The sequence below is a fragment of the Electrona antarctica genome (assembly GCF_951216825.1).
Source record: "Electrona antarctica genome assembly, chromosome: 3".
Classification (NCBI taxonomy): domain Eukaryota; kingdom Metazoa; phylum Chordata; class Actinopteri; order Myctophiformes; family Myctophidae; genus Electrona; species Electrona antarctica.
In genome coordinates, this window is record NC_136808.1 from 51,516,524 (window position 1) to 51,660,702 (window position 144,179).

The window sequence follows — 144,179 nt, forward strand, 5'->3', positions numbered from 1 at the left end:
TAAACTGAGAGAGAGAGAGAGAGAGAGAGAGAGAAAAAGAGAGAGAGAGAGAGAGACCTTCTACTGGACCTTCTACTGGAGGAGGTGTTGCCATATTTGTAAAAAAAACACATTTCTGCCTCTTCTTTCTCTGTCCACCCCCAAGTGCTTTGAATACCTAGCTCTAAACATCAACATACTGTAGGTAATGCTGCAAACTATGAACAACTACTACTGATTGGGTTGTACCGCCAGCCCTCGGCGAAATCTCATGCCATTAAAAATATATTCAATCTAATATCCTCCCATGGAATAACCGGTATTTTCCTCATGGGTGACGTCAACTTGGACTGGTTCACAGGAGCCTCCAACACCCTGAAAAACCTCTGTAATAACCTAAACCTCTCTCAGCTAATCACAGCTCCAACACGACCCAACAGCAATAAATCTCTGTAATAACCTAAACCTCTCTCAGCTAATCACAGCTCCAACACGACCCAACAGCAATAATCCAGCAAGTGCTTCCCTACTGGACATCATTCTTACAAGCAAATCACACAATTATAAATGCAGTGGTGTCCTTCCACTAGCGACCACTGTCCCATAGCCTGTATTAGAGACATAAAAATATGAGCATCGGGTCACAGTAAAAAGACATTTCAATAATTGTATTAATTAAGCTTTTATACATGAATTGGTTCTTATAGCGATATATTCAACACTCTCTCTATTACAGACCCTCATTTTGCATTAAATTACTTTATTTAGATTTTTAACTCAGTTGCTGATATACATGCTCCCTTTAAAAAGATTAGAGTGAAAAATAGGAGGAACCCCTGGTTTTCCCCTTATATCTCAATAAAATTGAGAGCCAGGGACATTGCTTGGAAAAAAGCACGCTCCTCTGGCTTAAAATCTGACTGGGAACATTTTCATCTTATCCGAAATAACTGCCTTGCCATGATTCGGAAGGCCAAATCATCTTCATCAACATTTCCACCTTGTCGAAGTGTAGCCGAAACCCCGGCAAATTCTGGAGTACCATTAAAACACTATCCCAAAGTCAACCCTCATCGCTACCCAAACAGATCATCACAGACTCCAACACAGTTTCAAACAAAAATGATCTATGCAATGTTTTTAATAAGCACTTCAGCGCCGCAGGCCATCTCTTCGGGAATTCGGACACACCACCTATAGTAACCCAGTCCGTGACAGTTCTAACTCCCAAAAATTCACCTTCAGGCGTAGAGGTATGAAGCTCTACTTGCCATTGACCCTAAAAAGTCTACGGGAGCTGATGGGCTAGAACCACAGCTTCTATTATTAGATGCTCCTACCGTCTCTGACATTATAACACATATCTTTAATCAAACCTTATTAACTGACAGCATTCCCACTCTATGGAAAACTGCATACGTTTCTCTGTAGGTGGTCCTACAAGTGACCTCAATAACTACCGACCAATTTCTAAACTCCCCTGCCTTGCTAAGATTTTAGAGCACCTGATCAATACCCAACTCAGATCCTTTTTATCCCAAAATAACATCTTGAACTGCCACCAATCAGGACACAGCACTGCGTCAGCTGCCACTAAGGTGGTAAATGACTTTGTGCATGCCCTGGACAAAAAACAGGACTGTGTTGCATTATTTATTGACCTTTCTAAGGCATTTGATAGTGTAGACCATGATCTACTTTTAAAAAGGTTGAAGGCTATTAGCTTTGATCAGAAGTCTTGCAACTGGATTAAAAGCTATCTTTCTGAAAGATCTCAAGTGGTTATAACTGACGGCTACACATCTGAGTTTTTAAATATCAGCAAGGGGGTCCCTCAAGGATCGATCCTAGCCCCGATTCTATTCACACTTTTTATAAATGATTTTAGCAGTGGAGTTATACAAATAGTGCAGTACATCTTTACGCGGATGACACCTCAGTTGATCTAGCTTTTCAAGCTTTTCAAAACCTACAAACAGATTTTCACAAAATTCAACAGGCCCTCACTAATCTCAAACAGCTTTTAAACCCTGAAAAAACAAAATTCATGGTCTTCTCTAGAAAACCAAATGCCACTCAAACAATCTTTAACATAACAACTAGAGAAGGGACTCCTATTGAAAGAGTTTCAAACTATAAATATTTGGACGACAAACTATCATTTAAAACCCACATTTCACAACTCAGCACTAAACTGAAACCAAAACTAGCATTCCTCTATCGAAAAACAAAGCTTGCTTTAATTCAAACAATAGGAAGCAGCTGATTCAAAGCACAATTTAATCAGTTATCGACTATGGTGATATTATCTATATGCATGCAGCTCTGTCACTAATACCACTCGACACAATCTACCACTCAGCCCTCCGGTTTATAACTTATGTTAGAACTAAGTCCCCATTGTGAATTCCGAATTTGGTAAAACAGCCTTTCATTACTATGCACCTCACATGTGGAACAACTGTCTACAATCAATCTTAAAACTGAACAACTTGATTTCACTTGAACGTTTTAAAAGACTTGTTAAGGATCCATTTGAGATCTAGCTGTACTTGTTCACTCTGAATTGTTTCTTATCCTGTAATGTATTTGTGTTTATATTGTATGTTATGTGTTACTGTAATCAGGGCGTTATTGGAAAAGAGAGCTTGCTCTCAACTGACTTCCCTGAATAAATAAAGGTTAAAGAAAAAGAAAGAAAGAGAGAGACCCACCAGCTAGCCTCCCACACATAGGTTAGGTTTTGATGTTCTCACTTAAGGTCTGTCTATAATTTGCTTACACTTGTTTCATGGCTGTGAACTGGTTTTGTTTGTCCTTTGGTCATTATACAGTAGTTGTTGTTTTCTTGAAAAAGAAAAAGACAAATGTCAATTACAGTCTGTAAGTACAGTCTCATCTAAGCCTAGTATAACGTTTATCATATAGGCAACTTATTTTTCTTTCAATGTTCTCATGTAGGCTAAAGGACATCAAAGGGACTTTGAAAGGGTAATAAATTATTTGGACACCGCAAGCTTCATGTGCTTCATGTGCCATGTCTTGTATGGAGAGTATAGGTTGCTGCCTTCAGGAAGGAGATATGGTGTTCCAGCATACAATAAGGTCAGACTGAAGAGGTCTTTTGTCCATCAATCAATGTTTTTGTCCTGTGTTATGTCAAATGTGTTGCATACAACGCCGCTGGGTCGCAAAACGAATTTCAGTGCCAACTGACAATAAAGTACTATATCATATCATATCATTGTGGATTAATGACAACCGGGAACTGGAAAGGTTCTGGTAGAGGAAAGCGTCATCAACCCAAACCCATAACCCTATAACCCATAACCCTAGGGTTATAACCCTATAACCCATAACCTATAACCCATAACCCTATCATAGGTGGCTGAAATGAGAGGCAGAGCCAATTGTCATTTAAAGGAACACTTCACCCACAATTTTCAATGTCACTGTTTCCAATGTCCTCACTAATGCTCATTATAAGATGGTACCATTTCTCATAAATTACTGGTTACAGTTACACGCACCTGAGATAGACTGGTGCTCTTTGGAGCTTCAATCTTGTCAACTATCCTCTCTACCTGCTCTGGTCTAGTGTACTCCTCTCTTCCTCTATCTCCTTCCCGATACTCATTTAACCCCATAGTACTGTCAACTCTAAAAATGTGGATCCAATTTCGACATCACTTAAAATGTCTTTCACCTTCTGTATATGCTCCCATCAAAATGAATCATCTATTCACGCCTATTCTACTATAGACTCAGCATTCAATAGATGGAACGATGTGGGAATTAGGTGCTTTAAGGACTTGTATAAAGCAAATCATCTCTTACTGATACCGATACACAAGGGTTAAAAAACAAATGGGAAAGAGAAATGAGTACTGTATTGACAGATGAAAAACCAGCTCAGTGGCCTTGTGGTTAGAGTGTCCGCCCTGAGACTGGGAGGACGGGGTTCGATCCACGGCCGGGTCATACCAAAGACTGTAAAAATGGGACCCAGTGCCTCACTGCTTGACACTCAGCATCAAGGGTTGGATTGGGGGTAAGTCCCTGCGACATACTAGCGTCATGTCCAGGGGGTGTACTCAAGCTGCCTCACGCTACAGAAACAGGAGATAGGCTCCTGCCCTATGGGCCTAATGGCTCGGCAAGGCTACTTATTGACAGATGAGTGGTGGGCAGATGCACCATACAGAGGCAACTCAACCACCTCATGTACACGCCTCAGCCTAATTCAACTGAAAGTAGAGCTCATTTTAGTAAAGCCAGGGTGGCTGAAATGTATCCTGAGGCAGAATCGAAGTGCAATCGCTGTGCCCAGACACAAGCACATCTCACACATATGTATTGGTCTTGTCCCCATCTACAGCGATTCTGGTCACTTGTGTTTGTCACACTGTCAGATGTGCTAGAAATTGCACTACAACCCTGTCCATTGACAGCTATATTCGGCACACCGTCAAACCCCTTACAGTACACGAATCAGAAGTTAGAGATTATTGCTTTTGCAACACTGTTAGCTAGAAGAAGAATATTACTATATTTGGAAGTCGCCAAATCCACCCTCTCACTCAATCTGGCTCAACGATGTGATGTACTTCTTAAGCTTAGAAAAAATAAAATTCTCTCTCAGAGGAACCTTCGAAGGCTTCACTAAGGCTTTATAGAATACTTCAATATTCGTACCTCCCTGGATTAGACTGCTTGGTGTGACCCAAATATAGCGGACTGTGGATTTCAGAATGAACAGACAGTGCCTCTCTCACAAGTGTACAATACTTTTATTTTTATTTTTTTGTCCTGTTTGTCCTTGTTTTGTTGGGGGGGGGGGGGGGGGGGGGTGTACGTTGTTTGTGTTTCTGTGATGCTTTGTGATGTTTTTTAAAAAAGGAAAACAAAATGGGTGACTGTGTGCAAAGATTTTCTTGTCAGATGGGCTGCTTAACTGTCCCCAATAAAAAAACTATAAAAAAATAAAAAAAGATGGCACCATTCCAACTTGCTCTGTGACTCAGAGATTGGCTGTGGACCACTTAGAAACCTGCGAAACGACAACATAAAGTAGTTAGTAGCCTTCCTGTAGCCCATAGCAGGTCAGAAGCCTGTCTCCTGTTACTGTAGTGTAAACAGTGTAGAGTGAGGCGGATTGATCCCCCGGCCCTGATGTACTGTACAAGTATTCCCCCTGGATATGATGCTAGTAATGCACAGGGAGGGACTTGACCCCAATCCAATTCTTGATGCTGAGTGCACGCATTGGGTAGCCTTTTTATAGTCTCTGGTGTGACTTGGCATGGGGATTGAACCCTGACCTCCCAATCTCAGGCTGGACACTACTCTGAGCTGGTCTCCCAGTGACATAATCGTTGCTCATTTCAAACAATGCAAGAAGAATGGCAATAGGCCTATCTCACAGAATTTCCCCGCCCCCTTTCGGGACTAGTGGTGATAGCGTGACGTCACTCCATCCATAGACACTACATGTTAACAGACGTTATTTAAGAAGTCTACAACTTTTGTTTTCTCAAGGTAAGGTTTGTTCTATTTGTTCGAGCTGATTTACCATCTTGTTTGCTTCATAATAATATTGGTCTGTCACATTTTTACATTAGGAAATGTACTTAGATTCTCCAGAGAAATAAACGTGTAAATGCTAATGTTAAATGACACCACTATCTACCGGAAGGGGGCGTGGAAAGGGGGCTGTGAGATAGGCCTATTTCAAACAATGCAAGAAGAATGGCAATTCTATTTTAGCATTCCAGGAAGAGAGAGGCTGTAGTTTCCAATAGCTTGGAATCCCTATACTGATGATGTCATTGGTAGTCAGTTTTATGAACTGTCCACAGCCCACCTCTGAGATGCAGAGTAGATGGAAATGGGCCATGCATGGATATATAGGAGCATATATATTGAAATTCACTTGGGTGAAGTGCTCCTTTAATATTTTTCAGCCGCTCCTTTTCAGCCTGCCAAACTTCAATGGGTTGTTAAAGTGGCAGGGCCGGATCTACCATATGGGCACTTTGGGCACTTATTGCTTATTATTGGGTAATAAAAGACGTACGTCCACCATCCAGCATTGCTTTCTGTTCATTCTGCATGCATCTTAGCGTGTCAGGTGGCTCGACAAAAAACACTGAAAGTGTATTTCAGTGTAAAAACACTGAAATACACTGGCGAATTCTCTCACCCATTTGCTTACAATGTGGGTCAAATAAAAATAACGTGTAAGTTACTGCCTGGCTGTCACTCTGGGGCAGGGTAGGCGACTGGGAATAGGCCAATATAATGGCATAAAACAAAGATTTACATGCATGTGAAGGGGGGCCCTTTGAGCTTCAGTGCCCAGGGGCCCTCAGAGGTGTTAATCCGGCCCTGTAAAGTGATGTTGCATAAGAAATCTGTTGACTATTGTTTTAATGTTAACTATTAGGCTACTGCAGAAAGAAGGCTCTGGGCTACTGCACAACAAGATACAAATATGCAGGTGATTCATAATAGTGGAGTATTTAGAAACATATGTTTATACGTTTTCAGTTTGTATGTGGAAAGGACTTGGCCACTAAAACCTTTCTAGAGCCAGGTTACAATAAAGTGTATTAATACCCAGTCAACAGGGCACTGCATCCATGGATCAGTGCTGTGCCCTGTTGGCCAGGTGTAGCTAATCAGTGCTGATTACACCTCAATAAATGGCTGCGCCCAGGGCACCCCTCTGTGGATTCGTCAATTTACTCTAGATAGCCTACCTCCAAAGACCATACATTATATATAAAGTTATCTGTTGGCTTCTTGTATAATGTTTCGGTGATATTCTGGACCCATAAAGTGTAGCCTAGAGCGTCGAGGTTTAGCCTATAATAGTACATAACATTCTGTGTTGTCCACCCCTGTCTCTTCAAGCCGAGCACACCTCCCTTTCCCCATGCCACTTTCCACCGCGAATTTCGGAATAAACACCCAGTGTGCTGTCTGTCTGTCTGAGGAGGGAGAGGATTACACGCCTAACAAGTGTGTTAGTCTAAAGAGCCACGCCAGGTAGGAAGAAGCTCTGATTTGTCTCTCCTTTTTTTATTTGAGTTTAGTCCATTTTATGTGGGGTAGATTTTAGATAATAACTCAAGGAATTGTGTGCTCTTGTTTTTTTTTCTCCAAAATGGTCATTCAAGCGCAGGCTATAGATCATAAGTGAGCAACGTTCTGACGGGTGATTCATAACATGTTTTATTTCCACGCGATGGTTCATTTTGAGACGAATGTTGTCCTAAACGCAAGCAAATAGCCTATAATATGTATTCAATTCGTAGCAAAACCTTAGACTCTATGACTTTTTAAAATGTGATTCTCTCCGACTATAGCCTAGAAATAACAACCCGACGTGTTGCTTTGTTTATAGCAGAAGTTTTGCTTAATATTTGGTAGTAATTGACTTGTGCCACATAATAGACTTGTGCTACACACATTAGCATATTTAAAAAAAAACGATTTAAATCCGTTAAGTGTAGTAAGGTAGGATAAGTTATAGGATATAGTATACACGTGCCGAGAGCAGAGTCACTACGAAAGGCGCTGTCCATGGTTCTGAAAGCGCGGTGAAGGTAGTGCCTGTTGTCGCCCTGTCAATACAGACTGTGTTTCAACCCAATCGACTATTAGCCTCTACATCTTGTACAATACTGCCCTACAAAGCCAAAGTGCAGTAACTATAGGCTACGGGGGGAAATTTGCCGATAATGGGTTTAAAAGTGTTTCAACTGGTCAGCCAAATTAGTTATCGGCAAATAACATTAACATTACACTAATTGTAAATTTGTTCTTGAGGTAATTGTTTATCGCCCAAAAACAAAGGCTATGACCTTTGGTACACAAATTAGTTATGTCCAAAAACGTAGTGACTGTACTTTGTATAGGGCAGAATATCTGTTTTCATCCATAAGGTCCTGCATGCTATACAGAAACACCCTGTTCAATTAAATGTGTTTAATTCATAATTTAATTATTCACAACCACTATTTTAAATGGTAAATTGGTTGTTGAGTTAGACAAAATGTGTATAGATAACTTTGAGAATATAGCAAGGAGCTGATCCTGTGGCATCTGGCTTTTTGAGTGGTGTAAACCACTCCTACGACTGGCTTTGTTAGTCTGTCTGTCTGTGCTCAAAAAATGAGCATGGTTGTTACGGTCACCCAATTCACCCGGGTGTGATTTCATTACGTCAGACATTACATCAGACCACAGCTGATCAGTCTATATAAGACCTTACACCACTCAGTTCACACAGGTGTGATTTTTGTTTTATAATGCAGCTTTGGGTCATCATGGGTGGGATGGCCACCCATGATGACTAACATTAACCCATTTAGCCCTGACGTCGAAATTTAAAAAAAATGCCTTTTTAAAATTTATTTCTTTTCTGAAAAACCTCATGTTTCTATATCAGTGGTTCTCAATATGTCATGTCAAGGACCCCAAAAATTATATGTAATATGCCTCCGCCCCCCCATCTGAAAATATGTTGTTCCAGGGGACCCCCCACCAGAAGCAAAGATTTGAGTTAAAAATGTTCGCTCTTAAAGAATATATATTCAAAGATTTGCACCACATTTTCCCGATTTTTCAAAAATAGCAGACCTACAAGCTCGTAGCGCGCTTGTAGATCTGCTATTTTTCAATAGCTAAAGCACAACATAATGCTTAGTTAAAACACCAAAAGGGGTTCCCGCCCAAAATGGGTTAAACATATTTTTTTAATTATCTTTCCAGTGGTCTAATCAGGTGTCAACTTACAACCACACCATCTTTCCTGTCCTGTCAGTCATCTTTACCAAGATGAGATGATTATCTTCTCAAAGGGAGAGCTTTGACAGGCAGTGATAACTGTGTGGGTTTGTTCCCCATATACTCTCTTTATCTGGAAAGATCCAATCTACAGTGAGAGGGGCTTACTTGACTCAGATTTCCAACCCCCGGACACATTGCCCATCCCTGTGAGTCATCAACTGCATCGCCTCTTATCGGTTCTCCTGGTTGGCAGCTCCTGTTCTCCTGGTTGGCAGCTCCTGTTCTCCTGGTTGGCAGCTCCTGTTCTCCTGAGCTAGAATGAATGACATCCAGGAGGCCACCTCCCCGGCGTCCGGCCTCGCCGGTCCCGCTACCTGTGTCTCCAAAGTGGAACTGCGTGTCTCTTGCAAAGCCCTTCTGGACCGAGAAACACTGAATAAGTCGGACCCATGTGTCATCATCATGGTCCAGACCCAAGGACAGTGGACAGAGGTAAGCCTCCTCTTCATTTAGGTCATTCAGTCCACTGCTGGACCTTTAGGTCATTCAGTCACACTGCTGGACCTTTTGGGCAATGCCTCAATATTTGTGTAAGCCACATTAATGCAGTGTGACAAAGCAGTCGATCAATATTAGAGTAAACTGACTTCACACTATTGAGTGAGTGAGTGAGTGAGTGAGTGAGTGAGTGAGTGAGTGAGTATATTAATGAGTGAGTGAGTGTTATTGAGTGATGAAAGTGATGAATGTATCATTTAACAAAGTCAGTCCATTGTTCAAAATTGTAAGCACTGTGTAGGCTTTATCTTATGTCTTACTATGACCAGCACGTTCGACTTTGGATTCACCAGTCTCTTCAATTGATCAATATTATTAGGGCATCAGTGTAGTAGTAGAAATTGTGATTCAATCATAAAAACAATGAATCTAATAAGTGCCTTTATATCCCAAGTGGTTTTGAACACGTGTTACATATTGATTAAACCATTCGGACACACATTCAAACACCGATGACGGAGTTAACCGTGCAAGGCATCAACCTCCTCTTCGGGAGCAGTTGGTGTCTTGCTCAAGGATAGCCTGGCTAATAAGCCAGACTCAAATCACACTGTCGTGTGGTATTTGAGTCTGGAGATGCTGTGTATGGATCTTGTTTCCCGGGGGGCGGGTTCAAACATTTTCTCTTTGACGCAATTGGTCAGAGCTACTGTCAGTCAAAGGTCTCGAGCATTGAACGTCACTGTACCAAAGCCCGCCCATATTGCATACCGTGTCTCGATTGGCCACACCAGTTCTCTGGTGTAGGAAATGGGCGTACAATTGAGCCTCTCCAGACCGTAATCCGCCGGCAGGCAATTTTGTTTTTTGCCAACGGCTGATTCGGTCTGGCTTATTAGCCAGGCTAGCTCAAGGACACTTCGACTGCATGGGTTGACTGGGTTCCTAGCCGGCCGCTCTACTCCTGAAATACAGTACAGTAGTACAGTGGTACAGTACAGTACTACGCTGAATTGTCACACAACCAGACATAAAAAGCACAGTGGGAGGGACACGCCTATCTCCATTTTCTGACGTCAAGGCTGAATCACTTCGGAGCTGAAAAATGACAAACGTTTTATATGGAAAGGCGCTTGTTTATAGTAGTGTGTTCACTGGCAGCAATGTTGGCAATGTAGTTATTATGCATGATGATAAATCCAGTTTTTGCTATGCAGTGTTTCTTATTTGAGAGGACTAGATTGCTTTCTCATACACAGTAAAGTCCTCAGTGCTAACCCATTTTGGGCGGGAACCCCTTTTGGTGTTAGCATTATGTTATGCTTTAGCTATTGAAAAATAGCAGATCTACAAGCTCATAGCGCGCCATCGAGTGGCGCGCTACGAGCTTGTAGGTCTGCTATTTTTTAAAAATCGAAGAACGACATAGAAACATAGCTTTTTCAGAAAACTGTCAGGATGTAGAAGACATTTTTAGAATCTGATCTCAGGTCAAAATGGGTTAATGTAACTCTGAGAGTGTACAAATGGAAACCAACTGGGTTCCATTTGTACACTCTCAGAGTTACAGACCCATAAGGGTCCATTTGGTTCCATTTGTACACTCTCAGAGTGAAATGAATGCTCAGGATTCTACAGTGTATCAGTCCGAGGCTGATCTGTGGCAGCGGTATGCAGTATAGGTCGCTTCTATCATTTTTAATTAAGTCAGGTAGGCCAGGGAAAATGAAAAGCACATCTAGCAGTGAGTATGTCAACACATTGGTATGAGAATATTACATTTTATGGAATTCCTGCAGCAAACAATCAAATCAAGCATATTCTCTTGCCCAGGCGGTGGCGTAACCGTCTGGGCACCCGACTGGTAATCCAGTCGCAGTGTGCCGCGGGTTCGACTCCCGAGCCCGACACGGCCTTTACTGCATGTTTTCCCCCATCTCTCTCCCGTTTCCTGTCAGCCTACTGTCTGTCCCTTCAAAAAACCAATAAAAGGCATAAGCCGCAAAAAAATATCTTAAAAAAAAAGCATATTCTCTTGTCCAAAAACCTTTCAAGAAATTGACAACCTGTGTTCCAATGGATCCTATGTAGTTTTGCTAATACTTTTCATTGGTTAAATATTTATAAAACCCTTAGACTGACTTAACCACTTCAACCTGCATTCAAATATGTGTTGCCAGTGTGCAACTGTGTGTGTTTTATGGTTCACCAGTAAAACAAACACACGCACGCGCGCACGCACGCACGCACGCACGCATCGCACAAAGCAGACATACAGTACATTATAATAGACATCAGCTCTTCATAGCAGATAGTATGGCTATACTTAACCACCTTGCAGTGTAGCTCATCCTTTGCTATTGGGGTCTTATGTACAGTATGTGTGTGGGTGGGGGTTGGATGCTACACTACTATGGAAGCACAGTAAAGACCAACATTGCTGAACCCAATAACCTTACAGTAACTCCACATCCAAAGGAAAAATCTAAAAATAACACCACTCCGTGAGGTACGTATAGGCTACTATCTTCAACTGTTTGTTATGTTTGAATATTTGTTAATGGAAATGAAAGAATAATTACTGGTCTTGTTTAGTGTATTTAGTCAAAGATGGAGAGATGGATGGATGGATGGATGGATGGATGGATGGATGGATGGATGGATGGATTGACCAAGGATTGATAGATCCTTTGATTCCTGTGGGGAAATTCAGGTGTCGTAACACCAACAGCAGTAAGCATGAAACACGATATACTGTAGGTACCTCTAAAAGTATAGAGATAAGATTATATATATATATACAGTAGATCCGCCTCACAGCAATGATATGCAGTGAATATAATAGGCAAATACACAGGCACTTCACCCATTCTGGGCGGGAACCCCTTTTGGTGTTAGCATCATGTTATGCTTTAGCTATTGAAAAATAGCAGATCTACAAGCTCATAGCGCGGCACCGAGTGGCGCGCTACAAGCTTGTAGGTCTGCTATTTTTGAAAAATCGATGAACGACTGACATAGAAACATAGCTTTTTCAGAAAACTGTCAGGATTTAGATGACATTTTTAGAATCTGATCTCAGGTCAAAATGGGTTGTGCAGAAAGTGCAGAAACCGTTACCATTGAGCTAATAGAGCCTGCCTGCTTGCTCAGAGGACAGATCCTGGGCCCTATTTTGCTGGTCTTAATTACTGCCAAATCTTATGTCTTAACCCGGGGGCGTGGTCAGCGCTAGTTGGCTATTTTGAGGACTGTAAAATACGCATTGCGCCGATGCGGTACACGGTCCTGAATTAGTCATGGTTGTGGTTTGGGCGTTGCAGTAATAAAACTGATTACACTATCAGCTGCCATTCCCTTTAACCCATTTTGGACTGAGGTCGATAAAAAAAGAATTCTGAAAAGCCCATGTTTCTGTGTCAGTGGTGCTCCACCTTTTTCATGTCAAGGACCCCCAGAATTATCTCTATTGGGCCACGGACCCCCATCTCAAAATATGTAGTTCCAGGGACCCCCCAGAAGCCAATATTTTAGTTAAAAACGTTCGCTCTGAAATATATATTCATTCAATGATTTGCACCACATTTTAACAATTTTTCAAAAATAGCAGACTTACAAGCTCGTAGCTATGAGCTTGTAGATCTGCTATTTTTCAATAGCTAAAGTGTAACATAATGTTTAAAACACCAAATGGGGTTCCCGCCCAGAATGTGTTAAGATAACGTGCGCTGTGCGCAACAGGCAGCCAGTGTATTGTTGTTATTATCCAATACCTTTCATGTGAGGAAACATGAACATGAGAGTATGCAGTGCACAGAGAAAGAGGACAATGATGTATTTGTATTTATGCTGGGGGAGGTTAAAATGTAAAAAAAAAAAAAAAAGAGTATCAGAGTGAGTAGGGCTCCTCTGGCTGCCTAGTATATGCATGCATTCACTCTGCTTTTCGCCCTATAGTGTTTGATAGAGGGATAATAAAATCACAATTTATACACCAGACATTACCAATTATATAGAACTTTGAATTATAACAATTAGAATTGGCAGAGTGGGGCACGATGGCACAGTTGGTAGTGCTGTCGCCTCACAGCTAGAAGGTCCTGGGTTCAATTCCCGCTCGGGGCGCTGTGGGTGCTGGCGGCGTGTTTCCTCCTCCGTGTCATCAGTGCCCATACCCGAGGTGGGGTTGGCGAAAGGGCCTTTCTGTGTGGAGTTTGCATGTTCTCCCTGTGTCCCCTAGGGGTAGATACCCTCACAAAAAACATGCAGTATTCCTGGTCTCTAAACGGCCTCCCCCTGGCCAGCCGGGGCGCCTGATGGAGGGGAAAGGAACTGGTTGGAATAACATGTCCCTCCACACGCTGCGTCCAACCAGGGAAACTCCCCCCTGTCAGGTGTAAAGGAGCAACTTGGGCATGAAGGAAGCATGAGTTTAAGTCCGTTGCTCTCCCCAAGTCCCCCTATATGGGGACTAGGTTGGCGGAGGGTGTGTAGAGCCCAGGATCACATTAGATAATTGACACAGGGGTGAAGAATGGGTTACAAAATCGTGGGATGAAAATTATATAAAAAAAAAAAAGAATTGGCAGAGTAGGGCTTAATTAAACTGCCGGTGTCCTACAACCACTTTTGCACTTCCAGAGACTTAGGGCAGTATTATGCGTGTCTTAAGTACCAGGTCTTATTACTTAACTTAAGACCTGGAGGCGTGATCAATGCCATTTGGCTATTCTGAGTGGCCAAACAGCATTGACCACGCCTCCAGGTCTTAAGTTAAGTAATAAGACCTGGTACTTAAGACACGCATAATACTGCCCTTAGAGCCCTATTAAGCAAGACGAAAAACCCATGCGGTAATACAGATTTCGCCCTCGCTCTGCGCCTTTTCGTATTATGGAAGCCGTGGTGAGCGCTCACTCATATGGAATACCACGTTCCTGCATAATTTAGCATTGGGGGAGTGTCCATATGTTAATTATTTTCGCTTTGCGCTAATTTGCTATTAAGCCCCTTGACCTAAAAACACTCAGCGCATACCGATTCCGCCTGGGTCTGACCACGTCTTAAAAGCAAAAAGCACTGTTTCATTTTACACTTGAGCGGCTCTGGAGTGCTGCTGGAGTGTTGCCATGTCTGTTTATTATAAGCGGCTTCTTTTTCTGCAAAGATGCTTGTAAATATTGGTAGTTGTGGTTGCTTTTCTTGTTTCTAAAGTGCTTATTTGGGCTTTTCTCCTAATGTTGTTTAAACCAGTGATCCTCACACAGCGACATTCCCATGTCAAGGACCCCCAGATTAATGCATTTGCCCAACTAAGCCAGTGACCCCCATGACAGATTTGTGTTTTTAAATGTTTCAATAACATTTTTCAAAAATATTCCACAATTGTCACTTTTTTCAAAGATTACTTTTGAAAATAGCAGATCTACCAGCTCACAATGCATCACATTCATTCATTAAAACAATGAACTCTGACTGCAGGGGGATATATATTTATAATGATCATTCTAACAATGTGCAAGAAAATATGTAAAAAGAAGGAAGAACTTTATATTTGTGGACAATCAAAATATGCTGGAAATTTTAATGTGGTGTCATTAAAGGGAATCTTGATATGGCAGACTCACTATCTAGAAAATAAAAACATGGCACTTCATTTAAAATAGGTTGTAGACCCCTGTTATATGCGATTCTTTTGGGAGTATGTTTATAGACCTATTTACTTGTTTCTATGACACATGGCAACAGCGAGTTTTCTGGCTTTCTCGTTGAGATTATAAAGGGTCATATATCGCTCATTTCTCAACCTTTTTTAGAAATTAAAACATCTCCATACTCATTGGGAGGTTTGCTTTCATACGCTGTATCACACCCGACTCAATTCTTCTTCAATAATATGCTACGAGCGAAGACCATAACATTGGGGCCGCAGCAATACGCATGGCGCATGTATGGCATTTCAACTCATTCCTTCGTCGTGACTCGAATGAAATAAAATAAAATAAACGTTATTTTACTGGTGTTTTTCAATAGAAACAAATAAAGAGCGTGTGTGCAACAGTCAGTGCATATACGTGCATGCACTATAGGCTATATTTCCTCCTTGTCGGGATGGTGAGCTGAGCTCTTCACAGCCCGTTTGTCTTTCATATTATTCTTATAATATTTGATATTATAAACACTCATGGTTCTCTCATTTCTCAACCGTTTTTTAAAATGTAAAAATCCCCATATTCCTTAGGAATCTTGCTTTCATTCGCTGTATGGTACATGGTTCTATTTTTATCGAATTAAACAATATCAAACGAACTTGTATGTTCGGGGGTTAGACGATTCTGGGAACATTACGCATGGATTGCCAATTTGCCAGCCAATGCTGCGTATCTACTCGCAGTTCCATTCCGATCTGAAAGGTATAGGTAGGTGCCATTTCAAAGTCTTAGTTATTCATTTATGAATCAAATGAACTAGAATAAAGATTTTTACAGCTGTTTTTCATGCTTAGAACAGAAACAAATTAAGTGACGATGTGCGTATATCTCCCTCCCTTAGCATATGGCTGCGCCGCTGTAATGACTTTCCAATGAAAACTGCAAGTTACTTAACAAAATAGAGACATAGGCCTACAAGCTATGCACATCATGGCTGTGACAGCTTGTGGATCTGTTCTTTGGAGGCATAAAGGTGACAGCATGCAGTGCAATATGAATAATTAACCCAAATGTGACAAAGTCATGTCATGTCTATGGTGCCAGTCTGCAGAAATGTAATACCACTTGCCGAAAAGGGCGCATCATCAGCTGGTGTCGTAAAGAGAATAGTACGGACATGTTCATTGGGTAAGCCTCAAAACTCCCTTAAACACTCCCATGACTAATTCAAGGCCGTTTTGCTCACACCACGGGGTGTCGAAAGCGCTTCTTACCTGGCCCATAATTGTAATATGACATTGCACCCGCCCCCACGTCTTAAAAACTGTAAAATTATATGTAATTAGATTCCACTTGCTTAATAGGGCCCTTAGTCTCTTCCAGTCTTAGTGCTACACATGCTGAGCTGAGTCTCGGTAAGTCAAGTCCAGATACCACATTGTGTCACTGCCACTTAAATGTGTGTATTTCCTGTCCTGGTATTGAAAGTATATGAAACAAGGGAATACGTATATTGGTTAAAACATGGTTGAATATTTAACCTCGAAATGTAGTGTATGGAAAAGACATTATGTTTTGTGTAGTTAAACCATGGTCATTAATTTTCTGTTGACAAGGTGTGATCATAGGGGGCGCTGTGGGGAAGTATTTGCGTTCAAAGTGGCTTGGAAAATATGCACATAAGATCATGGCGTATGGATTATGGATGGAAATAACCACCCCAATTGTTTGAGTTATATTGTATTAACATACTCTACCGTACAGGACAACATGACTTTTATTCATAAAAGGGTTACACAGTATCGCTTTAACTTGAGTCTTAACTTGTTTAGTCTTAAGCTAGCATGCACGCACGCACGCACACTTCACCAACAAACAAAAACATTGTCTGGGACACATAGCTCTAAAAACAAGTGGCCCTGATAATGTCAGTCAATCATCTATTGCTTGTTATGCAGTGCCATTTATTGTGAAGTGTGTGTGTGTGTGTGTGTGTGTGTGTGTGTGTGTGTGTGTGTGTGTGTGTGTGTGTGTGTGTGTGTGTGTGTGTGTGTGTGTGTGTGTGTGTGTGTGTGTGTGTGTGTGTGTGTGTGTGTGTGTGTGTGTGCGTGTGTGTGTTTTTCTGGGGGGGCACTGCTGTCAAATCGATCAGAACTGGGAGGCAAAATTGCTTTGCAAGTTGTTTACTGCTGCCAGCTATAAGCCCACACATAACTGTATAGTGTGTGTCTGCCCTGCTCTTTTCATAAACTCTGAAGGCCTCAACAATTATTTTTATAGCATTGTATGTTTGGAGTTTTGGACTTAAAGTACTGGTTGAAGTATACTGCAATTTCTACACAGTAAAACTAATGATCTCCAACCTCACATCGGATCGTATTGTGATGGCAGTATGTGTGCATTTTATGTACAGTATCATCATCATCATCACCTTTATTTATACTCGGAAATACAGTTGAGGACAAGCCCTCATTTTCAACGTAGCCGAGGTTACAATACACAAAATACAGTAAAAACAATACATCAAACAACATTATAAATCAGGATAAATTACAAAGGAACTTTATACAGAACAACCATCAGAAAAATATATCAATTGAAGCAGGAGCAATCACGGTGAGAAACATTCTGGAGCATTCCTTTGAACTGACCGAAGGATGGCAGGGAGCTCAGTTTGAACTGACCGAAGGATGGCAGGGAGCTCAGTTTGAACTGACTGAAGGATGGCAGGGAGCTTAGTTTGAACTGACCGAAGGATGGCAGGGAGCTCAGTTTGAACTGACTGAAGGATGGCAGGGAGCTCAGTTTGAACTGACTGAAGGATGGCAGGGAGCTCAGTTTGAGCTGACTGAAGGATGGCAGGGAGCTCAGTTTGAGCTGACTGAAGGATGGCAGGGAGCTCAGTTTGAGCTGACTGAAGGATGGCAGGGAGCTCAGTTTGAACTGACCGAAGGATGGCAGGGAGCTCAGTTTGAACTGACCGAAGGATGGCAGGGAGCTCAGTTTGAACTGAGCGAAGGATGGCACGGAGCTCAGTTTGAACTGACCGAAGGATGGCAGGGACCTCAGTTTGAACTGACTGAAGGATGGCAGGGAGCTCAGTTTGAACTGACTGAAGGATGGCAGGGAGCTCAGTTTTAAAGAGTTCATTCCACGAAGTTGGCCCATTGACAGAAAAAGCTGTCTTGCCCAACTCTGTCTGGGTCTGAGGAACCTTGAGCCTTAAGAAATCACTAGAGCGGGTCTGATAGGTGCTATTGTTCAGTTCCATCATGAAACAAATCAGTTCAAGTCAGGGAGCATCCCAGCAATGGCTTTATATAAAAATAGGTGCCAATGCTTATCTCGCCTCTCAGTCAGGGAGGATAAACCTGAGTTCTCATAAAATGCACAGTGGTGGGTACCATACCTATCACCAGTAGTCCACCGCAAGGCAGAGTGGTAGACAGTGTCTAGCCTCTTATATATTGTATTTATTTTTTAATATAATGTCTTTTACATTTTTGACAGAAACAGGTGATTTGTAACCCACAGCACAGGTGATTTGTAACCTGCAGCATGGGTGATTTGTAACCCGCAACATGGGTGATTTGTAACCTGCAGCATGGGTGATTTGTAACTCACAGCACAGGTCGGACTAACGGGAGGTCTGACTTAAGAGCAGCTAGTCCCCAGACACATCCTTACCAGATGCCCGAACCACCTTAGCTGGCTCCTTTCCAAGCGAAGAAGCAGTTGTACTCTCACTCGCGTGACTGAACTTCTCAAGGGAGATGCCAGCCACCTTTCTGAGAAAACTGTCTGCTTGTTTGTCATCATTGCAATTTATTTGATATGGGTTGACAACACAGCAACACTTGGATGCAGCTACACGTCAATATTCAGTGCAGCAAACTTTCCTCCTTCTCTTGCAGCCTTGCCTGCTCCTCATTGTCTAGCTTGCCATCATCTTTTTTTTCACTTGCAGAGGACAACAATGACTTTTGCTCACTCACAAAATATGCAAAGTAACGTTTTTGATCTGGTACTTCAATGACAGGGAGGATCCAAAACATACTTTCTTGATCAACAATATCATAATTTGTATCATTAAGTGCTTTAATGCATGATTGACACGAGCATGCTTTTAACAATTATTTTTTCATAGTAGATGAATGTGTTGTTTATTTATTTATGTATCATTATTATTTGACTAGTCTACAGAATTATAGCAACCATAATGGTAAAATAAGATAATAGATTACAAAATGATGGTAAAATATTATAAAGCAGTCAAAACACCCTTTTTATAATATGGAACAAAGACAAGCGTTCACATTCTGACAAGCATTCATGGGACACTGGCACTTAAATGTGTGAAGAAATGTTTTTCCTGTCCTGGTATGAGCACTGAAAGAAAATGAAACATAACATACTGAGAGATAACAAGGGAATATGTTAAGATGTAGTGTACAGATTTATTGTTTTTATTTGTGTAGTTGAATGTGGTCATTCATTTTCTGTTGACAAGGTTTGGCCATAGGGGGAGCTGTGGGGAAAAAGCATGTTGGCAATAGTTCCAAGGAAGCTCTGAGAAGCGCCATGACACTTTCATGGACACTTTCATGGGAGCCAAACTACCCGGAAGTTTGGCAGAATGCACTGGAGTCAATGAGAGCTCAGTGACCAGCTCATGAACAAACATTATTTATGAATGACTGAGACCTTTTGTAAAGTAATCACTTCTGGTAAATAACAGAAGACATGTAACACATTATTGTCTGTTGTGTTGCTTTTCGATGTGTACACTGTGTAATGTTTATAGAGGTATCTATTCTAAAGAGCACAAAGTACCTTTCTGAACGTACCAAGTATCACGAGACTTCCCACCATTTCCTGTCTGACAGCCAAATATCGCGATGCTTCGGAGCCAGAAACGATACCTATTGCTGTTTAGATCCTCAGATAAAACTATACTGTGCACATCGAAAAGTAAGTGATTAGAAAACAACCTGTGATATGTCTTATTTTATATTCCTATACCGATTATATGACACAGGTCTCAATTGTTCATAAATAATGTTTGTTATGAGCTGGTCCAGCCGGCTCCATTCACTGCCATGTATTCATTGCACTTCCGGTGTGAGTTTGGCTCCCATGAAAGTGTCCATGAAAGTGTCATGGCGCAGCCCAGACACGTGACCACTTCACTTCCTTCTCAGAGCTTCCTTGAATAGGTCCAGGAAGTGAGGTACCAGGAACAGCTATAAAAGTACAGGAAGTGAGGCAGCCAGGGGTTCCATTCTAGGTATCAAAAAGAGTGTTTGGTGGTGATTTGTCAAAGAAAGGTAGCATGTTGTCCAGGTGCTGGACAACATGGCAGTACAGGAGAAAGAAATAGAGTCCACAACACTGGTAAGGAAAAACTCCTGAAGAAGGCTCCATATATTGTCCCTATATGGAGCCTTCAATTAGGGACAAACCAATCGAAACGGCTCTTCTACATAGAACTCTGTCTTACTCTATGGCTCTGGTCCATACCCACATTTGGGGTTTTTGACATGAGCACTAGATATATCCCTGTTGTCGCTGCCTATCAAGATTTCACAGATAATGCATGCTGTTTTCATGATTTGAGGCATTTTGTTCAACACAGAGCACACTGTTTCGCTTAATGACTATAGAGCGTCGCAGTCCCGCCTCCTACCCTGGACCAGGAAATGAAACCCAATGCATTTTCCTAATAGACATTTCTTAAAGTTTTTATTTAAAGACGGTTACGCCGCGGACAAAGCCAACTCGAGTCGTGACAACTCATGACAACACAAACAATATTTTGGACCAAACAAATAATTACAAAGAAGAAAAACAAAAAAAAAGTGTTGTAACCTGCCGTTTTTTTTTCTTTGTAATTATTTGTTTGGTCCAAAATATTGTTTGTGTTGTCATGAGTTGTCACGACTCGAGTTGGCTTTGTCCGCGGCGTAACCGTCTTTAAATAAATACTTTAAGAAATGTCTATGAGGAAAATGCATTGGGTTTCATTTCCTGGTCCAGGGTAGGAGGCGGGACTGCGACGCTCTATAGAGATGCTGTGTACCGATATGGAGTAGGCTACTGTTAAAAAAAAAGGTTTTGCAAAAATTGGCCTCCTGGTGGCGCTATAACAGGCCCATGTGAAAAAATTGGGGCAGAGGGGTGTGTGTGTGTGTGTGTGTGTGTGTGTGTGTGTGTGTGTGTGTGTGTGTGTGTGTGTCAGTCAAATATGCGGAAATATTGTCTGCAAATCTTGTATATCTGAGCATGGCTGAGTCAGGACTTTCAACTGAAGAAGTATTGTTTCTTTGTTTGGCAGACAAAGTTAGGAACACGTTGGCCAAGTTTTCAATAACAATGAACTCAAAGAAAACTCAACTCAAAAAAAGTTTGGAAACTGACAGATCTAGGTTGCCCAGGAATGAGTGCATTTCTTTTTTTTTTTTAAGATATTTTTTTGCGGCTTATGCCTTTTATTGTTTTTTGAAGGGACAGACAGTAGGCTGACAGGAAACGGGAGAGAGATGGGGGAAGACATGCAGTAAAGGCCGTGTCGGGCTCGGGAGTCGAACCCGCGGCACACTGCGACTGGATTACCAGTCGGGTGCCCAGACGGTTACGCCACCGCCTGGGCATGAGTGCATTTCTGACTGCTACTACAGAGCCCTTCAAAACAAAGCTAGAAAGGTGCTCTCAGTACTGTATATTTGTTGAGTTTCTTTGTATATACCTTATATATACAAGTAAGACGCGCGAACGCGGGAAGCGAACGCAGCTCGTAAATTGCAAAAACAACAATTAGAATAAATTACGTAATTTTTTAAGGGTTTTTTTAAGTTACGTTTTTTTTTAAGTTAAGTTTTTTTTAAGTTTTTCCTTTTATAGTTTTTCCTTTTTAAGTTTTTTTTTTAAGTTAAGTTTTTTTTAAGTTAAGTTTTGTGTGCGTGCGTGCGTGCGTGCGTGCGCATGTGTGTGTGTGTTTTTGTGTGTGATACAGCTGCGCCCTCTGGTGGTGGGCGGGTGGTGTTACAGCGTGACACACAGACACACAGACACACAGACAGGATCTGCTGGGTCTCATAGTAAATGCTCACTGCGTTCGCAAACACTTACAAGCCTCAAAATGTCCACCACAATTGCCAAATGCTTTGTGCAGTTGGTGTCGGTGAGGGACTACATTTGCTCCATGCAGCCTACTTGAATCTGGGCAAGTTGCATATAGCTACTTAAAACCTCTTAAACCCCAGGGGGGTAAAGGGGGTAAATCTGCAACATCGGAGTTGGAACCGGAGACCAATTGGGTCTCCATTGACCCACTGAGCGCTGTTCAGAGGTGGACCGCCGGCGGGGGCAATGGGGCTCAAGAGGTTTTAAAACGTATCCACCGACGATGCAATTGCCATGGCTCTTTACGCCAACCTTTCGGTCAGACGGCCTACAGTAGGGTGACCAGATCCAAACTGTTCATTTGAGGGACAGAAGTAGGCTATCACTTGTGTGGGACAGGGGGGGGCAGGGGGACAGGGTTACCAATTTATTACTTAATGCCTTGATGTCATATTCCACCACATTTTGTTATTAAACCCCGTCTCACATTTTGTTTTAAAATGCAAATTTTGGTCATGGGTGGTATGGCCGACTTGGTATTGTTTGTAGCCTAGGCCAGGGGATATTTCTCATGTTATTTTCACAGGCTAAAAAACACATCTTGCAGGAAGAGAGACAACAGAAAAACAACTTTTATGGGACTAGGGCATTTCAACACTGATGTCTGCCAGTCACATTGTGGGACAGGGTCTTAATTTGTGGGACGTCTGAAAAGTCTTGGAAATGAGGGACTGTCCCACGCAAAGTAAGGCAGTAAGGCAATAAGAAACCCCCTCCTCTCTTAGGCTTCACTCACACTGTCACAAAATAATGTTGTATAGCTGATGCATGAGACTTGTTGACTGTTGCAAGCTCGCAATTCATTTCCAATGGGATTCACGTGGTTTGAAGAGACAAACGTGTTGTATGAGGGTGAGGGGGGCAGTCGAAACACATACAACATACATACATCAGCTTGTAGGCAAAAATGTTGTATCAAACCATGTGACTTCCATTGGAAATGCATTGGGCGGCCATGACACTTACAACTTGCTTACATCTTGCATGCAACATTGTTGTATAGGTGTGAGTGAGGCCTATACAACAATGTTGTATGCTTGTTGTGAAGGTGTGAGTGAAGCCTTAGTGATCAAGCTCTGTTCTGACGTCACGTCACAAACAACCCCTTCTCGTCGGAGATCTCCATATATGGGTGACTGGGTGTGTGCATACAAACAAACCCACAGACGCCTTGAATTAATATAGAAGATGTCTATTGTCTATGTATACGGCTATGCCTATTGTCTATGTATACGGCTATGCTTATTGTCTATGTATACGGCTATGCCTATTGTCTTGTGAAAACATTATGTAAGCTAGGAGTTGTTCACCATCTGAAACAGTCGCAACTCCCACATGACGGGGAACTGGCAGGCATGAACGTAACAGATGACAACGGCAAGATCTAGGCAATAGAGCAGACGAGAGAGAAAAGGAAAATGTGTGTGCGTGAGCATTTGTGTGCATGTGCTTCCTGTAAAGCATTTTGACAGCAAGGTCCTTAGTGTGTAGTAGGGGCAGCCATTTTGTAATGCCACAGATAGAAACCCTGTTCATTATTCCCATAGAGATCTCTGAAAATATTTATATACATTTTATATAAATATTTCTGTATTTTATCCATTTATATTTTAAGCCTGGAAACAAGCCATCCAGATGTGGCAATGAGATTATTGCTCAGACCAAACACACTTTGAACTGCGCTAGCGGGCAAACCGTGCAACATATTCGAATTCCGTCTGAACCACGACAAAGTCGATGGCCTCGTGTGCTGACGTTTAAATCGTGTTTCCATGTAACAGTATGCCAGAGCAATGTGGCTCCAAAGTAACGTGTCGTTTTCAGTTTTTACCCGCGTCTCCCCATTGACTTTGAATGGGGCATTTTTCGCCTTGTTTATTGCGAATTACGTACACGGTAACGCGAAACGGAAAGAAAAGCACACCATTCCCGGCCGAGCCGCACGTTTTGATGTGTATATATAGCGGGGCTTTGGTAAACCGTGCGGACACATCCATCCAAAAAGCACTGATGCAACCCTTAGCTCACCGACTTCGCCTCGAGATCCTGTCCATGAAAATCACAAGCAGGATAGGTGACAATGCGCAGCCCTGGCGGAGGCCAACCCCCACCGGAAACTAATCCGACTTACTCCCGAGCACACGGACACAGCTCTCGCTTTGGATGTACAGAGATTGGACAAGGTCCCCCTCACCCCATACTCCCGCAGCACCTCCCACAGGACCTCCCGGGGGGAACCCGGTCATATGCCTTCACCAAATACACAAAAAGTAAGTTTTCACAAACTGATTTAAGGGGATTCATGTTTTTTTTTCTTCTGGGACCCATTTGAATGCAACACCTGGGGGTTGAGTCAGACTCCATCATCTTTGTTTTTTCTAGAAAGAAGGAACATAAGAAGGGGGGGGGGTAGTGGTCTCACATGTTCCCTTTTTTCTTTTTAGTGATCTTGTTAGAGGTGTTGTACTTCTGTTTTGTGGTGGTTCACACGGCTGCCAGTTCCCACCTGATGTTGTGTGGCAGTTCTGATTGGTCCAGAGCGTACTGAATGACTGCTAGCTTACATAAGGTCTTAAGACTAGGACTGAAGTCTAAGATGTACGTGCGGAATCCTCTGTCTTGTCCCAGGAAGAAGACTCGATCTCCCACAATGCAACAGTGTGTAGTATGCATGGAACGCAGGCCTTTCCTCTTGTGCTTAACATTCTTCCAGGAGAAGGTCTCTGGACTGAACTTCCACACATCATTGATCATCATACCGTTCCGGTTACCAAATATGTACAGCTGTCCACTGTAGGCAAAGACTGAATGACCCGTGTACGTTCTCGTAGGAAGCTGTGCAGGTGTGTTCATCCAGAGTTCTGTCTCTGTGTCAAACACTCTGATGGTGTTGTGGTTCCACCCCCACCCGCAGCCCCCAAATACAAACATCTTTGTCCCGATGATGGTAGCAGAGTGACCATATGAAGCAGGTGGTTGAGTTCCTCTGGTGTTAATTAAAGTCCAGACCATTGTGCTGGTGTCCAACTTGTACATGTCATTATTGTATCCAGTCCGCTTGGTGTGTCCTCCATGGATAAACATGAACACATGGATAAACATGACCTTCTCCAACACACAGGCTGAGTGGTAGCTCCTCTCCCCTGGAACAGTCCCAGAAACCCTGGGTTGGAACCATCTGTGGGCGTTGACATCAAATGCATAAAGTACATTGCAGTACTCTCTGCAGTATCCTCCCCAGATGTAAACTGTATCTTCCACCAACACAGCTGTGTGGCCGTTGCGCCTGGATGGAACCTCAAGGTCACCGTCTCCTTTTCCAGGTTCCACTGGAGGTAACTTCTTCCAGCATAAAGACAGTGTGTTGAAGACATGGACATCCATCTGTTCCATGTTGTTGAAGGTCCCTCCATAATAGTAGCCTCCAAAGGAATACAGTTTGTTCCTCACTGCTACAGCAGCATGATCGGCTCGCTTTGGTCCTCCTGCTTTGGAAACGGCCCAACTCCACATCACTGTTCTGTTTGTTCTCTGTGGACCAAGTCTCTCTGTCCTTCCTGTCTGTCTCTGTCTCTCTCTCTGTCTGCCTATACCGTCTCTCTGTTCTTCCTGTTTGCCTCTATCTCTCTACCGTCTCTCTGTCTGTCTACCGTCTCTCTGTCTTTCCGTCCGAGCGTCTGCCTCTGTCTCTCTCTCTCGATGTCTACAGTCGTTCTCACCACAGCGTGAGGTCTTATAGGCTGGTGTGACGTCTCGTGTGACACAACGCGTCGCCCAGGCAACACGCCTAACGAGATCTATTCGTACAGGTTTTCTCAACTGGACATTTGGGGATAGATCGGCTTAAGCCAAATCCCAAAACCCCTTTAACACAATCAGCGCCGGGATTTCTTTCAAAATAGAAGCTCTGTAAGCCCCTCCTTCAGTTCCGGACAAAAACCGGGAGAAATATGTTTTGCTTGCTTACCTCGCTAACATTACGATAAAGTCGCTGAATCATCCCTTGCGTTCATATTTTCAACGAGAGGCATGTTGAAGTCAGAAATGAAGAGCTTAGTATATCCATCTAATCAAAACCACGGAGAGCTCCTTAGATTAGGAGATACGAGGCATTCTTTCTGATCCGTAAACACCTGGTGAATCAACTCAATTTTTGAGTGGTGTAAACCACTCCTACAACTGGCTTTGTTAGTCTGTCTGTCTGTCTGTCTGTGCACCAAAAAATGAGCATGGTGCATTGTGATTGGCCGGAATGAGACATTGCGTCACTGACATTACGTCAAACCACAGCTGATCAGTCTATATAAGACCTTACACCACTCAGTTCACACGGGTGTGATTTTTTTTACTTAAAGAGTATTTATTATATATATATAGCCTAATATAATTAAATATTAAAATCTTTTCTAAATCTCGGTATGGTGGATCTGACATTATGAATTCACACAAACAATGCGTAGGGCTGTCACGATTAAAACATGTATACGTAGATGATTAATTGTCATTCAAATAATTGCGATTAACTGTTTAAATGACATTGAACATTGGTATATTTGAATATTAAAATAAACATTACATTTTGCAAAAAAAGAAGAAATCACACCTGTGTGAACTGAGCGGTGCAACAGTACTGTACTATACTGTACTTCTCGTACTGTACTGTACAAACCTTCCCTGGTGTGTGTGTGTGTGTGTGTGTGTGTGTGTGTGTGTGTGTGTGTGTGTGTGTGTGTGTGTGTGTGTGTGTGTGTGTGTGTGTGTGTGTGTGTGTGTGTGTGTGTGTGTGTGTGTGTGTGTGCGCGCCATCCTGTGCCTTCGGTAAAATAAAATGATAAATACATACAGATGGCAGTTATTAAAGTTGACCAAAGTTTGGCGAAAGCCCATTGGCTGCTCCCAAACAGCTCTGGAGTGTAGGCTAATAACGTTAGTGTTACCAATTTCTTAACGGCTAACGGTTATCGGTTGGAGGCTAAAAATATGTTTGAGTTCCTGGGCCTGCTGTCAGTGTGCACAAGAAATCTGACACTCATCATTGGTATAGTCATTTGCAAGAAATCTAATCTCCCTGCCTTCGGCCTCGCAGAGATAAACATGTTTACTTTTTTACAAAGTCATTCTCCATTTTAATAGACAATCGAACAATGCTAGATTAGTTTTAGAAACAGATTCTGCTCTTGGCTCTTGAACAAGAATTGATTTTGGTCAAAGACCACATTTCTTTCCTTTTTAAATCAGTATTTACTCATTCAGGTACCTACCTTCAATGTAATACGTAATCATCTCTAAATAATTAGAAGACTCAGTGGTGATGTGTTCAAGAAAACTGTTCAACCTCTACATGTACAGTTGGAGGCCATCGATATTGTCCTTTTCTTTTTGCTGAGGTTTGCGTGATCTGCGCAAAAGGACAGTTAACCCATTTTGGGCGGGAACCCCTTTTGGTGTTTTAAGCATTATGTTATAATTTAGCTATTGGAAAATAGCAGATCTACAAGCTCATAGCGCGCCACCGAGTGGCGCGCGACGAGCTTGTAGGTCTGCTATTTTTGAAAAATCGTGAAAAATAAATAAATAATAATAATAATTTGGGGACCCCCCAAACTAATTTGGCGACCCCCCAAGGGGTCGCGACCAACGGGTTGAGAACCCCTGCTCTACTGTACATGTTCATGAAGCTGTGTGGGAGATACCTCATAGGTCCAGAGAGAGCTAAGATTTTGGAAAACCCCTTTTGGTCTTCTCCTGTGATTCTCTAGGCAGAGGTTTGATATTTACACCGTATAACAATGCTATAAAAGCAGGATTGCTGCAGGTGGAGGCAGCTCAGTATTACCTGAGGCTAGGAGAGACAGCAGGGAGAGCTGCAAGCCAGGACCTCATCGAAGGTTAAATAGCCTGTCTCTCAAGATCCGTTGTGTTTTCTTAAAGTTTAGCCAGCAGGTGTATTTAGTTTCCTATTTTTGGAATGTTATTTTGCCCAGTATTTATTACTTTTTGTATTGTCACTGCACTTTGGAGGTAAATAAAATGCCTGAAATATACTTGTGGATCTGTCTACTCCCTGGAACCTCCGGCCAACGGCCGGCATTATCACACACAGGCATGCATAACCATGTCTTATTTGTCTCAGAGCATACATACACAATCTACTTTCTTATTATATTCCATAAAATACAGTTCAGTGTTTAATTATTCACTGTGTTCTCTCTTGTTTCAATTCAGCTGGACAGGACGGAGGTGATAAAGAGCAACCTGCACCCAGTCTTCGCCAAGGTCTTCATGTTGGACTATTACTTTGAAGAGGTTCAAAAGCTGCGGTTTGAGGTCTATGACATCCACGGCGCACACAGCATTGGGACTCGAGAGGATGACTTCCTGGGCGGTGTGGAGTGTACTCTTGGTCAAGTAGGTGTACAGTTGGAGGCCATCGATATTGTCCTTTTCTTTTTGCTGAGGTTTGCGTGATCTGCGCAAAAGGACAGTTAACCCATTTTGGGCGGGAACCCCTTTTGGTGTTTTAAACATTATGTTATAATTTAGCTATTGAAAAATAGCAGATCTACAAGCTCGTAGCGCGCCACCGAGTGGCGCGCTACGAGCTTGTAGGTCTGCTATTTTTGAAAAATCGTGAAAATATTTATTTCAGAAAACTGGAGGATTTAGAAGGATTTTTTAAAATTTTGAGGTCAGGCCTAAATGGGTCAAATGATAAGGGACAATATCGGTGGCACCCAACTGTAGTTTTGACCTCATTGGTGATTTTAACCCATTTAGCCCATTTAGGCCTGACGTAAAAAAAAAGTCTTCTAAATCATGACAGCTTTCTGAAAAACCTATGTTTCTATATCAGTCGTTCTCAACCATTTTCATGTCAAGGACCCCCAAAAATATATGAAATTGGCCGCCGACCCTCATCTGAAAATATGTTGTTCCAGGGACCCCCCCCCCCCCGGATTTGAGTTGAGAGATGAGATGAGATGTACTTTATTGTCCCACGAGGGGAAATTTGCCTTGGGCAAAAGTGCAGTAGTACATAACGCTTTTTAAAACAGACAGACAATACACAATAGACAATACACAATAGCAGCAATGTACAAGTACAGTATCACAGAGTATCACAAGAGATCAGTGCAAAAATGCAATCAGAGAAGGTATATAAATATAAAGTACTAGAGTATTCACAGTTTATAGTATCACAGGTATAAGTGCATTCAATAACTGATGAAGGTCGATAAGTCCCTTCCCCACTAAGAACTATGAACTATGTGGCGGTTGTTTAGTAGGACAAGTGGGAAGAAGATAAAGTTTGAAGCGGTTGCTCTTGCAACGACACGCTCTGTAGCGTCTACCAGAGGGTAACAGCTCATACTCTGAAGATAATACATGTGAAGGATCAGACAACACTCTATTTGACAGACTGAGCACCGTTTTCTCAAAGATTGTCTGAAGAGATGGAGAATCTTTCCTACCAATTACCTTCATGGCTGTTTTTTCCATTTTGGCTATTCTAGATTTGAGCTGAGAAGGTTGACATGACTCCCTTGCTCACACCAAAGAGCCTGAGCCTGCGGAGAAAGTGCAAGCGTTGTGCCAATTTGGCACACAGATAGTCCACATGGACGTTCCATTTGAGCTGGTTGCCCAGTTAAAAACGTTCGCTCTGAAATATATATTCAAAGATTTGTGCCGCATTTTCACGATTTTTCAAAAATAGCAGAACTACTAGCTCGTAGCGTGGCACTCGGTGGCGCGCTATGAGCTTGTAGATCTGCTATTTTTCAATAGCTAAAGTATAACATAATGCTTAGTTAAAACACCAAAAGGGGTTCCCGTCCAGAATGGATTAAACAGCTGGTGAATGGAAATGCTGCTCACGCACGGCTGCAACTTGACGCGTCGGCAAAAAAAACGGAAATGCTTTGCCAACGCTGCAAGTTTCAGCCATTTCCATCCACCAGTTGTTTGAAAACCCAGAAGAGACGCCTGCTCTAGGCGGCATCGTGAAGAGACGCCTGCTCTAGACGGCATCGTGAAGAGACGCCTGCTCTAGGCGGCATCGTGAAGAGACGCCTGGTCTAGGCGGCATCGTGAAGAGACGCCTGCTCTAGGCGGCATCGTGAAGAGACGCCTGCTCTAGGCGGCATCGTGAAGAGACGCCTGCTCTAAGCGGCATCGTGAAGAGACGCCTGGTCTAGGCGGCAGCCTGCTCTAGGCGGCATCGTGAAGAGACGCCTGGTCTAGGCGGCATCGTGAAGAGACGCCTGGTCTAGGCGGCAGCCTGCTCTAGGCGGCATCGTGAAGAGACGCCTGGTCTAGGCGGCATCGTGAAGAGACGCCTGGTCTAGGCGGCAGCCTGCTCTAGGCGGCATCGTGAAGAGACGCCTGCTCTAGGCGGCATCGTGAAGAGACGCCTGCTCTAGGCGGCATCGTGAAGAGACGCCTGCTCTAGGCGGCATTGTGAAGAGACGCCTGCTCTAGGCGGCATCGTGAAGAGACGCCTGCTCTAGGCGGCATCGTGAAGAGACGCCTGCTCTAGACGGCATCGTGAAGAGACGCCTGCTCTAAGCGGCATCGTGAAGAGACGCCTGCTCTAGGCGGCATCGTGAAGAGACGCCTGGTCTAGACGGCATCGTGAAGAGACGTCTGCTCTAGGCGGCATCGTGAAGAGACGCCTGGTCTAGGCGGCATCGTGAAGAGACGCCTGCTCTAGGCGGCATCGTGAAGAGACACCTGCTCTAGGCGGCATCGTGAAGAGACGCCTGCTCTAGGCGGCATCGTGCCGCCACTTGTCGCGTACACTGCGAGTGCTTCACTTCCTTAAGCCAGTGTTGCCATGTCTGCTTATTATAAGCAACCTTTGGCTTGTTTTTCTGTAAAGTCGCTTGAAAATAATGGTAGTTGCTGGTTGTGGGTTTTTTGGGCTTGTTTCCTAATGTTATTTAAACCAGTGGTTCCCACATTTCTTCACGTCAAGGAACCACAGATTAATATGTAATTGTCCACGGATATCCATCTGAAAATATTTTGTGCCACGGACCCCGTAAAAAAAAATATATATTCAAAATATTTCAATTATTCTCAATATTTTTGAAAATAACAGATGTACAACCTTAAAACGTGTTGCTGTGAGCTTGTATATCTGCTATTTTCATTTGTGCTTGTTTTCATAGACCTGGCCACTTGTTTCTCTTGCAAAAGCTGGCAATACTGGTCACAGCAGCAACAGGAAGAGGAAGTTATGCACACCCAAAACGCAAAGGCTTATGGGACACTGTAAACAGGTCCATATATAGGTCAGGATTTAGAAGCCTTTTTTAGAATCGGCCTCAGGTCTAAATGGGTTAATATCTGTTAGTTTTGTTACTTTGTACTAGTTGTCTCAAGTATTGATCAAATAGAAACAAACCGACTCAGTTTATTCAAACAGCAGTTTGATCACTGCTGATCACTAATCACTAAATCACTAAAATCACTAATGAAACACTAAACACTAATGAAACACTAAACACTAATGAAACACTAATGAAATGAAACACTAATGAAATGAAACACTAATGAAACACTAATGAAACACTAATGAAACACTAAACACTAATGAAACACTAATGAAACACTAATGAAACACTAATGAAACACTTAACACTAATGAAACACTAAACACTAATGAAACACTAATGAAACACTAATGAAACACTTAACACTAATGAAACACTAAACACTAATGAAACACTAATGAAACACTAATGAAACACTAAACACTAATGAAACACTAAACACTAATGAAACACTAATGAAATCACTAAATCACTAAAAATCACAAAAAAATCACACAAAAAAAATCACTAAATCACAAAAAATCACTAAAAATCACTAAAAATCACTAAATCACTAATCACTAATCACTAAATCACTAATCACTAAATACACATAATATGAAACCCCACTTAGGCAACCACGTAAAAAAGAGAGGACAGAAAATGCTACATATAGAACAGTAGAGGAGCGCTAATCACAGATTAACTAAATCACTAAAATCGCTAAAATCACAAAAAATCATTAAATCACTAAAATCGCTAAAATCACAAAAAAATCACTAAATCACTAAAAATCACAAAAAAATCACTAAATCACTAAAATCACTAATCACTAAATCACTAAAATCACAAAATCACAAAATCACTAAAATCACTAAAATCACTAATCACTAAATCACTAATCACTAAATACACATAATATGAAACCCCACTTAGGCAACCACGTAAAAAAGAGAGGACAGAAAATGGTACATATAGAACAGTAGAGGAGCGCTAATCACAGATTAACTAAATCACAAATTACAAATCACTAAATCACTAAAAATCGCTAAAAATCACAAAAAAATCACACACACAAAAAAAATCACTAAATCAATAAAAAATCACTAAATCACTAAAATCACTAAAATCACTAAAAATCACTAAAGCACTAAATCACTAATCACAAAAAAATCACTAAATCACTAAAATCACTGATCACTATTCACTAAATACACATAATATGAAACCCCACTTAGGCAACCATGTAAAAAAGAGGACAGAAAATGGTACATATAGAACAGTAGAGGAGCGCTAATCACAGATTAACTAAATCACTAAAATCACTAATAACTAAATCACTAAAATCACTAATGAAATGAAACACTAATGAAACACTAAACACTAATGAAACACTAATGAAACACTAAACACTAATGAAACACTAAACACTAATGAAACACTAATGAAACACTAATAACACTAATGAAACACTAAACACTAATGAAACACTAAACACTAATGAAACACTAATGAAACACTAATGAAACACTAAGGCCTAGTTCACACCTACACAACAAATGTTCGGTCCGTGTGTGATGCCTGATTGCTTTTTGATTGCTGCTCCAATTCATTTTCAATGGGAGTCACATGGTTTGACCAAACATTTTTGTTTGATGAGGGGGGAGCATTCAGCAATCAGCGATCAAACACAAATGTTTGATCAAACCATATGACTCCCATTGGAAAAGCATTGTGGTGGCCCAAAAAAACAAAAAAACGACCAAACATTGCTTGATTGGTGTTTGGTACGTGTGAATGAGGCCTAATGAAACACTAAACACTAATGAAACACTAATGAAACACTTATGAAACACTAAAGAATAGGCAGCACAATTCAAATTAACCCATTTTGACCTGAAAAATGGCTTCTAAATCCTAATAGTTTTCTGAAATACCTGTTTCTATGTCAGTGGTGCTCAACCTTTTTCATGTCAAGGACCTGCGGACCCCCATTTGGCTGCGGACCCCCATATGAAAATGTGTTGTTCCAGGGACCCCCCAGAAGCAAAGATTTTAGTTAAAAACACGCTGATTCAAAGATTTGCGCCACATTTTCACGATTTTTCAAAAATAGCACACCTACAAGCTCATAGCGTGGCACCGAGTGCCACACTATGAGCTTGTAAGTCTGCTATTTTTCAATAGCTAAAGTGTAACATAATGCTTAAAACACCAACAGGGGTTCCCGCCCAAAATGGGTTAAGGCATGCGGTCATACACAGACATGTTTCAGAGTACTGACTCACATCCATCTGTACTGGTCAAGGGCTCAAGCAGGACAATCATGTGTTTATTCTGTTCGTTGCAGATTGTGGCCCAGAAGAAGATGGTCAAGCCTTTGCTGTTAAAGTATGGGAAATACGCAGGGAAATCCACCATCACGGTATGTCCCATATACATATATATATATATATACCATATACATCATGGTAGTGACCTTACTGCTCTGTGGAAGCAGAAGCAGAAGGCTGAGTCAAGTGCAGTTAATGTCATTGTTTCATCCGAGTAAATTAGCATAGGTTGCTGTCAGAATGCATGACTCTACGCAAACTGGCCATGTGGCATTCTAGGAGTGAACGTAAGTTGTGGGTGCAGTCATTGTAACTCAAATTTCCATGGCATAGGTTTCAAATTGGTCGCATCTGTGGTGCCATCTGTGGTCAGAAGTGAAAGCTGTTTTGGCGGTGTGTTCTTTTTGATTAATTTGATGTTCTTGTTCATGATGTTTTTCTTTGTAAAATAGGCCCCTCCCTCTCACAACATTTGGAAGCCAATACAAATCTGTATCATCTGAAATGGGTGAAGCATACTGTATATGGGAGTGGTGAATCCAACTTGTGGATATACCGGTATAAGAAGATGTGCAAACTTGAGATGGGAGATTAATCAGCAAACACATCGGTATCGGCCGATATTGGCCTTAAACCAATTAATCGGTAATTACAATTTTACAATTTAGGCATTTAGCAGACGCTCTTAAGCCAGAGCGACTTACATTAAACAATAACAAAAGCATGGCATACATCACATATATAAAAAGTAGTTATCATGAATCATGCGTAAACTAAGAACGTAACAGTGGAGTATCTATGTAAACTATACATACTATACTATATAATATCTTATACATGTGTACTATAAAGTGCTATGACTACATAAAATGCAATTCGCTACGTAACAAGCTATAAGTCTGTTTAAAATACTATCTAAGTCTACATAATGTGCTATCTAAGGGGCTAGGCTAGGGCAAGTGCTACGGGCCATGGTGGAGTCTGAAGAGGTGGGTTTTCAGACTACGGCGGAAGATTGGGAGTGAGGCTGCAGTTCTGACTGTGATGGGAAGTGCATTCCATAGTTTTGGAGCCAGAAGGGAGAAGAGTTTGGGACGTGTGGAGCGTTGTCCCGGCGTTTTTAGTGAAGGTACCTCCAGCTTCCCTGCGTTGGCTGATCTGAGTGCGCGGGAGGGTTTGTAGGGTACGATCATACTTGTGAGATATGGGGGAGCCTTTGGTTGCTTTGAATGCCAGCATCAGAGTTTTGTATTCTGTGCGGGCAGCGACCGGGAGCCAATGGAGGGAGCGGAGAAGGGGGGTAATCGGTATCGGTAAAATAATATATCGGATTTAGCAGATATTTAATTCTATTATAATGTTGAAAAATGTATTTAAAAAAGCCTGAAAAAGCCTTTTGTGATGATGAAGGCTGCAAATAATATCAGTGTTTTCTGGGGAAGCTTTCGAAAGAGTCAATAGTTGGAACATTTAAAAAGAAACTACTACATTCAAGCTGTTTATGTCGGGATATGAGCCAACATTTCAATAACGGTGCATCCCTAGTTTTGGAATAAAGAGGCATTGCTTTTTTTCAAATTCAGCCTTTTTCCGAATGGCCAAAATAATTATATTTTTAAATACAGAATGAGATCATATTATCGACATCGTTTATATCGGTTATCGGCCATAATGGCAATTAATTATATCAGACATCGATAGGTGACCGGGTCTGGCAAATAGGGCCTCATCTCGACCAGAGTAATTTTTCAGTTTTTTACAGATTATTAAAGTACAGAATGTTTAGCTTTCATATGATGCATCATTCAATGGAATTGGAAAATATTTGAAGGAGATATGACCATTTTAAAATGATTGTGCCGTTTTACCCAAAGCTGAGAAAATCCCCTTTGAATGTTCACAACATTTCAACACCTAGAGCTGGCTAGCCTACTTTGACTTATAAATGTATACATTTAATTTGCCCAAATCAATAATCTGTTGGAATTCAAACTTTCTTCAACATTCAAGCTGTGTTAATATGAAAAAAAAAACGAAAAGCACAAAAAAGAAATCAAGTTCATTTTAGATTTTCTGCCTTTTCATTATAGGCGAGATGAGGACCATTTTGCTAGACCTGGTCACATATCGGCCAAATTGTCTCATCGGCACATCCCTAGTGCAAACACTATGCTGTCGATACTGCCATTCAGATCAACGACAGTAATCACAATAACACAGACGTTTCTTTTCTTCTTCCCCACAGTAATCTTGTTAACAGTCATAGCATTGCAGGCAACACTTTCTTCATTATACTGAAAAGGAGCAGAGAGGTAGAAGAAGGGTTTTTAAATCGTTGGGGGTGATTTCCCTTTGGCCATGGTGATGCGTATCTGTATTGATTTGACTCTAATTCAGTGAACACTGACTGTACTGCCTTGTGCAGCACAGTAACTGTTGAATAGCAAATGACTTGTAATGATTGAGGATCAAGTGACAGAGAGGGTTTATTCCACAGGCCTTGTTTGTTTACCAATTACACTCATTGTACATCAAATAGCAAAAATTGCAGATCTACAAACTCATAAGACGTCTCAATGCAACACATTGTGAGCTTGTAGATTGGCTATTTTTGCTGAGTGAATATTCGACTATTTATTACCAAATGTTTGCCTATATCATGACATACCCATGGGACGGCAGGGTTGATGTATAAAACATGTCTTCATGTAGAGTAGTGTTGGTTGCATATTATTGTAAGCACCTTTGACACATGCATTATAACTCCATCTGCTACACTTATGGTTGATTACATTTGAAATGAAAAGAGATGGGGGGAAATGATGTTGGAACCACTGTGATTTTACTGTCAGCTCATCTCGCTCGTTGCTTCAGTGCAGTGGAGCAGTGAAAACTGATCTTCTGAAAGAGAGTAAAGGTGCAACACTGTTCTTTTCTTTTTGAGTGGTGCAACCACTCCTATAGACAGCTATGTGTGTGGCTGTGTCCCTGCAGGGTCTGTCTGTCCCTGTGTCCCTGGGTCTGTCTGTCTGTCCCTGTGTCCCTGGCTGTGTCCCTGGGTCTGTCTGTCCCTGTGTCCCTGGGTCTGTCTGTCCCTGTGTCCCTGTGTCTGTCTGTCCCTGTGTCCCTGGGTCTGTCTGTCCCTGTGTCCCTGGGTCTGTCTGTCCCTGTGTCCCTGGGTCTGTCTGTCCCTGTGTCCCTGGGTCTGTCTGTCCCTGTGTCCCTGGGTCTGTCTGTCCCTGTGTCCCTGGGTCTGTCTGTCCCTGTGTCCCTGGGTCTGTCTGTCCCTGTCTGTCCCTGTGTCCCTGGGTCTGTCTGTCCCTGTCTGTCCCTGTGTCCCTGGGTCTGTCTGTCCCTGTGTCCCTGGCTGTGTCCCTGGGTCTGTCTGTCCCTGTGTCCCTGGGTCTGTCTGTCCCTGTGTCCCTGGCTGTGTCCCTGTGTCTGTCTGTCCCTGTGTCCCTGGGTCTGTCTGTCCCTGTGTCCCTGGCTGTGTCCGATCACGAAAATAGCGTTATAGCGTTTGTTCACCACCAAGTGTCACTGTTGCACAGCCTAACACACAGACATAGACACACACAGGCCAGGAAGGAGGGCTAGTACAGTACAGTACAGTACAGTACAGTACAGTACAGTACAGTACAGTACAGTACAGTACAGTACAGTACAGTACAGTACAGTACCACTCACTTCAGACAGGTCTGATTTTTCTTCTTTTACCAGATCAGGATTATTCTATACATTTTCTAAATCCTGATCCAACTGAAACTGTCTCTGAAACAGACCTACAAGTCTCTGAAACAGACCTACAGACCTACAAGCTCGTAGCGCGCCACCAAGTGGCGCGCTACGAGCTTGTAGGTCTGCTATTTTTGAAAAATCGTGAAAATGCGGCACAAATCTTTGAATATATATATTTTTTTTATTTCGACGTCAGGCCTAAATGGGTTAAATATTTCATACATGAAATACAGTTCTTTTAACTTAGTTAACTTTGTTTTCAAATATGATGCTTTGCATTGTCCCATTAATATTAACCTTTTTTAAAAGATGCATCATTAGTCCTCATGATAGGATTATTAAGACCAGGCAATTTTCACTCTGATGGCGATATTTGCAGAATACATTATTTTCCCTCTATGGGCACAAGTTCCTGTTGCATTCTCCCAACAGCTCTGAAGACATCCTGAATGTTGACCTTATCCCCAAATTCAATTTCCCGATGTTTCACATGATCCATGTTCTGCATAGGACTTAACCATGATCCATATGTTCTGTACAGGACTGAACCATGATCCATATGTTCTGTATAGACTGTGAACCATGATCCATATGTTCTGCATATAGGACTGAACCATGATCCATATGTTCTGTATATAGGACTGAACCATGATCCATATGTTCTGCATATAGGACTAAACCATGATCCATATGTTCTGTATATAGGACTGAACCATGATCCATAATGTTCTGCATATAGGACTGAACCATGATCCATATGTTCTGTATATAGGACTGAACCATGATCCATATGTTCTGCGTAGGACTGAACCATGATCCCTATGTTCTGCATAGGACTGAACCATGATCCATATGTTCTGCGTAGGACTGAACCATGATCCCTATGTTCTGCGTAGGACTGAACCATGATCCATATGTTCTGCGTAGGACTGAACCATGATCCATATGTTCTGTATAGGACTGAACCATGATCCATATGTTCTGCGTAGGACTGAACCATGATCCCTATGTTCTGCATAGGACTGAACCATGATCCATATGTTCTGCGTAGGACTGAACCATGATCCATATGTTCTGCGTAGGACTGAACCATGATCCATATGTTCTGCGTAGGACTGAACCATGATCCACTGAACCATGATCCATATGTTCTGCGTAGGACTGAACCATGATCCATAGGACTGAACCATGATCCATAGGACTGAACCATGATCCATATGTTCTGTATAGACTGAACCATGATCCATATGTTCTGTATAGGACTGAACCATGATCCATATGTTCTGCATAGACTGTGTGGTTCTACTGTGAACCAGGAGTAGAGATCAGCAGAGGGTGCTGTGTGGTTCTTAAAGACAATCTTGACTCAAATGGCTTATAAAAAAAGCAAAACAAACAGTGAAAACAAACAGCAGACATAGTTGCAAATTCACCAACCTTTACATACAGGCTCTTAGTTATCATGATGGTTCTGTGGGTTATGCAGCAACGTTTACTGTACAACACCAGCATTTTAATGTGTGTTTCCAGATAACCACACTATCAAAGTTAAGCCTGGCCCGAACGATTTGTCCGTCCCCGAGCATCTATTTCTGTCTTAATGTAAATGACTCTGTAATAACTGACTCTGTGAAGCTTCTGGCCACACAACGTTCCCAAAGCTTCTGTCAGGGTTGAATTTTCTATGTCAAGTTCAAAATGGGGACGTGTATAAATGTATAAACTGCTCTTTCAGTGAAGAGCTGAGATGCTGTATAAATCTTGACAATGGGGTATTAAAAACGGCTCACTGTGACATGCTCTGCCTTTGCAAATTAAAGTACAGACTAGTCTCCAAACGTCTCCAAGCTTCACTATAATCACATGGTGTGATGGCAAACACATCTGGAAACATGTGGCCTTGTTTGTTTCTCTATTCTTTTTAAACTGTTTGTTATGCCATCATGTAGAGAGTAGTGTGTAGATGTATGGACTCTACTCCCACTAACAACAACATGCATTATAATGCATGCAACAGGATTATAGCTAAATTAGGATGAAGAAGAACAGAATTATAGTTTCATGTTCAATCACATGAAGAAATGACATTATGTCAAAAGGAGATGATATATAGAATCAGCTCTGAATTGCAGTAACATCATTGACCCAATCCTGTGTTAGTAAGATTGTTGTCAGTATATATAGGTTTTAAGGTGAGACATGGTAGGTGAATACCATGTTTAAATATGCAAATTAGGCATTATATGTGCTAATTTGCATACATTTCGGGACGATAAATCTGAAGATCGGATAAAGCCAGGTTCAAAATGATTGTTTCATTTTGTTGACATATTAGAGACAAAGAAAATTACAGAAGGGATTTTAGATATCTCTAATTATCACTCCACAAATCAGAAAATAGTGTCAACAGGCATAAAAAACCCAATTTTCGGCATGTTTTTAGGTATAAAATGTGATGTAAATCAGGCTGTGAATGATATATCAACAAACCCATCTGTAAATATCTGCAGAATATAGTTATGAATAAGACTGGAAAGTTTGGTGTATGTGAGTGCAACTGAAGTGGAGATTCTTTGTCCCAGGTATGAGGAAAACTCATTTTGAGTAAACGGCCTTTAAATAATTGTATTGTAAAATTCCAAAACTTTTTATTTGAAGCCACTATTTTGAGACAAAATATCTCATCCAAATCTTGGCAACAACATATAATGCCATATATCATTGGAAAGGTCTGGACCTCGAGCTGACTGTGGTTTGACCAAATATGGTCACTTCCTTTATACCAACAACCAATCATGAAAATTGAGAGGGTGGATTTTCACCCAGCAAAACGAGCTGTCATTGGCTAAAATAAACTACTAAAATAAACATCTAAATCTGTGTTTTGAATGTTTATTTTGCTTTAGTTTGGAAGAAAACATGTTTAGGAAGCAAAATAGCAAAAAAAAAAAAAAAAAAAAAAAGGAAAAATCATGTCTCGCCCAAATCCTCTGTGTTGACTTAACTCCAACTCTATGTGTCACAAAGGGATTCATTAACACTGAGAATGTAATAACACTGAGTCGCAGAGGAAGAAATGTCACTGATAAATGTAATTTATTTCTCAGGTGCATGCAGAGGAAATTTCTGGCAACAATGGATATGTGGAGCTCTCCTTCTGTGCCAAGAAGCTGGATGATAAGGTACAGATTGTAGATTTATCATGATAGAAATACCAACATGGTTCATCCTCAGATGCCTTTTATTAAATATGGTATTGCATTCACACTGCTACATAGATAACATATCAGCTGTGACAGGCTACAGGCTTTGCATGCATAAATGTCTGCATGGATGTGTACAGTACTGTACATGATGTGGGATGTGGGTACAGCATGGTTGTAGCTACCATTCATGGAGATTTATGTAATGGACTCATGTTTTGTGAAGGTTGAGAGGGAGATATTGTGTATAGCGAGCAATGTGATACTCTATACCGTGACCAAGTATCAGTAATGCATCACTTGCCCTGGAGCTCAGCAGGTATCATCATGTGTAGCATGTCTGCACAAACCCCCCCCCCCCCCCCCCCTCTCTCTGTCTGCTTTTGAGGGTTGGAATGGACCATATTGATCTATATGCACTATATCCATGTGTAATCAATCCTTACATATTCTATAATCACTGTACAAATAGAAGAAATCAATATGGCGTCCAGGCACAGCTCCACGAGGTTGTATTTGGTAAAAGATTCAGAAAATAACAATATTTTCACTGAGATACACTTACTTAATTACGCCTGACACCCCTACTGGGGTATAGGCCGTCGACAAGGGTCCTCCAGAGTTCTCGGTCACTGGCATTCGTCTCTATCTGCGACCAGGTGCATCCCAGCCTCTTGGTGTCTGCCTGGAGATCCCGACGCCAGCTGTTTTTGGGCCGGCCTCTGTTTCTCTTCCCCTGAGGGTTCCAAGTCAGAGCCTGTCTGGTGGTGTTTGATACTGGCTTGCGCAGTGTGTGCCCGATCCATCTCCATCTTCTTTGTCCAATTTCCTCTGTTGCAGGGAGTTGTTTTCATCCAGAGATCGTTGTTGCTTATCTTGTCCGGCCAGTGAATTTTCAGGATTCTCCTCAGACATTTGTTTATGAAGGTTTGCACTTTGTTTATTGTGGTCTTTGTAATTCTCCATGTCTCTGCCCCATAGAGCAGAAGGGTTACTGAGATACAAGTGTTATAGAAATGATTGATCACAGTATATGAAACACCTTCTTTGAAGTAGTAATTTGGAGATTATTTTGAAAATTGGAGGGATCGAATATGCTAAGCAAACATGCAAGATGGCTGCAAGTCTATTGAGGGAAGAATTGAGATGGTTTATTTTTATGTTGGTTTGGCATGTCTGGTACAGATACACATGGCGCTGTCCCTGGTACTGAATGGTCTGGTGCTGATACACATGGCGCTGTCCCTGGTACTGAATGGTCTGGTCAGATACACATGGAGCTGTCCCTGGTACTGAATGGTCTGGTACAGATACACATGGCGCTGTCCCTGGTACTGAATGGTCTGGTACAGATACACATGGCGCTGTCCCTGGTACTGAATGGAGCGGAGCAGAGATAGACAAAACACATCTCTTCCATTCAGCTTTGCTTGCTTTTATGGATGTAAATAGAACTTTTGGCTCTAATTCAGAGATAGAGAGAGAGAGAGAGAGAGAGAGAGAGAGAGAGAGAGAGAATTATTTTTCATATCAGTAGTCATCTCATCTCTCACTGGTTATAATTGTTCACAAATCTATTATTTACATTCCGATTGCTCCGATTCCCTAAATCATAATTTGATTTGTGAATTTCCGAGGCTATTGTTTGGTTAAAACGTCATTAGACCATCAGGCAGGTTAGTTATAGCCAAATGGCATTCAGCCCTGAATATTCCCATTTCATTGTATGGCCACATACACACAAACACATGGAAAAGGTGAGGGGATTGTTCAATACACCACTATGTTTCCAGACACAGGATTACAAAAAAGAAGAAATGGGGAAAAAAAGAGCAGGACGTTAACCTACTGTTTTACTACATAGAAAGATTTGTTTCATCACCATTTTTAACTTCCACTTCAGTCGCTTCATCCTGACGCTGGCCGGACCTGATGGCATCGACTGCAAGGGGGACATTTGTTATTATTTATTTTGACCTTCAACTCGCTTCATTGGCTTTTTACTAGTTTTAGATAGAAGCAAGGGGGGAATTCTATAAGGCAAAGATCAGAAAGACAATTCAATAAAGCAGAACATGTTTAGTGTAAAGCAATAAGAGAGCATGCAGTGTGATGCTGACCGCGGACCGCACTGACCTTTTCCTGTGTGCAGTTTCACACGTGGCTTTTGATCGAGGCCAATACTTGACATTTCAGTCAACATTGTAAAAATGTCTCTGTAAGAGCTGTGAAGTGTGAACACAGATGGGACTTTAGGCATTACTTTATTTGCCCAAGCTGTGTCAGTAAGATTGTTGACAGTAGTACTGTATAGATTGAATGTTTTGCTGCATATTGGCTTGAGGTTCCTGTGTCAGTGCCAAGATTCCACAGTAAAATCCTCAGTGTTAATTAAATCAGAGCGTACAAATGTAATCAAAAGGACCCGAGGGTCCATTTGGTTACAGTTGTACACTTTCTGAGTTACAAATGGTGAAATGATATAGCCTACTGTAAGTAACAGCTGTGATTTCAGCTGCCAATGTCTGTTGCCTCTCTGTGACCATGCCAAGCTTTGAATTTAACAACGAACAAAACGTAATTGTAATATTTGCCACTAAATATTTCCACAAACAGAGAGGGTGTCCTTTATATTGTAGTTAATGCTGTTTAAAGTTAAAAAATACCTTTCCTTTTTTTATGTCAGAAGTTCCTAGAAGCCCTTGTGAATCATTTTAAATCATGACTTTATTCACCTGTGTGATTACTATAGCTCATATTCCTCCACATTCATTATGGCTATACGTTATCGATCTAACTCCAGATGATGGCCGGACGGTGCATTACTGATCATTCATTATGGCTATACGTTATTGATCTAACTCCAGATGATGGCCGGACGGTGCATTACTGATCATTCATTATGGCTATACGTTATCGATCTAACTCCAGATGATGGCCGGACGGTGCATTACTGATCATTCATTATGGCTATACGTTATCGATCTAACTCCAGATGATGGCCGGACGGTGCATTACTGATCATTCATTATGGCTATACGTTATTGATCTAACTCCAGATGATGGCCGGATGGTGCATTACTGATCATTCATTATGGTTACGTTATCGATCTAACTCCAGATGATGGCCGGATGGTGCATTACTGATCATTCATTATGGCTATACGTTATCAATCTAACTCCAGATGATGGCCGGACGGTGCATTACTCGTTTTAAACTGAAACAGTTCACTAAAATAAATATGTATCTGAAAACATTTGAGGTGGGAAATATAGGCAATAGTGCAGTAGCATAATGTGCCTCAGTGCTGCCTCTCTCTGGCATGAGAAGTGCCATTATCGTTATAGAATAAAAAATATAAAACGTTCTAAGGTATACTTCATATTTTCATTAATTGATGGATGGATGGATATGATATATGATATGATATTATATAATACTTTATTGTCAGTTCGCACTGAAATTCGTTTTGCAACCCAGCGGCCTTGTATGCAACACATATACACATTTGACATAACACAGGACAAAAAATAGAAATAAAATGCAGTTACATACATGGGGCAGAGGTGGCCGAACGGTTTGCGGAGCGGTCTTGTTATCGGAAGGTCACCGCTGAAGTGCCCTTGAGCAAGGCATTGAACCCCTACCATGAAATGTTCTATGAGCAGGGTCTGGCTGTAAACAAGCATCTCGAGCTTAGTCCATTCACCCTGGGTAAACAAAGAACTTTGCTTTGCTTTACATAAGGGCAGGACATAAGGGCAGAGAGCAATGTCCACAGCTCAGTCTAGTCCTGCAGGCCAAATTCCTGATTAAGCCTCAGAGTCGACTGATGGACAAAAGACCTCTTCAGTCTGACCTTATTGTATGCTGGAACACCATATCTCCTTCCTGAAGGCAGAAACCTATACTCTCAATACAAGACATGGCTAGCATTAGAGGTGATATTCCTTGCTAACCTTAGGATGCTGTTATCATACGTGGATGTACAGTCTCTGAAGTGGTTGTCCAACAATCTTTGAACAAATGTTTAGTTGTTGCAGCATTTGTGACTCTAAGGCTACAGACAAACATCCATACCAGGTGGTACTACAGTACTGAAGAACACTCATAATAACAGAAGTGAAAAACAAAAGAAGAATCCGTCTACTAGCACCAAAGGATCTTAAACGGCGAAGGAAATTATTTTCTTTGTTTTCTTACATACTGATCTTTCCACGACAGTAGGTGATCTATTTCTACTCCTAGATATTTATATGAACATACCTGGTTGATCTGTTCACCATGAATAGTGATGGGGGATCCGTGTGTCTCAAGTGGCGCACCAAAAATAATCTCTTCTGTCTTTTTTGTGTTAATGATGAGAGCGTTGTTATCACTCCATTCAACCACCTTATTTACTCTGTGTTGGTACAGTCCAGGATCACTGGAACTATCTAGAAGAGAAATTAAAGTTGTATCTGAGTACTTTAGAATGTACTGATCGTGTCGGTGCGACAATCAGACATTCCTCAGTACGACAGCTGTCAGTATAAAGGGTGAAAAGTACAGCTGAGCTTACACACCCCTGGGGGGCCCCAACATTCGTAGTTAATGGATGGATGGATGGATAGATAACATGCTAAAGTACATAGATAGATAGATAAACGCATCACGCTTGTGTTCTAAACAGCGGTGCTTGCCTAGTGCCTGGCCCTGGCTGACAGCCTGTCACTCAAGACGGCCGTGGGCCTGCCTCTAAGCGCAAAGGCTGCGCCTCCTTGTTCTTTAGAGAGAGAGAGAGAGAGAGAGAGAGAGAGAGAGAGAGAGAGAGAGAGAGAGAGAGAGAGAGAGAGAGAGAGAGAGAGAGAGAGAGAGAGAGAGAGAGAGAGAGAGAGAGAGAGAGAGAGAGAGAGAGAGAGAGAGAGAGAGAGAGAGAGAGAAATGGGGTGAGTACTGAATTAGACATGCCGGATGTCAAGAGTTCAGGAAGATGAATTACTGGGTTACTCTCAAAGGAATCCGTCTGGCATTAAGATGACTTTGAGGAGCCCATTAATTACCCTCACATCATTTTAACGATCAGGCACATTATTTACACCACATGCATGTCTTTTGTCCTGATTGCAGTCAACACTGATCAACCTTTTGGTTAAGACATCTTATCTAACATGAGCGACAGCAGATGGTGCATCCACCACACCCTTTCTTAAGGTCATCATCATTCATTCAACTTCCTGGACACCACCGTATTCTTTCATACCATAGACCATACACATAAGCGACTACTGACAAAAATATATTTTAAGGACACAGAGGCACACGCACTACTCCATAAACACAGCTACCACCCAAAGCACACCTTTGCAGAGATCATCAAATCACAAATCATTCGGCTTTTCAGAATTTCAGCAAATGGGGAACATTTTAATCAGGCCAGACACACTCTTCACAGTCCTCAGAAGGAGAGGCTACAGCAAGAGATTCTTGCGTACAATCAAAAACAATGCCCTGGCCTCTCTCTCCCCCACCTGGTCACTTTCCACAAACATAACATACTCTCGGACACTATGCCTCCACCCCTAACCCTCCCACCCCTAACTCTAACCCTAACCTCAGCCCCAGCTTTCCTCCTCAGCCACCTCAGAGCATGCATCCGATCAGAGGCCTCTCTCTGGCACGGGGACGGGGACAGGGACAGACCTGGACGGAGCCCACACATTACCCTCTCCTCTATGTCCTCCCTCCTCTAGGGGACAGGGACAGACCTGGATGGGGCCCTCTCTTCTATGTCCTCCTCTAGGGGACAGACCTGGACGGGGCCCTCTCCTCTATGTCCTCCCTCCTCTAGGGGACAGGGAGGGACAGACCTGGACGGGGCCCTCTCCTCTATGTCCTCCCTCCTCTAGGGGACAGGGAGGGACAGACCTGGACGGGCCCTCTCCTCTATGTCCTCCTCTAGGGGACAGACCTGGACGGGGCCCTCTCCTCTATGTCCTCCTCTAGGGGACAGACCTGGACGGGGCCCTCTCCTCTATGTCCTCCTCTAGGGACAGACCTGGACGGGGCCCTCTCCTCTATGTCCTCCTCTAGGGACAGACCTGGACGGGGCCATCTCCTCTATGTCCTCCCTCCTCTAGGGGACAGGGACGGGGCCCTCTCCTCTATGTCCTCCTCTAGGGGACAGACCTGGACGTGGCCCTCTCCATGTCCTCCTCTAGGGGACAGACCTGGACGGGGCCCTCTCCATGTCCTCCTCTAGGGGACAGACCTGGACGGGGCCCTCTCCTCTATGTCCTCCTCTAGGGGACAGACCTGGACGGGGCCCTCTCCTCTATGTCCTCCCTCCTCTAGGGGACAGACCTGGACGGGGCCCTCTCCTCTATGTCCTCCTCTAGGGGACAGGGAGGGACAGACCTGGACGGGGCCCTCTCCTCTATGTCCTCCTCTAGGGGACAGACCTGGACGGGGCCCTCTCCTCTATGTACTCCCTCCTCTAGGGGACAGACCTGGACGGGGCCCTCTCCTCTATGTCCTCCTCTAGGGGACAGACCTGGACGGGGCCCTCTCCTCTATGTCCTCCCTCCTCTAGGGGACAGACCTGGACGGGGCCCTCTCCTCTATGTCCTCCCTCCTCTAGGGGACAGGGAGGGACAGGCCTGGATGGGGCCCTCTCCTCTATGTCCTCCCTCCTCTAGCGGACAGGGAGGGACAGACCTGGACGGGGCCCTCTCCTCTATGTCCTCCCTCCTCTAGGGGACAGGGAGGGACAGACCTGGACGGGGCCCACACATTACCCTCTCCTCTATGTCCTCCCTTCTCCAACTCTTCTTCTCACTCTATACAGTCCACCGGCTCCTCTACCACTACAACACTAGTCCCATTAATAACTACATTTTTACATACTATCCAACCACTACACCATACATTAAAACAGAACTTCGCCACTACACAACAATCCTACCCCCCATTATAAACACATCAGGTCATTTCTGCACTCAGAAGGAACAGGAACCTGGGAGACCTCCTTGTGCATTCCAGATTCTCCACTTTACCTCCCAAGCCCCCACAGCCACATATACACTCCGTTTTAAGCCCCGCAAATTCATCAACAACCCCATAGTCACACTTCCTCCCCATTCAGGATCCCCTGTCTCTGACCACCCCCAATATAGTTTATATCATCACCTGCACACAATGTCATAAACATTACATAGGAGAAACCAGTCACACACTAGAAACACGCCTCAAACAACACCTATATCACATCAAACGAGCAGACATACACACAACCCTGTACACACACTTTCAATCCCATCCTATCGCTAACCTCATCGTTTCAGGTCTGGAATGTGGAGTCCGATGGACCAGTGGACAGCGGAAACTAATGGAGCATAGATGGATTAAACAATTGCAAACAGTAACACCAACTGGTCTAAATGAAAGAAGTTGATTATCAAACACCTACATATTACACTCACACCTTGTCCAGGAGATGGCACTTCAACTTTTCTGTTCAATAAAACAATGGTATCCAGGCCTTGCTGTGAACTTTTACTCTTTTATGGTTTTAGGTTGTTTTATTATGTCCATGTTTTACCAAGTATATCCATTTTACCATTGTGTTTTAAAGGATGGTTTCGGACCAAGGTTTAGGTATGCGGTCTAGTCTAACTTGGACTCAGGGGGTGGACGCCTCTGCCTTGCATAGTCCCAACAGCTATGTGTGTCTCTATGAGGTGGCACTGTTGGGTGGCATGGCCATATGTGTGTCTCTATGAAGTGGCACTGTTGGGTGGCATGGCCATATGTGTGTCTCTATGAGGTGGCACTGTTGGGTGGCATGGCCATATGTGTGTCTCTATGAGGTGGCACTGTTGGGTGGCATGGCCATATGTGTGTCTCTATGAGGAGGCACTGCTGGGTGGCATGGCCATATGTGTGTCTCTATGAGGTGGCACTGTTGGGTGGCATGGCCATATGTGTGTCTCTATGAGGTGGCACTGTTGGGTGGCATGGCCATATGTGTGTCTCTATGAGGTGGCACTGTTGGGTGGCATGGCCATATGTGTGTCTCTGAGGTGGCACTGTTGGGTGGCATGGCCATATGTGTCTCTATGAGGTGGCACTTTTGGGTGGCATTTGCTTTGGCAATGTAAACGTTTGTTTCCTCATGCCAATAAAGCTCCCTTGGATTGAATTGATTAGTCCCGGAAAGGACGCACTGTGATTGGCCGGTAGTCACTTGAGTGGCAGCGACGCAGTGTGCCTTCAGCCCTTCCGCTTGACTTCCTCCTCACGCTGTAGACGGGTTGCTGTAGACAGGTCGCTGTAGACGGGTCGCTGTTTACAGGTCGCTGTAGACGGGTCGCTGTAGACGGGTCGCTGTTTACAGGTCGCTGTAGACGGGTCGCTGTAGACGGGTCGCTGTAGACAGGTCGCTGTAGACAGGTCGCTGTAGACGGGTCGCTGTAGACGGGTCGCTGTTTACAGGTCGCTGTAGACGGGTCGCTGTAGACGGGTCGCTGTAGACGGGTCGCTGTAGACGGGTCGCTGTAGACGGGTCGCTGTAGACGGGTCGCTGTAGACAGGTCGCTGTAGACGGGTCGCTGTAGACGGGTCGCTGTAGACGGGTCACTGTAGACAGGTCACTGTAGACAGGTCGCTGTAGACGGGTCGCTGTAGACAGGTCACTGTAGACAGGTCACTGTAGACAGGTCGCTGTAGACAGGTCACTGTAGACGGGTCACTGTAGACAGGTCGCTGTAGACGGGTCGCTGTAGACAGGTCACTGTAGACAGGTCACTGTAGACAGGTCACTGTAGACGGGTCACTGTAGACAGGTCACTGTAGACAGGTCACTGTAGACGGGTCGCTGTAGACAGGTCACTGTAGACAGGTCACTGTAGACAGGTCGCTGTAGACGGGTCGCTGTAGACAGGTCACTGTAGACAGGTCACTGTAGACAGGTCACTGTAGACGGGTCGCTGTAGACAGGTCACTGTAGACCGGTCACTGTAGACGGGTCGCTGTAGACGGGTCGCTGTAGACGGGTCACTGTAGACAGGTCACTGTAGACGGGTCGCTGTAGACGGGTCGCTGTAGACGGGTCGCTGTAGACGGGTCGCTGTAGACAGGTCGCTGTAGACGGGTCGCTGTAGACGGGTCGCTGTAGACGGGTCACTGTAGACGGGTCACTGTAGACAGGTCGCTGTAGACGGGTCGCTGTAGACGGGTCACTGTAGACGGGTCACTGTAGACAGGTCACTGTAGACAGGTCGCTGTAGACAGGCACGCACGCACGCACGCACGCACGCACGCACGCACGCACGCACGCACGCACGCACGCACGCACGCACGCACGCACGCACACACACACACACACACACACACACACACACACACACAGTAACTATAACAATAAATAGTTGTACCGCTCAGTTCAGGTGGGTCTGATTTTTTGCATTTGAAGAGGAAATGAATAATGGGGGTGATGAACATGTCATTGTTAATGATTAAATGATGACAGATGCACTTGTGTGATACACATCAGTCCAAGCTGACACCTCTGGCTAGTGGTTGCCATGCCGACCAAAAGAGGGTTACTGTGACCTCACACTGTGTTCTAGTCCCCGTGGAGACGTATCAGGCTAATGTGGCGAGAAATGTGACATTAGCTATCATTCTCTGCCTCAAAAAGACACACACACACACACACACACACACACACACACACACACACACACACACACACACACACACACACACACACACACACACACACACACACACACACACACACACACACACACACACACACACGGTAATCATGTATTTTCTGCCTTGAAGAATCAATTGACCTGAACAAGCAGTGACTTGAGACTTCTGAGCCACTACTTGAGACTGTCAAATGTCAATATCACATCCCCGTCCTTATTTGATATGTCACAGCAGTGAACAAAGGACACAAAATGTGAGAGAGAGAGTTATTTTTCAATATTGCCTATAAGAGACGATGGGCAGTATTATGCGTGTCTTAAGTACCAGGTCTTATTACTTAACTTAAGACCTGGAGGCGTGGTCAATGCTGTTTGGCCACTCAGAATAGCCAAATGGCATTGATCACGCCTCAAGGTCTTAAGTTAAGTAATAAGACCTGGTACTTAAGACACGCATAATACTGCCCTAAGTGTGTGCTACTGAGCGGATCCGAGTTCTATACTCATGTGAAACGTGCTGCATTGCTTAATAGATAATAATTGGATTTGACTGTCTTCTCTGTCTCCGTAGGATCTCTTCAGCAAGTCAGACCCCTTTTTGGAAATATACCGCGTTAACGATGACGAAACGGAACAGCTTGTGCACAGAACTGAGGTAAAGCCCTCCGCACGCCGCCTCGCTTGTGTCTTCTAATCATTTTCCTGCAGCGCTCGGCGCTCTGTCTGTTGCCCCTTTTGCTGGAATCAGCGTTTGTTTTTCCTCCTCCGTTCACAGGTGATTAAAAACAACCTGAACCCGGTGTGGGAGCCCTTTAAGGTCTCTCTCATCTCTCTGTGTAGCTGTGATGAGGACAGGAAGCTCAAGGTGAGTGAACTGTGAACCACGAGGACTTCTGGGCCTCTGCTGAGGGAAGGTCACCAGATCTGCTGAGGGAATGTCAGCTGATCAAATGAACAGAAAGAAACAGCATCTGTCATGATCAGCACACAGTAAACAGTTTTACTGTGTAGGAAGAAAGCAATTCATATTCATGAATGCTTTGCATGTAGGAAAGCTATGCTATGCATATTAATGTTTTTCTTCCTACACAGTCATTTCTTGTTTTGATTTTTACTCTCCTTTTCTCCACAATTTAGTCGTTATGCCAACGTATCCCCCCCCCCCCCCCAACACGCACGCACGCACGCACGCACGCACGCACGCACGCACGCACGCACGCACGCACGCACGCACGCACGCACGCACGCACGCACGCACACACTCATGTGTATTGTCGCTGCTGATCATCTAGCCTTTTCAATGACATTCCCAACATAGGGATGCCAGGTTGAAAGTCTTCAGTCAAATTTTATAAATGTTTAACCAATTAAAAATAATTAACAATTTCCTTTAACTAAATGATAACTGAAAAGTAACAGTTTTGGAGATCCAGCTTTCATTCCAACAGTGATGATATGTAAATGCCAACATGCAGAGAGTAATATGTCTCTCTGTGTATCACAGTGCCTAGTCTGGGACTATGATTCATATTTCTCTGTGTGTATCACAGTGCCTCGTCTGGGACTATGATTCCAGAGTAATATTTCTCTCTGTGTCACAGTGCCTCGTCTGGGACTATGATTCATATTTCTCTGTGTGTATCACAGTGCCTCGTCTGGGACTATGATTCATATTTCTCTGTGTGTATCACAGTGCCTCGTCTGGGACTATGATTCATATTTCTCTCTGTGTATCACAGTGCCTAGTCTGGGACTATGATTCATATTTCTCTGTGTATCACAGTGCCTAGTCTGGGACTATGATTCATATTTCTCTCTGTGTATCACAGTGCCTCGTCTGGGACTATGATTCATATTTCTCTCTCTGTGTATCACAGTGCCTCATCTGGGACTATGATTCATATTTCTCTCTCTGTGTATCACAGTGCCTCGTCTGGGACTATGATTCATATTTCTCTCTGTGTATCACAGTGCCTCATCTGGGACTATGATTCATATTTCTCTGTGTGTATCACAGTGCCTCGTCTGGGACTATGATTCATATTTCTCTCTGTGTATCACAGTGCCTAGTCTGGGACTATGATTCATATTTCTCTCTGTATCACAGTGCCTCGTCTGGGACTATGACTCCAGAGGGAAGCACGACTTCATTGGCGAGTTCTACGCCACCTTCAGGGAAATGCAGAAGCTCTCCAGCGGAAATAAGGTCAGTGAATGATAGAGTTGCAGACAGAGCGCAGGGAGAGACCCTACCCAGCCATGTGCATCACTGATTTACCACTCGCTTTACTCTAGAGAACTCCATCACAGACCAGAGTGGTGTCCTGCAGCTAGTGTGATATGAGGAAGATGTATTGCCTGGAGGTGCAGATGTCATAATGAAAATACTGTATTCCTGTGCCTTTTCAAACGTGACTATTTCAGGTGTCATGGGATTGCATCAATCCAAAATATAAACAGAAGAAGAAAAACTACAAAAACTCTGGAGTTGTCATCCTGAATGATCTTAAGGTAATTCCCCTGTCTTTATTTTGTTTTTGTTTTTTTTAACTAGAAAAATGTTTTGGTCATGCCTCTGCTCAGTAGGCCTATCTATAATACTGAAATAATTTGTTTTAGGCCTACTTTGTGACATAAATGTACTGTATATGCTATGCCTGGGCACACTAACACATACTGAGCCAATGATAAATATATCATTGGCTCAGTACCAAAATAAAATCCTTGGAATGATAGTCATTAACTCTTATCGCCCAGACGGAGGTCTCTGTCCTCCGTCCTATTAAATAGGATTCAAAATTAATAAAATCCGCTGGGCGATAAGAGTGTTAATCAGTATACCAATATGTTTGCATGTGTAAATATGGTTATTCGCAGATGTACAGTTTATGAATATGTAAACATTGTGCTTCAAATGACTGTTTACAACCATGGGATTTGTCAAACATCTGACGCAACATATAGCAACCATTCATCATTTAATTTATTTATGATTTATTCAGAAAAACACCACTTTTACGACTTCATGGTTTTGAAACGGATTCAAAGTATTTACTTCCATCTGGCGTTTTACCTTACAGAAGTATTATTTTTGTCTTGCAGCTCCACAGAATGCATTCATTCCTTGACTACATCATGGGAGGGTGCCAGATCCACTTTACGGTACAGTAGACTCGCAGGGGTTCTCAACGTTTTTGGCCGGGGACCCCCGGAAATGCTTTGGCAATGTCTCGCGACCCCCGCCCCGCCCCCTCCCGACCCCCAATATAAATTGACTGCTACAATAACCTTAAACCATTTTGGGCGGGAACCCCTTTTGGTATAATTTAGCTATTGAAAAATAGCAGATCTACAAGCTCATAGCGCGCCACCGAGTGGCGCGCTACGAGCTTGTAGGTCTGCTATTTTTGAAAAATCGTGAAAATACATTTTTTTTTAAATCTTTTTTTTTTTTTTTAATAATTTGGGGACCCCCTAAAATAATTTGGCGACCCCCCCCGAGGGGTCGCGACCCACGGGTTGAGAACCCCTGCAGTAGAGCAGCCCTACAGCAACACATCAACTCCCCTCAGCAGCTTGTAGCAACAGACAGTGGCCCTGAATGGGTATACAGTATGATTCATCCACCACACTCCAATTCTCTGCGTATTAAAAGCTGCCATCCGTGGTTAAGGTGTCGTTGGAGATAACTGCCGTGGTGGTGGAACCTTGTTTTTATAGCCTAATTTCACTTGCTAGTCCATTAAAAGGCTACGTGCAGTCATTCAGACCTGCACTGTCATTAACCCATTTAGACCTGAGGACGATTCTACAAATGCCTTCTAAATCCTGACAGTTTTCTGAAAAATCCATGTTTCCTTGTCAGTGGTTCTCAAACATTTTCATGTCATGGACCCCCAAAATTATATGTATTTGGCAGCCCCCATCTGAAAATATGTTGTTCCAGGGACCCCCCCAGAAGCAAAGATTTGAGTTAAAATGTTCGCTCTGAAACAATATATTCAAACATTTGGGCCACATTTTCACGATTTAAAAAAAATAGCAGACCTACAAGCTCGTAGAGTGCCGCGCTATGAGCTTGTAGATCTGCTATTTTTCAATAGCTAAAGTATAACATAATGCTTCAAACACCAAAAGGGGTTCCCGCCCAGAATGGGTTAAATATTACATTCTCTAAATGTGAAAGATTACACATTGTTCAAATTGTTTTTACTCTGTTATATTCCCCAGGCATTATATTAGGTAAATTAGTTTTTTTTCCATGTGCACCATAGTACAGTACAGTATGTACAGACAGTTTTCAGCTGGAGGCTTTTTGGAATTAATTCAAATCTTTCTCTAACACTGGCCTTCATGGTGCTGTATGCCCTGTCTTATTCCCTTGACAGATTACTGATGCAATGAATATTAATTCATTCTGTACGGGAACCCCTTTTGGTGTTTTTGGTGTATTTTTTTTAAAAAACCTGTGAAAATGTGGCCCAAATGTTTGAATATATATATTCTTTCAGAACGTTTTTAATCAAATCTTTGCTTCTGGGAGGGGGGTCCCTGGAGCAACATATTTTCAGATGGGGGTCGGCGGCCAATTCCATATATTTTTTAAGGGTACTTGACATGAAAATGCTTGAGCACCACTGACGTAGAAACATGGGGTTTTTCAACTGTCAGGATTTAGGAGACATTTGTAGAATCGTCCTCAGGTCGAAATGGGTTAATGATGACATCTACAATCCACATCTATGGTAGATTTAGTGCAATGCAGTAGCTGCTTACACTTCTGTATATCTAACACTTGTTAGCTTGTGTCTCTCAATAGGGAAATAATGTCTAATGCTATCCTTTAAAAAATAATTAATTTGCAAATTACTTATTTTTAAAGTAATTTGCTAATTACCATGGATGTTAATTTAATGTTGGAACACATCAACGAAATGCAAAATTGTTCTCCCTGTGTCTCCTAGGGTAGGTACACTCACGAAAAAACATGCAGTAATCCTGGTCTCTATACTGCCTCCCCCTGGCCAGCTGGGGCGCTTGATGGAGGGGAAAGGAACTGGTTGGAATAACGTGTTCCTTCCATGCGCTACGTCCAACCGGGGAAACTCCCCCCTGTCAGGTGAAAAGAAGCGGCTTGGACTCCTCATGCATTGAGAGAGTGAGCAAGGATTACATTAGAGTGACAATTGAAAATGGTGAAAAGAAAATGGGTTCCGAAAATCATGGGATAAAAATTTGAGAAAAAATTATAATAAATAATAATAATAAAAATGTGTTTGTTTACACATTTTGATTGACACCGTGGCAACCTTAGCAAAGTTATTCTGAAAAGTGCCTGGACCGCTGAGCCACGGCCCAGGCCTTTTTCTTAGAAATTCAAATAAGATCTTAGGTCTTCTAAGGTCTTACTCTTAACCATATGCGTGGTGGTTTAAAATATTCTGTCTATGATCTTTATGCATACGATCCGTCCTAAATACACCCACATACAGTAGGCCACTACAGTGTGAATATGCATTTCTTCAGAGGTCAGAATATTGTGGCCTGCAGAGCTACATGTGGATTTGTTTGGCGCTCAGTGCCTGAGGCCTCTTTATCTGTATTGAATATGTCTAGGCCTCCAAAGCATCAGGGGAATAAACAATTCTCTCATATCTCTGCTGTCGGGAAGAAACCACCTAACTCCATTTTAGGTTAGGTTAGGTTTTAGGTTAACTTTTCTGAAAATTTAATTTTCAAATTTTTCAGGAAATGAAGAAAACCTTATATTTTGAAAACAAAGCAATACTGCCTCATCAAAGTTGGTGTTGTGACTTTATATATTGCCAATTACTTGCATGAGAGGGGGAGAGGTGGTGGAGTTAGCTGTTTTAGTAGACAGTTTGAGGGTCCAATGGAGTTAAGAGGTTTTGTCCAAAGCGCGTTTTAATACTTTTCATTGGTTCAATATGAAACAACACACAGACGTAAAGGATGTTCAATCATGCACTGAAATCAAAAACCTCAAAAATGGAGTTAGGTGGTTTGTCAGTGTCGGGAAGAACTCCATTTTTTAGGGGTTTGATTCTTTTCAATAAATCAATGCTATTGAACACCCTTTGCGTCTGTTTGTTGGTTAAAAAATCACACCCGTGTGAAATGAGTGGTGGGGGGGGGGACCCACTGGAACGCACCCAGGGTGCCGGCCCGTTTTGTGCGAGCCGCCCCGCGTCCGAAACAGTCGAGAAATGACAGAGTTACTGTGTGGGGGAATTAGCAGACATCTTTCTCTCTCTCTCTCTCTCTCTCTCTCTCTCTCTCTCTCTCTCTCTCTCTCTCTCTCTCTCACACTCCACATTGTAATTAGCAGGCAACAGTGCAACACTATCTCTCTCTCTGTTTCTAGCACAACAGTGCCACTTTTGCCCCTATTGGTACCCTAAACATATAGGGACATACGGACGGACATAGGGAGGGACATACGGACGGACATAGGGAGGGACATAGGGACGGACATAGGGACGGACATAGGGAGGGACATAGGGACGGACATAGTGGCTGCACCACTCAAAAATACTGAACCAATGAAAAGTATATATATATATATATATATATATATTATTTTTAATATATTTTTACAATATAAATGCTGGCACCTGGCCAGCGTTTCTATTGTAACAGGTGGCATGGATTGTGTTGGATTACACAGAATCCATTTTAACCATTTAAGCCATATTATTCAAACATGTTCTAAAGTAGCCAATCTTCAAGCTCACAACATGGCACATTGCAGCCTGTTGTGAAAATGTTCGGCCAAAATAGGGATAACATTCGATCACATTTGCAAGGGTGAAATTTTCCATTTTGTAGACATACAGTAGCCTAACCTTTTTGCTTATAGTTTTCATGTTTTCTTTGATCTTTCCTTGATCAGGTGGCTATTGACTTCACAGCCTCCAACGGGGACCCCAGGAACAGCTGCTCATTGCACTACATCAACCCCTACCAGCCCAATGAGTACCTGAAGGCTCTGATCGCAGTGGGGGAGATCTGTCAGGACTATGACAGGTTTGTCAACCTCTCATCTCTCACTATAATGGGGTTTTGCTCATCAACAGGGCTTGTCAGACTCTCCTAGATGGAAATCGTACACACTTTTCATTCCATTTTTATTTCCATTTTCCTATCAATTACTCACCTATTTATTTTTTGTTTTTATCGCATTCCTGATCAAATATTCCAATATTTCATTAACCCATCAGCTCATAGCGCAGCACCGAGTGCCGCGCTACGAGCTTGTAGGTCTGCTATTTTTGAAAAATCGTGAAAATGTGGCGTAAATCTTTGAATATAGATTCTTTCAGAGCGAACGTTTTTAACTCAAATCTTTGCTCAGGTCAAAATGGGTTAATTGACTTATTATATAGGAGGCCAAGCTAAAAAGAGCAATAGTAGTCTCCACCAGGCCGAAGGCGTGGCCGTGACTGCAGTATGTTCGTCCGTGCGTGTGTCTGTGTGTTCATCTATGTATACCGCCAACTACCGGTCATAGCCACTTGGAATGGGATCTGAAAAATCATACATCTGATCACATGACCCCAGAGTGCCTTGAGTAATTGCTAGACTTGTGCTCAGAGGAGAACGCTTTTCTAGTTAAAACGATTAGTTGGTCACCTGGATTACGCTGTTGTTTTGGAGTTTATACATTTTTTAGCCCCCCAATGCATGGCTTTCCAAAATTACGTCATGTAACTAAAACTAAGATGAGAGAACATATTACTCCAGTTTTAGCTTCACTGCATTGGCTTCCGGTTGTTTTTACTTGTTTATAAAGCTCTCAATGGTCTCGCACCTTCCTACCTACATGACTGCCTGCCTAAATATGTCCCAAACCGCCCCCTAAGGTCTTCCACTGCTGGCCTGCTCGCTTTGTCTAAAAAAAAAAAAAATACGGTGAAGCAGCTTTCTGCTTCTACGGGCCGACGGCGTGGAACAAACTCCCACTGTACCGTCGACAGGCAGCCCCCCCCCCCCCCCCCCCCCCCCCTTGATGGAGTTTATACATTTTTTAGCCCCCCAATGCATGGCTTTCCAAAATTACGTCATGTAGCAGCCAAGTCTATGGACCTTTAATGTTTGCCAACCCGCCAGATGCAAGTCCGGTAGAACGTTGGCAGTCGGTAGAGCCGGGTGAATGTAGACGGATTAGACTATGACATTCCATACATACAATCCATAAGAGCTTGTTATGGACGCTGGGGGGGACGCTGGGGGGGACGCTGGCGTCGACTGTTCGCCGCTTCACCTCCCAATGTATGAATGAATGAATCATTGTAAGCGCTTTGAGTAGGCCCGTAGTGCATAGAAAAGCGCTATAAAAATTATTTATAGAGACTCCTTCTTACCATCAGACTATACAACGCATAAGAACTTGTCTTGTTGTGATTATGTCCTTTTGTGTCTGATGTGTTTCTGTCCGTCTGTTTGATTACCGTTTGTTTATTTCACATGATGCTGCTAGAACACAACAATGTCCCTGCAGGGATAATAAAGTACCTCTCATCTCATCTCATCTCATTCTCATCTCAATCTCTTCAGAGAGCCCAGTTCTTTCTTTTGTCACTAATGCTATTCTTTATTAATGCATGGGCTCTCTCTCTCTCCCATGCATCTTCTTTATTATTTTGTTATTAATCCTCAATATGTCTTTTATACTTCTTAAATATTTTAAAGGGAAACTGGAACTTTTAGACATACCCAAAGTATGTGCAGAGTTTGTGTTGTGTGGTGTGTGTGTGTGGATTGGTATTGCTGAACATCCCAAAGTAGTAGTACCAACTATTGGCACCATTAAGGTGAATGAGTTTTATTCTTATTTTTAGGCAGTCTATTTATACCCGTGGATGTGTACAGTCAAAATATTAACAGACATTGGCTTATTTGATATTGGTATGAGTAATGTGACTGCATGTCGAGACTTTAATTAAACAGGATGAGTTGGTACTGGTGTAGCTTGAGTTGGTCCATCTGGCTTGTTTACTCCGTGACATTGTGTCTAATGTTGGGTTTGAGGCACAATTGTTATTATTAAAATTGTTATTATTATTATAGTCGTTGTTCGTTGTTAGAGAGAGAGAGAGAGATAGAGAGACAGAGAGAGAGAGAGAGAGAGAGAGGCTCACCTCGTTCTCAAGAGATTGTACAATAGGCATTAGAGTTACTGGTCTACCTTAACTCTTTTTTGCCAACTACGTAAATATCCCTATGGGACGTTATGCCAGCTACGTATATACCCGTAGCTGGCATATAACGCATTTTGTCAATACACGTGTTCAAATTCAGATAAATTGCTCCAGCCACTGATATGAGGAGAAGGGGCCAATCTCATTATGAGGAGAGTGTTGCACAATGTCTGAGCACGACGCATTCTGAGGACGCAATCTCCTCTATTGTTCTCCCTGTACATACCTACCTTTGTTCACCTTAGAAATATTGCACGAATCAGAGCCTATTTGTCATTGAACGATGCAAAAACGCTGATCCACGCCTTTGTTTTTTCTCGGCTTGATTACTGCAATGCACTTTTTTCTGGACTGCCTAAGAAAACAACTGACAGATTACAAGTACAACTTGTCCAAAATGCGGCAGCCAAAGTTTTAACTAAAACTAAGATGAGAGAACATATTACTCCAGTTTTGGCTACACTGCACTGGCTTCCGGTTGTTTTTAGGATTGATTTTAAAATTATTTTACTTGTTTATAAAGCTCTCAATGGTCTCGCACCTTCCTACCTACATGACTGCCTGCCTAAATATGTCCCAAACCGCCCCCTAAGGTATTCCACTGCTGAACTAAAAAATACCATGAAGCAGCTTTCTGCTTCTACGGGCCGACGGCGTGGAACAAACTCCCACTGTATCTTCGACAGGCAGCCTCTGTAGACATTTTTGAAGCACAGCTCAAGACCCACTTCAAAGGGGTTGTGCACCGAGTTGTTTGATTGGGCAGAAATAGTGTCAAACTCGTTCTGTGCTAGTTAGTGCTCCCTAATCAATAATGCATCAAAGACAGCCATCCCACTACCAGAATCACAATAAGGTCGACCTGGTGTCTGGTTGCTAGGGCCGAGCTTACCAGCACCCCACTTGCCTTGCCATACTTTTACAAACACATTAGTGAAGAAATTTCATGGTAAGAAATATATTCCCAGATTGGACATTATTCTGACAATATTCTCTGACTACTAATGCCCATTATAAGATGCAATTTTTGACTATGCCGTCTGTGTCTCAAAGGAGAGCTGTGGACAATTCAGAAACATGCCTCTATGGCCATTTAAAGAAGACTATAGGCTATAGAACGTAGAATCCCTATCGGCGTCATTGGTATAGGCAGGTTTCTGAATTCTCAATAGCCCGCCAATGGGACGCAGAGTGAGTATAGAATTATGCCATGTTATAATGAGCATTGTTGAGGAATTATATGACGATATAGGATTATGCATATCTCATAAGCCTACAATACAATAGGATCTAATCAATGGCTTGTGAAGGAACATAAAAAGAGGGAGTCTGTGATGTAGACAGACTGGTCCTAATCTGTTGAGAGCTTTATAAAGTAGTAGATTGACTCTGGAAGATACAGGACGACTATAAATAACACCCATGTCGCCTGGTGCAGGGGTCAAAGGGCACATGGATATGGAGGAAGAACATGTGTATCCACTCAACAGATTTTCAAGCTCCATCCATTTGAACCCATTTTGTGCGGGAACCCCTTTTGGTGTTAGCATTATGTTATGCTTTAGCTATTGAAAAATAGCTACAAGCTCGTAGCGCGCCACTCGGTGGCGCGCAATGAGCTTGTAGGTCTGCTATTTTTGAGTGGTGTAAACCACTCCTACAACTGGCTTTGTTAGTCTGTCTGTCTGTGCTCAAAAAATGAGCATGGTTGCTATGGTCACCCAGTTCACACGGGTGTGATTTCATTACGTCAGACATTACGTCAGACCACAGCTGATCAGTCTATATAAGACCACCACTCAGTTCACACGGGTGTGATTTTTTTTAAATCGAAGAACGACTGACATAGAAACATACAACTGTCAGGATGTAGAAGACATTTTTAGAATCTGATCTCAGGTCAAAATGGGTTTAAAGCACCTCAACACGGTGTACCATTCTGCCCTAAGATGGGTCACTGGTGACAGTTACAGTACCGTGCGTTGTACACTCTGGGAACGCAGGCTTATCCTCTCTGTCTGAGAGGCGTGATAAGCACTGGTATATATTTGTCTCCACCAGGCCGAAGGCATGGGGAGAGAGTATGTTTTGCACTCCGTCCGTGTGTGTGTGTGTGTGTGTGTGTGTGTGTGTGTGTGTGTGTCCTCAGAGATGCTATGAGTGATCTGGCTCTGCATTTCCTCAACAAAATCAAGCAAATTGTTGCAAAAAACAAACAAACAAAAAAACATGTTTATATTACTCCTAAACATTTGGCCAAACATCACACACACTCCTATCCTCCTGGTGGAGACCTGTGCCCAGAAGGGCACTTTTTCTAGTTAACACTCATCCTATACTTATCCAATCTAAATGGTTCCCCTGCAAACTGCTGCCAATCCAGCTACTTTAGGGTCTCTATACCTTAAACTGCAAACATGCAGCGCAGCAGCAGCTATATGGGGCTAACAATGGCACACAAACAGAAATGAGTCACATGTGAAATGTCAGTACGCTATAACTGTAGAGTCAAGGTTTAAAGCAGAGGAGTGTGCGCAACTTTCAATGTGAGAAGAGAGAAGTGTTATTGTGATCACACCTTTGCTGTGAATTGAGATTCTTCTCACTCTCTAAATAGTCGAGATTAATTATTTCTGTGTTGCATTGCTATTTTTTGCTGTTGTGTCTCACAGTCATACACGTTTCTTAACACCATCTGATTCTTAAATATCTGGGACAGTATTCTCATCTAACTATAAATGCACCAAATCTCTGTACATCTGTACGTCTGTAATCCACATAACTCCAGAACCGTTCGCCCCACCGACTTCAATTTGACACACACGTTCCACCCCACCACAGGGGGTGCAGTGCCTGGTGTCGAGTCCGTCGGACCCACGGTTGTCCAGAACCGCCCCAAAAAGACCTCTGTTTGGGCTCTGCCCATAATATGGAGCAAGCCTGTTCTGACATCATTCTGACGTCTGCATAGATGACCCATATTTGGGCATGCCTGACAAAGAACTCCATATATGGGCATAAAAGTGACACAGACATCGTTGCATCGTTTAAAGTAGCCGCTGTAGAGGCTCCAACGGGCACCGCTCTAGTGTGGGTTAATTGGTTAATTAGTATGTTGTACTTTTCTGAGAAAAGATCCTGTCATCTGAGGAACTAAGCCAAATGAGCATTAGCAGTGCCAGTCGGACATGCAATTTATGCAGATCCCCGTTACAGGCAGTGTCTGCCTAATTATAGCATCCAACAGATAACAGTAGAACCACTGGGAAATAGTAGCTGGCCCATGCAGTTGCATCATCTTTTTGGTGTTTACGTAGGCACTCCAAGCGCCTCTTACATCCAAACATGCCTCTGGGTGAACTGCTACAGCATGCGTGGGCAGCCTTCCCCTCATATAAGCATGGATTGTTTAGTCAGGTACCAATGTGGGCAAGCAAAGCTCTTATAGCATAGTGAATATCAGGTGATGTGGGATTCTAGAGTCCTTACGGAGCAGTGCTTGTGGTGCTTGAGTGGGTACCTTTTGTCTGTGTGGGCAGAGGCTTGTTTGGTCCTGCTGAGAGGGATATTATATCGGGCACAACCCACAAGTGAGGCTCACCGGCTCATCATTTGATGAGGAAGTGAAGAACTATTCCGCTCCATTGTGAAATCCTGGGGGTTAATTCTCAATATTTCCTTGTGTATTCACCTTGCTGCGAAATCCACATGCAGCATTGGCCCTCTTATTAGCTGTATCAGGAGACTCATAGCATACACGCTATTCTCTTTGACGATGAACGTGTTGAGTGGAAGTTACGTATCTTCCGAACCTCAGGCGGTATAGAGGAAGTCATTAAATCAATTTTCTCAGGGATAAAAGATGGTCCAACTTATTTATAATGATTCTGAATACTGTATAATGTTCACCGTTTGTGAGCTTTCATCTCTCTGCATTCAAAGTAAGATAAGATCTAAGCTCCACATGATTTGGCTGCCGTGTTGTTCTGACAAACATGTATGGGGAGTGAACGACCGATAAATAACAGCTGTGAGAACGATAGCACGATTGCAGCTGGAGCGTTACATTCTGGATACTGTGCATTATAGTTTGTGTATATAGAGGTGACCTAAATCTGTTCAGCCTGTTAGATAATTATGCTGTCCCATATACTTACAGTTTCTGTATTGTGGAGTAGAGCGCTTAGTGTCGCCCCTGCAGTGGATTGACTGGATATTTTTAATTTGCTCTCAAAGGACATTCATGTATGTATTGAATTACTATTCACTTTTGCTCAACTTCATCTCCCCTGCTACCGCAGGCTATTTTAAGCATTTTCTGTTTCTGGAAATCTGGGGATCCACCATGGGATTCATTAGAAGCTGGATTTAGCATTAACAGCCACTCTGAATGCTCTGTAAAAACCCATATGGCCTGCATGGGATCATGGAGTTCAGTTAAAGCACTAGTAAAACTAAAGAGAACAAGCAAGTCCAGTCTGCTAGGATAAAAGTAGACAAAATACAAACATTTTAACAATATTGTGCTTGTGTAGCGGTGTGTACTTCGCCTGCGTTGTGTTGTGTTCAATGAATTCGCCCAACTCTTCAGACAGCATCGGCAACAGCCATTTATTCACATTCAGGCTGGCGATAAATGAGGAAATGAATGACACTGTCAGAACCAGCACAGCTTCATATCGTTTCAGAATCACAGCATGTGATATGCAAGACGTAGACTGGGAAGCTTTCTTATTTTAGACACAAAAATAATAAGGAACATGTACCTGGCGATAAATGAGGAAATGAATGACACTGTCAGAACCAGCACAGCTTCATATCGTTTCAGAATCACAGCTAAACACCAAAAAGAAAAGACACATTAGGTGTGTGCAGTGATGTTCACATCCTTGTACCATGCATGAATTAGATTACATTTACTTAAATACAATATAACTTGTCACGCCAAACAGGAGCTCACATTTCTCAACCTATACCATGTGATATTCAAGACGTAGACTGGGAAGAAGGAAGGGGTTTTACTTCCCAAGTCTACAGAGGGCGTTCCCAAGGTTGAGAATACATAAAACACAGGTACTGCAAGTGCAAGTGTCTGTTACACTTAATAATAATAATAATAATAACTTTATTTATATAGCGCCTTTCAAGAAACCCAAGGACGCTTTACAAAACAAAAAACAAAACAAACAAACTAGTTGCCAAAAGCCAGAGTGAACAAATGTCTCTTGCAAAAACACCCTGCTCTCAGTGTTGTTGGAATGATAGTGATAATTTGTCCTTTGCACATTTGAAATCAGAGTTGCAAATTGCTTCACAGAACATAATAATGCAACAATGGGTTTCTTTACTTTGACAAATGCTGGAACGTATTCATCCTAATTTGACAAATGGCCTTGGTTGTAGTAACAGGGAGTAATAATAGTGTAGCTTTAGCAGTTATGTTTTTCTCTTTTTACTGAGAGCATCAGAGTAGGCAGGTGTAGTCCCATGGGGAAATAAATGGAACCAATGAACATTAGAGCTTCACCTTCCAACATTCATGAGATGAATTACATCATTTTAATGCCAGGAAGTAGTTCACGGGAAAAGGTCTTGAGAATAAAAGTCTCTATTGTGATAAATGACCAGTAACACGTATATGCAATGGAGAAAGAAGTCCCTTTAGTGTGACTTATTGTCAAACGTTTAACAACAACTAAAGTATTTGTGTTAAGAGCCATAGACTATTCATAATTCAACTATGTCATCTGCAGTATTAGATTACGTCCATGCATACTCTCCCCCTGTAATTGTGCAATAAATAATGTGAACTGAATCAACTTTGTATCACTGATCAACCCTGATCAACCTGTGCTTTGAAATATGTTTGATCAGAGTTAAATACATTTCTTGGTATCTGCGGGATTCGGGGACCAGAGAAAGCTTTACTGCAGACAAAGAATTGTCCTTGTTACCAGGGCCATAGCCTGGAACTCACCTATGCTTTTTATGGCATAGGCAGCTCCCGGCAGGATCCGCCGGGAGAAACTACGCGCAGCTGCGCGACATGAGACTAATTACTTAGAGCGACAGAGAGAGAGAGAGGAGTGTGTGTGTACATGTGTGCGTGTGTGTGTCAATTTAACAAAGGTGCAGAAGATCAGAAATCAGCAGAGAGTGAGCGATGTTTGCGCTACTCTATGCCGAATTGAAGTGGACTCGGACCCAGACTTTTTTTTCCTCCCTGGAAATAAAAACGTCTGGGTTTCCGAGGCTACCAGGGCCATAGATTAAGGTGTAATACATGCAGAATACATTTGGTACAGGCTTTTTGTCAGTACAGTATGTTATGCTCTGGTTGAATGAATTCATTACTTTACTGCACTAATTGGGTAGTGCTACACCAGCAAACACATGAGACTTTTTAGATGAGATTCCACAGCACTTCCAACTTCATAGAAATCAGCAATGCATATAAATGACCTGAATGATCTTACTTAGACTTAGTTCCTCCCGTTCCTACTGGAACATTGGGCGACGAGTCCTTTCCATTTGCTCCGGTCTTTGGCGACACTTTCTAGCTCCGTGCCAGCTGACACCCATCTCGCTTAGGTCTTCCTTGGCTGTCTGTCTCCATGTCTTCTTTGGCCTCCCTCTCTTCCTCTTTCCACCTTCTGGCATCCAGTCCATTGCCACGCTTGCCGGCCTCTCTCTTGGCAGTCGGAGTATGTGCCCAGCCATTCTCCTTCTCCTTTCAGAGACGATGTCAGATAGTGATGCCCTTCTCATCACCTCCTCGTTGGTGATGTGGTCTCTCCACGAGATCCTCAGGATGGATCTGAGGCATCGTCGGTGGAAGACATCCAACTTGTTGGTTGATGCTGGCTGTCTTCATCCACGTCTCACAGGCGTAGGTCGCTGTTGTGATGACCACTGACATGTACAGTAGATGCGTAGCTTGGTGGCCGTAGTGATGGCTTTGGACGACCAAAATGTTGCGGAGCCGTTGGAACACTCTGCTGTAGACGTCTTTCTCCACGTCTCCTGTACTTGAGATGTTACTTCCAACAAGATAGGTGAAGTTGTCAACATACTCTGTCGTGTTGGTGAGTGGTGGAAGGTGTTGGTCTTGTCCGACAGTCATGGCCTTGGTCTTTTCTTGGCTGATTGATCAAGGGAATGAACTGTGGCAAATACATGAAGAGATTCAAATGCTGAACGAGCGAAAACAAATACTACTATAGATCACGTTTCCCGTTTGGTATGTCCTTTATATCCATCTTCTATTCCAATTCCAACTCGTAGCGACTGGCGAGACTAAACTAGTTGTTTACTTGATTCAGCATTTAAATGGGGAACCATTTGGGGGAACCAAAGCAAAGCGCAGCCGAAAAGCTGGAACCAGCAAACCGGAACCACACTTTATTTTATTTCATTTTATTTGTGTATTTATTTTTTCAATATCCGTGGCCTAGACCAGTTCACATGGGCCAGTTTGGAACGAATACCAGGCTTTCCTCTGAGGTGGAAATTCTGGTGACCGGAGGTTACTCATCTATTAGATAGGATAGATGCCCCAGCTCATGTGACCATTGGCAGAGCATGCACCCATACACTGTTCAGTTGATGTTCATTGCGAACGCAGTGAGCACTAACTATAGAAGCTGGCCTAATCTGTCTGTCTGTCTGTCTGTCTGTCTGTCTGTCTGTCTGCACCTGGCTCGCTGATAACAAACTATCTTTACACCTGGGAAAAACTGAATCCATTCTCTTTGGCTCTAATAGTAATCTCAGCAAGGCAAATGGCTTCTTGGTTAGAGTGGGTGACAATGTTATCACACGTAAAGATGAAATTACCTACCTAGGTTCCATCCTGGAGGCTAATCTTTCCGGTGATAAAATGGCCACCAACGTAATCAAAAAGGTCAACCATAGAACAAGATTCCTTTACAGGATCTCCTCACTGGTCGACAAAAACACCTTGAAGACCTTAACAGGAGCCCTTGTACAGGGTTTCTTTGACTATGCATGCACCTCCTGGTACCACAGCACCTCAAAGGCCCTTAAAACCAGGCTCCAGACTTCCCAAAACAAACTGGTCAGGCTCCTACTTGACCTCGCCCCCCGAACCCACCTCACCCCTGCCCACTTCGACAGGCTGGAATGGCTTAGGGTCGACGACAGAGTACAGCATCTTGCAATGGGTCTGGTCCACAAGATTCGATACACCACCAAGATACCCATGTACCTGTCTAGATACTTCCTTAATGTTAACGAAGTCCACACCCACAACACCAGAGGGAGTGCAACGAACCATGTACAACCCAGATTCGGCACAAACAAGGGACTAAATTATTTTCGCTCCTATGCCACCAAAATGTGGAACGCCCTACCAACAGTCATTAAGACATGCGAATCCCTTGACTCCTTCAAAACCGCTCTCAAAGGGCACCTACGGACGGCTGCAATTCGAAACTGGCCCCTGTAAAATCGGAATCCCTCAAACACGGACGCAAGGACAACAAAAGAGACGGTCGCGGCCACACAGCCAACTCAAGGTATGGCCACTGAGCCGACTTGGGGACCCAACGTAAGGACAACACAAGAGACGGTCACGGCCACACAGCCAACTCAAGGTATGGCCACTGAGCCGACTTGGGGACCCAACACAAGGACAACACAAGAGATGGTCACGGCCACACAGCCAACTCAAGGTACGGCCACGGAGCCGACTTGGGGACCCAACGCAGCTCCTCCAAGAAAAACAAACAAATGAACGGAGCTGAACGTGAATCCCCCCCACCGCCCACCCCTTTTTTTCCCTCACTGTATATGTTTCTTTTCCCTTTTTACCTCCTTTATGATGAATTCCTGTTCTGTCCTTTGTCTATATAGAAGTGTCTATTTGTACGTCTCTAAAAGTTTTTGATGAATTGAACATTGTGGACCCTATTGGAAACAAGTGTAATGCTTAATTGGGTCGTCCACTCACAGTTAACAGCCTTTGTATTGAGTTTGTGCTTGAAATGTACTGTAATTCTGCAAACTGTTAATACATTTTTCAATCAATCAATCAATGTCTGTCTGCACACACGCACACACACACACACACACACACACACACACACACACACACACACACACACACACACACACACACACACACACACACACACACACACACACAAAAAACTTAACTTAAAAAAACCTTAAAAAGAAAAAACGTAAAAAGAAAAAACGTAAAAAGAAAACTTAACTTAAAAAAAGGGGAAAAAAAGCTCTGTGTGTGTATGTGTGTGTCAGACTGCCACAACAGCTGCGTTCGCTTCCCGCGTTCACGCGTCTAACTTGTATACAGTACAGCAGTGGTTATCACACATTTCCATGTAGCCTAAAAGACCCCTCATACAAGATTTATCTTGTTAAAATGTCCCTCGTACAAGATTTATCTTGTTAAAATGTCCCTCGTACAAGATTTATCTTGTTAAAATGTTTAACGTTTGATTCAACGTTTTTCACTGTTCAAGGTTTTTTGAAAATAACAGAAATAATAGCTTGTAGATGTAGTGGCTATTTTCAAATAGCTGATGTATTGTAGGGTTAAAGTGGTAAAGATTGTGATCCTGTATGAACTAATTTATCTGGGGACCCCCTGGAACCTCCTTAAAGACACCTGGGGGTCCCTGGACCCACTTTGAGAACCACTGATATACAGAACATATATCAACATAAATGTACAGTAAGGTTGGGTGATATAAATTTGAGTCGAAACTGCACTAATGTTCTAAAATACAGTATGTATTGTAGTTTGAAATACGTTACATTGTTGCAATCTGATGAGTTTGTAAACAGTCATGAATATCCATATTGCTGGTTGCTCCTTTTTCCTTCAACTGTAGATTGGAAAAAGTATGATGCATGCCAAAAAAGACAAAATACACAGTCATCTTAACACAATCATTTCCGGGATTCTTTCAAAATAGGAGCTCTGGGGTGCCGGGAAAACATGGCCACTTTTACTCTGAACCCCCCCCCCCCCCCCGGAAACAATCCGGGTAAAAACTGAGAAATATTTTGCTAGCTTACCTTGCTCTCGATTCTATTATATCGCTAAAAGCTCATATTTTGAACGAGAGGCGGATGAGAAGTCAGAAATGAAGCGCTAGTACAGTATATCCATCAGATCAAAACCACGGAGAGCGCCCTGGATTAGGAGAGACAAGGCATTCTTTCTGCCGCGCTAACAGGCTAGTGAACGGTAAGCTAATATGAATTAAGAGCCTTAGAGGCTCACTCAAAAATAAAAAAGGAAAAAATTCAGAATATTATTCTCTCGCCTGATAACATTGAGGATGCGCTAGGACGTGTATACACGTCCTATGCATCCGTCGATTGGATTCCCCTATGAACGGAACCTGTTAATGTGCTGACATCAAGGTAATTTCAAAGTCATTGCATTTGACGGTGTTCAACTCCAATTCTTCTCCTTGAGCTCAATGTGAGATGCATGGCCAGAATGTACAGTATGTACAGTGCTTTCCGCATGCAGTGCTTTGATCTTTGGGCCGTGCGTCCACACCTCCCCCACTCGCCTTCCTTTCATTGCTGCAAAACCACAAAGGATATAAACAACTGTAATATCAGCTAATCAGAGGGGCAATGTTACGTTCAATCACAGAATTAAAAATAGCACAAGAATCTCCATACACAGGTGCAAATAATGGCTTCAGGGAGAGTGGAGCAAATTTAAAATTGTAATGCGGCGAGTGTTTCAGCACATTTTAATGAATCATTAACAAGCTTGAAAAAGCAGGGGAGTACGTTGCCCTTGGAAAAGTCAATAGATGAGTATTCTCATCAATATTTTCCATTTGATCAGTGGTGAAAGTGTTAACTACAGTGACTATACCATTATGTATGACTGCTTCCTTCATTTACATTTCAGCGACAAGAGATTTTCGGCTTTGGGATTTGGTGCCAGAATTCCTCCCAATTATGAGGTATGTATTTTATCGGATAACCATCCGTTAATTCATATCCATGTATACACACATACTGCGCAGTACGCTCATATTTTAATATTTTAGAATTAGGAACCATGTTGATTGATTGATTGATTGAAATATTTATTAACAGTTTGCAGAATTACAGTACATTTCAAGCACAAACTCAATACAAAGACTGTTAACTGTGAGTGGACGACCCAATTAAGCATTACACTTGTTTACAAGAGGGTCCACCATGTTCAATTCATCAAAACATTTAGAGACGTACAAATAGACACTTCTATATAGTCAAAGAACAGAACAGGAATTCATCATAAAGAAGGTAAAAAGGGAAAAGAAACATATACAGTGAGGGGAAAAAAGGGGGGGGGGGGGCGGTGACTATGTACATAGCACCTTCAAGCACATAAAAATGTGCTATTGTATTTGTTGTTATTACTGCTGCTACATTGTTGAGGAACCTAAACCAAAGAACTGTACTCTTGTGTAGCCTAGACTAGTCGTATACAGTATAAAATAACATATTGAATCTAGTGCTGGTATTTTCCAGTGCCCTGCAGGGACCATGCATGTTGGGAAAGCTGATTTGCGTGACCTATATTCTGACACAACGTGTCATTCTGTCAAAATGTAACATTTAAAACTCCTATTTGAGTTTATTTATATTCACACACGCCGTCTATTTAAATATCACACTGCCTTGGAGAAATAACATTTTGTGAGGAATACAATTACAATAATTGGCTTCACCTGTTGATAGCCAGTAGTCATAAGAATTCATGAGGTAAAGGCATAGTGTTTGTTTAAGAAAATTGGACATTGGAAACCAAGAGCCTACAGCTATTTTAAATAGCAGCCAAGAAATGGGTTGACAGACAAAGACAGCCAAACGCATGCACGTTGCATGCGGCGCACACACTCTTACATTCACACAAGCATTCACACACGCACACACATGTGACCAGGTCTAGCAAAATGGTCCTCATCTCGCCTATAATGAAAAGGCAGAAAATCTAAAATAAACTTGATTTTTTTTTTTTTCATATTAACACAGTTTGGATGTTGAAGAAGGTTTTCATTCCAACAGATTATTGATTTGGGCAAATTAAATGTAAACATTTATAAGTCAAAGTAGGCTAGCCAGCTCTAGGTGTTGAAATGTTGTGAACATTCAAAGGGGATTTTCTCAGCTTTGGGTAAAACGGCACAATCATTTTAAAATTTCATTGAATGATACATCATATGAAAGCTTACATTCTGTACTTTAATAATCTGTAAAAAACTGAAAAATTACTCTGGTCGAGATGAGGGCCTATTTGCCAGACCCGGTCACACATTTCTATCCCTCTACTTCTGTATGCTTAGATACCTTCCATTAACTCTAACCACTAATAATGCATTAAATAATTAATTGCACAGCATTTACTTTGGCAGTGATTGTCATAGAGTGAAATTTCCTTTGCCTTATTCTGAGTGATGGCGTAACAGCCAATTATTAATGCTAACTATAATTGCTGCATATTCAACATAAAGGTTAATGATTGTCAGCCCTTTGTGGATGTTCAAAGGGCCCGACATATCGAAGATTGAAAGCCAACATAAAAAGCTGTATTTCTCATATTCAAAACAGCTGTCACAGAGGGAGCCCACAGACATTAGTGACTCTTGCCTACTGTATATTCAGCATAGTAGGATCTGATCATTTGTATTTGTCCACCCACAGGTGTCACATGACTTTGCTATTAATTTCAACCCAGAGGACGATGAATGTGAAGGTAGGGGGGGGGGGGGGGGGGGGGGGGGGGGGGCTTCATGGCTTCTCTTTATGAATATTATATTCACCATTATTCAAGTGCCATTCATTCATGTGCAATATAGTTTATTAATGTGAAGGCAGTGGTGGAAATTAAGTACATGTACTAAAGTACTGTAGTTTTTTTTATATATATAAATCCCACGATCCCACGATTTTTCACCCCTGTGTCAATTATATAATGTGATCCTGGTCTCTACACATCCTCCGCCAACCTAGTCCCCATATATGGGGGACATGGGGAGAGCAACGGACTTGAACTCATGCTTCCTTCATGCCCGAGTGTCCAAGTTGCTCCTTTGCACCTGACAGGGGGGAGTTTCCCTGGTTGGACGTAGCGCGTGGAAGGAACACGTTATTCCAACCAGTTCCTTTCCCCTCCATCAGGCGCCCCGGCTGGCCAGGGGGAGGCAGTTTAGAGACCAGTTTTTTGTGAGAGTACCTACCCTAGGGGACACGGGGAGAACATGCAAACTCCACACAGAAAGGCCCTTTTCAGTACTGTAGTTTAATACAATGTTTAGGTACTGTTACTTTACTGGGGCATTTCCAATTTGTTATTATTTTACTTCTACTCCACTACATCTCAGAGTTAAATGTTGTACTTTTTACTCAAATTATTTAACACTTAACCCCTTCCGTTTCCATTCCCCAAAAATCAGGTAGCGAAAATTGGCTATAGCTAATGTGTTCATCGTATATTTAAAAGTATTCAGAAGCACTAATATTGTCTGCGAGTTAGCGAGGATTTAGTATTGAGCCCCTAACATCGTCGCTTTGCCTCTAAAGAATGACGCTCCCATAGCATTGTGCGGGCAGCCATCTTGTTACAGGCCTCTAAAGATTGACGCTCCCATAGCATGGTGCGGGCGGCCATCTTGTTACAGGCAAAATGCAGCGAGCTGAGTGTTGCCTAACAACGGGGAGCACTGTTTTACGGTAAATATTAGCAAGACGATAAAGCGTTCCTGGCGGTGTATGAGTTAATCAATAGCAAAATCTAAAATAAATAAATAAATAAGCTAACCGCTCCAACGACCACAGTGAGCATGGAGGCTTGGTTGTGGAGCTTGATGGCTCCTCCTGGCACAGAGGTCTGTCTAGCCAATTAAGGCAACCTGTACTTCCAAGAAATTGTCAAGCTTTCCTCTGGAAATGGACTCCCACAGCTCACACTTACTGTGTACATTAATGGGTTTGCACATACAATCTGAGTGCTTTTAGCCAAGCACTGATCACACTAAAACCTCTTCGCTGGAAACCTTGTCCAATACTGTTAGTCTGTTACTTTGCAGGTTTTCACTGGATAAATATGAATCAAACCCACAGAGACAATATTTCCTGAAGGGCTTCGCTTGATGTTCCGACATATTGAATCAATGATTGCATTTATTCTGGTTTTCAGAGAGCTTTTAACTCTGTCCTCTGCAGGCTTGAACCCATTTAGGCCTAACGTCGAAATTTAAAAAAAAATGTCTTCTAAATCCTGACAGTTTTCTGAAATACCTCATGTTTCTATGTCAGTGATAGTCAAAAATAGCAGACCTACAAGCTTGTAGCACGGCACTCGGAGCCGTGCTATGAGCTTGTAGATCTGCTATTTTTCAATAGCTAAATTATAACATAATGTTTAAAACACCAAAAGGGGTTCCCGCCCAAAATGGGTTAAACATTACTTAACGTGAACACAGTCTGTACTGTAAATCTTAACGTGAACACAGTCTGTACTGTAAATCTTAACGTGAACACAGTCTGTACTGTAAATCTTAACGTGAACACAGTCTGTACTGTAAATCTTAACGTGAACAGTCTGTACTGTAAATCTTAACGTGAACACAGTCTGTACTGTAAATCTTAACGTGAACACAGTCTGTACTGTAAATCTTAACGTGAACACAGTCTGTACTGTAAATCCTAACTTGAACACAGTCTGTACTGTAAATCTTACTGTAAATCTTACACCACTGAGATAAAGACAATTTCCCATTCTTCTCTGGCAAATAGATTTTCCAAAGTTTTAGGGTACAAACTGAGCATTTTCAAAGATAAACATTGATAAAGCAAACAAACAATAATATTTAAAGAACGAAATGTACATAATTAAATCATGGTATTGTGTTTTCAGCCATAGTGTACGTACTATAATGGCAAACACTGTCTACTACAGTAAGTCATAAAAAAGACGCCATACTGTACTGTCAATTTTTTTTTTTATCTGAGCGGGTAGTTTTTTTTTTTTTTTATAATTTATTTTTATATAGCAACCAATTATGCATGCCCTTTTACTTTGAAGGCAACACCGATTATCCTTCATCTTGTTATCCTATCCTGTAACATCAAAGACGGCAAATTGACAATGACCCTTTGTACCTTTACCCTTTACGTTTGCCGAAGTGAACATGTTTTCGCATTTGCTCATTTTGCTCAGCCAAATGTCGTGTTTTAAGGTTTTCTAACTTGGTTTGTGAACTTATATCCTCCCATGTTCTCTTCCTCAGAAATCCAAGGAGTGGTTGAGGCTTACCAGAATTGCCTTCCCAAGATCCAACTGTACGGCCCCACCAATGTGTCTCCCATCATCAGCAGGATAGCTAAGCTGGCGGCAGGGGATGGGACCGTTAACGATGCCTCTGTGAGTTCCGTTATACTATTAATAGAGATATGTAGATGTACAGTAGATGTACAGTAATACAAGGTTTGCTGCAGTTTCTACCTGGTAAACAACCTCTGCTTCATCTCAGCGTTTATTAATTATCATACTGTACATACCCCACAGGAAACAATTAGTGATTATAATTCTCTCATACTTTCTCATGTTTTAAGCTGGTTCCACATAATATGAGCATTGAGCACCTCTGAAATCCTACAATGGAACACAGTTTAAATTGAACAGAGGCTTGGATTGACTCATATGTAATATTTAATGTCCAACTTCTACAGTGTGTAATTTCTGGCTTTCCTTCTGGCCATTTGAACATTGCATTAAATGCTTCTCATCCGTGCATGGCCCATTTTTCGTTGGTCATTGCAGTCAGCTCTTCCTTTGATCAGCAAATTCATACAGCCTTTTTGATGTGAGAATTGGTCATATGAATATAGTAAATACTACATTTTAAAGTCAAATTTGTGGGCATTTGCCTACCGACTCCATGGCCTTAAAAGGCCTCACTGTCGGCGCACCTGCCGTGTTGTCATGTGATGATGGTTTGTCATTTTCTGGTGCAAAATACATTACCTCCCCGCTAAAAGCTGGAAGTAGGGGCACTGGGGAATACAATATATCAAATAGCTATAGTTGTATATAAAACTAAAATCAACCGTTTCGGCACTCAGCCTTCGTCAGGGTCCCATGGGACCCTGACGTCCCATGGGACCCTGACGTCCCCTTTTTGTAATGTTCTTTTCCATGCCTTAACTCTTAAATAAAAAAGGCTTTTTTCCACCTCACCGGAACAGAGTGCCTTGGATCCTCTTCTTTAATGCTATGATTTAACCTCGCCAACGAGCAGCTGTATTCAGTTCAACATGATTAAACCTTGCCAACGAGCACCTGTATTCAGTTCAACATGATTAAACCTTGCCAACGAGCACCTGTATTCAGTTCAACGTGATTAAACCTTGCCAACGAGCAGGTGTATTCAGTTCAACATGATTAAACCTTGCCAACGAGCACCTGTATTCAGTTCAACATGATTAAACCTTGCCAACGAGCACCTGTATTCAGTTCAACGTGATTAAACCTTGCCAACGAGCAGCTGTATTCAGTTCAACATGATTAAACCTCGCCAACGAGCAGCTGTATTCAGTTCAACGTGATTAAACCTTGCCAACGAGCACCTGTATTCAGTTCAACATGATTAAACCTCGCCAACGAGCACCTGTATTCAGTTCAACATGATTAAACCTTGCCAACGAGCACCTGTATTCAGTTCAACATGATTAAACCTCGCCAACGAGCACCTGTATTCAGTTCAACATGATTAAACCTCGCCAACGAGCACCTGTATTCAGTTCAACATGATTAAACCTCGCCAACGAGCACCTGTATTCAGTTCAACATGATTTAACCTCGCCAACGAGCACCTGTATTCAGTTCAACATGATTAAACCTCGCCAACGAGCACCTGTATTCAGTTCAACATGATTAAACCTCGCCAACGAGCACCTGTATTCAGTTCAACATGATTAAACCTTGCCAACGAGCACCTGTATTCAGTTCAACATGATTAAACCTTGCCAACGAGCACCTGTATTCAGTTCAACATGATTAAACCTCGCCAACGAGCACCTGTATTCAGTTCAACATGATTAAACCTTGCCAACGAGCACCTGTATTCAGTTCAATGTGATTAAACCTTGCCAACAAGCACCTGTATTCAGTTCAACATGATTAAACCTTGCCAACGAGCACCTGTATTCAGTTCAACATGATTAAACCTTGCCAACGAGCACCTGTATTCAGTTCAACGTGATTAAACCTTGCCAACAAGCACCTGTATTCAGTTCAACATGATTAAACCTTGCCAACGAGCACCTGTATTCAGTTCAACGTGATTAAACCTTGCCAACGAGCACCTGTATTCAGTTCAACATGATTAAACCTTGCCAACGAGCAGCTGTATTCAGTTCAACATGATTAAACCTCGCCAACGAGCACCTGTATTCAGTTCAACATGATTAAACCTTGCCAACGAGCAGCTGTATTCAGTTCAACATGATTAAACCTCGCCAACGAGCACCTGTATTCAGTTCAACATGATTAAACCTCGCCAACGAGCAGTTGTATTCAGTTCAACATGATTAAACCTCGCCAACGAGCAGCTGTATTCAGTTCAACAAACAAAGGACCACGGCATCGCTCCCTTCCTCTATTCAAACCATAATTCATACTGTGAATATGAACACAAAATGGATGAGGAAAAAAAGGTCAGCTGTTCAGTTTAGCAAAAAGAGGAGAATGCACTGAGGTAATGCACATTACATACATAATGTTATGTATGTAATGAAATAGTCTAGTATAACACTTTCTGTATGTTTGTTGGCCTATGCTGCTATGTTGCTTACACTATACAGCTGGGCTGAAGGGAGGGTTTGTCTAGGGATCCATACCCGTTAGAACCGGTCCTGTGTAAAATGCATCATTGTTTCATAGTGAAAACTGAAGGAGGTGCTGATTGCTGAATGGAGCGCAACTGAATCAATGATTTTACATCGATACACCTGGAAGTGCACTGATATGTTCATCACCACACACTGATGACAACAATTCCTGGGAGTGCACATCACTGAGGACCTCACACTGCGTGAAAAGAGTAGTTAACGGGCAATTATGGGCACTGTATTTTGCCCGTAAACCTCAAGTTTACCCCCCGTATACGATGAATGCTGTGTCAACAAAGCTCGAGGAATCATGAAGGATTCAAGCCATCTCAACCGCAGACTGTTTGAGATGCTTTCACAGTCTCAAAGGCACTGGAAATAGGCTGCAAAAAAGCTTCTTTCCCCGAACAATCAGATACATGAACGAAGGCCTGTGACATGGCTCAGCGGCTCACCAGGCACCTTGGCTGGTAATCCAGTCTGGCAGTGTGCCGCGGGTTCGACTCCCGATCCCGACGGCCTTCACTGCATGTCTTCCCCCCCATCTCTCTCTCCCCATTTCCTGTCAGCCTACTGTCTGTCCCTCCATAAAATATATAAAATAAAGGCGAAAGCCACAAAAAAACATTAAAAAAAAGAAAAAGATACATGAACGAACTGATGAGAAACAGAGCCCTCTTCTCGCACTATTAAGCTCTAATTTGCACCTTTCTAAAATGAATTTGTTGTCAATGTATGGAACATAGTCTACTATGAAGTTGTTCACAAAAAGTTCACCTAACTTTTCTACTACAGGGAAAACATGCACATGAATGATACTCTTTTTTACTCGGTTTGCTCTTTTTTGCACTCTTTATTTTATCCCTTTGTTTACCGTGTTTGCTGTGTGGAATCGTAAATATAGTCCATATAGCCATAATGCTATATTCTGTCAATAACTACACTATACATTAATAGGTCACTGTTTATTTGGGTCTCTGTGCTAGTTTGATGCAGGTTGAGTGGAGACTCATTGTCTGGTCAAAAGTGCTTAGTCTGGGAGCTTTCCTTCATCAGAGGTTCTCATGAAGTACCCTGTGGCTAAAGCTTTTGTTATACTGCTTGAAGCTGGTCACAGGTGTGAATCAAAACACACAGTGGGACAGCCATTTGTTGTCTCTCTGCCATCTGTTGATCTGTATGTTAATTTAACTCCACCCTTCCTGAATTCAACTCTGTCTATGCAAAAGTATATCATGTCATGTTGTCAATGTGAAAATCATTCAGTGTTAGCTGGCTGGCTACGGTCAGTCTGCTGGGAGCTCCCGCGGGTCAGGGCCGCGGGACGCTCTCTCCCTTTGTCTTTGGTTTCAATAAATGGTCAACTTGGATCTTCAGTTCATCTCTCTGCCTGCCTGTTCTTCCTCCGATCCGATCTGATGCTTTGACGAGGTTTTTCACTACTCTACAGTTTTCTCTACTTTAGTGAGTTTAGGGTTAATTGGGTGTGAAAATACACCACATGATGGTGCCGACCCGGTCGTGTTGATGCATTTTTTGCGTCAGGCGAAAGGAGGCACATGATGTTGCCCTGAAACCCGGTGTCTTTGATGCATTTTTTTGCGTCAGGCAGAAGAGAGCCGGCGGGGACTTTTTGACAATTTCAGTCTAATTTTGGCGGTTGGAGGTTGGTTTGATTTTTCGGGGACGGCGTTCGTCTACAGCGGGAAGAAGTGGTCTTCTCTTCGGCGACGATGGGGACGATGGCGCAAGCGGTGCGCTCCGGATCTCCGATGTGGACAGCAACCTGGACTCGACGGAGTGCAGCGGGCCTCTACAGCGCGTCGACGGGAACCGTTCTTCTCTTCACGTCTCGGCGGGGAGCAGCGGGTCTCCAGCCCGAGGGCTGCGATCGATACGCGGCCTTCACCGAGCAGCGGACCGAGAGGGTTCGTCACGGTGTGCACCGGGAGCAGAGAGCGATCAGCGCATGGTTCAATTCATCAGCGGAGGTGGTCGCAGACGGCGATCACTGTTCATTTCATTCTTCAGAGACAGCGGATCTGCAAGCTCGTTTTGCGGCGTGTCTTTGTTTCGATGGGGCCTGTAGCTACACGTGCGTTCATGTTTTTCTTTCCAGTCATTTATGTGATATTTCATATTCATATAATGTCTGGAGGGGGGAGTATGGTGCTGTGTTGGATGGGACAATGGAAGCAGAGCGGCGACGGTGCGGCGAGTTCAACAGCAACTTTCATGCAGCTTCTGTTTGACCCGATCGCATGGCTGAACGGACACGAGGTGAGACAATGAAAAATGCGACATTATAAGAAGTTTATTAATAACGGATGGAGAGATTCAATAGTCTTTATCTGTATTCAAAAAGTGTGTCTAAATGTGAGTCTATTCAGCGTATATGTAGGCATATGTTGATGTTTGTGTGTTTTGTCGAATTTAAATTAGTTAAGAAGTTGATTCAAGAAATAGAGTCTATGGGGTAATTTGGAGAATGTTTAAATAATTTTAGCTTTATTGAGATTAATTGATGCTCTGTGTCAGACGGCCGAGATCCCGGTGCCCCTCTCATACGCTTCAGTATAAAATCGTCTTAGAATTAGTAGAGCTGATTATTCTTTTCTCGTGTTAAATTTAGTTTACGATAATGTCAACTAGAGGCAGTTAGGGTGCCACGACGTGCAAAGATTCTTTTGTTATTATTGAGGAAACTTTTGCCTTTAAACGTGAGGGAGTTAGCGTTCATCAAGTAGTTACTTGAAAAGTTAGGGTCAGGATAAGTAACGTAACCCGATAGTACCCTGGTTAAGTTGAACTGTGACTTGTTAGTCTGAAGCAGGAGGTGGCCTCTGGCTAGGATCATATTGGCATCGGACTTATTTTGCCCCACTCCCTTCCCCGCATCGCGCTTACCAAGCCTTTGAAGGAGTAGTTTCAAAATATGAATGAATTTATCAACCATGTCCGAAAAGCTTATTTGAAAATGAAGGTTATGGCTATGTTTTACTCTTAATATCATATTAAACTGGGTGTTTAGTTATTAAGATTGAAGGCCAATAATTATTCCAACCAAAGTGGGAGTTTCAAAGTGAAACAATGGGGTTAAGATGAAAGTGTTGTGGTGATTTTAATGTCAGTATATGTTTAAAGTTTCATTTCTATCATTGATCGATAAGGATAAGGTTATGTGAAATTCGTTAAAAAAAGTGATTTGAAGTTACAGACAGGGTATTGTGAGTGTCGTGATGTGTAGAAAAGTGATGCTAGGTGTACATTGATGAAATTGTATGGATGTAGAAGAAGAATCATTTAGAAGAACGTAAACATGTAATTTGAACCAGTTGTAATCATTCTGGGAACTTTGTGTAATGTTGTCATTTGTTGTTGTTTGTCCTGATGTTCGATAGGCTATGTGGAGTCAAAAGGGGGGTGTACTACAGTTGAATATGGACTATATGTATTTTTCTGTATGCCAATCTTGTGATTGTCATAAGGGGGGAGTGTGGAATCGTAAATATAGTCCATATAGCCATAATGCTATATTCTGTCAATAACTACACTATACATTAATAGGTCACTGTTTATTTGGGTCTCTGTGCTAGTTTGATGCAGGTTGAGTGGAGACTCATTGTCTGGTCAAAAGTGCTTAGTCTGGGAGCTTTCCTTCATCAGAGGTTCTCATGAAGTACCCTGTGGCTAAAGCTTTTGTTATACTGCTTGAAGCTGGTCACAGGTGTGAATCAAAACACACAGTGGGACAGCCATTTGTTGTCTCTCTGCCATCTGTTGATCTGTATGTTAATTTAACTCCACCCTTCCTGAATTCAACTCTGTCTATGCAAAAGTATATCATGTCATGTTGTCAATGTGAAAATCATTCAGTGTTAGCTGGCTGGCTACGGTCAGTCTGCTGGGAGCTCCCGCGGGTCAGGGCCGCGGGACGCTCTCTCCCTTTGTCTTTGGTTTCAATAAATGGTCAACTTGGATCTTCAGTTCATCTCTCTGCCTGCCTGTTCTTCCTCCGATCCGATCTGATGCTTTGACGAGGTTTTTCACTACTCTACAGTTTTCTCTACTTTAGTGAGTTTAGGGTTAATTGGGTGTGAAAATACACCACAGCTGTAATATAATTATGCTGCTGCATTGTCTGAAGGAAGCCAAACTAAAAAAAAGTAAAGAATACAATTATTTTACTTGTTTATAAATCCCTAAACGGTCTTGCACCCTCTTACCTCCGCGAATGCCTACCCAGATACATTCCTAGCCGCCCCCTCAGGTCCTCCACTGCTGGCCTGCTTGAAGTGCCTAAAATAATGTCTACAAAAACATATGGTGAGGCAGCCTTCTGCTTCTATGGGCCTACAGCCTGGAATAGACTTCTGCTTCTATGGGCCTACAGCCTGGAATAGACTTCCATTTCAACTCAGACACGCACCCTCTAGACATTTATAAAGCTCAACTCAAGACTCACCTTTTTACTTTAGTTTTAGTTGAGTTCTCTATTCTGACTGATTTGCTGTGAGCTTTGTTTTTCGTCCATCTATGTTTTTATGCTTTTATTTTGTATGCTCTTTACCATTGTTTTATCTTTCTAACTGCTTGCCTGTGTTTTATTGCTATTTGTATGTTCTGCCCGCCTGTGAAGCACTTTGAGTTGCATTTATGTATGAAAGGTGCTATACAAATAAAAAGTTTATTATTACTATTATTGAACAATATGACTAAAATACTATGGTAACTTTTGCCCCTCCCAGCGATACCATATACTGCTAATCCTCACGGACGGCGTGGTGACAGACATGGCGGACACACGTGAAGCCATCGTACGTGGCTCCTCCCAGCCTCTGTCTATCATCATTGTTGGCGTGGGAAACGCCGACTTCACGGACATGCAGATCTTGGATGGCGATGATGGAGTCTTGCGTTCGCCAAAGGGAGAACCGGTCCTCAGGGACATCGTGCAGTTTGTGCCCTTCAGAGACTTCAAAACAGTGAGTGTTATCTCTCTTTCTTCCTCACTCATACGTGAGCCACCCCTCCACACCACCACCACCATTATCACATTTACTGGGCTCCCAAGCTGTGGAATCAAGCTCCTTCCATCAATCATTCCATCAATCAATCATTCCATTCCATTGATTGATTCATCAATCAATCATTCCATTCCATCAATCATTCCATCAATCATCAGCTCCTTCCATCAATCAGGACTGCACTGTCACTTATTCCCATCTTCCACCACAGTCTGAAAACCGACCTCTTCTTGAGGTACCCTCACCCCCATTTGGACTTCACAAAACACATGTGATAAAACATGGCATTTTCCTGTCGGGTGTTTAAAACCAGTGTGCAGTTAAAACAAACATTAAACGTAGGTCTAATATCCACACGCAATGAAACAATGGCAAAATAAGCATGTTACATGCGCTGTATGGATCATACACATACACACTGCTCATTGGCAATGGCAGACGCAGCCATGCTTATCACTCTGAAACTGGCAAATTAGTTAAATCTTTCAGAATGGCATCCAATGGCCCTTCAATAATAGCTTTTACAACAGATGTGGTTGGAAAGAAGCATCGAACAGCTTCTGCTTGACTTGCCAGTGCTACTGTAGCTGCAGCTTGTCTGAGCACAGGCTGTTCAGAATATTAACAGCATGTAAATCAGTGGATGATGGCCCATGGAGATGGTACCATACTAGACCAGTATTCTAGTATGGTACCTGCTTGGAATAATATATAATATATAATAATAATATTAAGACTTTTGAGTCAAGCTGACATAAACCTTATTTCCAAATATATGCAACAACATGCAGCACACATTAATCAATCCACTGACAAGTTCACAGTATAACGTATTGCTCCTCCAGAGAATTCAGTGTCGATACATTCAAATTTAATCACTTGCAAGTTAGGCTGGGCACTGTTTTGGAATCACCAGATCAGTGTCCTTGTGGTTATATTAGAGTGTCCACCCGGAGACTGGAAGGTCGGGGTTCGATCCCCAGCTGGGTCAGACCAAAGACTCCAAGCAGGGACATACTAGCATCATGTCCAGGGGGTGTACTTACTACTTATCATGTTCAGAATCAGAGGTAGTTGGTGTACTTGTACATCAAGCTGCCTCGTGCTCCTGAAACAGGTGATAGGCTCATGGCTCGGCGACTGCAGTCTGCAAGGCTTACTTACTTATTGTTTTGGAATACATAAGCAGCTTAAATCAAACTAATATTTTGCTGTTGTCAGAAGTAGCTTCTGGCTGTGGTGTAATGTGAGGATGAAAAATGCAAATGCTTTATATGGCCGCTTCTCCTGCAGCATTTTAATTACACTATTTTGTAATGCTAAAAACATAACTTAAAACTCTTTTTTTGCCAACTACGTAAATATCCGTACGCCCCGCCTATGGGACGTTATATACCAGGTACGGATATTTTATTACCTGCGGATGACTGCATTGATTAATTAATCCAATGTATTCATCTGCAACCACCCGCAATCCGATGCGATAGCCAATCTACAAGCTCACAACGCGCAGCTATTTATACGTACTTGTACAAACAATGTCACTCACCACTCTCTCGACAGTTCACCAATGTTACGTACTGTAGTGGTCGTATATATTAATTTCCATGGTAACAAGCGGTGATGGTCCACGTTCACGTTCTCAAGGTATTTTCATAGCCGTTGGCGGCAGGGCCGTCTCTCTCAGACTCTCTCAGACTCACTATAGCTGCTTTAGCCTAGCTGCCTGTAGCAGACAACACCCAAAACTTCCCAAAGCAACATTTATAGGCGGCTAATTTGTGCCAGATGGAAAAGCTAAAAAGCTATAATAAGCCTATAAATAGATGCCATTAATTTATTTCCCGCATTTACGGTTTATTTATCCAATATTCATTTATAATATATTTGAATGACCCATATCCACCCTAAACTGCGGTTACCCGCAGCAACCGTGGCTAAATCCGCCACCCGCTGGTCACTAGTTACAACGGTGGTCTCCAGGCTGGGAAACAGGAAATGAACATGAGCAATAGAAGAATAGAAGAATCCCCCTGGCAGGGTTTACCTACACTCCGCTGCCACCTAGCGTGGCACAGAAAGAATTAAAATAAATAATGAAATTAATCTTCTCCATGACACCACCATAGAAAACAAACAAAAGCATTAGTATAAAAATAGTTTCAGACATTTCTTTAACCCCAAGATTTGGGGGGCACTTCCAGTGCATTTTGATAAACCTTTATACCTTTTATATAAGGATATAAACATTTCTAACACTCTTGTCGTTATGTCTATTGCCAGCTGTATGTGCAATGGTATGAAGTTAATGTAGCATATACTTGGTGATAAAGAATATGTTGGACCAGTACTGCTATCAGAAGTAGGCGTATGGTGGAAGGAGTGCATTGAAAACATAAAGAACCCAAGACACTGTAAATTATGCTTAAGATATTATTATTGAAGGAAACAAAATAAAATAAACAACAACAATGCAGATATAAATCAGAGTAATTCAACCCAAAAGTAGTTTGTCCAAAGTCAAAGTTATTCAAGGTCAGAGGGGTAATGTGTGAGGCAGTGTTTGAGAGTGTATGGAGTAGGTATGGGGGGGGAAGTGTGTGTTTGAGTGAATCAGGTCCTAAGGACAGAAAACAGGTTCTCGTTCTGGGACTTAGCTCGCCATTGTGTTCATCATCATCATTCATGGGGTTTCATGGAATAAAGGGAAAAACAGAGATACAAATACAGACATACAATTATAAACCTGGGTTACATTAAGCTCTTCTCTGTCTCTGTCTCAGGCGTCGCCCGCTGCCCTGGCCAAATGTGTCCTGGCGGAGGTACCCAAGCAGGTGGTGGAGTACTACAGCCACAAGGCCATTCCTCCTATGTGTCCTATAACTGACTTGCCCACACCCACCCTCACCCCAATTGCCACCAGCCCAACAGAATAGCAACTCTGTATTTTGTGTAACCACAATCAAAGTCCATCAGAGAGATGGAGAGGAAATTAATAACTTGCTGTTTTGGACAAGAAGAAGAAGAATTATTTTTACTGTACAAGTGTTGTCATTCATTTGATCATATTCCCGCTCTTCACCCAAGGTCTTTACACAAAGACAGAAAACTAAAGCCTTTGGGATGTTTTATTGTGCTCGGTTTGGATCCACTCCTTCTGTCCGACTATGTGTCATCATGATAATCCTGGTTATAATACTGGTTGAACAGCATGAGTGGTCGAATGTCCTGCTATTTGACGATGCACGCAGGCGGCAGGCCAGGCATGCAGTTTGATCCATCAAGAATGAAAGGTCACTTGATTTCACAGCCATTGCAACTTGGCACAATATCAACCATTTCTCAATGCCTTCCAAGACCGTTCAATGCTTCAGGCTGCCTTTCTTCTGTCCGATATCATCTGTAGTTTCTATTTTGCTCCCTTCTGTCACTATCTATCAGAAACATGGCTTCGTGACTGACAAGTAGAAGCTAACAGGATTCAAATTGTAGACGGATGCAAGATTTCAGACGCTTTCTGTGCTGTTAACAATTTGCTGAATGTTGCACCTTACATAATAGCTTGGTATTTTGTTATTATCTGACAAATTGTGGGAAATGGTTCTTTTGTTACCATAATTATGTTGTATTTATCTTCATGTTACGTTTTTAAGATACCATAAAGTCGTTGATCAAAATACTACAGTTGAACTTTTAAGAAAACAAGATTATTTATAAGTTTACCATGGCCTGGCAAGAAAACAAGATTATTTATAAGTTTACCATGGCCTGGCAAGAAAACAAGATTATTTATAAATTGACCATGGCCTGGCAAGAAAACAAGATTATTTATAAATTGACCATGGCCTGGCAAGAAAACAAGATTATTTATAAATTGACCATGGCCTGGCAAGAAAACAAGATTATTTATAAATTGACCATGGCCTGGCAAGAAAACAAGATTATTTATAAATTGACCATGGCCTGGCAAGAAAACAAGATCATTTATAAGTTTACCATGGCCTTACCATGGCCTGGCTGTATAGCTGATTTTATTCTGTTGGGGGATGCCTGTTCTTTAATCTTAGCTGAAGATCCAGCAAACAGTTTACAATCATAATAAGTTTCAAATTATCCTACTAGGAGCAAACAGTTTACAGGCATAAGTTTCAAATTATCCTACTAGAAGGAATGACCATATCATATGTTTTGTTTCATTTGATAACCACACAGGGAATATTAAACAGTATACTGCTTAACAATCCAAAGCAGGCACTTCGAATTCAATAACGATATTTGCATCTCTACAAGCTTATACTAGGCTATGCATGAAGGACATTTCTGGAAGGAGTGTTGCAGTTAGGGAATGCCTATGAAGAATTTAGGTTATTCAACATTAGGTCATTGGCCCGGTTTCCCAAAGGACACCTCTTACACCATGGTGTAAGAGGTATGGTGTTGCACATGCTCAGTTGCCCTCTAGGCCGCACATGAAGCCTGTGAACATTCCGTGCATAGATGTGCCACGCAATGGTAGGCCTCAGGCCTGAGGCCTGGTATGGTAGGCCTCAGGTCTACCATTCTGAAATTTAATTTAATAATATTTGGACTGCTGGACAGCTGACAGTAGGCTCTCTTCACTCTTAAAAAAATGTAATTCAATTGAATTTCTTTGATGCTGAAGTAGGCCTTAATTTCAAAGTTTTTATATTTAAATGAGATGAAGAAGGTCACCACTCGCACCACACATTTCTCTGCGAATGGGTTCAATACTGCCACATGTCGACAGGTGTGTGTAGGCTAAAGAGGCTTTAGGGAAACAGGTTTGTGTATTCATGCAGGAGGCCTTACGTGCGCAATGAGGACAGGTATGGCTGTGCTCTAGTCTAGGTTGTGTATTTCTATGTTGTTGTGTTTGACAGTGTTTCCCAAAAAAGGACATAGTGTTTGATTGGCTGCCGCACACAGGCTTCATGTGCGGCCTAGAGGGCAACTGAGCATGTGCAACACTATACCTCTTACACCATGGTGTAAGAGGTGTCCTTTGGGAAACCGGGCCAATAGTTAGAAGTCAGCCAACATGGGAACAGTGTGTCTCCCATGTGGATTTCAGACTTGATTGATTGATTGATACATTTATTAACAGATTGGAGAATTACAGTACATTTTAAGCACAACTCATTAAAAAACGGTTAACTGACGACACCATAAAGTATTACACTTGTTTACAATAGGGCCCACCATGTTCAATTCATCATAACAATTAGAGACGTACAAATATACTCTTCTAGCCAATAACAGGAAATCATCATAGGAGGTAAAAAGGGAAAAAAACAAATACATACAGTGAGGGGAAAAGTTTCGAATTGCAGCCGTCCTTAGGTGCACTTTTAGAGCGGTTTTGAAGGAGTCAAGGGATTCGCATGTCTTAATGACTGTAGGTAGGGCGTTCCACATTTTGGTGGCATAGGAGCGAAAATAATTTAGTCCCTTGTTTGTGCCGAATCTGGGTTGTACATGGTTTGTTGAACTCCCTCTTCTCAGCCTGTGACGTTAGTCAGTATAGGATGTGTACATTTGGGCAATATTTCAGCCTGATCATCAGAGCCACATTGACCACATTGAAGGTCAATATTTCAGCCTGATGATCAGAGCCACATTGACCACATTGAAGGTCAATATTTCAAATAATAATGTGTGGAAAAGTTGCTGAGATAAGCTCCGGATACACAGACCAACAACCCTATTATAGATGACTAGACTCCTGCAGAGCCACTCTGTAATAATCTAAATGTATTTAATTCATTTCATCTTTTTCATTGAGGCCCAAAACAGATTGCCGTACGAATACATAATGGTGTTACACTGGACATGAACTTGAATGTGTCAACAAACTAATCTCTTTCTGAAGCCCACAGCCATCACTTTGCATTTCTAAACTTTATAAGGTGATAAAATAAAAAATAAATACATCCGGCATGCACCATCATGGCTGTATGCTTTCATTTGCAACTCCATTAACATTCATAAGTTGGCCTGCGCATCTTTCAGTGGAAATAGGAAACGGTGATGAATACAACGTTGATTAGTGTGTGCATGTGCTCACAAAGGTTGAGTCACAATTTACTGCTCAGACTGAAAACGATTATAGGCCATTCTTCTTGGAAATGCTCATTTTGAACATCCTCCCAGAAGGAGCAAGTGCACATTCTCCGGCAGCTGCGTCAGACGCGGTGTTGCCGGGAAGGGGGGAGGGGGGGGTGGGGGCATTATGACACTCCACTGCCACTCCGTGTTGTGGCAGACAGCATGGGCACACTTGAGCCGACAGCCGCGGACAGAAGAAGCTGTGTTTTACGTAATTTCCGAGTTTTTAGACAGCTGGTGGATGGAAAAGAAGCTCCAGAGAGCGTTTCCGGGAATCTGTCCGTCGCGGCAGTCAGCCGCGGGGGTGGAGCTTCTTTTCCATCCACCAGCTGTCTAAAAACTCGGAAATGACGTAAAACACAGCTTCTTCTGTCCGCGGCTGTCGGCTCAAGTGTGCCCATGCCCAGTGTCGGTCCGTCCAGCGGCCGCCAGTCCAAACGCGGCAACTGTCGATAACAGCCGGCAGTGTAACGTGGCTCCCGACATGCGTTGCCGGTTAACAATCTGTGTCACCCATATGGCTTCCCTGTGAGGTTAGGTTTGGGGGAGGGGGGGGGGGAGACAGTCTGTGTTTACTTTAATGTATTAAAATCTGTCTTTTCTAAAACATTATACAAACAAAGTTCACTATGAATCCAGGTTTTGTGAAGATTTTCGCCTATAACACAAACGCAAACGAAAACAAGAGAGAAAATGAACAAAAAACCACAGAGACCAGGACACATTCAATGAATTAATGATTAATGATATTGATATATTTTAAATGATAATGTAACAGACCAAATACAGTGCACCGGATAGGTCACGGGAGAGATTCGCAGAACCATGTTCCAACGCCTTCTCTTATGCGAGAAAGCTTGGGAAAGAGTTTTGCCAAAATTCAGTTAGAATCTAGGAAGCATTGTATGGGAGGGGAGTGAGAGCGATCGAGCAACAGATCTGGCAAATCATATTATTTTCCATACCTTGTGAATGTCAAAAAAATTGCACAATGAGCTTTAGGATTTGTTATACAATATACATCGTTTGAAATTAGACTAATGGACCCATTTGACCAGACCCCAAAATTAATAGTAAACGGGGCGGGTACTTTATGCTATAGCTCTCATGTATTACAGGGACTACGGGGTTTGTTACACCATCCATCTCCAGATCTCCATGCAGGACAGACCACTTTCTGCCTTCAGAACACCTTTGAAGAGCCTTTCCCCGCTAGCCTGTCACTGTGGAGCACAAGCTGAGGCCAATCAGCAGGCCCAGATCTGGAGCCATACTCAGTTACCTGAATGTAAATGATCCCAGATAGACTTTGATCTCAGAACTGAAAGCACAGCACAGGGACATCAATGCAGAAAACATTTGCAAATATTCCGCATATTTATTTATTTATTATGTATCATTTTGTGTGTTGTGATCTGCTTTTATTAACCACAACACACCACAATGTCTTATTTAGAGACGTTAACAGATTTTGTCTGAGTTTGAGGATTGTTAATCTTCAGTTGCAGCATGCGACCAAGACAAGATGTGATATGTGTGCCATAATTGTGTATGAAATCATCATAATGTTGTTATTTTTCTTTTCTTTTTGTTCCCCTTTTTTTTTTTTTACATTTTTATTGTAAGTGAAGCCGTAACAGCTGACGCCAGCCAATAATTCTATTCCTTGGAGGTATAAAAGGAAATGGGCTTACTTGCTGAAGGCAAAATGTGTTGTACATCTTTGCCTCATGGTTATTCACTTCTTATGTGTGCTCTACTGTGATGCCGTACTCTGTGTGCCCTCAGGCACAGCTCTTTGTCACCAATGGAACATCTTGCTGGATAATGATATCATATTCACCACCTTACTTGCATCAGTTTATGTGTAGAATTGATACTGCTACATCTACAGTATGTAAGTGGCTGACTGCCAAATTTAGAACAGAAACTCTGTTGTTCCTTTCTCCACCTTTCTCGTGTTAACCCATTTTGGGCGGGTACCCCTTTTGGTGTAACCGTGTAAGCATTATGTTATGCTTTAGCTATTGAAAAATAGCAGATCTACAAGCTCATAGCGCGCCACCGAGTGGTGCGCTACGAGCTTGTAGGTCAGCTATTTTTGAAAAATCGAAGAACGAATGACATAGAAACTTTTTCAGAAAACTGTCAAGACATTTAAAGGGGTAATGTCCTTTCATTCTCCCTGTCAGTCACCAGAACACCAGGGGTGTGTGATTAATGTGGAGTTCAATGGGAGGGGGATGTTCTGATGATCTGATCCAATCAATATGAAATATCTGAATATTGAATCAAGCTACTGAAAATAAAGTCTGGAGTGCACACAAAAGGCTGAGTACTAGCCTAGACATGAAAATTACCCAATAATTGTTTTAAAGTGAAATAGTGCTTAAAGGGATAGTTCAGATTTTTTGAACTTAAGTTGTATGAAATACATTAATATAGTCTTTGCAACTGTATTAATTGATTGCCCGAGTCCCATGGTGGGAGTTCTGCTCTGGTTTTGGTCAATATTAAGTAGTTCCGGTCATTTTGTGGGGGGCACTGGGGCCACGCAGTAAAAGTAAATGAATCCACAAAACGAACATAATTTGTATTGTTGGCCTATTTCTAAAATATTAGCGCGACTTTCGTTCAACTTTGACCCCTCTATCACATGGAACTATTTTTTTGGGCGTAGTGATATGGACACAAAAAACATAGTTCTGTGTGATAGAGGGGTAAAAAAAGAACGGAACTACTTGATATTTCACCAAAACCAGAGCAGAACTCCCACCACAGGACTCGGGCAATCAATGAATACAGTTGCAACCACTATATTAATGGCAAGTATTTCATACAACTTAAGTTCAAAAAATCTGAACTATCCCTTTAAGCGACATAAATCACAGGATAGTGCTGAGCTGAGATCATTGACTGTACCTTCATTTCTTACAATGATTTATGGCTCCGTCAGACCTGAGACCTGAGAACATCGTGCTCTAACCTCAGACTCTGATCTCAGGTCAAAATGGATTAAAGTGAAATAGTGCTTTAAAGCAGGGGTTCTCAACCCGTGGGTCGCGACCCCTCGAGGGGTCGCCAAATTATTTTGGGGGGTCCCCAAATTATTATTTTTTAAAGTTTTTTTTTCACTTTCTTTTTTTAACTGAAAAATGGAAATGACGAGTTTACATGGTACACTTAGTACATGCATACACCTCCCTAATGATTATATCTGGTTTCAGTATTTATTTATGGTGTTTTGTATGGTGTATTATTAAGGTTATTGTAGCAGTCAATTTATATTGGGGGTCGGGAGACATTGCCAAAGCATTTCCGGGGGTCCCCGGCCAAAAACGTTGAGAACCCCTGCTTTAAAGGGCCATTTCACCACCGGAAGAAACTGCAATCACTCAGTTTTAATAGTATTTGTAGTACAGATAACAGTGGCACGATTTGAAATGTGCATTCTATTGCCAGAAAAATATGTGTGTTTGACTAGAGGGTTTGACTGGATTGTTGAATTCCTACAATGACCATAATGCTTTGGTGCACTTCAGGAAGTAAGTCTGTGAGACCACATTTTCATGACAAATGTTGTTCATGAACATACTGTACAGGTGTAACACCTGTCAGATGATGGAAATGCTGTGCCTCCACTGATTCCATATTAGATTTTTTTGGGGGGTGGAGAAATATAGTGATAATTTGAAATATATTTTTCAGCGACGATCTGAAATATATGATGGAAAATAACTGCCTTAATTAGTGTGAAATTGAATTAATGATATTATTTCCGTTGAGACATTGAGACACCCACACAATGCTTTGTGAATGTTTGATGTCATACTGGGTTTGCCTTATGGTAACAGATGAGGCACAGTAACAGTGGTGTGTGGTTCTTTAATTGTCTTGATAGATCTGCCCCAATGTTTTTGATTTCCAATGCTCCATGTTGTACAAGTTTTGTTTGTTGTACAACGGTTTTGGTATTAATGTCTTCATGAAACTTCATTATTATTTGTTCTACAGTATAGTGGCACAAACAATAACATATTGGAGCTTGGAGGATGCAGACAAAAGTTTACCCGGCCTTTAAGAGAGACATGAGTCATTGGTCTGCTCATTGCTCCATCCACTATGAGTTATGAGTTTTCAGATCGTAATGCGCAATCTGCAGATACCTTTACGTCTACTATAAAGGGAATTCATTGCATGCTTACTTTTGTTGTTAAACTGTTATTGTACAGCCATTACTTTTGAATTCTATGATATGCTAATATGCAAGCCTGCATTTGCACAAACTTCTGTTCTTGTGATGTACAGTACATTATCAATATTGCATTTAGTTAAATAAATCCCATCATACATGACAGTCTTTGTGATGTTTTAATCTTGTGCATGCAGACATAACTTCCCCATAATAAACTGTCTTTTTTTTAAGATTTATTTTTTGGCTTTTATGGCTTATGCGGTTATGCCTTTATTGATATAGGACAGTAGGCTGACAGGAAATGGTGAAAGAGAGATGGGGGGTGATGCAGCAAAGGTTGTTGTGGTCACAGCCTAGGTGCCTGAACCGCTACGCTAGCTGTCCAGGTGCCTGAACCGCTACGCTAGCCGTCCGGGCCAATAAACCGCCCTTTAAGCCATTTTGGGCGGGAACCCCTTTTGGTGTTCTAAGCATCATGTTATGCTTTAGCTATTGAAAAATAGCAGATCTACAAGCTCATAGCGCGCCGAGTGGCGCGCTACGAGCTTGTAGGTCTGCTATTTTTGAAAAGTCGTGAAAATGTGGCGCAAATCTTTGAATATATATTTCAGAGCGAACATTTTTAACTAAAATATTGGCTTCTGAGGGGTCCCTGGAACAACATATTTTCAGATGGGAGTCGGCGGCCAATTACATATATTTTTTGGGGTCCTTGATATGAAATATTGAGCACCACTGAAACATGGGTACTTCAGAAAACTGGAGGATTTAGACAAGACATTTTTTAAATTTCGACGTCAGGCCTAAATGGGTTAAAGAAACAATTAAAAGGCAGAGCATTATGTTATATCATAGGATAATTATATTAATTATAATTATGATAATTATATTAGATCAAAAGCCTCTACTTTTGATATCCCTCCTCTGGCCATTGGTCATTCATCCGTGCATCTGGTCAGACTGGATTAAATACATGCATATTTACCTTTGGGATGCAGTGTGCACTTTCTGATATTTTTGATCATTATGTTTGATAATATCACAATTTCAAAACAAACAAATTAATTAAAAGTGTCTTTTAATTTTCTTTCAAAATGGCCAAACTACAAGCTCATAACATGTTGTAATGCAAAGCGCTGTGAGCTACAAGCTCATAACATGTTGTAATGCAAAGTGCTGTGAGCTACAAGCTCATAACATGTTGTAATGCAAAGTGCTGTGAGCTACAAGCTCATAACATGTTGTAATGCAAAGCGCTGTGAGCTACAAGCTCATAACATGTTGAAATGCAAAGCGCTGTGAGCTACAAGCTCATAACATGTTGTAATGCAAAGCGCTGTGAGCTACAAGCTCATAACATGTTGTAATGCAAAGCGCTGTGAGCTACAAGCTCATAACATGTTGTAATGCAAAGCGCTGTGAGCTACAAGCTCATAACATGTTGTAATGCAAAGCGCTGTGAGCTACAAGCTCATAACATGTTGTAATGCAAAGCGCTGTGAGCTACAAGCTCATAACATGTTGTAATGCAAAGCGCTGTGAGCTACAAGCTCATAACATGTTGTAATGCAAAGCACTGTGAGCTACAAGCTCATAACATGTTGTAATGCAAAGCGCTGTGAGCTACAAGCTCATAACATGTTGTAATGCAAAGCGCTGTGAGCTACAAGCTCATAACATGTTGTAATGCAAAGCGCTGTGAGCTACAAGCTCATAACATGTTGTAATGCAAAGCGCTGAGAGCTACAAGCTCATAACATGTTGTAATGCAATGCGTTGTGAGCTACAAGCTCATAACATGTTGTAATGCAAAGCGCTGTGAGCTACACGCTCATAACATGTTGTAATGCAAAGCGCTGTGAGCTACAAGCTCATAACATGTTGTAATAATGCAAAGCACTGTGAGCTTGTAGAGTCGCTATTGTCACTCTGTCTTGCAGGAATTCTAGGGCTGGTTGAGAAAATGTCACCCATCCACCCCCTTTTTTGTATTAACTGTAATAAAACCCAGAATATTATTGATTATTCAGGCTAGATAAGCATACAATATTTTGTATTGATTTCTACATTTCTGTCTAAAGAGCAAGGGGAGGAGATAGGCAGGATTGTGTGAGGAATGCAAAGGCCTGTATTTCCCTAGTACTGTGGCTCAGTCATGGATGATGAGGCTCCACACCACAGAAAGAGGGCTTGAGCACTCTTCACTTCCATCAGAAAGCTCCTTTTATCTAACAGCCATTGTTGAGAGCATCACATCATGGTTGTTTCCATGGTGACAAGTTGTGGGGGAATGCAGACCTTCATTCTGTCAGGACCAGGGGCAGAGATGCAGGGAGTGTGAGAGACGCTGTGGCAACACTGTGAAGATGTCCATCAAAAGAGAATCTCAAAACAGACCAAAAGCTTTGATTGTGATTGCTTTGCTGCCTCAAGGCTAGCAGATATCCTGCAGGTAGACATCAGGGCAATACGAGCTTCATGTGGATTCTCTGTTGGACATGTATGGTTATTGTAGAAAACAAAAGCATTTGTAATGAGAAAATACTCATGTGAGCACTGTCTATTTTCAATCTTTCACAACAGTGAACAACATCATGTGGCTAAAAAGGAACTATTCAAATCTCTCCCCCCCCCTTCTCTCTCTCTCTCTCCCTCTCTCTCTCTCTCTCTCTCTCTCTCTCTCTCCAACCCCATTTGGGACCAGTGCTCTGATTTATGGCCACAATTAAAGAGCAGTTAGCACAGCTAAACATTCATTGGCAATAAAAATCAACAACAGAGTTGCACCCTGAGACAAGGTCATAGTATTTAGTTGAATCACTTGATCGGTTCATTGCGTCCTGTTGCCCTGGTTTTTTTTATTTTATTTTTTTGACACTGTACTGCACACAATAGTTACAGAGCACCTACACAGTAAAATTGTCAGTGTTAATTGAACTCTGCCAGTGTACGAAAGGAACCAAATGGACCCATATACTACATACTTGGCAACAAATAATGGCAAAAATAGCAGATGTACAATGCTCAAAAGGTGTTGTGTCATTGTGAGCTGGTATATCTGCTATTTTAACTTTTGAATAAAACAATTATCTTTTGAAAACGACATGCCCAAAATTGGGAAAATGTTGAGGATAACACAACAACAACTTGTGGTCTTGAGGTATCTTGGTATATTGTACAGTAGGTTTTATATATACTTACTTTATATGCATGCATGAGAAACTTGAGTGCTGCTATAGCGTGTTTTGTTTCCGTCACTGGTTGTCAAACGACCGTCTCTAATGAGGAAACGACTAATAGAAGAAGGAGGCGAAAGATGCTCTCGAGTAATTAGCTGTCTCCTCCTTCCTTCCCCCGAGGGGGAGACCATCCAGCTTTGAAAGCCTTCCAGTTATGCCTCCTCTGATGCTCTCTGACGCACGCACGCACGCACGCACGCACGCACGCACGCACGCACGCACGCACGCACGCACGCACGCACGCACGCACGCACGCACGCACGCACGCACGCACACACACACACACACACACACACACACACAGAGAATGCAATGTATTGAGGTGCTAGAACAATTAAGGATTTAAACTGACAGCCAGCCAAGGGGTCCAAATTGGCCCGCCGGATGATTTTGGCAACGCATTCTCACGCTTATGTCAAACTGGTCTTCTTTTGTGTGACGTCAGAGGGCCAACTCGGTGTCATGTAGCCATGCCCGCATTTCTGGTCCTAGGTCGAAGAGGCTGGCTTCCGAGGGTGGTCTGTATAAAGGGCAGGTGGTGATTATATGGTCGGCTGCTCAGGATCACCGCACTCGCATGCCGCACTGTGTTGTTGATAGCCATGTCGACCTTGATCGCATGAGGGCTTCTGCTCCAAACTGGGGCGCAGCATTCCTCTGCAGAGAAGACTAGAGCTTGGGTAGATACTCGCAGCGTCTTAGCAAAGGCTCCCCAGGTTGTTCCAGCATAACCCTAGATGGGTTATTTTGAACCAGGCATTTTTTTGTGTGTAGCAAAGGCTATTGTTCCAGCATAACCCTAGATGTCAACTTGGCCTGACCAGGTGTTGTCTGAAGGACAGTGTCTGATCCAGACGCACGGTGAGGTCAAGTCAAGTCAAGTCAATTTTATTTATGAAGCACATTTAAAAACAGCTTCATAAATAAGTACACCAAGAGAAAAACAGATAACTACATATTTCACAATATATAAACTCTTTGTGCAAAACCATCACATATTACAGTTACACAACACATCAAGATTATAAAAAACATCAGACAACACAGAGGAGGTACTTTGGGGCTTGTTGGACCTCTATTCATTTGTCAAGTTCCCTCCTTGCATGCACGCACGCACACACACACACACACACACACACACACACACACACACACACACACACACACACACACACACACACACACACACACACACACACACACACACACACACACACACACACACACACACACACACAGGTCTGCAACTTGCATGTCCCTGAATCGTCAGAAGTATACTTGAGCCTCGTGAGTCACCCCCGGAAGAGTTGTTAGGCGAGCCAGTGGCCGTGTCGACGTCGAGCAGGGTCTCAAGTCTGCTTCTTTTTAAGTGGTGCAACCACTTCCTTAAGTGACTATGTGTGTGGGTGGGTGGGTGGGTGCGTCTGAGCACGAAAACAGCAAGGTTGTTTTTCACCACCTGTGCGCAACCTGACACACACACAAACACACGCACATATTAACTGTATATATGGTGATTTCGGATGTGCCAGTGCAGTACAGTACAGTACAGTACAGTACAGTACAGTACAGTACAGTACAGTACAGTACAGTACAGTACAGTACAGTACAGTACAGTGTACAGTAGAGGGACCCCCACACGGTAACTCTGTCATTTCTCAACCGTTTCGGACGCGGGGCGGCTCGCCGGAATCGGGTCGGCACCCTGTGTGTCTGGAACTCAGCCTTTATTTTTTATATATTTTATGGAGGGACAGACAGTAGGCTGACAGGAAATGTGGAGAGAGATGGGGGGAAGACATGCAGTAAAGGCCGTCGGGATCGGGAGTCCAACCCGCGGCACACTGCCAGACTGGATTACCAGCCAAGGTGCCTGGACTGCTGAGCCACGGCCGAGGCCCTCAAGTCTGCTTCTAATGACTCAGCACTGCAAGTTACATTACCGATAGGCAGAAAATCTTAAATCATCCTTCACTCGTCAACATGCAACGCATGCCTTGTTTAGAATTTAGCAGAAGAGTCAACCTATTGAGAGTTGTGAATGACAGCGGTGCTTGCACATTCCAGAGGGAGACCCGGGTTCGAATTCCGGGCATTACATTTGGTGGAGATCGGGTTTGCCTTGGAGAGAGCTCAAAAGGGGAGTGTAGCAGAGTGGCTCACAGCCTCTGCCTGATGACCTAAAAGTCTAATATCTTCACCAGTTTATAGGGAATTCCATTTGATCTAGTGGATAAGATGTTGGCTGTCCACGGGTTGGAATCCTGGACGTTATACACGTGCACTTTTCAAGTTGCAAAAGGGTTCCAAATACATTAATAATAAAAGTATTAAAAAGATTGCCAGGGCTTTTGAAAAAAGAAAGTTGCTAGCACATTGACAACTTTGTCAAGGAAGGAACTGTGTTGTGGCTTCCAGCTGAGTCATCTGCCAGGTGTTCTACGCACTGCCAGGAAACATCATCACTTCATTTTCCTTTCTCTTTCAAGTATTACTTATATCTCTCGCACGCACGCACGCACGCACGCACGCACGCACACACACACACACACACACGCACGCACACACACACACACACACACACACACACACACACACACACACACACACACACACACACACACACACACACACACACACACACACACACACACACACACACACACACACACAAAAGAGACATTTTCAGACACAATTTTCATTTCCCCAGACACGTTAAAGTGCAAGAAGAATACAAATACATGGTTGGACCACATACAGTTTGTCATTTGATTTGCATATTTTGTTTAGTTCGACCACTGACTAGGCAGTTGCTTGGCAAAGACCTGCAGTTTGAGTGTTTGCAGGCAGTCCAATTAAGGTGCCTTAAGAGGGACAAACAGAGGCCAGGTCAATAGACAGATAGGGGGATGAAGGCATGTATGAGAGAGAAGATGGAGAGAGGAGGAAACTGTGGGGTACAAGAGACAGTGCTGAACGCTGAAGATGGCCGTAGGGCTTTGGTGTGAGAAGCTTCCCATGCATGCCTGGCCTACCGAGGATCTACCGAACTGTTGCAATTGTGAGGAGACCCAGCGTGATGGTGAAGATGTCGGGCAGTGCTGCATTACCCAATCCCCGCAGAGGCAGGGCGTACACCTTGCCTGGTGTGTAAGTACCATTCAGCAGCATTGGCCACATGTCGTTTTAGGGAACAGGTCATTCTGACACTTCTTTGTGTTTCTCAGATGCGTTGGTGATGGTGTGTTGAAGTAGAAGTTTCCCAGAAGCGGCTTCCGGGATCTGTCTCCACTCATCGGTTCTCCCCCTTCGCACATTTTCTATTTAGTTAGTTAGGTATTTGGCTCCTTTCCTTAGGAGGCTATAGGTTTTATGGATTTTCGCTTTTTGTTTGTATTGTGTTTTAACGGCTATTTGAGGCCTCTGTTCGGTGTTCGGCATTTTGTCACCGTTTCAGTTTCTCTCTGGTTTTATATTGTAATGTTTATATATATATACTGGGGAGGCTCTCCCTCCTCCTGTTAGAATTTGTAATGGTTTAAAATGGGGAAGCAATCCCCTTCAACAAAGATGGCAAATGCACTCTGCACTTTACATCTGATCTGTGTAATTCATTTATAGTTCAAGAATCACACAGTTTAGCATCAAGAAAAAAATCAGCAGTTATTGAACATGAGGAAGGAATCAAATCAGTGGGTTTGGGGGAAAGCCTTATTAAAAAGGTAGGTCTTTAGTCCTCTCTTGAAGCAGTCGATTGACTGTGGCGCTCTCAAGTGTGCGGGGAGAGCATTCCACAGTTCAGGGGCAGCTGTGCAGAAGGCCCTGTAACCCATGGTGCGCAGGTTGGCCGTGACGGGGTTGAGGCAGTATGTGTTTGATGAGCGGAGGGTGCGGGTCGAGGGTTTCAGGAAGACTAATTATTTGAGGTAGAGGGGGGCGTTTCCGTGGACGCATTGGTGGGTGAGCAGGGATATCTTGTATTGTGTCCGGAATGTGACGGGGAGCCAGTGAAGTGAGCGGAGGATGGGTGTGATGTGTTCTCGTTTGCGCACTCTCATCAGGATCCTAGCAGCGCTGTTTTGGATGTATTGGAGGCTCTTGCTAGGGATCCTGATGAGAAGTGCATTACAGTAGTCCAGCCTGGAGGAGACGAAGGCGTGGAAGTCTTTCTGAGTCAGCTAGCGTGAGTGTTTGGCGCAGTTTTGAGATGTTTCTGAGATGGAAAAAATACGTTTTGCAGATATGTCTGATGTGGGGCTCGAAGTTGAGGTGAGGGTCCATTTTTACTCCCAGGTTGGTGACAACCGGTGAGAGGGGGAGGTCCTGTCCAGAGAAGGTGATGGTGTTTATGGGGGAGTTTTGGATCTGGTGTGGTGTGCCTATTTGCATGACTTCAGTTTTGGAACTGTTTAACTGCAGAAAGTTGTGACTCATCCACGCCTTGATCTCCTCCAGGCCGGTGGTGAGGGTGGATAGGGGCGGTGGTGGTGATGATGAGGATTGTGATGGGGTGGTGGTGTTGGTTTTGAGATATAGTTGTGTGTCATCAGCATAGCAGTGGAATAATATTCCGAGTCTGTTGATGATATGGCCGAGGGGTAGTAGGTAGAGTGTGAAAAGGGTGGGAGCCAGCGTCAGCCGCCATCAGGAGGCCGTTTGTGACCCTAACCAGGGTGGTTTCCGTGCTGTGGGCGGAACGGAAGCCAGATTGATTTTCACTGAGGTTGTTGAGGTTGAGATGGTGTTGGAGCTGTGCAGCTACTACTTTCTCCAATATTTTGGACAGGAAATGGAGGTTAGAGATGGGTCTGTAGTTTGCGAGTATGTCTGGTTCCAGGGAGGGTTTTTTGAGGAGAGGAGTGAGAATGGCAGTCTTTAAAGTGGGAGGAATGTGGCCGGCCTGGAGGGAGTGATTGATGATGCTAGTGATCAGGGGACTTATGGCATAGATGTTGGATTTGAGTAGGGGGATGGGGAGGGGGTCCAGGGCACAGGGGGATGGGGAGGGGGTCCAGGGCACAGGTGGAGGGCTTCATCCCTCCAACAATGTCCTCGACCTCCAGCTGTGCAGTGCTGATGAAGCAGGACAATCAATATTTGTCAGAGATGGATAACCTTGGAGATGGATAACCTTCCGTGCTGCCCAGGCTGCTAGACAGCGCCCACGTTCTTCCCTTCGTGAGGAACAATGCGCGCGCCTCCCATAAGGATCCACTCATCGTCGTTTCTTTGTTGCTTGTTTTCTCCAAAAAATACTCCAAAGTTGTTGTTTTAGTCCAAACCGCCCGGCGTTCAGATGTAAACAGTGATTTCTGATCGCATCGCGCCAGCCATGTCACCGCTTGTTGTGAAACCTGAGACATGTCGGTTGCTGCTCGAAAATGTTTTTGCGCCTCTACTCGTTGTATTGGGCTGTATTGACGGTAATAGAATGGCGCCTATATAGGGGATATAGCTGGCTCCCTGCGGTCATTTCAAATGAACAGCAGGGGGCGCTGAAGGTGTTAAACATATATCTTGTTTAAAACTGTAATACCGGCAATAGTCCAGCACTTTTTCCTTCCTTCTTTTCTACCAAAAGTTTAATATGAAGAGGAATTTTGTCCTGTGTCGCAGCGTATCTGGAGGGGTTTGAGTCTTTTGACACTCTGGTGTGAAATGCCCCCCCCGGGGGGCACGGTGGCACAGTTGGTAGTGCTGTCGCCTCACAGCTAGAAGGTCCTGGGTTCGATTCCCGCTCGGGACGCTGTGGGTGCTGGTGGCGTGTTTCCTCCTCCGCGTCATCAGTGCCCATACCCGAAGGCGGGGTTGGCGAAAGGGCCTTTCCTGGTCTCTAAACTGCCTCCCCCTGGCCAGCCGGGGCGCCTGATGGAGGGGAAAGGAACTGGTTGGAATAACGTGTTCCTTCCACGCGCTACGTCCAACCAGGGAAACTCCCCCCTGTCAGGTGTAAAGGAGCAACTTGGACACTCAGGCATGAAGGAAGCATGAGTTCAAGTCCGTTGCTCTCCCCATGTCCCCCATACATATATGGGGACTAGGTTGGCGGAGGGTGTGTAGAGCCCAGGATCACATTAGATAATTGACATAGGGGTGAAAAATGGGTTACAAAATTGTGGGATGAAAAATTATATATATATAAAAAAAAAAAGCACCCTTGTTCATTTCTTTGTTTTGGTTCTAGACTTTAGGCAGCATGTTTCCCTGCCGGTATGATTTGGAAACTTTAATTGAATTGCTTGCATTATCTTTTGTATAATAGTAAGTATGAAATAAAATACTTATTTTTGGATTGTCCTCCGGTGTGGTTTCCCCTTCTTCGTTATGGCCTCAGAGCCAGCCATAACACAGCTAACACAATTCCTAGCTACTGAAATCAATTAGGATTTAGGAATGAATGGGAAATTACGTGCATAACAAGCAGCTGTGGTACCTTGGCTTCAATATAGCACATTTTTCCTCATGTAGGCTCCATTATATCTGGTGCAGTGCTTGTGGTTCATGAAAGTACAAAATAAAAGTGCATGTTGTTGTCATTTAGCAATCATCTAACTATTGTAGGCATTTGTAGCCTATAAGAATATAAGCTACAGCTACAACATAAATATAGGCCTACATTGTATTTCGGACTTTCGGTCTATCAATCTGCGTCCCCCCCACACTCATAAAGAATTCCTGGAGATAAATTAGCTTAATTTTGTCCAGCTCTTGGTCAGCATGAACTCAATTTGAAGCCAACTAAAGCAATGAATAGATTATAGGAAAGTAGAAGGCAATGAAGGCATTTTGCTCTAAATGATCACCTCAAATTCCTTCCCATGGTGGAAGAAATTGGAAATTCACTAGGAAAGACCAGGCCTTCAACAAAATAGATTTAAGGTTATTTATTGAAAGTATATATGGTCAGTTATGGACGCGTCACATGGCGTGGCATTTAATCACAAAAATGAATCATTATTTGAATAGTTCTTCCAATTTGAAAGGTAAACCCATTTTGACCTGTCGGATCAGATTCTAAAAATGTCTTCTACATCCTGACTATCCAAGCTATGTTTCTATGTCAGTTGTTAAATAGCTAAAGCATAACATAATGCTAACACTAAAAGGGGTTCCCGCCCAAAATGGGTTAAGGCGTAAGCAGTTGGTCAGCAACACCAAGGGGCCAGTGAGGCTATTCAACGTTGAAGCTCTGGGCCGAGTAGCTCTGGTAGGAGGAGGGACTACAGGCGGACCCGTGGATTCATGACCGGGAAACCCCGTGCAGCTGGGCTTTAACATTGAGCGCTCGGTTGCACTTCCGCATTTGACCACCAAAATGTGGTGGTCAAATGCGGAAGTAGACGTTCTGAGACGGTACTTCCGGCAGTCTTCCGGATGCTTCAAAACGCCACTGAGCAACTGATGGATTTATAATTAAGATAAAACCATTTAGTTGCATATAAAATGCAGAAGGGACCAAAGATATAAAGGACTGTATTATACTGAATTACTGAGCCACACAGGGCTAAACTATTAAAAATACTTTAGAGAAAGTACTCAAAGAGTACACAGAAATACTCAGCACCACAACAGGCCGAGAGCCTATGACCAAGTTAACCATTAGTTTTAAGCAGGAAATACTCTTTTAGAAAAATACCTTCAAGTCAATAAAAAGATGAAACCACCAGGAAGAAGGATTGTCCAGTCAGCAGATTATGGTTTAGTTAATTCATTTTCAGATCAGAGAGACAGAACAGATCCGCATACAGCCAAATTACTCTCCCCTGTACCACCAAAAGGGCACAGGGTAGTCTCTCTGCCGGACACAATCATGTGCCAGGCATTCATACTGTAGAATACAATTGTTGATACACATTTCATTGGCTGACTACACAGTTAATTTCCACAATGCCACGCTGGCACTAGGTGTCGAACGTTCATTGGACCAGCACATAGCTGATGAGACTGATATCGGGACAGCTTCCTTAATTCCGTCATGGAGGGTATAGACCGGGAAAGCGTGGACGCTGGCGTTGCCAGGCAACCTGTAGATAACATTCTTTCCCTGCTAGCAGAGACAGAGAGAAATACTCCTATCTACTTTCTCACTGGGCACCAAGGCCAAATGCATGTAGTGTTTATCCAAATAGACCTCTCAATATGCCAGCTAACTTTTGACTACAGGCAGACAGTATGGAGCCTAATTAAGATATAAAATCTGAGCTTGGCGTCAGGCAATCCATAATATAATATGATATAATAATATAGGTCTGAGATGATTAGGCCTGTGGAGGGTGATAAAACTGATGGTCAAAGGGCAAGATGACAAAATATGAACACTTGACACATGTCCACAAAAAATACCAAAGTAGCAGATCTACAGATCCATCAGCAACTTCCACTGACATGAATAGCTGGGGGGGCAGAGCTTCGCGCCAGTTCAGTCTCTATCCTTTTATATACTCTATGAGCAACACCCACTACAGGCCATCACTAAAGTTACAGCATTCCCATCAAAGACAGCTACACACAGCGAGTCAGCGACCATGGTGACATACAGTTGCTGCCAGTGTATGGTTGGTTGGCATGTATCGGACACCAGTGACTAAAAATGGAACAGAAAGGAACTTAATTGTGACTCACTGCACACAGGTACATTATTCACGCTGTTTTAAAGTACATTGTCACTGCATGAATTCACCATACAATGTTCATGATTTGTTTTCTGAAATGGTCGTGTTTCAGCTTTACTAGATGCAGTGTAGACAGTGGAGAGGGGTGCATGAAATGGTGGCAAGGAACTCGCTTATGTCAAACATGGATGAAACTCAGCTGCCAACCACGGTTGCTATGAATGGTTTGGTAATCACTCTCATCCTATCTCCTCCCTTAGGTTCCAGAGCAGATTACTCTTCAGAGGTGTCGACAGAAGGTATGACAGAGATGTCGACAGAAGGTTATGCCAGAGAGAGCTCTATAGACCAATTATTTGTTTACAAACATTGGGACTGGGCGCAAGGGTGACTGTTTCATGTAATCAATTCCCAACAGATTGGGGAGCGCTGGTTTCAGTTCATTCAACCTCCTCTTGTGTGTTGGCTAGTGAAATGCACCCTAGGAGATATTCTCATCGTAACAAGAGTATGATGGCCGACGTGGCAGGCAGCACGCCAGCTGGCAGCACGCCAGCTCCTGCTCTCAAACGGTCACGGTTAAAACCAGAGATCTACAGAACCACGGAGGGCGGAGTAATTGTGGAGGATGAATTACTTTCTTTCTGTAAGAATGAAGACTCTGAGCCAGGATGAGATTGTACTATTGGCAACAAACACTTTTGATTCCGATGGAATCGAGGCTTCCAAGAAAGTGCTCTTTGATGTTTGCCCTACCACCTCGCAAAGGTGTGTTGCGCACAAAGGCCAGCATGAAGACGCCAACAATATTAAGCTATGCCTTAAAGTGCTGAATGAATTAGGAGATAATATCCCATTCGTTTCTTATTTCCTGGATGATTTGCCGCCAGTGTCGTACACAAGCCTGGACGTCACCTGTCTACTATGGCGAATGGATCAACTGTATGCTGAGGTCGGATCACTGAAACGCGTGGCCCAGCTGCAGACAGATGTTTGTGAACAAGTTCGAGCTGACGCTGGGGCAGTCAACAATAGACTCACAGCTTTGGAGCGATGTTCTGAACACAACATTTGTGCCTCAAGGCTGCTGGCTCCCACAGTCCGTGCTCGGGATGATCACCCCGAGCCAGATGAGACGCTAGAGAATAGCGGTAACGTCAGCCGCCGGCCGCAAACCTCTGCAGAGTCGCTGGAGGAGGAAAGCTTGGAAGCCGCCGGCTCGAGGAGCGCCGCTGTGAGCGACACGTCAGCAGGGAGTACACTCTCGCCCCGCGGTAGAAGCAAGGCTGTGGCGTCTGGCTCCGGTTCGGTCTGTTCGGACCTGGTAGGTCCAGACCGTCCCGTCGGATCGGTGTTGTCACAATCTCCCGCAACTAGCTCTCCTTCATGGAGTAAAGTTGTGAAGAAAGGGCAGCCCCAGCACCAGCAGGTGTCGGGGAATGCCGCTGCTCGGTCGGGTTTGCGTGCTGCTGGTTCCACGGGACGGAAGAGACCCGGTGCTGTGGGTACAGCACTGTGTATGTACTGTGTATGTTACCCACAACACCGTGGGTAACGAGTGGTGACATGTATAGTCCTGAGCTCTGGCCTGCTGGGGCAATTGTCAGGCGATATTATGAACCTCGTAAGGCCACACTTGTTGGGTCTAATACTAACCCCACCGTCGGGGAGGGAAACGTGCCTAATGGTGTCACTACAGTCAGCTAATGGGTCTTCGGGTTGTGTCTTACAACTGTCGTGGCCTGCGTATGGGACAGAGCGCAGGGGATAAAGCTCGGCGAATAGTTGTTGACAAACTACTGGATTGTCAACATATTATGTCTACAAGAGAATTTTTTAGCAAAACAAGACTTAGAAAAACTGAACTCTTTACATTGTCAATTCCACGGAGTGGGAGAAATCTCAGCTTGGCTGTACTCAGAGGGAGAATACTGGGACAAGCTTGATGCTGTAATAAAGGCTGTCAGACTTGAAGTAGATTGGTGTGTGGGCGTTCAATATACGCACAACAATAATGATTTATTATACTTAATGTGTATACACCATACGAGTCCCGTGAAAATGAAGATGTTTATCTCAATAGACTTACTTGTATTAATGCTTTTATACAAGATAATTCCTCATGCAGTGTATATGTGGTTGGGGATCTAAACTCTGATATTACCGACAGTATCTCACTGTACCCTGTATGACAACATAGTGGCTGCCCTGGTTGAAGGTGGCAAACCCCACTACTGGAGGCTGGAATGAGCATGTAGCAATGTACCATGCTGACGCAAGAGGAGCCTTTAAACTGTGGGCTATAGCTGGAAGACCTAGGCAGGGGCCTGAGCTTGAGCATAAAATCACAACTAATGCTAGATATAAGTATGCTGTACGTTTAATCTGCAAAAATGAGCAAGTTATGAGGGCAGACTCCATGGCCAGTAAGCTACTGTGTAACAATGTGAATGGTTTTTGGAAAGAGGTGAGATCTCTCACTAATAGTAAACCCTCCTTACCCTGCTCTGTAGAAGGAACTTCAGGAGCTGATAATATAGTGGCGACTATTGTGAGTGTAGAGGTCTGCGTGCGTGACACCATCGCGGGACGAAGCATAGATTATACTTGATGGGCTGCAGGTGCGTGTGCAGCCGTGCACAACCAGGCTCTGCTGCCGTGATCATGAGCGCACCTCCCGTTCTTATGCGCGTGCATGCTGTTGCTTAAGAATTTGATATGAGTGTTCTATAAACAGATGACAAAAGATTACATTTGCTCTTTGCTTTATGATGGCTATGTGCCTGATGTTTGCATTTGATTGCATTGTCTTTAGTTTTTTAGTTTTTAGTTTACTTGGTTTGTAAATAATTGTCTCCAGGGAGAGAGTATGTTTTGCACTCCGTCCGTCCGTCCGTGTGTCCGTGTGTCCGTCCGTCCGTGTGTCCGTCCGTCTGTGAACAGCTAATCTCCGGCACCGTTAACCCGGTCAATGCCAAATTTTGCACACGCACTCCCTGGAAAACACATTTTCTAATATTACTCCTTCAGATGTTATCCAAATTTCACGCAAATCGGTACACATGCTCTCCATAGTCATGTGATCAAGACGGGTTTGTTTGATTTCTCATAATCCACCTTCATTGCCTACGATTGGCTTCTAAACTTTTCAGGAGTAGCCCGCTTTGTACCCGCCACAACTACTCAACGCAGCGTCCGATTGTGGTGAAACTGTGCATGCATATTCCCACTAGGCTGAGGAAGAAATGCCACTTGACAGTTTTCAAATCAGCCTCATGGTGGCGCTACAACAGGCCAAGCCGTGTCTCACACACACACACACACACACACACACACACACACACACACACACACACACACACACACACACACACACACACACAGACACACTTATATTACTCCTAAACATTTTGCCAAACATCACACACACTCCTATCCTCCTGGTGGAGACCTGTGCCCAGAAGGGCACTTTCTCTAGTTGTAATATTTTTTCCTCTTGTCTCTCTTGACACGTGTCTTTGGGTGTGTCTTTGGGTGCCTTGTAGTTCACTGAGAACTACAACTCCCATGAGCTATCATTCTAATTGAAATGTTTGACACAGGTGTGAACATTCATCCAATCAAGTGATGAACATTATATTCTGTCCTACTGTATGTCACTTTTTGATTATGCCTGAAGAAGGTCAGTAGACCCAAAGCTTGCAAAATACATACTTCGATTATGCACAGATCTGAGTGTGCGGAGCTTCCCTTTATTTTTTTAATTATCCCTTGGTGGTTCTTTTTACATCTTTTTACATTTGGTCAAATTCATGGCTGAGGAAACATGGAGTTTAATCGGAGGCACAGGAACCAAAATACAGAGTGGAAAACAGCATAATGGTGCTGCAGCCAGAATAGTTTTTAGCTGACTCTATCCCCACATTGACAGGGACAGGACAGGACTGTCAAAAGCTATTTTCACAGTGTCTTTATATGATAATCAAAATAATTATTGCCCGGCATTTATTGTTGTGATGACGAATGCTTGGGTATTAAGTATTATTTAAGGAATCTATCTTTCTGTGTGTGTGTGTGTGTGTGTGTGTGTGTGTGTGTGTGTGTGTGTGTGTGTGTGTGTGTGTGTGTGTGTGTGTGTGTGTGTGTGTGTGTGTGTGTGTGTGTGTGTGTGTGTGTGTGTGTACTGGTTGGTTTACTACATGTTTGTCTGTCACATGAAATCTGTTCCTGGCATAACTCGGACAGTTTCCTTGAGATGGACCCCACATGGACAGAGGAAACGAGGGAAGCCAAAAACAACTTGGCGAAGAACTGTGACCTCATAGAACTGAAGATGGGCGAGGCATGCTGCACAGGATAGGAAGCAGATTGTCACACCCTTATGTTCCCATGTACGTGTAACTCGGACAGCATCCGACCATTCAGTCACAAACTTGGCGTGTGTGTGTATCATATGCCCCAGAACGGTTTCCGAGAACCAAAAAATCACACCTGTGTGAAGTGAGGGGCGCTCATGTTGATTAGGTGATGTAATGGTGATGTTAAACAAACGGTGCCAACACAGACATTAAATTATCTTTATTGTTAATGGCATTTAAAGATGACGTACATTTTCCCCTCATTGTCAATGGCGTTTTAAAAAAAAACATTGAACTAAAAACAAACATAAAACCTGTATATAGGAGGGGCTAGCGCCCCTCAAAAATTACAAACATATCTATATAGATACAAGGGGTCTGTGAAAGAGGCATACATTATCAGTGAGTTAGGGAGATGGTATGCATCAGCTTCCCTGATTGGCCAACCCAAACCGTCGGCTTCACAGATTGAAGAAGAGCCATGTCACGTTTGTGCCGCTAAGCTGGTATAAATCCTGATTGGCTAACCCGACCCTTCTGTCCCTACTGTGACAGAAGGGTACCAGTGTTCTGTCCCTACTGTAACAGAAGGGTACCAGTAGGGACCTTCTGTCCCTACTGTGACAGAAGGGTACCAGTGTTCTGTCCCTACTGTGACAGAAGGGTACCAGTAGGGACCTTCTGTCCCTACTGTGACAGAAGGGTACCAGTGTTCTGTCCCTACTGTGACAGAAGGGTACCAGTAGGGACCTTCTGTCCCTACTGTGACAGAAGGGTACCAGTGTTCTGTCCCTACTGTGACAGAAGGGTACCAGTAGGGACCTTCTGTCCCTACTGTGACAGAAGGGTACCAGCGTTCTGTCCCTACTGTGACAGAAGGGTACCAGCGAGAGGGAAGATGTATGGTGAGATCAGCCATGGTGTACAACTGTACATCTTAGAAAGGTGGCACAGATGAAAAGACAGGAGGCGGAGCTTAGATGGCAGAATTGAGAAAGCTACACCGTCTTATTCTATATAATTTTACTTTTTTCCTGTATTATTTATACAGAAAAATCATATACAGTCTACTTACAGTTCTGATTCAACATGAGGAGCTAATTATTATTAGATTCTATGCAAAGCTCCATTTCAGCACACACACAAAAAGTGTGCCTATTGAGAATCAGGCTATACACGTAGGTGTAAATTGTCAGAATCTAATTTAAATTTTTAATGGACTGGGAAGAGGTACACCATTAGTTAATTGACCTTTGGAATGAAAAGTATAATCTCATACTTTTTCACTGTGAGCTTTTGTTTGGAGTTGGTCATAAGAGTGGTATGCACTATGCAGTAATCACACATGGACACCTCTGGTCAATGGATAAGGGCTTTTGTTAAATAAAAAACGTCCCTGATTGGGCCGTTTTGCTTCTAACAGATAATACTGGATTTTAAAAAAACAGCTATGCAAAGCTGTTCTAATGAGTGTAGCAGGCTACTGGTAATGTTTTATCACTCAGTCTGTTGTAGCCAGCATTCTGTTGTATGCAGTGGAATGCTGGGTAGGGAGGGGGGTCATCAAGGCCTGGGAGCTCAACAAGCTAAATAACATCATTAAGAAGGCCAGCTCTGTTGTTGGCCTTCGAATGGAGAGTCCGAGGTCAGTCGCGGAGAGGAGGATCATGGACAAATATAACTCCATGCTGGCGAACCCCTCCCATCTATTTTATGGCGTGCTGCGAGCCTTCAGCCGAAGGCTCACCTTCCCCCTGAGGATGCATACGGAGCGGCACAGACTCTCTTTCATGCCAACTGCCATCAGACTCTATAATCCAAATACAATAAGAACTGTCTTCCCCATTTTCTGGGGGTGCCCAGTGATTAGAACCTTCTGGACAGAATTTCAGAGATCAATAAATACAATATTTGGTGCAAATTTGCCCTTAGAGTTTATTACATTATTTTTGGGACATGCACATTTCCAGAGGGGAAGATCTGATGAATACCTATTCGGTATTCTGATATCTGCATGTAGAAAAGTATTTACACGACACTGGTTGCTTCCTGAGGCCCCCACCATAAAATAATGGATAGATATAGTAAATTATATTTATAATATGGAACAGATCACTTTCTCTCTCAGACTGCAGAAGGAGACATTTATAAAGTTTTGGTCTAATTGGGTGGAATATATTATTCCTTTGCGACCAGATTTTGTAGCGGCAAGGATTGAATAATTGTCTTACTCATGTCTCTTTTTTTCCCCTTTTTTTCTGTTGTTTTTATTTTAATTACTGCTCACAGTTTCAAATACTCCCTATGAGTATTATATTGTATTGTACTTTAATTTCTGTACACATCATCCATCTCTCCCTTTTATTTTTTGTTCCTGTCTAAAAATAAAAATAAACCTGTGGACAAAGAAACACTATTTGAAGAAATGGTTGTATAATATGATTGTGATGTCCCTAAATAACAATTTTAAAAAAAAGAACTGTCTCCCCCAATGCATGATGGTCCTATGGTGGTCCTGGTCTTGTGTGTTTCTCTGTTCATGATGTCCTCCTTGACAGTCAAACATGCCAATGAAAAAAACAGTGATATCGTGACATCACATGGGAGTTAAGGGTCTGTGGGGGACCCCCCGCGGACACATTGTTACACGACAAAAGTCTTCCGCAGCTCTCTTAACCCCGGGCCAATAAAAGCGGCCCAGATGCGATCATAGGTTTTGTGGACGCCCAGGTCCAGTTGGTGTGAGTGCGCCAGATACAATACGTGCAGTGCATAAGCTGGTAGTTCTCTAATAACAGTGCCACCAGTTCTTCAACGGAGGCAGGGCTGATTTGGGCCGCATATTTTTTGCGTCGGGGGGGGGGGGGGGGGAGCTCGAATGGCACGGTCTATTACTAATCTATTCGTCTTCTCCTGTCGTTAGCCAATACTGAGTGAGGCGGTACAACACGGCCAACTGGGCCCAGGCAGGCTGTGTGAAACGGCGGGCCATAGCTGGGAGGCTATAGCCTTTTAATTTGGCGTAATCGTGGGCGTCTCTAGCCGTAAGATTTCGGCATGCCTGTTCATGTGCCTGACCGGAGAGATAGGGGGAAATAATACTGCCCCAATCGGCCACTGGCCACCGCTCACGGGTGGCGGTGCGTTCGAATAACTGTTTGAATAAAATGCCTCGATATCATCTTCGGGGGTTTGTTTTGTGAGCACGGCCGTCTGTGCCCTGGTAGCCTCGGAAACCCAGACGTTTTCTTTTCCAGGGAGAAAAAAAAAAGTCTGGGTCCGAGTCCACTTCAATTCGGCATAGAGTAGCGCGAACATCTCTCACTCTCTGCTGATTTCTGATCGTCTGCACCTTTGGTAAATTGACACACACACGCACACATGTACACACACACACTCCTCTCTCTCTCTGTCGCTCTAAGTAATTAGTCTCATGTCGCGCAGCTGCGCATAGTTTCTCCCAGCGGATCCTGCCGGGAGCTGCCTATGCCATAAAAAGCATAGCTGAGTTCCAGGCTAGTGCCCTGGTGGCTCCAGCATCCCTGTCTAAACGGTGAAGGACGTCCCTCATACATGTCTGGAGGTCGGCGGTGCTTTTTAATAGCGCTGAGGCGTTTTCTATGTCTGGCACTGCAGGCAGTGATTAGGATCAGACTGTGTACCCACACTTCACTGGCAGTGATTAGGATCAGACTGTGTACCCACACTTCACTGGCAGTGATTAGGATCAGACTGTGTACCCACACTTCTCCACCAATTTCACCAAATGTGAGATGTCTGATACCAATAATCACATTTAGACAAGGATGCACCAGTTGAAGCAGGTTTTTTATTTAACAAAGGGGAGGTCAGGAGATAAATCAACTTAAATCTCCTCACCACCTACAAATCACTGCACAACCTGGCTCCCCCCTACCTCTCCGGTCTCCTCAAGCCACATAACACGCCCCATCGCGCTCCCTCAGGTCCAGCGACGCCGGCCTCCTTGAGGTTCCTAAAAAAATCAAACGCAAAACCTGGGGCGACAGGGCCTTCTCTGTGGCCGCCCCTACCCTCTGGAATGCTCTCCCCAAACACATCCGAGACGCCCCCCTCACTTCCTACCTTCAAATGTGCACTAAAAACCCACCTGTTCAGAATTGCATTTCCAAGCTGATGTGTTTTTAAACTTGTTATATGCATTATATGTAACTTGTTATATGTTTTACTCTTTTTTTCTAATAAAGTTGTCCTTTTCTTGTTTCCCCCCTGGCCCCCACACATATAAAGCGTCTTTGAGTATCATGAAAAGAGCTATAAGTCCCAGATATTATTATTATTATTGTCACGGCCCCTTGGCCTGGCCTACAGGGCCTATGCTGTGTATATGGTGTACTGCCCTGTGTGTGTTTCTCCCACAGATCATGTGGGCGTCGGCCTATTTGAGCCTCCTCATTAGGTGCATCAGGAGCACCTGGCCAGTGCTCCTGAAACCCTATAAAAGAGGGCTTGCCAGCCATTCTCGGGGTCCCTCTCCAGATGACAGCACCCTTCTGTTTGTGTCCCTTTACTGTTTGAGTTGCACACTACAACACACCTTCACCATACTAACCACACATCCACACTGACATCGTACTGACTTCCACATCTCATACATTCTGTAAGCATTCTTTATATATTAAGTTAATATTAGTTAACTTTTGTAAATAAACTATTGTTATTTTGAACACTGCTACTGCGTCCTCCTCAATTTGTCAAGGCACAACGGGCCGGGTTATGACATTATTAATTCAACAGTTCAGTTCAGTTCAGTTCAGTTTTTTTTGTTTTTTGTTTTGTAAAGCGTCCTTGGGTTTCTTGAAAGGCGCTATATAAATCCAAGTTATTATTATTATTATTATTATTATTATTATGATGATTCTTGGCATCTTGGGTTTCCTTGGCAGTTGGCACTGCAGAGGACGAGAGATCAGTTAGTCTTTCATCAAACAACATAAAGCCTTTTGTGGCAGCCCGGCTCCTCTCTGGAGGGGCTGTCTCTAACTGGACTGAAAACCTATTACCTTGTTCTTTATTTCCCTCTAGGTGTCGGCGGTGGCTCCAGCGGACCAGCAGGTGAGTACAGTTAGGGCAAAATGGCATACAAACTAAAGTGCAACTGTAGCTTTACTTTTTCTGCTCAGTCATGTTGCACACAACAATAAACTCGTCAGGCATTAAGAAAGAAAGGAATTTGTTAATGCCTTGTCTGTGGCATATTGTTAGTCTGTACTTTCTAAAACAAACAAGTCAAATTGGCAGCAGTTCAATGTTTGCTTGACAAAATGTTCCTAATAGAACTGTCCTGATAACTCAGAGGAGATGGAGAGCCCTGTCATTACTAAGCACATTAAAGATGGAGTTATGCATACCAAATAATATTCACTACAGCTTCCCACCGCAACGGTTGATGTATGTGTTTGCTGCAGAAGACATTTAGTTTTAATGGCTACTGATAGTATCTAATCTATCAACCAATAAACAACATGGTCGATGTATTTATCATCACCTGACAAAGGTCAAAATCTAGTATATGACTAGACTATGTAAGACATGTTTACTTGTTTTATTTGCAGTGGAGGATGTTTAAAAGATGATACGGTGTCATTAGCAACCAAAACTGTTTTTAGGAATTACTTGTGGCACAATATCTCCTCTGGCCGAGCAGGCATTGGGATTCCATCTCGCCATAGATTAGGTCTTTATATGGTCTCGTTTGTTTCTTACTTTTGTTGTGGGTTTTATGTCATGCCACTTGAGCAAGAAACAACATTCCCCATTGTGTGGACAATAAACGTTTGCATTGTATGGTGCAATATATGGGTGCCACCACCAACTCGGGACCCCCACTCCACTCTCTCCAATCCATCATCAGGGTGAGGGTCCGGTATGGAGCTCTGCAGTGTTGCCAGCTGGGGTCACGCCACTGTGTGTACATGTACTGTGTAGGTAGAGCGACCTCTTCCCCTCCTAGCTGTGCGATGGGTTAGCTCCCACAGTATCAGTGGGCTGGTGGTCAGTTCCTGCCTGGTGGCTGACACAGTGCCCAACCAGCCTATGGGTTAGCTCCCACAGTATCAGTGGGCTGGTGGTCAGTTCCTGCCTGGTGGCTGACACCACCACATTTCTAATGTGGTGTCAGCCTTGCATCTCACCATATCCTATACCTGGACAGTCCAGGGCTACCATTTTATTTATTTTTTGATTGATCAAGCCTGGCAAAAAGATCACTATTCTCACTATTCAAATTGTAATTAGTGATAACTGCACTGGATGCAAGTTTGCTTCTCCCCATCTCTCCTACTGCTCACCAAAGTATAGAGGCAGAAACCGAGGACTGGGACTGCACTCTGCACAAGTTCAAAATCATAAGTGAAAGACTCCCTACAGCAGCTGCATGTACAGTATGTACACCATGGGGAATACAGTATCCGTCATCTTATCTACCAGTCGAATGGGGTGGAATTGAGTGCCTAGCTACCACGGACTGTGAAGAGTATGTTTTTAAGTAGCACTTGCTCTCTCTCTCTCTCTCTCCCGGCCCCTCTGTCTCTCTCTGTCTTTATCTCTCCCTCATTATTTCTGTCTCTCTCTCTCTGTCTCTCTCTCTCTCTCTCTCTCTCTCTCTCACACTCACACTCACACTCACACACACACACACACACACACACACACACACACACACACACACACACACACACACACACACACACACACACACACACACACACACACACACACACTTTTCTTTGGATTGAAAAGATTATGGTAGGTTTGAATCTGTACTTGCGCTCGTAAATTACCCTTTTCTGTCTGGACATATCTTATCTATCTTTAGGGGCAAGTGCAATACTCACACTTTGGAGTCCTCATACAGTATACATCACCATAGAAACCATGGAGCGCAAGCAGCACCAGGCCCGGGCCCCGGCACCTGATGATAAGAAAAGGTCAGTTATTAGGACAGACTACATCCCATAGCCTGGAAGGACCATTGATCTGCGATTGGCCAAATTTGTTGTTAAGCCAACTTGTGACACTGTCACATAAATGTGTGACGAAATGTATTTCCTCTACCGAGAAACAAAATAAAAATATAATCTACAGTATAGGTATCCTTTTTAAAGAAGAATGTAGGGCAAATGACGTGTGGTAGGTAGTGGTACTTAAAACAAGGCAGGCACGCCAACAAACGCAGACTTAAACCCCGGTTGAGCAATCTGCAGGAGCCACTGGCATTGGGTTTCAGATCCTGAATGTTTTGACCTGTACTTTTACAGATAGCATCATGAGGATTCATTGACTGAAACTGTAGAGGCAATATCAGCATAGAACAGTCGGTCTCCTATAAAATATAGAGCCGAACTACAATCCTGACCTTTCGATTTTCAAGGAGAACAACTATGGGAAGTATGTGACTAGATTCTCCCTTTAGGCGGGAACCCCTTTTGGTATTTTAAGCATTATGTTATGCTTTAGCTGTTGAAAAATAGCAGATCTACAAGCTCATAGTGCGGCACTCGGTGCCGTGCTACGAGCTTGTAGGTCTGCTATTTTTGAAAAATTGTGAAAATGTGGCGCAAATCTTGAATATATTCTTTCAGATCGAACGTTTTTAACTCATATCTTTGCTTCTGGGGGGTTCCTGGAACTACATATTTTCAGATGGGGGGGGGGGGGGGTCGTGGCCAATTACATATCATTTTTGGGGTCCTTGACATGAAATATTGAGCACCACTGATATAGAAACATAGGTATTTCAGAAACTTGTCAGGATTTAGAAGACATTTTTTAAATTTCGACGTCAGGCCTAAATGGTTAATACTTTTGTTTTCATTCATGTATGGCTTTATTATGCTGTAGAGTAGAGTGTAGGGGAATGGAAATTGCATTATGTAGTATGTGAAAAGATAATTATAACAATTATACATAGGTGTATAATATACATACAGATAACTTAGCTTACTTTCGTTTCAATATCCTATTTTTTTGTTTCACCTCAAGGTAATGCTCTCCATTCACACGGTAAACTGATATAGAACTAAAATTGAAATAGCCATAAACTACACGGGTTGCTGCAGAGAAACAAGGTTGAAAGAGAGCATTAAGAGCTGGATAAATGTTCTATTGGTCCATTAAAGGTCCACAGAGTTTTCCCATCGGCCACAGTGTGTATTCACTGTGCAATTCTGCTTCACCTGAGACTGGATGTTCCCCATGATTCAATACCACTTTCCAGTACGCCATCTCACATTTATTTATCACTCACTGCCTGCAGTCACATTCTGTAAATCTCTCAATTTCACCAACAGGAAATGACCTGTTTTGGTGTTGGCTCGTGTGAGTGTGGGTCGGTAAACAGTAATTATCGAAGGCAGAACCTGGTGGCTGCATGGGAGGATAACAGAAGATTCCTTGTGCCAAGAAACATTACTTACTGTATAGTGACATTATATTAGCTTTTTTCCAAAGGCTGTGAAAACACTGCTCAGTTCGCACGCACGCACGCACGCACGCACGCACGCACGCACGCACGCACGCACGCACGCACGCACGCGCGCACACACACACACACACACACACACACACACACACACACACACACACACACACACACACACACACACACACACACACACACACACACACACACACACAGACACCATGGGCAAGTGCAATAGTATTATAATCCCCTGTGGTTCCCCCCTATTAATTGATGAACTTGCACATGAACTTTGAACTCTGTTCTTTATTTAATCATATGATTTGTGTGGTCCCCACTATTTTATCTACGTATTTATCTTTTTATTTGTGTATTTTACTACTTTTAATGGTGCATCATAGTGCATTTATTAATGGATTGAGATGACTTGACTGGACTGGAGTCACTGGACTATGACGGACTAACAGTTTATGCCATGAAGTTGAAGTTGCCCCATCAGTGTTTCTTTATTTTATTGTTCTTTTTCCCTCTGTTGTAAACTGTGTTATGGATGATACTACTGTGTGTTATGGTTGATACTACTGTGTGTTATGGTTGATACTACTGTGTGTTATGGTTGATACTGCTGTGTGTTATGGTTGATACTACTGTGTGTTATGGTTGATACTGCTGTGTGTTATGGTTGATACTGCTGTGTGTTATGGTTGATACTACTGTGTGTTATGGTTGATACTGCAGTGTGTTATGGTTGATACTACTGTGTGTTATGGATGATACTGCAGTGTGTTATGGTTGATACTGCTGTGTGTTATGGTTGATACTGCTGTGTTATGGTTGATACTACTGTGTGTTATGGTTGATACTACTGTGTGTTATGGTTGATACTACTGTGTGTTATGGTTGATACTGCTGTGTGTTATGGTTGATACTGCTGTGTGTTATGGTTGATACTGCTGTGTGTTATGGTTGATACTGCTGTGTGTTATGGTTGATACTGCTGTGTGTTATGGTTGATACTGCTGTGTGTTATGGTTGATACTGCTGTGTGTTATGGTTGATACTGCTGTGTGTTATGGTTGATACTGCTGTGTGTTATGGTTGATACTGTGTGTTATGGTTGATACTGCCGTGTGTTATGGTTGATACTGCCGTGTGTTATGGTTGATACTGCCGTGTGTTATGGTTGATACTGCCGTGTGTTATGGTTGATACTGCCGTGTGTTATGGTTGATGCTGCCGTGTGTTATGGTTGATGCTGCCGTGTGTTATGGTTGATGCTGCCGTGTGTTATGGTTGATGCTGCCGTGTGTTGTGGTTGATGCTGCCGTGTGTTGTGGTTGATGCTGCCGTGTGTTGTGGTTGATGCTGCCGTGTGTTGTGGTTGATGCTGCCGTGTGTTGTGGTTGATGCTGCCGTGTGTTGTGGTTGATGCTGCCGTGTGTTGTGGTTGATGCTGCCGTGTGTTGTGGTTGATGCTGCCGTGTGTTGTGGTTGATGCTGCCGTGTGTTGTGGTTGATGCTGCCGTGTGTTGTGGTTGATGCTGCCGTGTGTTGTGGTTGATGCCGCCGTGTGTTGTGGTTGATGCCGCCGTGTGTTGTGGTTGATGCCGCCGTGTGTTGTGGTTGATGCCGCCGTGTGTTGTGGTTGATGCCGCCGTGTGTTGTGGTTGATGCCGCCGTGTGTTGTGGTTGATGCCGCCGTGTGTTGTGGTTGATGCCGCCGTGTGTTGTGGTTGATGCCGCCGTGTGTTGTGGTTGATGCCGCCGTGTGCTGTGGTTGATGCCGCCGTGTGCTGTGGTTGATGCCGCCGTGTGCTGTGGTTGATACCGCCGTGTGCTGTGGTTGATACCGCCGTGTGCTGTGGTTGATGCCGCCGTGTGCTGTGGTTGATACCGCCGTGTGCTGTGGTTGATGCCGCCGTGTGCTGTGGTTGATGCCGCCGTGTGCTGTGGTTGATGCCGCCGTGTGCTGTGGTTGATGCCGCCGTGTGTTGTGGTTGATGCCGCCGTGTGTTGTGGTTGATGCCGCCGTGTGTTGTGGTTGATGCCGCCGTGTGTTGTGGTTGATGCCGCCGTGTGTTGTGGTTGATGCCGCCGTGTGTTGTGGTTGATGCCGCCGTGTGTTGTGGTTGATACCGCCGTGTGTTGTGGTTGATACCGCCGTGTGTTGTGGTTGATACCGCCGTGTGCTGTGGTTGATACCGCCGTGTGCTGTGGTTGATACCGCCGTGTGCTGTGGTTGATACCGCCGTGTGCTGTGGTTGATACCGCCGTGTGCTGTGGTTGATACCGCCGTGTGCTGTGGTTGATACCGCCGTGTGCTGTGGTTGATACCGCCGTGTGTTGTGGTTGATACCGCCGTGTGCTGTGGTTGATACCGCCGTGTGCTGTGGTTGATACCGCTGTGTGTTATGGTTGATACCGCTGTGTGGTATGGTTGATATACTACTGTGTGTTATGGTTGATATACTACTGTGTATATACTATTGATATACTACTGTTTCATACAGTGACGAATAAAGATCTTATCTCATCTTATCTTATTATGCATTGTGTATGCCATGGATATAATTGTATGAAGAAAAAAGTGGAATGTCCGCACACGATATAGTTCTGTTCCCCGTCTTTTTTATTTCAACCTAAATACAACAACGTTTCGCCCCTCCGGGCTTTCTCAAGCCTGCTTTACATATAATTGTAACCACAGAAAATCAGGATGATAACGCACGCATGCACACACGCACAATCCGCACATGCACAATGGCAAAATTATTCAGTAGATTTTAAATTGTCAAGGGATTACTGTTTTATGTCTCCAATGAGTGCCCTCCCTAAATGATATGCATGGGGACGGAAATACAGACATTAGGCCAGTTCCAACTCTTTATCAGTAATAGGAAGGAGTGTGAAGGACACACTGTATAAGAACAGTGGAAAGTGCAAGAAAAACGATTAGCTGCTTGTAATCCCCACACAATAGCTAAACTCAATGACAATTGGTGAACCCGGGCAAAGAGAGTTAGCTGGCCAGGGATGTTGTCCACTGAGTTACAATCAGGCCAAATCTGTTTGTAAATACCTGGCAGCAGTTGATACGGGGTTCTTTCATTCAGAATATTGAAACCTGCAGCATTGATTCTAAAGACTCTAGAGAGCTCATTACCCGGCATGAACACATTGTATATTCAACTGGCATAATGACTTTCCCTTCTGCAGCGTTCCAGATGTCCCTATTCTCTCACACATTCTGACCAGGAAATAATTAGTAGCCTACACTGAACTCACAAATCTAACTGAAAGTCTGTTTTTCGTTTGCTATTCCATTAGGTGACATTTGCTAGCTCCTGCATATTCATATATAATGCCTTGGCATTAATTAATGCACGTCTAGAGATGCCAATTGAATAGTTTTTGCCATTCAGCAATGCTTCCGGTGAGACAAACTTTTGTCTATTTCACCGAAATGGAAAATAATATAAATTAAAATGTACTCTTTTCTTTCAATTGGGCTTCTTCATACCAGGTCCTCCCTCTGCAAAACCAATGTTTTTAGCTACATCAAACTTTCTAATGGGTTTTTTTTTTGTGGCTTTCACTTTTATTTATTTTTATGGAGGGACAGACAGTAGGCTGACAGGAAATGGGGAGAGAGATGGGGGGGAAGACATGCAGTAAAGGCCGTCGGGATCGGGAGTCGAACCCGCGGCACACTGCCAGATTGGATTTCCAGCCAAGGTGCCTGGACCGCTGAGCCATGGCCCAGGCCTACATCAAATTTTCTATCAAAATCTTTGTTGTTTGCTAACAAATATATCTTGCAGTCTCTACCTTTCTCTCATCTTCTCTCTCCTCTATCGCTCTCTCTCTCTCTCTTATTAATACCGCTTCGAGATTTCTGAACCTTACTTTCATGTGAGAACGCTTTAAAGAGAGGACTTTGTGTTGAATATCAAGAAAAACGGTAAGGATGAGAAGGTCAAAAAGAGGCTAAAAGTTTATGAGCAATTATGCATCAGCATGATTTTATCGAGGGCTTCAAAGTGAGAACAATTAGTGGAGCATTGGAGCGGATGATTCACTTCACTCTGCTAATTACTTTCAAGCAAACGACATAAAACCATTACTGCTTTTCCGCAGGGCACAAGACAAGCACAGCAACATAAATAAGAAGAAGTGTAGGCCCTTTTCCGCAGGGCACAAGACAAGCACAGCAACATAAATAAGAAGAAGTGTAGGCCTATGGAGTGTTGGCCTTTTCCGCAGGGCATAAGACAAGCACAGCAACATAAATAAGAAGAAGTGTAGGCCCTTTTCCGCAGGGCACAAGACAAGCACAGCAACATAAATAAGAAGAAGTGTAGGCCTATGGAGTGTTGGCCTTTTCCGCAGGGCATAAGACAAGCACAGCAACATAAATAAGAAGAAGTGTAGGCCCTTTTCCGCAGGGCACAAGACAAGCACACCAACATAAATAAGAAGAAGTGTAGGCCCTTTTCCGCAGGGCATAAGACAAGCACAGCAACATAAATAAGAAGAAGTGTAGGCCTATGGATTATGCAGTAGAGTTCTACCATCCTCAGCAATTAAAATCATTTTGAAGAAATGGAACTATATCATAGGAAGAAGCCAAAAGCCTGGTTATTATATGCTTCTGTGACAAAAATAATGTATTTAACACATTTTGGGTGGGAACCCCTTATGTCATGCTTTAGCTATTGAAAAATAGCAGATCTACAAGCTAATAGAGCTTGTAGGTCTGCTATTTTTGAAAAATCGAAGAACGACTGACATAGAAACATAGCTTTTTCAGAAAACTGTCATTTTCAAACAGACATTTTTTTAATCTGATCTCAAAATGGGTTAAACAAAAAATACAAAATATGTTTTGTCAATGGTAACATACGTTGCTCAACATTTTGTTTTGATGATTCAAGTTTCTTTATTAGGAAAAGACCCCTTGAGATGTACCATCTCGTTTTCGAGGGGCTCCCAACACAGATACATGTCACAATCATTATTGTACATGTAAACAGTAAAATAAAAAAAGTTACATACAACTAACATGGACAGGACAAAACACTAAACATGTTTTTATACGCATACAGTATATACAAACAGCTTCTTTGGGTACTCAGAAAAGCGCTATATAAGTTTGAGATATTATTATTAGTACTGTATGTACAAACTGTCCCCATACTGTACAGAATAATCAAATAATCTGCATTTTATAAACAGTTTTGTGACTCTTGTAACATCTCTGCCCACTTCATTCTGCTTATCCTTCCCACTCTGTACAACAATGTGTGATCAATGGCATTGATTCTCTACTGGTCTGCTGTGACGCATGAAGGAGATGAGCTGGTTCAATACGTCTCTTCCTGTCTGTCACTCGTATCACTTTTCCTACACTGCATTGACCAGTCCAAAGATTAGCAGATAAGGTGACATTTTTAGTAGACAGACAGGCTAGTGTGAGGGTGTAAATGTCTTTAGAGACGTTACCCAAAGCACTTCACACAATGTGCATTATATTCACCCATTCAGTGGAGCAACCAGTGGAGGTACTGACACCTTAATGCTCATCATTATATTCACCCATTCAGTGGAGGTACTGACACCTTAATGCTCATCATTATATTCACCCATTCAGTGGAGGTACTGACACCTTAATGCTCATCATTATATTCACCCATTCAGTGGAGGTACTGACACCTTAATGCTCATCATTATATTCACCCATTCAGTGGAGGTACTGACACCTTAATGCGCATCATTATATTCACCCATTCAGTGGAGGTACTGACACCTTAATGCTCATCATTATATTCACCCATTCAGTGGAGGTACTGACACCTTAATGCTCATCATTATATTCACCCATTCAGTGGAGGTACTGACACCTTAATGCTCATCATTATATTCACCCATTCAGTGGAGGTACTGACACCTTAATGCTCATCATTATATTCACCCATTCAGTGGAGGTACTGACACCTTAATGCTCATCATTATATTCACCCATTCAGTGGAGGTACTGACACCTTAATGCTCATTATATTCACCCATTCAGTGGAGGTACTGACACCTTAATGCTCATCATTATATTCACCCATTCAGTGGAGGTACTGACACCTTAATGCTCATCATTATATTCACCCATTCAGTGGAGGTACTGACACCTTAATGCTCATCATTATATTCACCCATTCAGTGGAGGTACTGACACCTTAATGCGCATCATTATATTCACCCATTCAGTGGAGGTACTGACACCTTAATGCTCATCATTATATTCACCCATTCAGTGGAGGTACTGACACCTTAATGCGCATCATTATATTCACCCATTCAGTGGAGGTACTGACACCTTAATGCTCATCATTATATTCACCCATTCAGTGGAGGTACTGACACCTTAATGCTCATCATTATATTCACCCATTCAGTGGAGGTACTGACACCTTAATGCTCATTATATTCACCCATTCAGTGGAGGTACTGACACCTTAATGCTCATCATTATATTCACCCATTCAGTGGAGGTACTGACACCTTAATGCGCATCATTATATTCACCCATTCAGTGGAGGCAACCAGTGGAGGTACTGACACCTGAAGGCTCATCATTATATTCACCCATTCAGTGGAGGTACTGACACCTTAATGCTCATCATTATATTCACCCATTCAGTGGAGGTACTGACACCTTAATGCGCATCATTATATTCACCCATTCAGTGGAGGCAACCAGTGGAGGTACTGACACCTGAAGGCTCATCATTATATTCACCCATTCAGTGGAGGTACTGACACCTTAATGCTCATCATTATATTCACCCATTCAGTGGAGGCAACCAGTGGAGGTACTGACACCTTAATGCTCATCAAACTGCTTCGGCCAGTTTCAGATGAGTTTCAGAGTATTTTTGTCTTTTGCCGTGTTGTATTGAGATGTTTAACGTGGCATAGATGGCATATCTGCATTATGCGAGAGTGATGTAATGAAAGCAATGATATGAAATCATCAACTGTGAAGTGAAATGAAAAGGAAAAACTGCATTAATTCACAACTAAAGAAAAGCCCAAACAGTACCAAAATGAACGATTTTTTTCCCCAATAATATTTTTATTGATTTTTACATTTTATGACAGACATAACAGAAAAAGACAGACAGCTCAGCTCAGACACGTAGCGGAAACAAAGGGCACAGCTAAACACATACACATACACATACCTACACACACACACACACACACACACACACACACACACACACACACACACACACACACACACACACACACACACACACACACATGACAGTCTAGGATGAGTTATATTAACACATTCCCAGAGAAAATTAAATAAAAGCCTGAATAAAGCAGTATCAGTATTAATACAGCCAAAGGTAAAATATAAAAAATACATTAAAAATAAAGTGAACAAACAACCCTATGGTCAAGGTTTTAGCTAATTGAGGGCCAAAAATGAACGATTCTTGACAAATCCTGGGCTGCTATTCAACCCGATGAGATGAGAGTCAATGTACAGTACAAGTACAGCACAGCGAAAAGTATTTTCGCATCTCACCAATAGTGCAAACAGTCATGTTAGTAAGGAGGAGGATACATTAATTACAGTAGTACAGTAGTAACAGTAGATATGGGCTGAGCAGTAGTCATTTAAATAAATAAATAAATAAGGATATGAGAAGTCTCCAAGCAACGCTACACTGGGGGGGGATTAATATTCACAACAGGTAAAGACAATTACCGATTTACTGAAGTGGACCAGAAAGAGTCCGCCTGCAGGTCATATGGCTTAACTCATTTAGGCCTGACGTCGAAATTTAAAAAAAAAAAAAATCAAAAATAGACATACAAGTTCATAGCGCGGCACCGAGCTTGTAGATCTGGTATTTTTCAATAGCTAAAGTATAACATAATGCTTCACCAAAAGGGGTTCCCGCCCAGAATGGATTAATGGAGGTAACAAGCCTGTAAACAGGGGATTTGGAGCTAGGGAGCTTTGAGATTGCTCCAGGCCCTAATCCAGCAGCACCCATGCAGAGCTGGTATGTCCAGGGGTCCAGTTGTCATTAATGAATGCTAGGATTTATTGTAACAAATTATCTAAGGTGTTCTTTACTTTGATTACAGCCATGATGCTGATGCAGTAGGAGTAAGACAAGGAATTTGTACTTTACGATGCTGATAGAAAGTGCTGTGTATATGGGAAGATTTGTTGCTGTCGCCTCACAGCTAGAAGGTACTGTGTTCGATTCCCGCTGGGGACACTGTGGGCGATGGGGGCGTGTTCTCTCCTCTGCGTCATCAGTGCCCATACCCGAAGCGGTGTTGGCGAAAGGGCCTTTTTGTGTGGAGTTTGCATGTTCTCCCTGTGTTCTCCCTGTAGGTACCCTCACAAAAAACATGCAGTAATCCTGGTCTCTAAACTACCTCCCCCTGGCCAGCCGGGGCGCCTGATGGAGGAGAAAGGAACTGGTCGGAATAACGTGTTCCTTCCATGCGCTACGTCTAGCCGGGGAACCCCCCACCCCCCCCCCCCCCCCCCCCCCTGTCAGGTGAAAAGAAGCAGCTTGGAGCATGAGGTCAGTCCGCTACCTTCCCCAGGGTAGCAGAGGAATTGTAGCGCCCAGGATTACATTAGGTAATTGACACTGGGTGAAAAAATGGGTTGCAAAATCGTGGGATAAAAATGTAGGATAAAAAACAGTCCTTGAAGCAACCTTTTAGCTTGCAATTGGTACAAAAAAATGAACTTTGAATTTTCCATTTGCCAAATGGATTTTGGCAGAATTCTCATTGATTTTGGTATCAGTTTGATATATGGGACCAAACGGGCCTTGAGGCAGGACTTAAACCACTGTTTATCGCTGATTGGTTGGGTCACTCAAGGGTAGGGCATATAGGGTGCTTTTAATTTAATTTACCGAGCAGTTTAGCTTTTTTATTTGCATTAATAATGAATGAATGTGCAATCTGCAACTACAACATGTGAGAATGTACCTGCAGGGCACATTGAAGGAGCGGAGTGTGTTCATGGAGTCTGCGGGTATAGGGTAGGGGTCATGGGGAGGTCAGGGGGAAATGCCTGAAGGGTGGTTTGCTCTAGTCAGCATAATGAAGAACATCACAGGACCACGGAGCTAAGACAAGGCCCATACTCGCCTTTAACGAGCTTGTGGGAATAAGCCTATCTCACAGAATTTCCCCGCCCCCTTTTTACGCCCCCTTTCGGGACTAGTGGTGATAGCGTGACGTCACTCCATAGACACTACATGTTAACAGACGTTATTTAAGAAGTCTACAACTTTTGTTTTCTCAAGGTAAGGTTTGTTCTATCTGTTCGAGCTGATTTACCATCTTGTTTGCTTCATAATAATATTGGTCTGTCACATTTTTACATTAGGAAATGTACTTAGATTCTCCAGAGAAAAAAACGTGTAAATGCTAATGTTAAATGACACCACTATCTACCGGAAGTGGCCGTGGAAAGCGGGCTGTGAGATAGGCCTATGAAAAGAGAAGGTATATCGGAAGATATAATAGTGTTTGAGAGACTGGACTACCAGTGTAATTCTGAATTCATAATGAAGAAAGAGGACTATATGAAAGACGTACTGTACAGAACTTCTGGACGCTGTTCTTGGCCACAGGCCAACGGTTTGGCACATTGAATTACACTACAGTGATGTTGGAGTCTGTCAGTGAAGTTGAACTGGAGTAATTCTTGTGTTTTTCTTGTGCAATCAAAAAGGAGACTTAAAGGAGCATTCCACTCATTTTCAACATTTTACTATGTCATTAATATACCTATCGTTTGACACCCTTTTTACAAAAAAGCCAGCAGGCCTAGATAATCTGTTCTCAACACTGACAAGAGGCAATATACCATGACTTATTTGGGAGGAGAAATGTGTGATATTTAGTTTATTTTTGGCTACACCATTTTGTGATCGGTCAATGCCCAAACACACAAATTGCACCACCAGGATGATTAGGTCTGGCAAAACAATGTGGGGGTGTCGAACAAGAATGTCTAAAAAGAGACATTTGTAATTGATATAAATTATAGATGGAAATAGCACGATCATCAGATGTAAAATTATGTGACCTCTTCTTTCATTGGTACTGAAGCGCTCCATGCAGGTTGTTTGGGACCAGGTTGACCTGATGTCTGAAACAGCAGGTTGACCTGATGTCTGAAACAGCAGGTTGACCTGATGTCTGAAACAGCAGGTTGACCTGATGTCTGAAACAGCAGGTTGACCTGATGTCTGAAACAGCAGGTTGACCCTGATGTCTGAAACAGCAGGTTGACCTGATGTCTGAAACAGCAGGTTGACCTGGTGTCTGAAACAGCAGGTTGACCTGATGTCTGAAACAGCAGGTACCAGAAAGCCTCTGCCACCATCTGTGAATATAACAAAGTTTGCTAAAGACTATTTCTCCTGCTCTAGTTGATTTTCCATAGCATACAATATTCAGTTTGGAGACCATCAGAATTTCTAATTTGTAAATAAATGTAATAGAAAAGCTAGTACATTATCATCAAGCCATCAAAGTGCTTTTGCACTCTAGGCATAAGTAGTGGATATCCTTGAAGTTACACATAATCTATTGTAGAAAACAATATTTATCTTAATATCGTATTTTATGTTTATTATTTACATGAAAGCCCGACCCTACCTGGGCCCTCATCAAACCCTGTACACTCAAGACACTGCCCCTGCTGCCACCCTTAGATCTCCATATATGGAGCTGACCTGTTCTGACATTCCATATGTTGATCTAGGCGGATGCGTGCACGTGACCTCGCCCTACCCTTAGATCTCCATATATGGAGCTGACCTGTTCTGACATTCCATATGTTGATCTGACCACATCAAACCCTGTACATTCAAGACACGCTCCAAATACAGTATGGCCAGTACAGAATTCATTCCATATGTTGATCTGACCCCCCATGCCAAAGCGCCAGCGCTCGCCCAGCAGTCTGCTGTCACCTACAGTAGGCGGATGCGTGCTCGCCCTCAGGCGTCTTACTGGTATTGCTAAGATTTGATTGGTTTATTTGCTGTGTATGTTTAGTTTGGAGGACCCAGTAGGCCCTGAAGCCTTTTTTGAACTTTTAGGATCATGATTTCCCAGCTATAATATTCCCTCTTCCCTTCTGTATTTTAACTTGAATCTGGAATCAGCCTCTGGTTATGTTCATTCTGAACCTGCACCAAATTGGGGAACCTTACTTTGTTCAGGTAAATTGTAATGTCCAGCATATACTGTACAGTATATGGTTAATGCTATATGTGTTTGTAGGATCCCTCATTCCTATTTGTGAGGGTGGTGTAGTCATTTCATAATATAGCCCTGCTACATAATGATTCTGTGCAATCATGTATGAAAACGTGTTACTAATGCTCCCTCAGGCACAAACAGACCTTCACCGACACCTAGCCTGATATTGAATATCTCTGAGGTATCTATTATTAAATCAATATTTATAACTGCATGGTACACTGTTTTGAGGATGTATCTATATATTGTAGGATAATTGTTGTGTCCAAGAGCAGTTTTATTGTCATGCTTTTTTTAATTATTTTAACCCCATTTGCCTGAATTGTGCACAAATAAAGAGCCAGGTTAGCATTGACAGAAGCAAGTTGTTTTTTTATGGAGCAAAAGCAATCATGGAGCATTTCTTGCCATGTAGTCTTGATTGGAACCCTTTGAAAGGCAAATTGAGGCAACATTTATGTAAGGTATGGCGATTTATCATTTCAATTTATCATTTCATGGGTTTTTTCCTAAGGAAAATGGCAGTTCCTAGTACAAATTACCATAATGCAGCTGACATTATCTGAAAAACCCTAGCATGGAATTGCTTATCTTTTTCAAGACTACACTACATCCATTTCCATATTACAGTTATGATACAACAACTAAAGTAAGACATTTATCTTCAGGACGATTCAGTAATTAAATATTCTGTATTTTGATTATGCCTGGGTGAAGGGCAGGCAACCATCAATATTAGACTGAATCAGCATGGAATCTCATAAAGGATTTAAATTTCCAATTTGATGGGTTGTCAAACAGGAAATAATAAAGCTAGGTCATAGCAAAACTCTCAATCAAATTGTGTGAAATATGACGTGCTGTGGCATTTGAATGACTGACAATATGTCTACTGAAATGTAACTAAATTAAAACTAAATGTCATCAATCATACACGGAACAATATTGAAAATAAAATTACTGCATGCCTTATTTACTGCTATCACGTTACTTGCGTGCATAGGCGATAAATATCTAGATTAATACATTATTTATTAATAAATAGATCAGAACTGGGCCCCCTGCCACCCCCCCCCCCCCGCCCCTATAAAGTTGTGTGCGTGTGTGCATGTCACAATGCACTCCAAGGCTACTCTTTGTTAATGTTCCAATAGTAACAGAATCCATTGAAAAATCTCTCTCTCCAATTATTTTGGTTTGCACAGCTTTTTGAAAACCTTATACCCATACCTTACCTACTGTAACACCACGCCAAAACTCAAAAACTTGTCACCAAAAGCCCTCGGCTACAAAAGGAATTTGTAATTGTGTTACTTCAAAACATTAAAATACAACAGTGTCTTGTGCGAGTCATATTTTATGCTTGCTCCAGTGATCAATATTTAAGAACACATTTGTTTCAGTAGCATGCAAAGACGGAGTGCTACAGTATGATCTGCTATGACCCCCCCCCCCCCCCCCACCCCCTAAAACATGATCATTATGATTATACTAGCCTAGGAGGAATATTTGTTTTCAGAAAGTGTACAGAAAGTTTTAAAATATGTTTCTATGTGGCCACACCCACCAGTTCATTAAGTATATCTGGTTTTCACGACTCGCCTGAACTTAAGCCACGCCCACAGCTTGTTGTATGATAAAAAGGAGAGAGGCTGATTTTAGTCTGTCACTAAAGCGATGCATTTCGATTGGGCCTTTTGACTCAAAAGGCTTTCAGCTTAGAAGGAACAATATACACATGGAAGACATGTTTGCATAGTATAAATGAGACGTAGCTTGCGGAGTTAGTTCAGTCAGACATACTCGAGGGGGTTCATGCTCAAAGGCGCATACTATACTCAAGGGGTTAACATGCTGCATTACTATGTGGGTGTACACGTGTGTGCAAGTCCCTCACGTCATTCGCCGATGCGGCAGTCAGCTGACCAATTGGGCGGGCTACTTAAGCTCACCAGTCTGCATGCTCTTCCTGCCTTCCTCTGCATATGGTCCCTGGTTGTATACGTGATGTTTTCTTCCCACCACCACCCCAGCACCACCGGTGGGCTCTGCTATTTATGTTCCCCATGGGGGGTTATTGTATATCTATCTCCCTGCTCTTAATGTTTATGTTGTTGCTTAATCTTGCCGAGCAGGGAGAAATCCAGCAGAGCCGAACTCCAAGTCAAATATCATATGCACACTCATACTTATACTGTTGAGGAAATGCAGAGCCAGATCACTCATAGCATCTCTGAGGATAGAATTCTGGATGAGCAGGACATGTGCAGCATTTTGTACAAAACTGGCTACTCCTGAAAACTTTGGAAGGCAATGTTAGCCAATCATTGTAGAATCTGAGAAATCCAACAGGCTCGTCTTGATCACATGACTACAGAGATAATGTGTACCGATTTGCGTGAGATTTGGATGAAATCTATGCCAGAAATCGGCCTCATGGTGGCGCTATAACCGGCAGATGTGGTCGGATTCAGGGAAAATGTTTTTCCATGGCCTCTAGGGAGTGCATACATAAGTTGTATACAGATCGATGCAGTTATAGGTAAAAACAGGAATTGGCCTGTTATAGCGCCACCGTGAGGCTGATTTGGGAAAAAAATTGTGGCATGTCTAGTGGAAATGTGCGTGCATAATTTCACGGAAATTGGACACTGTTTGTGATTTGTGGCATTTTGTTCGAAACGGACCAATCATGTGAGCTTTGGAAGCCAATCTTAGCCAATCAGGATGGAAGATGGGAAATTCTGCAGATCCGTGTTGATCACATGACTATGGAGATAGTGTATACCGAATTGTGTGATGTACGGATAAAATGTGTATGAGTTATCTACAGAAATGTGTTTTGCCTAAATCGGCCTCATGGTGGCGCTATAACAGGCCGTTGAGGAATATTTGGGGCAGAGGTTCGTCGTTGGCATCCAGGGAGTGTGTGTGCACAGTTTGGCATGGATGGGGCCAACGGTGCCAGAGATTAGCTGATAACGGACGGACGGAAGGACGGACGGACGGACGGACACACGGACGGAGTGCAAAACATACTCTCTCCCCATGCCTTCGGCCTGGTGGAGACAACTATGGCACCCAATCTTTAAGAGTACGGTTCAGATTAAGTAATATACAGCAATACAAAGGCAGTAAAGCCAATAAGAAGCGCCATCAACACAGAACAACAGTATACAGTACAAGTATCACCTATACAACTACCTTGCACTATGCAGGAAAACAACAACACAAGGTTACAGTGTCCTCACCATATCCCGCCTCATAACAAATAAAGTGTCCAATTACAATCAGTGCAATGCCAATCAAATAAGTGCCCATTACAATCAGTGCAATGCCAATTTCAATCAGTGCAATGCAAAGGAAAAGTGACAGTGTTCCCTGTGCAATCAGTAGGCCTACAATAACCATACCCTAAAAGTGCCATTCATTAGAGGTCCTTGATACATATCTTCCAAGTTATGTTACAGTTGATGGGACAGCCTACTGAACATTTGCATCCAGTTTAATGAAAACCAGCCCTTTCATCATTCTCAATTTAAGGCAGTTCAATGGAGCTTGGATAAAGAGGAGATTGTTATCCTCGAAAAGTAGATGATGTTTTGCATAACTATCAGGGAAAAGGCTATACATAAAATGCGCAGAAGTCTGATGATGAATAAAAGTATGTTTACGAACTAATAATCAAAAGTTCTAATCTTGCAAAATAATGTCTTCTTCAATGCAAACTAGTGCCTCGTGGATTAATTCCTCCAGTAACATCACTTGGCTCATGTAGCCACCAACAAGATGAGGTCAGGGCTAGAACTGTCACAAGTCATATGCAAACCGTCTCTTAATCCGACACTGCATCACTGTCACCACTTAATTTAAGTGACATTGGGGTCTTAAGCCTCGGATATGTTACACCAAGCTCTGATCTCTTAGTACTATAAAAAGATCATCTGAAATGTTCCCTTCCCAGATATTCAGCAAAGAGTTCGTCTGAAAACAAGAGCAGAGCAGCTCTGTGCTCTTGTTTTTTAATTGGCAGAGCACTCGCCTGCATGTGAACCATAAGGTGCTCAATCCTGTGCCCTGCAGTGCCAACTCAGCGTGTGAGTAGCACGGCTTGGGAATAAGACCTTACAATGAGTACTGGGAGCAGGGACGTGGTCGGCCCATAATTCAGCCCGGGAAGTGGAGTTGTGGAGGCCCTCTAGGCGCGCGGCCGAAGGCCGCGTGCCGGCAAACTGATGGCGCGCGGCCATCACCGACGAATCAAGGGCGTGCGAGCGCATTTTAGGTCACTTTAGGTCCTACAGTGACCTAAAATCATTGTCCATGGATTAAATTAAATTAAATATATGATTTATTATTATTATTATTTTTTTTTAAAAAGAAAAAAAAACGGCTGGCAAGGACAAGCCTGGACTGGACCGGCTGTTCGGGAGTTGTCCCGAATTTCCCAATGGCCAGCACGTCTCTGACTGGGAGACACCCTTACTGTTGCTGTGGTGCTCCACCTCAGCAACCAATCTCGTAGGGGTCTAGAATCTAGACCCCTACGATATTGGTTGCTGAGGTGGAGCACCTATCTAATTTACAATGATCTAGACTCTAGATCATTGTAAATTAGATAGACAACCTCATTGCTTGGCTGACCCATTACTTTCCATACACCAACACACATTTACAGCTTGATTTATTGGCTGCCAGATTATAATGCTCACCAGAATTCTCTCCAAAAACTCTAGACATGAAAATCAGCTTCGGTTATACTCACAGAGCACGTCAGAAGAACATTTTCTTTATTGCAAGGGTGACCTGGACTGGACCCCCTAGGGGCCTAAGCCTCTCATCTTAATCAATACTAGAAATGCCCCTGGTGTCGTCAACCCAGAGTGAAAATTCGCTATGGTCTGCATGCTTGTGGCATTGAGCGCGAGAACCAGAGTGAAAGTTTCACTTTGGATAGCACTTTTGTCTGGTTAGCAGCTGTCAGCAGAATGCCATGCTTGATTACACAGATGAAGATAAAGCAGGGCTTTCCCTTGCTCAAGGGAAAGTGAAGGAACACTAAAAGATAAATCACATAAAAGCACAGAAGAGAGAAAACGGCTAAATCCTGAGTGTCATTTAACATTGTAAATGGACCCGTACAAATTGTCAATTTTGGTCAACTCCGGATTCTGCAGCCTGTGTATAATGCAATAGTAGTATAGTAAGTGCACGTGTGAAAGTGCCTATAATGTCAGGGACCTGGGAGAGAGACGAGAGCGTCTTCATTTTCAGATAGAATGATTGAGCCATCATATCTTTACTGTATAGGTCAGGAAGGGGTTTTACCCTTTGAGCAAAAAGTCAATTTCTTTTTTTTAAATTTACGTTTTATTGAATTTTAATCAAACATACATGAAAACGAAACGACTGACAATTGACAATACATACAACCGAAAACAAAACAAGACAACATACGTACAATACACACAAGGGGAGATGTCTGCCTCTCTTCTCTATTGATGATCATTCATAATACATAAGTACCTCAAACAGGTGCATATACAGGTTAAACAGGTTTAACTGAAACTATACAAAATCAGGTCTTATGGTAGAAACATGAGCAATCCATCTAAACCAGTTATCTGTGAAGACTTCAACTTGACCTCTGAAGCTGAATGTAATTCTCTCCATAATAAATATACTATAGATTAAATCAATCCATTCATTCATAGTTGGTATAACATTTGTAAGCCACTTTTTTGTTAAAGGGGAAAACCACCCATTTTCAACATTTTACTATGTCATTAATATACCTTAGAGCTGTTGTGTGGAAATAATAAAAAAGTCCCCCCATTATGTGTTTCCTAGAACTGTAATTATGAAAGAAATCATTAACATGGTGAAACACATCTTGATGATGTCATCAAGATGTGTTTCACCATGTTAATGATTTTTTTCAGACCTCCAGTTCTAGGAAACACAGAATGGGGGAACCTTTTTATTATTTCCACACAACAGCTCTAAGGTATATTAATGACATAGTAAAATGTTGAAAATGAGTGGAATGCCCCTTTAAGGCTTTTTTGGATGCAAAAAGTCAATTTCAAGTCAGTTTGGAAAGCATTCAGTCCATCGCTGTCAAGTAACCGAGGAAATCATTCAGAACCCAAACGGCATGTTTTAGGTTTTTAATCTCATATTCTCTTTCTGATTCTAGAGTTCTGATTAGCATGGGTGCCGTGAAAGAGGAAATTAAAATAAATGGAGGTGATGAAAGAGAGTTATGAAGGGTGTGACAGGGAACACGTTTCTCCCCCAGTGCCTGCATGTCCATACTGAAGCCTCCACATGACAGCAGTGATGCTGCCAACATCCATGTTATGATGTTCCCTACTGCCATGCCTGCCTGCCAGGGTAGAAACACATTGAGTCATTGATGAGAATGTAAGCTTGCATAAGACCCGTGATTTTTTAATGTCCCTTGGCCGACAATATGCCACAGAGAAAAACTAACTTTTTTCCAGTGGATTTTTTTCATGGGTTATGTATACGGTAAAGTGAGAGGCATGCGTTGAGTTGATACCCGATGTGTTTGATGTATGGCCGGTTAAATGAGAGGCATGATTTTAGTAGAAGATACTGTACAGCAAAATGCTGTATCCCTTTTCTCTCTTTATCAGGCAGATACAGAACGAAAACTGATTCTCCGGGGAAGGTGGTGGAACACTAGAAGATAGATAAAGCAATGAGGAGAGTAAAAGCCAGTGTGATAGATAGACCTTTGTTGATACCAAGGGAAATGCAGTATGCTGTAGAGAAGGAAATACAGGTGGTAGTTAACATGTGTAGTAGGGTACACACTACAGCAATATATAACCATAGCCATTTAGTTTTAAAACTCTCAGGGCTAAACTAATAATCTGGATTTTTTTTTTTTATCCCATGATTTTGTAACCCATTTTTCACGCCTGTGTCAATTATCTATGTAATCCTGGGCTCTACACACCCTCCGCCAACCTGGGGAGAGCAACAGACTTGAACTCATGCTTCCTTCATGCCTGAGTGTCCAAGTTGCTCCTTTACACCTGACAGGGGGAGTTTCCCTGGTTGGACGTAGCGCAATACTCTGGATTTTGATGCATAGGGTCCAGCTCTCTGGGGTCCAGCTCCTTTGATCCATCCGTCATTTTGGTCATCTTCCTGGAGAGAACATTTAAATCATGTTATTACATTTTAAACTGAATATTGTTCTATTGTGAGTACTGGAGTGTGTGTGGCAATACGGCCGGTGCCATGTCATTGTTCCGACATCCCATCATTCCGATGTCCCGTTGGACCCTAACCCTATCTGCACACGGAAGCCACGTAGTCGGAATCATGGGCAGTCCCCAATCCTGCCAGTCCCCAATCCTGCCAGTCCCCAATTCTGCCAGTCCCCAATGCTGCCAGAGGGAAGCCATTAGGTAACATTTGAATCTACAGTATATAATTTCAATCATTATTTTGTGTGTAGTTTCAATTTGCATTTGAGTGAAGTGATTTTAAAGTGCCCTGCCTCCTCAACCCCGCTCTGATTCATAATGTAATAGATTGTATATATACAGTACATACATACAGTGCTATACATTACTGTATGATGTCATTTCAGGACAGTTTTATTGCAAGCACCTGACAATTCTATCTCCACACATTTATTTTTAATAGGGTAGGACGTTAGGTCCCATGTGAATTAAAGTCTAAACCTTTCTCTAGGTCAGCACCATGTATGCGTCTGTACGTCCCACAAGCAGCATTGTTCTTTAAAAAAGCATCTTCACCTCAACTGAGGATCCCATCATCCCACCGCATTATTTCACTTCAAAAAAGGTAGATGCACAGAACACAGCAATGAGGGCACAAGTCACACAACCTATCTCGCCTCTGTTCATGTAAAACATTTATATACCACAGAGAAAACATACACCTACCTGCAGTGCTGTAGGTGTCTCCACAGGAACCTAGAATTGAAGTGGAAATCTCATTCTAGATGAATATTAACAGATGGTCGCTCTATCTATGCAGTGGACCGATCTGTTCTGACAAAATAAGCAGTTACTTGCCCTAATTAAATCCAAGGGGCTAGCTTTATACACAGGGTGTAGATTTTTACTTCTGCATTAAACTGAACTGGTTAAAACGTATACACTTTGTTGTATCAAAATCTTGTAGATCTACTATTTCCTCCAAATGTTCACCTATTTTTGCCAAATGGATATTATTACTTACTAGAGTTCATGTGGTTAAAGAAAATTAATTATTTAACCCATTCTGGGCGGGAACCCCTTTTGGTGTTTTACCCCTTCTGTCTGAAATGTCTTTATTAGGAACAATCCCTTGAGATGAACCATCTCGTTTTCAAGGGGGTCCGCGATTCACAAAGTACACTTCATACATAAAGACACTTTTTACAGACAATTCAACCAGACAAAAACAAGACAAGACAAAACAATACAATTCATAGATTGACAGACAAACAGGAAAAAACAAAAACAAAACAACATTTCACATAACATGGACATAACGTAGACATAACACATGGATCATTGCATCATGGATCTGTTACAGTGATGATTAGTGAAAACATGAACAGGTAGTCTCAAGATGAGAGGACACCTTCAGGAAGGGCACACGGGTGAAATCACCCCTCAACGTCTTCTGACAGACATAGGGGTTGGAACATGCATCCAGCAAGCCCAACCCAGTAGTCACTTTGAGTGGCACCACACAAAGCCACGGGTGAACATGTACTGTATGTCGGACTGTCGGACATTACTATTACTAACCCTACCCCAAACCCTAAACCTAAACATAACCGCAAGCACGTCGCAACACATCACTTCACTTGATCGGCAAAAAAAAGTTGTTTGCGGTGGACACAAAAAAAGCAGGATTCAAATCCACTCAACACAGGAGGTATGGATTGAAAGTCTATTGCCTAACGAGGCATGCTACAAGCTGGCTGCTAGAATGCTTGTCTAGAGTCTACTTCATTATAACACGCCCAAGTCATGTAAAAGAAAAGGAAAGACCCCGCCCAGTAGGGAAAGACCCCGCCCAGTAGGGGAGGGGTTAGGCTTCCCTCCCCCATCCCCTCCCGTATGTCTGTCAGAAGACGTTGACGGTTGATTTCACGCAACACCTCAGGGCACGGAACCCCTTTTGGGGTTCTTGTTGCTACAGTATGTACAGTATATAGCAACATAACATTTGTGAAATTTTGGAATAAAAGTTTGAAATTTGAGTTTTTCCAGAAAACTCTTAGGTCAGTATTTAGAAGGCGTTTTTAGAAGCGTCCTCAGAACACCTTGTGTATTGATTGCGCAGACTAATCAAGTCTTATTAATGTTTTTAATTCACAAAGGAACAAAACGACCTCCACAGCATTATCACCCACGAGGGCCCAATCAGGCATCTAACAATCACCAATGTACTTTAATCTGTATGCTACGGCATGTTTTCAACCAACTGCAGTACTAAATCTTAAAAAGACTAAGACAGTGTTGCCTGCCGAAAATAGAAAATGGACGGAGAAGTATAAATAAGGAAAGAATATTTGTTAGGGACAGTCACTGAGACAGAGTATTTAATTTCACTTTAGCAAGCGCACGCACGCACGCGCGCACGCACGCACAGCATAATGCATTTCACAATCCATTCCTCCCATGACTAATCTAGTCAGCTCTGTGTATTGTCAGTAACAGAATGACACCCTCATCTCTCTCGGCATCACTCTGCTCATCCCTCTGTTCATCTTTCCTCCTGGCTCTAACTCTGTGTGTTCTTCAATTATTTATGTTTTGGGGTGTGTTGGGTTCAGGAATTTAAAGGACCACTTCAACACTTTTCAACCTATCTTGATATAATTGGTAAAATACCACATTTTGTTCCTACTGTATCTGTATAGAGCCCTGTCTCATAGGAGTACTGTGGGCAGTTCAGAAACCTGTCCACATTATCATTAGGCAGATTTTTGAGGGGCGCTAACCCCTCCTACATCCAGCTTTTGGTTACCGTCCACAAACTTCGTCTTAAACAAACATTAAATTCCCATTGACAATGAATGGAGAATTTTACGTCATGTCGGAGCAAATGGGGTTAGTGTATACGTCTTGGTGATAAGAATGCCCCTCACTTCACACAGGTGTGATTTCTATTTTAGATTTAGATTTTTATTATGGTGAGAACAATGGCTTCCATTTTTGCATGGCAACTTTTCAGGAATAGAAAGCCTGCGGTTACTATTAGCTTGCATTGCTGATGTCACTGGTGGACGGGTTTCTGAACTGCCCACACCCTCCTGAGACACAGACCGAGGAGAAAAACATTGTACTATTTTATCATGAACATTAATGAGGACCACCTATGAAGATTGAAAAGTGGTGAAGTGGTCCTCTAAGCAAAGCGGCTTGGCTCATATAGTGACTCTAGCAGAAGAAGTAAACTTCTACTATCTGTAACAAGGATGGCAAAAATCCTTGAGAGCACATTACCCCCCAAATATGTTCTCTATTACTGTGTATCTCCATGAGACATAAATGTGCATTTTTTTATTGCAGTATAATATATCAAGATTGATGTATGATCACAAAGCTATCTGGTGATATGGGTATTATATTTAATTGCCCTTGTTTTATTTCACAGCATTTGTCATTTGACACCCAGTTGCTATTTTCTCTCTTAATGTGTAGGGTGGAAAATTATTATGAACAGCGCACGAGTAGCAGCAATGGCAAACAAGTATAGTATGAAATGTCCACACTGAGTCTTCTGCAAACGCCTGCTCACACAGTGAGCAGTAGATCAGTGTTGTTACATTCGATTTAGTACATCATTCTACAACTATCTGTCTATGCTAGGTAGAGAGAGTGATATATGTATGATCTGAATAGTCATGCTTGTACATTCTTTTCATTGGACTAACTTCTAGCTGCTAAAATAATTGTGAAATTAAGCTGTCCTCATTTTGCTGAGGACCCCCTGGATCTCAAGGACCCCTGGGGCACCCTGGACCCCACTTTGCAAACAACTGCTTTTACATCAATGAGGCAAAACCAGAATAGTTCAATTCATTATTATTATTAATTTTTTTTATTATTACTATTATTATAATTTTTTGTCCTTTCTGTTTTTGTTTTTGTTTTTGTCATGTTTTTGTTTTGTTATGCTTGTTTTGGTTTTGTCTTGTTTTGTTTCTTTGTTGTATTCTCATCCTTTTTATAGCTATTTTGAATATTGAAAGGGCTGGCATTATAAGCTGAGGCTTCTGCCAAACACTCCCTTTTGGTCAACAAAAAAAACCCTGAATACATTGTATAAGGTGTGATTATTTTAAATGACCAATAAACTTGAACTTGAAACCAGAATAGGAGAAAGAGTCGACAAAGTCGTGAGTGCTAATTTAACTGCTTTCAACCTAGCGTCCCGATTTTGGCCATGTTATTATCAAAACATTGAAACAATTGCAATTTCACTGTTTATCCTGTATCCTATATATATAGGTTCTCTCTCACTGGATAAAATTACTATCCTGGCCTGAAAATGAATTTTTACTAAAGAGCAGGAGAGAGGGTGAGACGTACCTCTGTTACTGAACCAAACTCTATTTCACACTTATTTAAACAAAAACATATCACTTCCATCCCCTTTAACTGTGTGCCTCAGAGTTAAACGAACACTTGGAGTTTGGCAGAGCAGATGCTTTTCAGGAGTTCCATCCTCTCTGACTCAACCACCGTGAACATCAGCATGACGTCTGCTCTGGACTAGATATGATAAGTGTTGCAGTGGTTTACAGGCTATTGCCATTCTACCCACGAGTACAATTCTCTTCAATATTTAATTCACTGTGAACACGTTTAGCATTATAATTAAGAAACAATCTCACAGTGACTATATTGCACGTCACTGACAGCCCACTGAGTAACTAGTGCCACCCTGTGACCAAAACACATGGCATCAATGTGTCTATGGGTAGCCACCCTGTGACCAAGACACATGGCATCAATGTGTCTATGGGTAGCCACCCTGTGACCAAGACACATGACATCAATGTGTCTATGGGTAGCCACCCTGTGACCAAGACACATGGCATCAATGTGTCTATGGGTAGCCACCCTGTGACCAAGACACATGGCATCAATGTGTCTATGGGTAGCCACCCTGTGACCAAGACACATGGCATCAATGTGTCTATGGGTAGCCACCCTGTGACCAAGACACATGGCATCAATGTGTCTATGGGTAGCCACCCTGTGACCAAGACACATGGCATCAATGTGTCTATGGGTAGCCACCCTGTGACCAAGACACATGGCATCAATGTGTCTATGGGTAGCCACCCTGTGACCAAGACACATGGCATCAATGTGTCTATGGGTAGCCACCCTGTGACCAAGACACATGGCATCAATGTGTCTATGGGTAGCCACCCTGTGACCAAGACACATGGCATCAATGTGTCTATGGGTAGCCACCCTGTGACCAAGACACATGGCATCAATGTGTCTATGGGTAGCCACCCTGTGACCAAGACACATGGCATCAATGTGTCTATGGGTAGCCACCCTGTGACCAAGACACATGGCATCAATGTGTCTATGGGTAGCCACCCTGTGACCAAGACACATGGCATCAATGTGTCTATGGGTAGCCACCCTGTGACCAAGACACATGGCATCAATGTGTCTATGGGTAGCCACCCTGTGACCAAGACACATGGCATCAATGTGTCTATGGGTAGCCACCCTGTGACCAAGACACATGGCATCAATGTGTCTATGGGTAGCTGACCCCCAAAATTAACTTTCTTCTATTGATTACTCGCCCCATGGAGACTTGAAGCATGGATATTCTTTTAGTTTTTGTTCTTGTAAACCACCCTATACAGCCTTATCCCCCTCTTTTCTTGTTGAATTTCTGTAGGTTCTGTAAGTTCTTAAATTTCGATTGCATCCTTTTAACACATTCTGGGCGGGAACCCCTTTTGGTGTTTTAAGCATTGTGTTATGCTTTAGCTATTGAAAAATAGCAGATTTACGCGCGCTACGAGCTTGTAGGTCTGCTATTTTTGAAAAATCGTGAAAATGTGTTGCAAATCTTTGAATATATATTCTTTCAGAGCGAATCTTTTAACTCAAATCTTTGCTTCTGGGGGTGCCTGGCACAACATATTTTCAGATGGGGGTCATTTTTGGGGTCCTTGACATGAAATAGTTTGAGAACCACTGACAAAATAGGTTTTTCAGAAAACTGTCAGGATTTAGAAGATATTTGTAGAATCGTTCCCAGGTCAAAATGGGTTAATTGTCTCCGCCAGGCCAAATGCGTGGCGCTTTGCACCCTAGTCCGTCCGTCCGTGCGTGTGTCCGTGTGTCTGTCTGTGACCAGCTAATCTCCGGCACCGTTGGGCTGATCGCAGAAAAACTGTGCACACACACTCCCTGGATGCCATGCCAGAGCAGAACCTCTGCCCCCAATTTTTCAGATCGGCCTGTTATAGCGCCACCAGGAGGCCGATCTTTGCAAAACACATTTTTTTACATTACTCCATTTTACATTGTCCAAAGACAGGAAAGGCACAAAATAATTTAGTTGAGAATGTTTGTCATAGTCTAGCCCATTTAGGCCTGAGGCCTATTCTAAAAAGTTTTCTGAAAAACTTCAAATATTTATATTGCAGCATCAATATTTTGTAATTTTTGAATACTGTACATACTGTACAGAACACCAAAATGGGTTCCCGGCCTGAGGGGGTAAAACACCAAAAGGGGTTCCCGCCCAGAATGGGCTAGTGCTGACGGCAAAGAGAGCACTAGCTCTTCTGTTGTTTGTTAATTTCTTTTCCAGACAGATTTCATCCGCGGCTTTTGAAATCAGAGTTTCTGTTAGTGATTATTTGTAGTGGTATTTGTGTGGAGGTATTTTCTTTATCACAGAGAGCTGATTAGCCCTGATTACACTCGTGTGTGTGTGTTCGTTTATGCTTTACATGTGTGTACTGCTGTGCACGTACGTACAGTAGTACCAGTGATGCACGGGTCGACCCGTATCCCGCAGGTCCCGCGGGTTGACCCGTGGGGCAGGCGGACGAGTCAAGATTTCAGCGCAATTATCTTATTTCGATCCATCTGACCTTGATCCATGCTCTGATCTTTTGTTCTAGTCACTGCATAACTAAGCCCACTTATATTATTTACAGACCTTCTCTCATTAGCGTTTTGCATCATTGACCTTTTAGCCTCTGAAGTGGTAAGAAAAGCAGGTAGGGGTAATATGTGTGGGTTGGGTTTAATAATAATAATAATAAAACTTTATTTGTATAGCACCTTTCATGACATGAAATGCAGCTCAAAGTGCTTTACAGAGCAATGAAGAGAGAAAAAAAGAAAGAAAAGAAAAGCAAGGCATAAACATTAAAAAAACAAAAGCAGTAATGCAATACAGTGAGGACATGAATAACAAACAAAAAAATCAATTAAAAGCAAGGGTGTAGAAGTGGGTCTTGAGCTGTGCTTAAAAAATGTCTACAGAGGCTGCCTGTCGAAGGTACAGTGGGAGTTTGTTCCACGCCGTCGGCCCGTAGAAGCAAAAAGCTGCTTCCCCGTATTTTTTAGTTGCCATTTTTTTAGGCAAAGCGAGCAGGCCAGCAGTGGAAGACCTTAGGGGGCGGTTTGGGACATATTCAGGCAGGCAGTCATGTAGGTAGGAAGGTGCGAGACCATTGAGAGCTTTATAAACAAGTAAAATAATTTTAAAATCAATCCTAAAAACAACCGGAAGCCAGTGCAATGAAGCCAAGACTGGAGTAATATGTCCTCTCATCTTAGTTCTAGTTAAAACTAGTTAAAAGTAGTTATCATGAATCATGCGTAAACTAAGAACGTAACAGTGGAGTATCTATGTTAACTATATAGTATAGTATGTATAGTTAACATAGATACTCCACTGTTACGTTCTTAGTTTACGCATGATTCATGATAACTACTTTTTATATATGTGATGTATGCCATGCTTTTGTTATTGCTTGATGTAAGTCGCTCTGGATTAAGAGCGTCTGCTAAATGCCTAAATTGTAAATTGTCGTGTATTTCCACACAACTAAACTCACTAAACTAGAGAGAAATGAGCTCTCTAAACTAAAGCAAACTGTAGTCAAAACCTTACATCAGATGAAGAAGCGCAGGCAGAGAGAGTGAACTGAAGAAACGCAGGCAGAGAGAGTGAACTGAAGATCCCATCGGAGTTGTATTTATTGAAACAAAGGCAAAGACAGAGAGAGCTTCGCCTTAGACCCTGAGCCTGGAG

At 42.7% G+C, this 144,179-nt stretch overlaps 1 protein-coding gene across 2 annotated transcripts; it reads left to right on the forward strand.

Annotated features, from left to right (window-relative positions):
• Positions 1–9,093: 9,093 nt before the first annotated feature.
• Positions 9,094–85,535, forward strand: cpne7 (copine VII; the record flags this gene model as incomplete). Of its 2 annotated transcripts, none has more annotated exons than XM_079497494.1 (15): positions 9,094–9,267; positions 28,332–28,514; positions 33,774–33,848; positions 40,602–40,676; positions 50,968–51,051; positions 51,172–51,261; positions 52,504–52,602; positions 52,821–52,907; positions 53,499–53,558; positions 57,310–57,443; positions 70,542–70,596; positions 72,326–72,377; positions 74,914–75,047; positions 82,264–82,500; positions 85,326–85,535. In XM_079497494.1, 15 exons carry the CDS (start codon positions 9,094–9,096, stop codon positions 85,476–85,478), a joined length of 1,692 nt encoding a protein of 563 aa, XP_079353620.1. In that variant the 3' UTR covers positions 85,479–85,535. The 2 variants fall into 2 exon arrangements, with proteins under 2 accessions (XP_079353620.1, XP_079353621.1); XM_079497495.1 differs by lacking the exon at positions 9,094–9,267 and adding an exon at positions 20,183–20,318.
• Positions 85,536–144,179: the final 58,644 nt, after the last annotated feature.